The 109,503-nt window shown below is 42.4% G+C and overlaps 1 protein-coding gene and 1 pseudogene across 2 annotated transcripts; one reads left to right on the forward strand and one right to left on the reverse strand.

Moving 5' to 3' along the window:
- Positions 1-12,845: 12,845 nt before the first annotated feature.
- On the reverse strand, positions 12,846-82,756 carry ENTREP1 (endosomal transmembrane epsin interactor 1). Of its 2 annotated transcripts, none has more exons than XM_076008643.1 (11): positions 82,634-82,756; positions 72,908-72,964; positions 36,222-36,332; positions 29,866-29,994; positions 28,300-28,407; positions 28,034-28,167; positions 21,054-21,183; positions 20,824-20,902; positions 19,301-19,453; positions 16,704-16,996; positions 12,846-13,694 (listed from the first exon to the last, which is right to left on the reverse strand). In XM_076008643.1, the coding sequence occupies exons 1-11, from the start codon at positions 82,649-82,651 to the stop codon at positions 13,488-13,490; spliced, it is 1,419 nt and encodes a 472-aa protein (XP_075864758.1). In that variant the 5' UTR covers positions 82,652-82,756; the 3' UTR covers positions 12,846-13,487. The 2 variants fall into 2 exon arrangements, with proteins under 2 accessions (XP_075864758.1, XP_020144889.2); XM_020289300.2 differs by lacking the exon at positions 82,634-82,756 and adding an exon at positions 81,396-81,885.
- Positions 38,006-38,106, forward strand: LOC142874673 (uncharacterized; annotated as a pseudogene).
- Positions 82,757-109,503: the final 26,747 nt, after the last annotated feature.

A 109,503-nucleotide genomic window follows, 5' to 3' on the forward strand; every position in this document is an offset into this window, starting at 1 on the left:
GGAGGAAATCTACGTATCTCCTGGGCCAGGACAACAGAGAAACTTTCTCCTCTACGTCCCCAAACCCAGCCTTTCCCTGGGCATGGTCCTGGGTTCCTCACCTGTCAGAGAAAACACTGAACACACCACGGAGGATGAAGAACTGTTGTTTGCTCGTGGCCTCCAAGGTCCTTAATGACTCCTGAGGGCCACAGACCTTGAGGCCACTCGACTTGATTTTGCCTCGGAAGCTGCACAATGCTGTGGCCGCTGCAGCTGCCCCCGGACATCCTGGGCAGCTAGTGTGCACCTGTGAGAACCAACTGTTAATTGTTCGGGAATTGTCTTGTTGAACACAGTCATTATTAAGAAATCAAATTAAATAACATATTAAAAACAAAAGCAATAAATCATCAAAACTTGTCATTTCCTAATTATTTTACTATTAATCCCTGCTCTTTAGGTTACTTACCTTTATCATGTCTGTGCCGCACACAGACTGTCTCTCTCTGTGTCTCTTCCTAACTCCAACTTCAGCGAATCACACTGGTAGCTTGAGATTGGCCAGAATCACACTGGTAGCTTGAGATTGGCCATGGCAGTATTTACACCACAGACATTGGCAAAAGCTACACATCAGGGCTCAATATAGTATTTGGTTGGTTGTCTCAACTTAAGAAAGTGATGGAGAAAAATGATAATAATACAGATTAAACTTAAAAGTTTTGTGTCTGTAGCCATTACACTGCGAACAGCACAAAATTTGAGGAAGTAGTCTTTGAGCATCCAGAAATCATTATCCAATTCAGCAAAGAAGTCAGCCACTCACATTATTGATGAACAAGTAACATTCCAACATACATCTTGGTTTGACTTTTCTCTTACTTGTTAACATAAACAAAAACATCAACCAACATCTATGTCAGAGCTGCGCTCATTAGTCAGGGACGTGAGTGACAGCTTTGCTGATTCGGAGGGTAGTCAAGCATTTCTTTATAGTCTGGCTTTGTGACACACTTGCTGGTGACAGAATCATGAAAACTGATGGTGGAGTTTGGCAAGAAATATCAAGTCACACTGAAGTTATAGGCAGATGGCATTTGCAATGAAGATTATTGAATATATTATAATTATCAATTGTGTGCTACACATCCTTTGTATCAGTTACATTTATAATATATATGCACAGGTATATGTACACACACACACACTCACACCCCTCTCCGCCAGAGCTGGTTGTTAAATGCTTACCAGCACGCCCGCTCTAGCCAGCTGCTTCAGTTGTTTGCACTCTCTCTAAGCTTTCTTGTGGAGGGTTGGCCTACAAGTATTTATTAATAAAATCAACAGTAATCTTGGTAGGGCCCCTTTGGGAGCACACAGGTCAAAGTGTCAACACGCTAGATGTTTGTCGCAGCATTAGGGAGCAGGCTCTGAGGGGCCCAAGGATCTGCCAAGCCCCGGGGAGAAGAGTTAAAGGCATCTGGGTGACATAGGGGGGGTCCCTGCTCTGCAGTGGCCTCGCAGGACTCAGAATAGGGCTCTGCCCTGCTCCCAGCAGGTTGAAGTCCCCAGCGGCAGCACAGACACAATGAGATGCTAACAATGCAATCTTTTTATTCATCACCCTCACTTGTTCACTGGAAACCCTTCAATATTCCATTTCTATTGGTAACTTACCTTAAAAACAAAAACAAAAACACACACTCTCCACTGGCCAGGATTTGATAAGTTCCAGCCAGGCCCACTAATAGTTATAATGAGCACTAACATTCTCTGAGCACCTATAAGATGCCAGGCAAATGAGCGGCATATGTCATATCGTTTATTTGCACAGCAATATCACAGAGCAGGTGTATTAGCCCGTTTTGCATTGCTATAAGGGAAATACCTGAGGCTGGGTAATTTATAAGGAAAAGAGGCTTAGTTGGCTCACAGTTCTGCAGACTGTACAAGAAGCATGGAACTAGCATCTGCTGCTGGTGAGGGCTTCAGGGAGCTTCCAATCAAGGTAGAAGGAGAAGAGGGAGCAGGCATGTCATACGGTGGGAGAAGGAGCCAGAGAGAGGAGGAGGGAGGTGCCAGGCTCTTTTAAACAACCAGTTCTCCCAGGAACTCACCCATTATCTCAGGGAGGGCACAAAGCCACTCATAAGAGATCTGCTCCTATGACCCATCATCTCCCGCCAGGCCCCACATTCAACACTGGGGATCACATTTCAGCAGGTATTACCCCATTTTGTTGATAAAGAAACTGAACTCGGATGTGGTAGGAATTTTGCACAAAGCACCAGAGCGCTGATTCAATCTCAGTCCTGTCTTGCACTCTCGCGACTACTGCAGTGCCTTCCTCTCTTCCCTGAGGAGTCTGTGGTCAGGGGTGGGCCCTGCATGCACCTGGGTAGCAAGCGGAATGCCCATCTCAAGATGTCAAAGTGATGCTTGGAGCTGGACCAAGTAGGCGTCTCTGGGCACCTGGTTTCCCGGCCTGCGCCAGCCCATCCCTGGTTGCTGGGCCAGTATGTGATATTCTACAGCCACCTGGTGGGCCACAGGGGCAGACAGCAACTAACTCAGAAACCTCATGATTCTGGGCCCAGAGGGAAGTGAGTCTGGGGGCTGGCGGGGGTCTAGGTTTTACTACCCAGGGGTTGCTCAGGGCCTACATTGTCCTCATTCCTCTGTAATAATAGAAAGTCTTAGGGTGGGAACTCAGGAGGAGCTCACTGTATGGGTTGGAGAAAGAATTTTCACACAAATGGTAGAATAGTTTTAAAGAAGGAAAGTTTACTTTACTTCCCAAAGGCGGGAAGGCACTACACAAGAGAAAGAGGAGTTGGCACAGAGAGGGTGGAGGATTTGAGGATTTATTATGGGGGCAAAGAGGAAGAACAAAATAGTTATGGCTGTAAGCTGATAACAGAAGCAGCTGTGAAGCTGCTGGGTCTGCTTTTTGTTTACTTTTTTCTTCTCTGTGAGGCTGGCTTATCAGGGTCCTTTTTTTTTTTTTTTTTTGAGACAGAGTCTCACTTTGTTGCCCAGGCTAGAGTGAGTGCCGTGGCGTCAGCCTAGCTCACAGCAACCTCAAACTCCTGGGCTCAAGCGATCCTGCTGCCTCAGCCTCCCAAGTAGCTGGGACTACAGGCATGTGCCACCATGCCCGGCTAATTTTTTCTATATGTATGAGTTGGCCAATTAATTTCTTTCTGTTTATAGTAGAGACGGGGTCTCTCTCTTGCTCAGGCTGGTTTCAAACTCCTGACCTCCAGCAATACCGCCCGCCTCAGCCTCCTAGAGTGCTAGGGTTACAGGCGTGAGCCACCGTGCCAGGCCTTATCAGGGTCCTTGAAATGTGGTCTGGCGGGAGCTGAGGCAGAGAGTGCACAGCCCTACTGTCCGCTTAGGGCTCTTGCAGGCTGTGCAAATGAACTCTCAGAGACAGCCAGCAGGGCTTGCTGAGGGCCCTATTAGGAGAACACAAGCACAGTCCACCCGGGTGGCGCTGACTTCAGTCCGGAGCCGCCTTTCCAGTGGACGTTGGATATTGATGCCCACAAGCCCCCCCAAGGGAAAATGGTCTGGGCACCTTTCCACCCGTGTGCGCTTCCCCAGCCAGCAGCAGCCCCGCCACTGCTGCCACAGGGACGTCCTAAATGGGCTGCAGCAGCTGCATCTGGGTCCTGAGAGCAGTGCTACTCTGCACCCCGGCAGGCAGGGACAGCGCTGGGACCAGAGCGCGAGGACTGCGCCTTTGCCGCCTCTCCCTCCTTGACCGCGAGTTCCGATGGCACCAGCGCCCCCTCGGTGGTCAGCCCAGGTGTGACCCTCCTCCTTGCATCTGCCCGAGTCCCACCCCATTACCCGCAGCCACCCCCCAATCGCCAAACCACACGTAGAGTTACACTGTTCCTGCAAACAAAGAAACTGGCTGACAATTAAAATAAATAATATAGACATAGAATCTAACTTTACACGTACCAGGAGAGTTTACTACCGAAAGAAGTCTGGCCGCCAAATGCCTTGTACTAAGCGATGGTAAATCTGATGGGTTTTGGGTGGTAAATGGAATGTTTGGGCTCATCTCTTAGATTATGGTCATTCAGTCCATCAGCAAGCATCTATTTTGTGTGTTAATCCCACGACAGAAGCTGGGGAGACTGAAGTGAACAAAACAGACAAAACTCCCGATTTCTTGTAACTTATATTCTAGTGGAGGAGACAAAAAATAATCAAGTTTGTTTTGTTTTGTTTTGTTTCCTTCTCTTAAATGAGTCCTCGTGCACTAAAATTAATCAAGTTTAAAAAGTAAAAGTTATAGTAAGTCATGAGATGTGCTAAGGAGAAAAATAAGCAGGGACAAGGTAAGAGTCCCAGAGGGCTGCAATTTTGGAGAGGGTGGCCAGAAAAGGCCTCATGGAGAAGGGACATTTGAATCAAGACTTGAAGGAGGTGAGAGGGCCAGACAAACAGACATGGAAAAGCGTTCTAGGCAGGGGGCTGGCAGGTGCAAAGGCCCTGAGGCAGGAACTTGTATTCCTATTCCAGGAACAGTGAGAAAGCCAGAGCAGAGGCCAGAGCAGAGGGAGGGAAGGGAAGGGAGAGTGAGAGATTATGAGTTGAGAGAGAATCCTAGGGCAGGGTGAGACATTTTACATGAGGCTTTGAAGTGACTCTAAAGTCACTGGTTTTTAATCTGAGTGAGGTGGGAGCCACTGGAGGGTGCTGGTCAGCAGAGGACATGGATCTGACTTATGTTTTAACACGATTGGTCTGGCTGTTGCATGAGAAGGGACTGAAGAGGTGGTGCTTAATTTATCTTTGACTCTATCCTCTCTCTTGCTCCCATATCCAATCAGAGAACAAGTTCTGCCCATTCTGCTTCCAAAGTATCTAGTCCTCTGCTCTAAATAGGGTTCTTCAGGACACCCTTCTTAATCATGTTGGGTAAGTCCTTATTTTAAATTGATTTTTAACATTTATTTAGAACTGATTTTTCTGACTGCAAAACTAATGCATATTCATGTGAAAATTTTCAAAAATTTAGGAAAGTTGAAAAAAGGGAACAGCAATCACACGTAATCTCAATACCCAGAGTGAATCACTGTGGCCCTTTGGTATGTTCCTTTTAGACTATGTGGATTGTATGTGAGTCCTGGGTCCTGCTTCTTTCATTTGACGTTATACTGTAAACTTTTCATCCTGTCATTAAGGATTCTTTGAAAATATTTTTAATGGCAGTATGTTATGCTACCTTATATATAATTTTTCTTTGATTTTAGTGCAAAATAATTTATTCCTCTTGCTGGATATTAGACCTATTTCCTATTTTTTTTTCTTGCTATTTTAACTTGTGCTGCAATTGATATCTTTGTTCTTAAGCCCTAAACCTTTGCAAATGGTATTAGCAATAACATCAAAAAAGGTGTTCATATTTCTAGTTTTTTCCACTCCAACCCATGCCCTATGCTGCCACTGGGCTCTCTCGGGGTGTCCTCACGTGCCTCTGGGATACTGTCCAAGGGCTTTAGCATGGTACCCTAGGGGCTTTACAAGTCCGCTTCTAACTTTTGTCCTACCTCATCTTCTGCAGCTCCTCACTGCTTCTGGACACAGACTGTCCTCCAAATACATCCCCACGGCCTTATCTTGTGCCCGTACTGCCTGCCACCCATTCCTGCCTGGGCAAATCCCATTGAGTCTCCGTGCCTGCTCCCAGAATGAGTTGCTCGCTGCGCTGTGAAGCCTCTAGTACTTTTTCCAGCATTTAGCACATCAGACTATGACGTATCTTCTCTGCCTCCCTTCCCTGCTGTTCTGTGAGTGCCACGTGGGTGGGGACCATGGCTCACTTCTTTACCTAGTACATCAGCGTAGCGCCTGGCACATGATACATACATAACATGTGAGTTTGTTGAAAGAATGGTCACCAATTATAACAGCCAGAAGCACACAGGCGGCAGAAATGTCCTTGTGTTAAGTCGCGAGCACCACCCCCTGGACACAGCGACTGTGGCAGGCACCGTGTCTCATGGCCTTCATCGGGTCCTCCTTGGGAACAGCCACCACCACCTGTACCTGGATGACTGCAGCAGCCTCCTCACTGGCCTCCTGGTTCTTCTCTTCTCCTCGTCCTCCACCCCATGTATCAGCCAGAGTGAACCCAGGAACATGGTGAAATCAGATTGCATTTTCTGCCCAAAGCTCTCCAAAGGAGTCCCATCACACGCAGACTAAAATCCAAGGACCTTGCGATGCCCCTGTGTGATGTGGCTCCCGGCCCCCTCTCGGGTCTCCAGTGCAGCCACTTTACTCCTTGAACACCCAACAAGAACACCCTGCCTGGGGGCCTCTGCCCATCACTGTACCCTCTCTCAGAATCCACATGGCTTACTGTTATTTCATGCAAGTTTCTGCCGAAATGTCACATCAGCAGAGACTTCTCTGCGCACCTCCTCCACTGCCGTGCAGCAGGGCCTACCCTGGTCACTCTGTCTGCAGCTTCAGCGCCCATCGCCTCCTGTCCTTTACGGGGCTTTGTTTTTCTTCATGGCCCTCATTCCCTTTGCTATTATTTTAGCACATTGACTGCCACACTAGAAAAAAAATTTCTTGCATGGAGCCACAGTGTTTTATTATGAACATAGAATAAAAACTTCAAAAACAAAACAATCCTTTCTAATTTAATGAAAAATTTGTTACTTTTTATTGTTTTCTTTGTGTGAATTATATGCAACTGGAAAAACAGTTCATGTGGCTCCCAAGGTGAAGAGATATGTGAGTTACATATGCTTCACAAGGCCCTGGGCCCAAAACTAGCGTGAGTTAAATACAACTCACATGGCAGTTAATGTGTTAATTATCTTTCTCTTCATGGTCTGGCTCCTCCCACTCAAATGTAATCTCTGGGAAGGCAGGGACTTCATGTGCTTTGTCCACTGCTGTATCCCCAGTACCTGGGCGGTACCCAACATCTAGTTGCCACTTGATGAATATTTGCTGAGTGAGGCAATCCATGCATGCGTGGGGAAAGAGGGCAACCACTTCTCTACAGACTACAGGACAAAGCTGAGGCTTAGACTCTGGAGCAGGGGTGCTCAAACTTTTTAAACAGGGGACCAGTTCACTGTCCCTCAGACCATTGGAGGGCCGTTGAAGAGTGCGCACATTCCACACATGCGCACTGTGGGCCCAGGACGAGTCGGCTGCTAAGCAGGACAGGCAGCAGTGGCAAAAACACCCGGCAGGCCGGATAATTATCCTCGGCGGGCCACATGTGGCCCATGGGCCGTAGTTTGAGGACCCCTGCAATCTGGAGGATCCCCCCAGCCTAGGCAAAATCCTCTTGTCACAAATACCATGGCATGGATAGATTCTGAAGGGTCTCCATACTGTTTTGATACTGCTTTGATAGGTTTAAAAATACATTGTAAGAGAGAAAAAAAAATTTTCCACCCATCGTGAGGTTCATGGCTGAAGCCCTTATAACAAAAGATAGATTAATGAGAGCAAAGCATACAGACTTTATTTAATGTAAGTTTCCATGATATGGAAGCCTTTAGGGTTCAGTTGATTCCAGATCTTTGCAATTGTGAATTATGCTCCAATCAACAATGGAGTACAGGTGTCTTTTTGATAAAATGACTTCTTGCTCTTCCTCCTCCAGTCTCCTACAGCCTGGTCTCCTCTTCCTCATCTGGTCTTGTCTGGGCTCATCTCCTCTTCTGATCTGGTCTCCTCTTGTTCGTCCAGTCTGGCCTCCTCTTATTCATCCGGTCTGGTCTCCTCTTGCTCCTCCAGTCTGGTCTCCTCTTTCTCGTGTGGTCTGGTCTGGTCTCCTCTTCCTCTTCCTTGTCTAGTCTGATCTGGTCTCCTCCTTTTCCTCTCTCCCAACCCCCATGTCCCTTAGGGTCTTGCTCTGTTGCCGGGGCTAGAAGTGTAGTGGTGTCACCACAGCTCCATAGCTCACCACAACTTCATACTCCTGAGCTCAAGCAATCCTCCTGCTTCAACTTCCTGAGTAGCTGGGACTACAGGCCATGCCATGATGCTAGGCTGATTATTTTTAGTAGGGATGGGGTCTTGCTCTTGCTCAGGCCGACCTAGAACTCCTGACCTCAAGCAATCCTCCTGCCTCAGCTTCCCGAAGGGCTAGGATTACAGGCATGAGCCACCCTACCCAGCCAAATTTCCTTTTTAAATAAAAGAGTTTCACACACACAAAAAAAATGAATTCTTTTCATTTGGGTAGATACCCAGTAGTGGGACTGCTGGGTTGAATGGTAGGTCTACTTTTAGTTTTTTGAGGAATCGCCATACTGTTTTCCATAGGAGTTGCACCAACAGTGTGTAAGTGTCCCTTTCTCTCTGCATCCATGCCAAGGAAATGCTCCTTTTGGGTGAGAATTCACGTACAGTATCTAAAAGATGCTGGGAATGCTCTGTGGGCCGGGGACCTACAGCCACTCTGTGCAAGGCATGATAATTCATCCTAAAGTTTGGCTCTAGCTCCTTTGTTGGGGCAAAACACCTGAGATTCTGCCAGCTGTTGAAATGAAAAGAGCATTTCTCTGGAGACAGTGACCAGCCCGAGGCAAGGGACACAGTGTGGCGAGAGGTTCCTGCTCAGGAAAGGGCGTGCTCTTCAGATTCTGACAAAGACTCTCTCAAACTTGAGTCAGGCTCTTGTGACTCTCGTAGGCTCTGACCCTGGCCTGCTTAGTCCAGTTTTAGCAAGAATCCTGCTGAGCAGTTTAGCAAAAGTCTCCTACCCTTGATATCTGATCAAATTCCTCAATCCCTACCCTGATACTTATCACCCCAGCCTGCCTTCTGCAAGAATCCTACTGAGTTGGTCTATCGAGAACCGCCCTAGCCCTGATGTCTCCTCTTAGTATTTGTCCACCCACTGGCCCCAACCCTGATCTGTGGCTATGAATCTCCACTGGTCCTTGTTGTATTCGGGGTTGAGTCTGCCCTCTCACCCCTATAGCAAAACCCCACTTTGGTAGTCCCTTCTTGAATAAAGTCTTCCTTACCATCTTTAACAAGTGTCATGCATAATTTTTCTTGCAGAATTTCCAAGATGGTGCACCACCAGCCGTCATGAGCCCAGGTCTACAGATCCTCACCCTGGGGCGTCCACAGCCATGACCTGTTTGGTAATCAGGGATGAGGGATCCTTTTGTACCAGGCTTCTAATAAGTCAGGTCTAGGCCCAGTGGTCTCCAAGGTCACCTTTTCTTGGCTCCTCCTCCCTGTCGGGGCCTGGGCTCGGTTCAGCAGCAGCCCAGAGGAAGGTGACTTTGCACCTAGTACTTCTTATTGTTGTTGTGTGCGTCCCCTCTTCTTGCCAAGCGAAGCAGCTGGCCAGCTGCCTGGTACTCTGTAGCTCACCACATACCTGTTGAATGAATGAGAGGACGAAGCCTCCTGCAGGGGGAGAGAAGTGGAAGAAAAGTGGAGCCTTTGGACCCCAGACTTGGCTTCCCTTGCAGAGGCCTCAGGGAGGAACACCACAGAAACAAAGATGGCCTTCTCCGGCCCTTCCCCCCTGCCTCCTTGTTCCCGTCTGCATCCCGCAGTGGCCTGGGGGAGGAGGAAATGGGCGCCTTTGTTCTGCGTCCAGAGGCCTGGCAGCAGCGCCTGCTTTCCTCTGCCAGTTCTTCCCAATCCTGCCGGGCTCGCCCACGCCTTGCACCTTGGTGCCCCGGGCGTTTCTCTGAGGATGAGCCTCGGCTCACAGGTGGCCTGGGCCACCGAGACGGGCGCAGAGGGAAAGCTGTCTCCCCACCCGCTCGCTCCCAGTCCTCTTCGTCAACGTCCCCACCACACAGATCGGGCTCGACACCACAGGGGAACTCCGTCTGGAGTGGGAGCCCAGGCCGGCGCTGACCCAGCGTGGGCCGCAGACCCTGGCCCCCGACAGCAGTAAGTTCAGAAAATGAGGGTGAGCATGTCGAGATGTGGACTCGAGAGGGTGCTTTCAGGACTATCGAATCGAATAATCTAAAACGGGGTTTGAATAAATTACCAAGCCATAGAAAGACATGGAGGAAGCTTGAAGGCATAGTATTAAGTTAAAGAAGTGAGTCTGAAAAGGCTGCCAGGTATAACATGTGATTCCAACTATGTGACACTCTGGAAAAGCACAACTGCGGAGACAGTAAAAGGACCACTGGCTGCCAGGAGTTAACGGGGAGGGAGGGATGAACAAGCTGAGCATGGAGGATTTGTAGGATGGCGAATCTACTCTGTATAGTACTCCAACGGCGGACACGCGTCATTATACACTGTCCAAATGCACGGCATGTGCCACACCAAGAGTTCACCCCAGCTAGGAGTGCTGGTCTCGCCCCTGCTCTGCCCTTAGCACTGGGCCCAATTTCCTCATCTGCAAATCGAGGGGGTATCGTGACCTGATCTAGCCAATTTGTCCGGTGCTTTTGGTAAATATGAGGCAATGACAGGCCGTAGACTCCTTTGCCAAACCTCATCATCAGGACATTCCAACGAAAGCAAGGCGAGGGGCAATTCTGCCAGCCAGACACACTCATTGGCAGGGTGGCAGAAAACAGTCCGTGAGCTTGGGGAAGTCCTCCCTGTCCTCGGACTCTCGGACACACAGCTTGCTTAGAAGGTTAAGGCAGAGGTGACAACATTCTGAAGTAGCAGCCTGGATCCTGGTCCCACCTGTGACAATCTCATGCAGTGGGGACCAGATTCTTATGCCCCGTTGGTGCAGAGGCAACGATGACTGGATGATGCTTCTAGCCAGGCACGCCTCTTGACTGTCACTCACCTCAAACATCCCTCATGCTCACTACTCAGCCCTCTGGCGTAATTTTGATAACCACATTTGAAATGCTGATTCATCACTTCCGCACTGTGGATTCCTAAGGTACTCCAAGGACAAAATAGCTGCCCTCTCTATGTATATTCAGATAACCTATGAACATGGATATCACATTACTAATGCTTAAGTATATTAAACTGTATTATTAGTATATTATACTTAAAAGTGTATTACCATCCAAACTAGCAGAAAGATAAATCATGACCTCTGAGTTCCCTCCCATGATAAATATATATAAAATATTGTACTATACAATTATGTGCATGTGTGTGTGTGCATGTGTGTGTACATATATATATATATATATTGACTTTAATAGTCCTTAAAGTCAGGGAAGCAAGACAGAGGTCAGTTTTCTGGTTTCACCAAGAACTCCAGGTCCTGGAATTACATGAGACATTCCTGAGTTGCAGAGTCAATTCTGCGAAGCGGAGACAGGTCCCCCTTCCTCCCAGTAGCCACCTAAGGCTTTATGCCTCCTTTCCTCTTCTGGTTGCTGTTGACAACTGCCCTGTCCTCAGGATGGCCGAGGCCATCTCTGTGCCTGCTCTCCCAAGGCTAGAAGTCAGACACAGTCCACACTTGCAGTACCCACCTGTCTGGCCTGAGCCTTCCAGGCACACAGAGAGGCTGCGGCGGGAGTTGGAGGTGAGCAGTAGGGTTCAGAAGGGAAGGTGGGAAGGGATGTTCTCCCAGAGTGGGGAAAAAAGAAAAGCTGAGAAAGGCAAGAGGGGCCCGGCCAGGCCCGAGCGAGGTAAGGTAGTCAGCCCCTCCTCTTCCCAGCTGCTGGGCCACACGGGGAGGAACCAGGTTGGGGGCAAACAAGTAGCTATGAAGGGGGGAAGCAGCCAGACTGGGCTGCATGGCCAGTCCACAGAAGCTAGCGAGATGCGCAGGCTCAGCGAGCTGCAGTGAGGCGCTCAAAGATTTCCCCCAGGGCAGTGGCCAGCCCCAGGGGCCAGCGATGGTGCCAACAGCAAGGACTTCTGGAGAAGCGGGAAGACCACGCGCCTGGGTGGGGGAGTCATGCCTGGGGACAAGTCTATGAGAACCAGAGAGTGCCATTCTGGAAGCCCTGTAGGTCTCCCCAAACACAGCTCCCCCTAGTTAAAAAGGCCAGGCCTCCCAGCCCCTTTCATGGCCTTCTGTCTCTACCCATTTCCAGATGTTTCCCCAGCCCTTTCCTCCCCAGCCCAGCGCCTTCAAACAAGTCTTTCCCCTCTTCTTTTCTCCGTCCCCTGGCCCCACTCTGGCATGGCTTGTTGGCTTGGAGCCGGGGGACCCTGGGGTCTGGGGAGCCAAGCTAGAAGTCTCAACGGCCACTTTCTCACTGCAACATGAGAGGGCAGACTGCTCCTGTTTGGGAGGTTGAGGGGTGGAGTGGTTTCTGGAGCTGGACTGCTTGGGTGTGAATGTCAGCTACACTCCTTAGCTTCTGAGGGACCCTGGGCAAGGTACTGAACCTCACCTTCCACATCTGTAAAATGGGGGCAATAACAGCTCCCACCTCCTCGGCTGCTGCGGGCAGGAAATGAGAGTGTGAGCAACGTCTCCACACGGCAGCGGGTGCACAGGCCGTGCCCAGCAAGAACCAGCGCTCCACTTGGCGTGCAGCCTCCTGCCCCCACCTCTGCCCTGAGTTGTGGTCACAGTGGCCTCTGGTGCATTAAGCCTCTCCGAGTCACATCCCAGCTCAAATGTCACTTCCTCACAGAAGCCCCTCAACCAAAAGCCCCCTTTTCTCTCGGTAACAATCCCCAATCTGGAATTACTCGATTGATTATTGTTCACGGCCCACTAGAATGCAGCTCCCTGAAGCCATTCAGCCAAGCGCTCGCCTGAATGAAGGACACGGTGTTATCCATGGGGGTCAGGCGCTCTGGACATTAAACTCGTTTGGTGGCCTGCCCTGCCCAGCAAACCCGACCACCACGGCTCCAAGTTCCAGACCCTCCGCACGGTAAGGCCTGGCCGCCTAAGCATAAGCAAATATTGCACGCTGAGCCCAGACGTCCAAAGTAAACATTTTTATTCTCAGTTCTGCCTTAGGCGTCTCTAGTTTTGCAAGCATGAATAACTGGAATCAACAATTCTCTCCCTAAATGTCTTTCATTAAAATTTGTCACTTAAAAATTTCCTGATTTTCCTAAAGAGAGTTTGCTTCGAGGGTGATCTGGAAAGAGGCTTGAGGAGTGTGGACACATCGGGGTCAATCACCCCATTTCCTGCCAATCCGCTGAGCAGGGAAAAGGCTGTGGGCAGCTATAAATAGCAGCCCAGCAGTCTGTCCTTCCAGGAGGGAAAGAATCAGCATCAAACAGAGGCTAGGGGTGAGGTGGGCAAAGAACCATTCTCCGGGTTTCTGCCCACACCGGGCCGGTGACGGTCGGGAACGCTGCCAGGCCGCAGCCTCCACAACCTCAGACTCGGTGCATCAAAACCCAGTGGGCCCGGAAGACGCTACGCGTTCGCCCTCGAATGCTCTTGGTCAGCAAAGAGAGGAGTCAAGGAGTGGAAACAAATGCCCCCCAGAACTCCCCTCTTTCTGGGGAGTTCCCAGAGGAGCGCCCCAAGCTCCCAGCCAGGAAGCAGCACAGCGAGGAGGGGGGTCCTCCCTCAGGAGTGGCCTTCCGTCTGTCCGCCTTCCTTCCGGGCGTCACAGGACAGTCTCTCGGACGACCCCGATGAGGCTGTGTGGCCGCTCAGCCTCCGCTTGCCGCCGGGGCCTCCTCCGGGCCTGCGGCCTCCCGGCCGGGGCGAAGGTGCTGAGGTCGCCGCAGCTCCGCAGGTGCAGCAGGCCCGGCCGTCTCCGCGAGGGCGGCGCGAGGGCCCGGGAAGCGCCGGGCTGCAAGGGGGCCATGATCTTTGGGAGAACAGAGGGGTGGGGAGAAGTTAAGTCGGCTTCACCACAGGCGGCCCTTTGACCTGCCTCTTACGTCTGTCTGTCCCCATGCCTCCCTCCGTGTGAACTTGCTTTGGAAAAGTCAAAAGGGTCTTTTCCCAAAGCGGAACCCAGTTGGCATTCCGAAGGTGCTCTGGACATACATACTGCCTCCTCTCCAAAGTTCTACGTTCTACCGTTTCAATGGCAGACCGGTAGACTACACTTGCGTGACTCATCGGCTGAAATCTCTTGCTTTGTATTTAACAACATCCTTTTTCATCACTTCCCTCCAATTTCCCTGAGGGCTGTGCCAGTGATTCTCGTTGGAGTCTGAACATCACTAGATTCCCAGCTGCTACCACAGTAGTTGTGGCAGTTAGTCTGGAAAAGGGCTTGAGCATCTGTGTTTTTTAACAAAGACCCAAGCGAGACCAATGCATTTGAAAATTTGAGAACCACTGGTCTGGGACCGTGACCAGGTCATGTGTCTATAAAATGTCAACCAAAATCGATGACGTTGTCTAATGGATCTGATAACCTTTCAATGAACAACCTAACTAGGCCAATTTATTTGTCAAAACTCTTTAAGAATCATTCTATTGCCAGATCTATTTTGCAGTGTGTTGCATATGTAACTTTAAACATATAATATCACTTACTCTGTAAAAATAGCAAAAATATGGGAATTTTTTTTATCTACCTGGGATTGAAGAGGAGAGAACTGTCCAGTTAATACAATTTTAAAAAACTGCACAGCCATGTCTACATGACCTATGATACTGTTAGCACCTTGGGAAAAACTCAGGTGCTTTATTACCACCTAGTGTCACAGAACAATCATTTGGATGACTTTTTTAGTTTCTAAGGTTATTAAAAGGTTATCCCCTAAAAGATGGGATATTAAATTTGTCAACAGTTTTACTAAATATATTTGTCTGTGAGACCTGTCTTTGTCTCCTAAGAAGAAAATTCCAACATTCATAGATGTTGACTGTGTTACATGGTAAGTCAGGATGAGCTGTTTTGATATTGACGAAAATGAAAATGGATCTAAAAATTCATCCTAGTGATACTAACGAGAGGGAAAATTGTGCAAAGCTGAGTAGAGTCACCCTTCCGTTGTCCTTGCCTGCTTCTGTCTAGGGAGGGGTGTGGCATTATGAAACCTCACCTCCGGGGGCCTGTCCTAGAAGACCCCAGTAGATGGCCCACAATCTATCGCAGCAATCTAAGACTGTGAACTTTTAATCGGTCAGGGGTACAAGGATCTAGCAAACACTAGTAATGATAGCAGCTGTTCCACAGTAAGTACTTGTTCTTTTTCTCCAGAGCCATTTCCCAGGAATAAAGACTTTGCAGGAGGCCCAGACCAACTGCCAGGTGAATGCCCCAGCTCTTACACCTCATCAGAGCTCGGCAGCCCGTGAGAAGTGGCTCCTGTTTATTGGACTGCTAGGGCCGGACAGAGAGAAGGTGGCAGGGAATGAGCAGGTGAGGGACAGCAGGGTGTAGGATGGTTCCCCTACACAGGCCAGTAACAGGGGCCTGACCCAGAATCCCTGGTCGGCCACTCTTTCAGTGAGCAGATCACAAGAGGGTCTCTGGCCCAGGAACCCCTCTGTGCAAGTAATCGGATCACTCTCCTCCCTGGAAACCCCGAGAGACTGGGAGAGAATTTGGCCTCTGGCTTCTGTACGAGGAGGCCAGCAGGTGGAAAGGGGGAACAGAAAGGAAAGTGAGAAGGGTATTTTTTCAAGCTGACCTGAAAATTTACGTAGCATCCTAGAGCTGGGCGTTACCCTGAGAATCAGCCCGATTCAACTTAAGAAGCAGTTGCTGGGCACTAAATGCACAAAGACACAGAACCATGTGACACCCCTGTGCTGTTGTGCAGTGACGTCTACAACATCCAGCCCCCACAGCAAAGACGTAAACACCTAAAAGGCAATGGCTTTTAAAAGAGGTGGAGAGAAGATTCTTAGCGGAAGGAAATTCCGTTCATTAGAGATAACCCTCCACACCTCCAAGTCCAACCCTGCACCTTAAAGACGAGAAACCTGAGCCTCAACCGGATTATGCTCATGACCAAGTTTATCTTCATTCTGGGTGCCTTCAGTTTGGGGGACTGCCTTGTACCTTTTAGTCTATGAAAAAAAAAGCATTTATTCTTTTAAGTCCTACTGACTTATTTATCTTGCCAAACATTTTGTGGGCATGGGAGCAGCTCCCAGAATCTCGTCAATATTACAACTCACCTATGTCATCATTTCAGAGGGCTGAGACAACACACCCTATCATGAGAGACCTTCAGTTTAGAAAATCAAATGTCGGGGCAGATGCGGTGGCTCATGCCTGTCATCCTAGCACTCTGGGAGGCCCAGGCGGGCGGATAGCTTGAGCTCAGGAATTCGAGACCAGCCTGAGCAAGAGTGAGACCCCCATCTGTGCTAAATAAAATAGAAAGAAATTAGCTGGACAACTAAAAATATATAGAAAAAATTAGCTGGGCATGGTGGTGCGTGCCTGTAGTCCCAGCTACTTGGGAGGCTGAGGCAGAAGGATCCCTTGCCCCCAGGAGTTTGAGGTTTCTGTGAGCTAGGCTGACGCCACGGCACTCTAGCCTGAGCAATAGAGTGAGACTCTGCCTCAAAAAAGAAAAAAAGAAAATCAAATGTTGAATGTGCTCCACACTGCCCATACCCTTTGCTTTCATTCCCTGGCTGCTCTCTTTTCTTTTTTCCAGGCGTGCTTCCACATCCCGGAAAAACTGGGTTCTTTTCCCTAGAGCCAAAAACACTGTGGAAAAGTTCCACACCTGAAAGGAAAGCTCTCTGCTTCCTCTCTCCCCCTCCCCTGACCCTTAACCCCATTTCCCTTGAGACTGTGACCATGAACTTACTCTGCCTCGGACAGGAAATCAGAGAAGCCACTTAAGCTGCCATGGAAACGAGTTACTTGTTTCATGTCTGATATTGATAATGAAACTACCTGTTCCAGGAAACTGGCACTGGTGATGGCTTCCTCCATGTGCTCCTCATCAGACTTCAAAACAGATTTAATGTTTTCTACAAGTTCATGGATGTCTGGGGTCATGCTGCAGGAAGATTGCTCCAGGAACCTCGCCACCAGCAGCTTGGTGTCTATGTAAGATCTGTAATCTATTAGCGACCGTGGTCTGCATCGTGAAGCTCTGGATCTCAAGCCTCTCCTCAAAGTCACCGCAGCCAGATCCAGTCTCCTTTCGGTCTGGGTCGCGGCTTCACAGCTGAGCACCGGGGCGGCTGTGGGCAGAGACAAAAACATGTTCCCACTGGTCAAGCTCCTCTGACCACACGCCTGTACCTGAAACAGCACAGACCACAAAAGTCAGCATGGAAAATGTCTGACAAATGCCGGTAGCCATGCACATCTTGCTCCTCACCTTGCAGAAGGAAGGGGGGAGGAAAACTACGGCGCAAGCTAATTCCCTGAAGTGCAGTTCCAATAGGATATGGCCCCAAACATTTCATTGTGTCCCACAAAACACAACCCCCAAGGTCAAGACATATGACAGAGAACAGAATCCCAGAATGCAAACCAAATGGAGCAAGTTTCATGAGGCCTGGCAAATAATGCGTGGGCAGAGCAGAGCACACACGGCTGACCAATGAGAATGCTGGAATGTTCCAGGGGGGAGGATGACGGAGCCACACAGAGAGGAAGGGGCTGAAGAGAGACAAGACTTGAGGGACGCGCGTGGCACCCTGTTCACTCTGACCGTACCTTCGTCCTACACCTCCTCACGGGCACCGTACCGACTCACATTACCGGCGCTCGCACCGTGGCTAGGAAGGAGGTGGGTCTATGGCTGGCTATTACAGAAAGAGAAATGTAGGTGCAGAAAAGGCGGGCATCATTCTGGACGCCAACACGGCCTGGGAAATCCACCGCAGGCTCCAATTCCCACAGCTACCTATGTCAGCAAGGGTGTGACGACCAGCAGAAGGCCACCGCGCTGTGAAGTGGGGAAGTGAAACCCACGTCTGGTCTCTGCGTGTCCGTAAGCCAGCCAGCCAGCCAGCAGCCCCCAGTGCACACAGCACGGGTGCCGTCAGTCTGCGGAGGCCTGCTGAACAGGAATTTAGACATTCGAGGAAAACGGGAAGCAGGGGTGGGAGAAAAGGTGGAGGGAGGGGAGCACTCCTTTTCCTCTGCAGAAAGTCAGGCGTGGGAGCTTTAAACCATGGGGGCGAGAGGCTGTCCTCCCGGGCCGTCAGGTGCATGGCACAGAGAACAAGAGTCTTCCAGAAACACTCGCTGAAGACACTCGTGTGTGAGGACAGGGTCAGGGGTCGACACTCGTCCACGTGAAGGCAGCCTGGTACCTTCCTCAGTGGGGGGCGAAGGAGGGGGCTCCAACAGGTGAACGCGTGTCCTTGGCCCTGCAGGGCTGCAGAATGAGAAGGGCTTCCAGAAAGATCTCCCTAGGCTGTGTGGGACGGCTAAGTTCCCATCGAGGCTGGAGTCCTCCACTTGCCGGGTAGGGTGCAGCAGACCCTCAGGGGAGGCGGGTCTCGGGACTGGCTCAGAGGCCAGGCTGCCCGGCCGCCGCGGGGGTCGTGGCGGCGCGCTCAGGCCCAGGCAGGAGGACTTCCTCCCCGCTCGGCAGCCGGCAGCCGCTGCTGAGACTAGGTCAGTGTTCTCTCTGGCTCCCACACGGTCAGTCCAGAGCTGTGGCAGACAACACAGGCTGTGAGGGGGACAGAACAGAGACCGGAAAGGCTCAAGACGGGACCTGGGAGAGAGCAGGGCGGGAGGACTGTCAAAGCCGAATCTGCACAGAGTTTCAGAAGAGCAGAGGCCAATTCTTAGACTAGTTCACAAAAGGAAGCCCGTGCTGGTGGAATTACAGAAGGTTTTCATTTTCTTCCTCTATTTCCTTTACTTTTTACAATTTTCTACAACGAAGAGATATTTGGAGATGTTCAGGCAGTCTCAGACTCAGAAAAAGGTCTCCATGTTGTTATTTTAAAACGCGTAATAATTAAACATTTTTAATTGTTCAAGTAACATCTATACACAAACAAACTCAACAAAGAGAGGGAGAGAGGTGAAGGGTATGAACCTGTGTGTTTGACTCTATCTAAAGTTTTAAACAAGGTAAGATTTCAATAATCCATCTACTCATACACAGTAAAAAGACAACAAAACGTTAAATTACAGAAGATGGGGTAAAAAAAATTTACCCCCCTTTGACATTTTCCTTAAGGAGAATGTATATTCCCACCAGACTGTAGCATCTAGGAGTCAGAACTAGGTGTGCATAATTTTCCTCATGTAGCACCTAGCACGGTATGTCATGGGAACCAAGTGCTTTGGGTGACGACTTAAAAAAAAAAAAAACACTCTACCATCCTTAAAAGGTGTTGCAGATGTATATTCCCAGCGTGCGTGTGGAATATTTTACTTTCCCAAGACCTCTTAACCTCCATCAAGTTACCGCTTGAACTGCAGGGCCTTGGGCTTGCCGGAGCCACCTGCTTTCGCCTGACACCTTTAGGCAAATAAGCACAGTGCTCTGCAAAGAGCTCGGGGAATAACATCACCTCTGTCCTCGGAATGATGGAGCACAGGGTCGCTCTTTGATCTTGTCCTCAGGGCCGGGAGGGCTCTCCGGCTTCTCACCGGCTGCGCCAGGCTTGAGCTGGGCGTTGAAATGGATGTGCTTTCTTCTCCAGGTGTGTTAGGAATGTCCCCACCTGATAAAAAAAAAAAAAAAAAAGAGAGAGAGAGAGAGGAGAAACATAAATTATTTCACCAGCTGCAGTCTTCAAAATGTTGGGCAGGAAACACCTGTGAGCCCAAACCTGCCGGGGCAAGGGTACTAAAGTTGATAACATTTATTTAGGCTGCAGGCCCAGTACGTTTTCATTTCCCAGCACTGTGGGAAAATCTGCCTCTCCAAACCAGCCCTCCATACCTAGAAAAAACAAACAACAACAACAAAAAATTTAAATGCTAGAGCAAAATAAGCCATGCCAAAATGTCAGTTTTTCCTAAAGGTGCTTCCAATCTTATCCACTGAATCATCTTGGTGCAATACGGAAAAACTCCCAGGCATTTCAGAGTTTCTGATCATTCAGGATGAGCTTGCTTCTGCTGAAGGTAATACCTGCCCAGGTGGGGTGGCCACTATGTAGACTGCAGGCCAAATGCTGGCAGAGGACTTATCTGCACAACCCAGACTGCATGCCAGGCTGAGAACTCCCGGAAAGCTGAGTTAAAGAGCCACTAAATGGATCAGTAGAATCACTCTGGAACTGAATGACTTATGCTCAGGAAAATAAAATCATCATTTGTGAGCCCTAGTTGTGGTTTGGGAAACTGTTTTTAAAAGTGGAAAAGATATTTAGAAGAACAGAACGCTGTGTCATAATTCTACTGAAGATGGAACGTGAACAGAATGGAAAGCCATTCCAAATGGTACTGATGAAGAATCTCCTCCATCTAAAATTGCTGATGGATCCATTATTTATTACCATTTGCGATTATGCCCTGATGGACAATTCTCAGAGCCATTTAAAACCTTCCCAAAGAGAGAAAGCCATAACCATCCTCCCTTAAATTGCAAGGATAAATGTAAACTGACTCTAGCATTTCACGTGGGACTGACAATGAGAATCTACCAGATGCTCAGGCAGCATGAACCAGGCCCCAAGTTATAAATGACACAGCACAATCTTACAGCAAACCACCCTGCAGTAAATGAAACTCTTTTTTCCCTGAAAAAGAGTCCATCTAACTTTAACAGGAGAAAGAAAATCGTAGCTCGGAAAACACAGGAATGCCAAATTAAACTCTGTAATCTATTTCATGGGTTCCTGAGAACAGTCTGGTTATTCATAAAAGATGGTAAGGATATCTTTTTTTTTTTTCCTGTTCACATATTATCTCCCACTGATAAGCCCCAATATTTGACAGTATTTTTGCACCTGGAAAAAAGGCTGTAGCTTCAATGTTTTGCTCCAAGAATATCTTACCTCCAACACAACACCAGACAGATCATTACTCCATCATGTTTTTTAATCAACCGAACCATGACACTGGGCAGCAATAACGTATCTATTACCTTGAACCACTTGTGTGCAAACTGGTTCCAATGGGCTGGTAGCAGCTTCTGACCCTTCTGGCATTTGGAACGGAGATCCCTGCATCACAGGAAGAAAGAGGGTTGGTTTTGCGGATGTTCGGCTGAGCCCTCATCGGACCCCAGCGGACTCCCTAAAAAGACGGGCAGGACACAGTGTCCCCACTGCTCTCTGGGAGGCGTGCTGTGCTCCCTACTTGCAGTCTCCATACCTGCTCCTGGTGCATCTGGCTCACCACGGCTTCGTACGGAGGCGGGGGGTCCAGGGGACAGAACACTTCCACGCCTTTGATGCGCGCTCCGTAGATATGCGGCAGTGGGATGACATCAGGACCGACCATCCTAGGAAAAAGCACCTGGGCATCAGGGAGCATGTTCTACGGACTGGCCAGATGACCGTAGCGGCTCTGGCCTATGCTAGACTGTGGGGAAAACCACTCATCCCCTGTACCACGGCCTCCCGGGCCAGGGGAGGAGAATAGCATAAGCTGCTCTCCGACAAAGTTCCTTAGGCAAGTGACAGCAGTGTAAAACACAACCCCATCGATCCTTTGAAACCCACCTGTCAAAAGGCAAATAAGAATCCATAGAGACCGAGAGCAGATGAGTGGTTGCCAGGGGCTGTGGGGAGGAGGGGACAGGGAGTGGCTGTTGAATGGATAGGGGATCTCCTTGGAAGTTATGAAAATGCTTTGGAACTAGATAAAGGTGATGGTCGCCCAGCTTTGTGGATGGGCTAAATACCACTGAACACTTTAAAACGGTTAATTCCATGTTACATGAATTTTGCCTCAATTTTAAAAAACAACTAAGGACTCAGAAAAACTCAATTATTTCTTACATGAGTACACGACAAAAAGTTCTTACCTGGGTTTCCCTAATGTCCGATTCATGACAGAAACTCACTACAGGCTGAGCATCCCTAATCTGAAAAATCCTAAATCCAAAATCCAGAACTTTTTGAATGCCGATATGATGCCAAAAGTAGAACATTCCACACCTGACCTTACCTGACAGGTGTTTCATGCACAAATTATTTAAAATAATACAGAAAATCACCCTTAGGCTATGTGTATAAGATGTACACACAGTATCAATCAAATTGTTATTTGGACTTGTGTCCCATCCCCAGGACAGTGCATGATGTCTATGCAACTATTCCAAAATCTGAAAAAATCTGAAATCTAAAAACACTTCTGTGGTCCCAAGCATTTCGGATAACGGATACTCAATCTGTATTTGTTGAAAGAATATTTGAAAGGAGGAATTAATTTAAAACAGAGAGTGAGCAATATCCTAGCTCAGAGACACAGCAGCATGCGGTGGGAGTGACCTCTCCTAAAGCCGGCCATGCAACACACACTGATTGAAAGCTTGCTCCACGCCATGCACTATGTGAGGTGCTAGGGACTTGACAGATTTTTTCTAAACAGGGCTATATGAAGGGTAATGCCAGGAGGGAAAGAAAAGGAAGGCTCACTTTCTGTTTTCTCCTAACCTTGATTTGGTAAACTCAGCCAAGTTGGCAAAAGGATTTGCATTGATGTGTAATACAAACACCACCACCATCACCAACAAAGCTATTAACAAAGTCAAGATTTCAGAGGGAGGCAAGGGCAATATATGTAACCTTAACAACATCTGTACCCCCATAATATGACGAAATAAAAAAAAAAGATTTCAGAGTACACAAGACAGGTTTAAAGGGTCTCACATTTCGCTGAAACAAACAATGTGGATGTAGAGAAGCTGAACTTCAGGAGACAAATCTACTCCGTGTCCCGCTAACGTAATTAAAATGGTGGCTGCTGTTCTCGACTTGATTCTCCTCTGAATTTCTTTCCTTTCCCCAACCCTGCTGGCTTTCACTATGTCCACTCTGTTCTTTCTCATTCTCCTCTCGTCTTACTTTTCACCTCCCCCTCCTTTAAGAGGAGATAGTTTAGGACTGAAAAATTCTTTCGTGATTAAATATTTACATTGGCTATATTTACCAATGAAAGTGTTATAGCCCCATATGGTTACTAAATTACAGGCTTTCTTTCCCAACTGCCTTCCTTCACCCAAATAAAGTTAGATGTGTTTTCCTCTCAAGGGCTTCTTAGATAACTGGTTGGTTGGTTGGTTGGTTTGATTTTGTTTTGCCCTGTGGGTCAGGGACCCTCAGTAGCAGAATAAAAAAAGGAAAACAAAATCCCCCACAAGATTTCTGGCCAATGTTCATAGAAAGTTCTACAAAAGAGAATCCAGATAATGAAGAAACTAAATTTTAAAATAATTACAAAATACATAAAAAGCCAGAAAGCCTGTATTTGGGCTATAGAGTAGGAGAGAATGAAAAAAAATAAATAAATAACAGCAAAAGTTTACCTGCTCTTGAAATACAAAAGACAATAAAAGCCCTAAAAGGAATGGACGAAAAGACACGCTCTGGGGCCAGCTACATGCAGGGGAATGCTTTTGGGGGAGGGCTGTTGTGTGATCTTACAGTTGTTTCATTTTATTCCTTGTGCTCATTTATAAGATGGGATTGGTGGAAGAAAAAAGTAGAAAAAGACGTGATGTTCTTCCTTCCTATCAACAAAACTTCTAGAATTCTGGGATCTAGAAGAAGGAGATTTCTCTGCAGCTTAAAGAAAAGATGAGAAAGCTCTCCTGCTTTCCCCTTTATAGTTGTTCGTAAACTAGACTCATTCCCTGCTTGACCTGAAAGGGAAGCGAGAAAGAAGGTTGCGCACTGACACCGAAGTGGAGACGTTTTCAGGCTCAGCAGTGTGACATGCCAAGCGTCCAGTCTGAAGGGAGGCACCAGCATAAAAGGGTCCCTCTGTCAGGGGGCAGAGAGGAGGTCCTGGCAAAGTTATCATGCAAAAGGTATTCTCCCTTTAGAACAGGACAAGCCGAGGGGCTCCACTCCAGCCCTCCTATCTAAGCAAAGCACCGTAAGAATTGTAAATACTGGATGACTCTGAGAAGCCAGACCCTTCCTGGACCTAACTGAATGAAGACTCTTTCTGGCCGATGAACGGTACAATTTGTTTTAAGCAACGAGACCTATAGACTCCTTTTGTCCTCTCTGGAGGGCCAGTCTTCAATCTTTAATTAACATAAGCCCCATGAGTCATTTTTCTAGTGCTTACAAACCTTTGACTTTTCCTTCTCAACCACTGACACGTGCATGTCTTCACTGCAGTGTCCCCTGCCTGGACAGTTGATGTCCCCAGCTTTGTTTGCCTGTGTGTTTGTGAGCTCTGATGGTCTCTGCTTCACATTCCCAACGCAGTGGTGGGGCGCGTGTGCACAGAGGGGAGGGCTCGCTGAAGACCAAGATGTCAGGGGAACGGGCTCCACTTAAGATCCTAAAATACTGCAGAATTTCTCAAAGAAAAACAACTGGGGGGGGGGGGGAGAAAGAGCTTACTATATCTAACTTCACCACACAATAAACAGCTTCTATGGCGATTATTATAATGACCATAAAAGCCCCATTTTGATGGAAGATGCTGCTAGAGTTTGACAAAAAAAAGGAAAGTTTCTTTCCTATGAAGCAACTTCTTGTTTTTACCCCTTTTGGGTAAATAAGGGTCCATGAGGCAAACGGGTCTGCTATAGACTGGCAGGTTGGTTTTGGGTTTTATTTTTTCCCCCTGATCTCTTATGACTCACAGCCCTATCGACAGAGTAGAATTGCCTTGGGAAGTTCCAAAACTCTCACTGGCCCAGGCCTCACCTCTAGAAATTCTGCTCTAATTGCCTGTGGTGGGGCCCAGGAATCCGTCTGCTTTCAGTGTTCCTGGGGGATTCTCATGCACGGCCAGGGCTGAGCACCACTGCTACAGGAAATGGATCGTGGTGGCCAAAATGAAAACCCTGTTCTATTTGGGAAAGTTGGTCCAATTTTTATTAAGAAAGAGGGTCTTTAGAAAACTGCTGCCTGATAAGACAGAGGCAAGCCTGAGAACTAAGTGTTTCTTAAAGAGTAGGACACATACCAAGAACACTTTAAACCGTGCAACTCACGATGGGAGAGCACGGTCCAAGCTTTTATTTTTAGAAAGCTTCTCACGTCCCTCATCTCATAACAATGCTCCCAGCAGCCATGTTGCGACACAGGTGAATGAGGAAACCGAGGCTCAGAAACAGTAAGACACCCGGCCAGGGGCACCCTTCTTCTCTGCAGAGACTCCAGAGCCTGGGCTTTTTCAAGTCCATCCTCAAAGGCTCCAGAAAACCTTCCCTGGCGCATGCTGATGAGCACGGAAGCCGAGAGGAAATCCAAACAGATCATGCGAAACACGCTCTGCCTTCAGTGCTACCAACAGACCTTAAAAACGTATCCCAGGGTAATGCTGCAACAAATATGCCTTTGACCAGAGAACAGTCCTCCTCTGCCTGCTAGAGAGCTGCTCCTGTTACTGGGTTGCTGCCTGTGGAGTGGGGAGAGGGGCCCCTCCCTCCCCTCCACCCCAGGAACCCCCCCCCAATTTAGGTTTCGAGTTCTTTAGGACAGGGAAGTGTTCTCCGCTTTAAGAAATGCCCCCAACAGCCTCGCTCCCACTCCTTCAGTCTTCAGTTTTCTTTAACAGGCAACATCCCCAGAGTCAAAACCAGATCCACATTCATGAAGCAGGTGGGAGGCTGTCTCCCCTGGTTTCTGGCTCAAGCCACTTTCTAAGAATGCGCGACACCCCGGCGGAGTGGAGCCCCTTGGTATACGTACAAAGCAATTCACAAAGTAGCTAACCCATTTTTGGACAGGAGCCTTGACTGCAGTTGGGTTTCTGTTTATAACAGTAACTTGAGACGCTTTTTCTCAAGGAGATACCAATGCACCAAGTGGTTGTATTTATAGCAGTTAAATAAATAAACCTCTCCTGAGAGGTCGAAATACCTTACAGGAAATGGGGAGGCTCTATGGTGTGAAACCATATTAACATAACTGGTTGTGGAAATATTAAAAAAAAAAAATGGTAAATATTCTTGCCTGCCTGCTCACAAGAAAGAAAATGACCAATTGGTGTTAAGCAACTAGTGTATATAAAGTTGATTTTTGCCACGAATATATTAAAGTCATCCAGATTTTAAAATGTCTTTGATAGAATATGTATCTAAATGTGAATAACTTTAGCCCTTTTAAAAAGGAAAGTAGGCTGCACTCTGGTATTTGTAGACTTTCAGAAAACGAAGGTGTTTTTGCCCATTGGTGGTATGTTCTAGGGCTCCAGGCATATATTTTAGACTGGGCAGCATCTTCTTTCTCTCTTCTTTCATGGCTTTAACCCTCCCTCCTTCCACCTTCCTCCTGCAAAGTTCTGAAGTTACCAAGCCCTTGATGAGAAGCTTGTCTTCTTCCAACCTGGATTTGGCCGGAGGCTGTCTTGGAACTCAAGGGCACAAATCCAAGGAAGCACCCAGGTCCCCAGAGAGCACAAATACCCACGCTGATAAGCATTTTTATGGTGCAGCGAGGAAGGGAAAGGAAAGAAGGGAAAGGAAGGTCAGGGAGTCTACAGGACGTGCAGCTGGACAGCACGACTCCCAAACCCGCATGAGTCACTTTCCCTTTCTGCCACTGCAGGAAATTAAATCTGTCTGTCGCCTCCTCCTAGGTCAGCCAAGCGTCCATCCACAACCTCAGAGAGCCAAGGGATTCTTCTCATCAGAGAGGGCATTTCTCTTGCCAATCACGAAATAACACTTTCACCATCGTCCGACGTGCCTTCTACGGACATCCTGAGACGGGGCTAAGGTCTTAGCAAGTGTGCCCTGTGGTCCACAGAGAGCACCTGCTTTCTTGCTCTGTCTCTTCAGCCTCTGTAGTTCTTGGCTCATTCCCTGAAAGTCTAGGGAAGCCACCCTGGCCTATGAAGCTTCGAAATTCCAGCGGGGCACTCCCTGAACAACAGAGAGGCTCAGCTGTCCCACAGGCCTGCCCGAGACGTCTGTCCACCCAGCTGACACGCCCACTGGCATAGCGGCCATCTCCGCCTCTGCCTCCCCAGGTGAGGAGGGTCTGGGGTGGGGCTCAGGTATGTCTCTGGGGGACACGTCAGGAAGGTAACCCAATGAAAAGAACACCTGGGTGGTAGCTTGCACTGGTGACCTATGTCAAAGTCACACAGGGCTGCCATGAACATCGGAAAATGGTTTTCTAAAACCCCCAAGCCTAGCACCAAATTTACTTGACAAATCTCTACATGTAGTACAAGGATAAAAAAAAAAAAAAAATAGAAATTTCTGGCCCTCTGAATTATTAGGCTAAAGACACTAGTTTTTCTGTGGAATTCAAAGATTTTCTTTTGGAAAATTAAATATAGGCTTGCTTACCCTTTAAACTCAGCTTAAGGTCACTTCTTCTAGGAAACCATCCCTGGCTGGCTGACCCACCTCACTACTCTGGGTTAGGTGGACTTTGTGCATCCAAAGTCTCTCTTTTGAGTGCTATACTGTGATCCTTCCAACGCTCATTTTAATGACCTTCACTATGAGTTCCTTAATTGCAGAAGAGGAAGCAGATCTAAGTCATTCTGCATTTCGATAACCCAGCACAGCCACTAGCAAGCAGCAGAGGATTGATCATATGTTCGTTGAATGAATAAATGGAGTCATTCTTTTGAAAGGTTCAATTCTAGAAGCCGCTAACAATTAGATGAACGCATGCAGCATTTCAGTCTTTAATACAAATAACAATTTTTGAGATTAAGGAAAGTCAAAATTTTGAGCCAGAATTTGAAAAGGAGAATAAGCATGGTATCTATTTTTTCCAGACCAGGGAGATACAATTAATAATTCATCTTTTTTTAATGGGTGGGAAGAATGTCATGATTGTAAGGGACCTGCTGATGGTGTTATAATGAAACATCGATTTGGCATAACTGGGAGTGTTTCCAGGGCAACCGTGACTCTCAATCATGTCAAATTACAGCCGTTATCTCCCTGGGTGTCAGTTTTCCCTAGAAAGCTAATTGAAATTGAAAACGTATATCTTTAGGTCAAAGTCTGACTTTTCTTTGGATTCATCTGGTTTATCAGACAAAAAGGGAGACCAAGAGAACAGAAAACCCTGAAAAACAACATAATCTGTCTACATTTCAAAGAAAAGTCAGAGCCATGCAATGATTTCTGGAGACCGCCCAGTCTCTAAAACCCAGAGCACCCCACCGAGACTGCGGGGGGAACGCAGGAACGATACCTGCGGTTCATCCGGGGCGTGCACGAGTAAAACGTGGCAAAGTAGGACGGGGGAGGCACGGGAGGCACGAAGTCATCCGGGTCTGGGATACGGCCATGTTCTTCTACTTCTTCAACAGAAATCTGGGATTCATCCTGATTAAACAGCACGCAGTTAGGCAACAGCCCTCTTTACAAGGACCCGGGGAGAAAAGCAATGCATCACACAAAGGGGTCTGCAGGCTGGCTCAGCCAAGGCGGTCACGACGCCACCCTGCTCAGACTTACGACACAGGATCTTCTGGTTGCGAATATCTGCAGGTAGCGCAGGGCGGCAGCCACCAAGCAGACGGTGGTGGTCAGGGCGTTCAAGGCACAGAGAGCGAAGAGGACTTTCTAGAACAAGGAAACAATGACGCCACTACGTACCTCAACACAGACGACCAGAATGCAATGTAAAAAAAGTTAACAAATAATAATAATACTATCCGGATAAGACAATTCTCATGAGGAAATGCGTGTGAAGAATGTAGGTGGTGTTTGGCTCACGGAAAGTGCTGGAATAAATGCTGGCTGTTGTTATGACATTCATGCACTAACGTGTACTTCTTAATTCCAGACACTTATCTCAGAAGCTTCTTGTGTCCCAGAAAGACCTGCAATTACAGTATTCCTTTTTGCAAGCATCACAACACTATCTGGAAACGTTCCCTCCAGGAGAGCAACGCATTTCTCTTCTGAAGCTAGTGTCCGCAGGGACAGCAATTTCCAGCCTCCCACCAGGACACACGCTGCTTAATTTGTGGCCACTGATTCTATTTCAGGAGCAATTGGCCGTGCTGCCCTGAGCACCCAGCTAGGACGCTGCAGGGGCCAGGCCAGCGAGAGTGTAAATAGGACTTCTTTCCTCTAAACACACGTCTCAAAATAGCAGCAAAGACCATTCCAAAAGTTGCTGTTGCTACAGTCCTGGCTCCTTAGCGGGGCTTTCCCCAAGCTCAGGCCTGGCTCAGAAAGTTTGGGGGTGACTCAGCTACAAAAAATGCAGAAGCCAAAGACAGCAGGCCATTTCTGCATCCCACAGAACCCAGGGCTGGCAGCTTTGAATAGTCTGCCCTCTTTGCTTAGAGATTCCTGGCCCCCACCAAAAATAACCCCAAGACAGGGTCTAAAGAAAGCCAGCAGTGGCGGAATCTCCACCAGCTGATTTTGTCACTCACTGGACTAATGTTCCTTGAGTCAGGGCACGATTTACATCCAATTCCCTGATAAAGGCTGATTATGTATTTCTCTTCAACTGGAATCATTTGTTTTTAAAATCTTGTCTGCTTGTTATAACTTTTGCTTATTAAACAAAAGATAAAGTGCTTAAATTTCCCCTATATTTTCTGATCGCTCTCTCTCCTTAGTCTACGTGTCACAGACTGGTAGCACTCCCCAGCCCACAGGACTCACTGAAACCAACAAATCCGAGCATCAGAACAATGACAAATGAGCATGCAATTTAAAGGTTTTGCTAAAAGCTACATCCTATATGTGTGTGCATGTATATACATGTATGTGTGTGTGTGTGCACGCATATACATATACAGGCAGGCTTCTTTCCATTTTTTCCTATCTGACAGTTCCTGAACACAAAGAAAATCGCCCATACATAATTTAACACACACCATAATCTGTGGTTCTTTCTGCACTCAATTCTGACTCTGGGTCACAATGAGGGATCGCGCATACCTGTTTTCAGTAGCTTAATTGTTGGAGGGAGGTAACAGATAGGAATATTTCGAGTAACTTTGCCTGCTCTGGGGACTGAGGGGCGTGTTACTGGTGGGGGTGGGGATCCAGGCAAAGTACCTTAAGCAGCAGGTGCACAGCACTACACGGCTGAACTGGGAAGAGTTTCAAGGCATTTTCTTTGTCTGTACATTTGGCTGGCTGGAATTCTTCACAACAGAAACAGATCTTGCCTTCACCTAAATCCACCTTCAGGGGAAAAGGTAGAACAATAACTTAGTTATTAAAAATAAATAAATAAGCTTGCTCCCGTACAGAGCAACAGTCCTACAGAATGAGACACGGCAGGGTTCCACGGCACGTAATGCCTCTATCAGTCAGCATAGGCTAGCATGTGCTGTGGCAACAACCGAAACCAAAATTTCAGTGACTTACCCAGCAAAGGTTATTTCCTAAATACGCTACACATCCTCCGGTCAGCAGGGGACTCTGCTCATCAGACTCCCTTAGGGACCCAGATATATTTTTTTAGTAGAAGTATGCACCAAACATTGCACAAAGCATGTTTATGCTAGAAAATTAGTAGCTGTTTATCTGAAATCCAAATTTAACCGGGAGTCCTGTAATTTTACCTGTTAAATCAGGCAACTCTAGCTAGAAGCTTCCTCTTGCAAATGACACTCGTCACCTTAGCTCACAATCTCATTGCCAAAAGCAAATCGCATGGCCCCATCTAACTCCAAGAAGGCAGGCAAGTCCAATCTACCACATATCTGCAAGAAGCACATGGTACATTCTGTGAGCAGTAGCCCTAGACCATGTAGGCGTAAAGGGACCTCTTAGTTCACATTTCAGTAGAGTCACAGATTCTTGTTGTTTTACTTGAGGTGATAACATCGCTGATGAGTAACTTCGTATACTTTCAGTGAGATGCTTTGCAAACTTGTGGTCACTTTTCCAAATTTTCCTTGAGTTAGGTTGTGAATATAGATAACACCTGATTTTGGTTAATAAGATGCATAATTTTAGGGCACAGTTTCAGTCTTACTTGCTCTGCTGCTTGAGCTATTGAAGTTGGCCACTCTATTTTGCCTAAAGGGGAAAGGCTATACCTCTTCCATTAATTATTAAATTAATCAGGCAACTTTGACTTTATTAACTGCAAAATTCTTCAGGAATCTTTAGGAATGACTGAGCATCTGCAGTGTTTAAGTTACTAAATGAGAAAAAAAATACTTTTTTTCCTTATTTAAGATTTTTAACCTCAGTTTTAATAATAAATTTCAGGGTGTTTTTCTAGCTCAGAGAGAGAAAACTTGGTCCTTATAATACAAGTTGCCTAGACAGCTAAGAAAAAAAATTCCACTACTGGATTATATAACTTTTTTTTTTTTTTGCTTTGGTTATAGTTCCTCTTTCTGTTGAGGTGAAATTTACATACGCACAAAAAAATTCACAAACACACACAAAAAATTTACATACACAAATCCTAAGTGTACCATTCAAGAAATTTTGAGTAAAGCATACACCAGTGTAAAACAAACCCTCGTCAACACACGGAATATTTCCTTCATGCTCCTTCTCCATCAGTCCCTGCCCCCACCCTCCCAGAGGCAACCACTGTGCTGAAGTTCTTCCCTCACAGATTAGCTCTGCCCTTTCTAGAACTCCACAGATTCTATAAGACTTCCCATTCTTTGTCCTGAAACCACATTGAAATGGATGCCTTATGATATCGCACTTTGCTATAAATTCTTTCTCTGGTATAAGGAATGACATCTAGAGTCACCTCCGTGGGCTCCGTAATGTCTCTCAATTCATCCCCACTTGGTTTCTCTCTCCTGGTCTTGCTGTGGGGACTGTCGGCTCAGCTGTGTTCCCACCCCTAAACCCATAACCCCACATACAGACAAGGCTGTTTCTGTGAGAACCTTTCTTCCCTCACCTCACGTCTTTGAAGATGCATCAGATCCGCCCTGCTGCTAACATCCACGCTAGCTCTCGCCTTCTAGAGGAAAACTACCTCGGCCATTCAGACGGGCTTTCTCCAGGGAGGGCCTAGGCGGGTGGGAGCTTTCTCTCTGCCCCTTTTCCGTGATGAATAACAGCCCATACACCAGGCTAACGTCAGCAGGTGAATACCACTCCATTAATATGCCTCCTTTCTCCTTTCAAGTCTCAAGCTGAGAACTTCCTCTTGTAATACTAACAACAGACTGTGGGGGTGGGAGGGAGTACAGTAAAAAAATAAAAATACTCTGACTCGAGGGGGGAGGGGGGGCATGGGCAATATACGTAACCTTAACATTTGTACCCCCATAATGTGCTGAAATAAAAATAAATGAATAATAAATAAATACTAACAACACTATTTGCTAGTAAGAAATAAGCAGCTAGTGGAGATGACTCTGTTGGTGTACGTAAGCTTCACTCCTCCCAACAGGAACCAAAGTCTCTTTTTTCAACATCACACAGGGCAATTTTTATCTCTTGTACTTGGTGTAAGCCTCACAATCTTACCGGAGGACTCTACTTCCCCTCAGACAATGCTAGGTGTCACCTTACCAAGTACTCCCTTCCCACACAAGTGCATTATGGATACAAGGTGCTCGGGGAGAAACCAGCCTGCGTGGGCTGCGCACATCTGGCTATGCTATGTCACTCACGTAACACCAGGTGTCCGAGCACACAGAAACTTCGGCTATCTGGAACCTTTGGGCTGAGCCAGTCTGGATAGCAAAATTTTCCAGATGGGTGAAAGTTAATCCCTTTAAACAAGACTATTTGAAAGTTTAATCATTATACAAATGATCATGAATATCAATTACTTTGCCCACTGGATACAAGGAAGCCCTGAGGCTCTGGGCAAAATGATTCCAGGTAAATGTGCATTGTGTGTTCCTTGTTCTCTTTGTTCCTGCGCCTTGCCAAATCTAACTTTCGCCTCTGTTCTTAATCCCATCTCTGCCCAATATTTCTAAAGTCTTATTCTAACTTCTCTTCAATCTCTTTAACAAATCCACAAACAAACCTGCAAAAGTCTCCCCAATTCTAAATGATAAACATCCACCCTTCCACCCAGACACTGTTACTCGAAGCTGTCAGGCCCTTGTCTTCCTTCCTCCATCTTCCAACAATGTGGTTCTCAACCCTGGTTGCATGGTAGAATTTTCTGGACAACTTTTTAAAAATAACAACACCATCTTTAGCCATCTGGAAACTGCAAATTAATGAAGAGCTCTCACTTTAGCCCCATCAGACTGGCAAAATTTAAAGAGGAAGAAACACTTTTTGCTGGTGGAGAGGTAAATAGCCACTAGCAAAAATGTATGTTTAAGCCCAATAATAAAGGAATTGACCACTCATTTTTAATTTAAAAAAAAAAACTTATTTTCCCAACTATTTTGGAAAACTGTTTAACACCACATGACACAGAAATTCCATATTTAGGTAGAGTTTTTTACTAAATAGAAATGAAAACAGGCCCCTCCAAAAACCTATACAAAAATATTCACAGCAGCTTAGTTCATAAAACCCCCAAACTGGAAACAATCCAAATGTCCATCAACAGGAGAATGGATAAAAAAAATTGTGGTATTTTTATATAATGAAATACTGTTCTGCAAAAAAAATAAAAAAGCAAAACAATTGATACAATACATAAACAGGGATGAATCTCAAAAACATTACAACTGTGCACAATAAGTCAGCCACAAAAAGGTACATATCATATGACACCACCTATATAAAGTTCCAGAACAAGCCAAACTAATCTATGCTGAAAGAAAAGGCACAGTGGTTGCCTATGACAGACTAGAGACCACCTGAAAAGGGACACCAAAGAATTTTCTAGGGTGATGGAACTGTTTTAGATCTTGCTTGGAGTATAACCTATAAGTACACATTTGTCAAAATTAGTGTATACATTGGTTAAAAGTCAGTGAGCTGCCAAAAACCAAGCCACAAGAGACAACAACAAAATAGAAAACTAACTTATTCCAAGAAAATACGGGTCTATCTAGTATACCTTTAAATGATACAACTTTAAGTGAGAAAAACAAAATGCAGGTAAGTACATACAATACATCCCATTCATAAAAAAAAAAATCACAAATAACTTCTCCCCATACAAATTTATATAAGATTATATGATTAAAATACTATGAAATAAGATTTCATCAGCTTATTACTATGGATTTGGGGTGAGTGATGTGGGTGGAAAGGGAAAGAGGAGAGAAGTGCCTATCTTCTTCCCCCAAAGGACTTTGTCAATAGCTTCCCTAATGAAAAGGCATTATGGTATAATCCCGTTGATTACAATATGATCTCATTGTGTGTTATTATGCATAAACAGATACATAAAATATGGCTAAATGGTTAACTGTGCTATCCCAGAATAGTGAAAATTCAAATGACTTTTTTTTTTTTTCAGACAGGGTCTTGCTCTGCCACCCAGTCTAGAGTGCAGTGGTAACATCATAGCTCAAGGCAACCTCAAACTCCTGGGCTCAAGTGATCCTCCTGCCTCAGCCTCCTGAGTAGCTAGGACTACAGGTGCTACCATGCCAGGATAATTTAAAAAAAAAAATTTGTTGTAGATATGGGGTCTCGCTATGTTGCCCAGGGTGGCTTTGAACTCCTGGCCTCAAACAATGCTCCTACCTTGACCTCCCAAAGCACTGAGATTATAGGCATGAGCCACTGTGCTTGGCCAATTCATATGATTTTATACTTTTATGGCTTGTCCAAATTTTAAAAATTATATCATTAGAAATAATCACATATTTGGTTTGTTGGTGGGAAAATAATTTAATTAAAAATACACTTAATGAAAATCATGTACCTGATAAGGGATTAACATGCAGAATATATAAAGAACTCCTAAAATGCAACAAAAACAAAATAACCTGATTTAAAAATGGGCAAAGGACTTGCATAGACATTCCTCCCAAGAAGACATACAAATGACCAACAAGCATATGAAAAGATGTTCAACGTCACTAATCATTAGGTTAATAGAAATCAAAACCACAATGAGATATCATCTTATACTCATTAGGATGTACACCATCAAAAAAACAAGAAGATAACAATGTCAGTGAAGTGTGGAGAAATGGGAACCGTTGTGCACCGTTGGTAGGAAGATGAAATGGTGCAGCCACTATGGAAAGCAGTATCGAAGTGCCTCAAAAAAACCAAAAACAGAATTAACATATGATTAAACAATCCCACTTCTGGGTATATACACAAAAGAATTAAAACCAGTATCTCAAAAAGATAGGTGGTTCATTGCAGCATTATTCGTAACAGCCAAGAGGCGAAACCAACCTAAATATCCATCACTGGATAAGTGGATAAACAAAATGTGCCATTTACATACAATGGAGTATTATTCAGTCTTATAAAAAGGGAATTCTAACACGTTACAATATGGATGAAACTTGAGGATGTTATGTAATCCTAGCACTCTGGGAGGCCAAGGAGGGCAGAACACTCAAGGTCAGCAGTTCAAAACCAGCCTGAGCAAGAGCGAGACCCCATCTCTACTAAAATAGAAACAAATTAGCTGGTCAACTAAAAATATATAGAAAAAATTACCTGGGCATGGTGGCACATCCCTGTAGTCCCAGCTACACGGGATGCTAAAACAGTAGGATCGCTTGAACCCAGGAGTTTGAGGTTGCCGTGAGCTAGGCTGATGCCATGGCACTCTAGCTCGGGCAACAGAGTGAGACTCTGACTCCAAAATAAATAAATAAAAATGTTTTTAGGATGGGCACAGTGGCTCACGCCTGTAATCCTAGCACTCTGGGAGACCGAGGAAGGAGGATCACTTGAGCTCAGGAGTTCAAGACCAGCCTGAGCAAGAGCAGGACCCCACCTCTACTTTAAAAAAAAACAAACACAAAAATTGCTTTTAAAATTGAGATGGTACAGGTCCCCAACCTCTTTCTCACAATTCTAAAATCCAAAAAGCTGTGAACACCGGAAGTTTTGATTCCAACCTGCTGGAGTCCCAGACTCCACTAGTGTACTACATAATAAATAATATATGCACCATATTCATCTTCTAAAATTGGAAAAACTCTAAATTCTGACCCACACCTGGCCTCCAAGGATTTCAGATAAAGGATTGTTGACCTGTATTCAGATAATATCCATTTTTCCTTTTTAGATGAGAGCAGACAGAGATTGATTGTGGACACCTGACCCATTCGTTCACTAATGATGCATTATATTACTATGGTTCTGGGGTTACGCTGGCTGGTCCCTGATTTGGAAAAAATCACTGACAACCTGAGTGGAGTTATTAGCAGGCAGCTCTTTGTTTGTTTGGTTTTTTTTTCACTTCCTTTTACCAATTTCAGATTTTACTGCAGGATGGCTGCCTGGTGCCGACTATTGCAAGTCACGCCAGGAACACCAGAGAGGCCAGGATCTGCCCGGATGCACAGTGACGTTTTAGGACCACTTACCAGATCACACCTGGGCACGCTGGACACGAACTGGGCCCCTTGGCAGCCTAGGATAAATCCAGCTAGATTTAGGAGGACACAAACCACAGAGAGCAGCACAAAGAGGTTTACCTGAAATGGCAAGAGAATAGGTAGTCAGAAAAAGATGACAGCTAAATCCATAGTTCTGCCTGAATTAAAAAAAAACTCTCATTCTCTTCCAAGAGGCAACTGTTTTTAAAAAAAGGTCACAAGTGTGTTTTTAACATACTAACTTTTCTCACATTTTAGAATTGTTAAAATTGTGCTCAGGAATGCTATTGACTCTCAAATCATCTCAATAAATGCAAGTCCCTATTTTTTTCTCTCTTTGCAAATAGTTCTTACTCCCTTGTCTTTTATCTCTACATTACACTAAGCCCTGGCTATTTCCTCCTTGAGCCATTCTAATTTTTTTTTTTTTTTTTTTTTTAGTTTTGTGGGATCAACACTAAGCAGACAAATGGAGAACTCTGGAATGTACGCGGAACCTAGGAAAATCAAAGAGCTCAGAGCCATTACAATCCAGAAATCACACTATACAAATGAACGTCAAGATGGGTCCTTTTTCAATTCAGAACAGTTTAGGTAGTAAAGAGTCAGTGTACAAAGATCATCCATGTATGTTTATCAAAAAGTAAATATTACTCCAAATAATTAAAAATTGACAGTAGCCAACCAAGAAGCCAGTATTTAGTAAAATTAGAGACTATACAAGCTTCTCAATTTGAGAGCTATGATTATTATAAATATAAAACCTTATCACAAATACAAAAGCAAATATAAAAGACTAGAGCCAGTGATTATCAGGGTTAGCACCAAGCATCAATTCAGGTAGCTGGTATGTCAGAGTTGGCTGATAAATGAGCTCACATATGAACTCTAATGGAGAGACCTTGTTCTTTAACTACTGTTGTTATTTCAAGTCAAGCTTAAAAGCATCTCCCTAGACCCATTTCATGAGTCCAGATTTAATATCACATGATGCCACTTTTCCTAAGGAGAGTTCCTTTTTTTCTCCAAGAGAAGTCTGGCTTCTTTTATTATTAATTTGTACATGCCCTGTCATCGAATCTTTGGGAAAATGCTAGCAGCGTGTGCTGCTCTGACTGTTTTCCCGGCTGGATTCCTCAGTGTCTACAGGACTTGACTTGAACAGCATGTAGCATATGTCCCCTCTTGTACTATATCATTCTTGACTATGCCAAAGCTTCTTGGAGAAGGAGAATGCATAATTGGCAAAGGACAGAAGATGATCCTCGCATACGGGCTTCTTTTACACACTGGCAGTTTGGCAGGTGCTATTCAAAGAGATCTAATATAGCTGGATCTTTACACCCCACAACACAATCACTGTTACTATGCAGAAGTCTTGAACTTACCTTTGGAAAAAAATTTTTAATGCAATATGAGATTCCTTGAAAAGAAAGTGTGATTACAACCTTTATGTCCACCAGCACACCACTAAAAATTAATATCATCAAATATAAAACGGGTGAGTGTCCATTACTCCTAACACTGGACCCCAAATCACTTCATGAAAATCGTAAATCCAGCTCACCAAAGGACAGAGTTAAGAAATAAACAGGCAAACCACAGACTGGTAGAAAATATTTTCATGCATATATTGAACAAACAACCTGTACCCAGAATACACAAATAACTCCTCAACTCAATAATAAAAAGACAAGCAACCCAATTAAAAAACTGGGCAAAAGACTTGAAGAGATATCACACACACACAAGATATAAGAATGGCCAATAGTATGCTTTGGCAGCGCATATACTAAAACTGGAACAATACAGAGATTGGCATGGCCCCTGTGCAAAGGATGACCTGCAAGTTCAAAAAATTAAAAAAAAAAAAAGAAAAGAAATGGCCAATAGGCACATGAAAAGGTGCTCATTTTACCACTTCCCACCAACTAAAATGGCTAAAATTTAAAAGACTAATAAAACCAAGTGTCAGGGAAAAGGAGCACTTTGCTTGTGCAAGTGTTCAAACACTTTCGCAAACTGTCAGTTTCTTAAAAATCAAATATAAATCGTCCATGCAGAAGAACTCCAAATAATTCCCTACTCCTTAAGTGTGGGCTGCACAGGGTGATTTTCATCCAAAGAATACAGCAAAAAAGGGGAGAGGGAGTAACTCTCCAGTGGAGAAACGTGACAAACACTACATCAGCCAAGGTTAATATCAGTGATCAGAAGCCATGTCTATTGCATGTGCCCTGGATACAATGTGAAGAAAATAGCACTTTACCTCTGTGGTCTTCCTCCCCCAAACTCATAATGACCTCAGTCTAATTATGAGAAAAACATCAGACAATCCCAATTGAGGTAAACCTTATAAAATACCCAATGAGTACTCCTCAAGACTGTCGAGGTTGTGAAAAACAAGGAAAGTTTAAAAAACAGCCACAACCAAGAGGAGCCTAAGGAGACCAGACAACTAGATGTAATGTGGTATCCTGGATGGGATCCTGGGCAGAGAGAGGACATTAGGTGAAAATGAAGGATATTTGAAGAGTAATGGACTTTAATTGATAATAATGTTATCAATATTGATTCACTAATTGAGACAAATGTACCGTGCTAATGTAAGATGTCAATAACAGAGGAAACCCAGTGTGGAGATATGGGACTTCTATGTTCTATCTTTGCAATTTTTGTATAAATCTGAAACTATTCTAAAATAAAAATTTTATTTTAAAAACTGCAAAACAATTGAGTGTATACCTACCCTATGTCCTGCAATTCCATGTCTAGGAATGGACCCAGAGAAGTGCAATTGTCCGCAAAAAGACTCACAGAAGAACATTTATAGAGCTTTATTCATATTAGACCAAAAGGAAAAAGAACTCATTGTCCAACAGAAGAATGAATAAACCAGTTGCAGAGTATTCAAACAATGACATGCTTTCAGCAATAAAAAGGAAGAAAACTACTAATGCAAAACAATAATAGGAAGTTCAGAAAGATTACACTGAGTGACTAAAGGAACTTGGCATTCTCCTCCTCCACAAAGAACCAAAATGGTAAGAAGATGATCACACTTAGAACATCCAAGAGAAAACACTGAATTTAGCAGAGAAGTGACAGAGAGCTCCTGAGGCAGAGAAGCAGAGGGAGGCAAGGCAGCTGGCCCAGCCACAATTGGCTAGGAGTCCCCAGAGAGGCTCCCCACTGCAGGGAAAGGGTAAGTGAGAGATTGCTATCCGTCTACATTCCCACCGCAGACTGCTGCAGACCTACTGTGGAAGAACCTCTTAACCCTCACAGGCTCTGAGACCAGTACAGAGAGCTGTCTGGAGTCCATGTGACAGCATTGCTCCAGGAAGGGAGCTCATGCTGGGTCCCACGCACCCCCTGCAACCCAAGCAGCTGCAGCACAGTGCCATTTTGATAGCCCAAGTCCTACCAGACTGCACCCTGCCCTGGGGCCCAACAGCCCTTGCATCTCCACATCCCTAGAACCCCACTGACATCCTCCCATGTCTGCCCAGAGGGCTGCAGTGGCATGACACTGATTGGACCCAGCAGTGCAGCAGGGTCCCCAGCACTCTAGCGCACATAATGTCATACACTCTGGGGGACAGGTGATGTAGTGCACTGGGGAGGCTGCCCCCACAACAAAGTATGTGCTCCCCAGAGCCTGAGAGCTGCCTGTCTGGGACTGCTGTCACCAAAAGCAACCCCATCCCCAAAGCAGGAGGGCTACCACTCACGTGCACATATCCTGAGGACAAACTCTCCCTGCCCACCACCACCACTGCTGTTGCCACCTGGGGACATGATCACCCTTCTCTGATGGTCACTCTGGGTGCATGTGCACATCATCAAGGGCCTAACCATTGGCTCAGATCACTTGTTGCTGACACCAAAGCGTACCATCCAGAGGCCTGCAGATTGCCCCTCCCCAACTGCCACCACTGGTATATGTGCACTCCTCTTGGGAGCACGAGGATGGGCTTAGCCCAGGCTGCTGCCACCAACAACACCAACATCTACTGGCATGTGCCACTTAAGGGGCCTGGGAACTGGCCTGCCCAGCCCATCACAGCCACCACTAACACAACCGTATGCTGCCTGGGACCTCAAGGGTTATCCTACCACCACTACCATTGCCTATGCCATGCACACTGCCCAGGGGTCTGAGGACTCACCCACCCACCCAGCCCACTGCTGTCACTTCTGGCATCCAAGCAAGCTGCCTAGATGCCTAATAATTGGTCCACCTGGACCCACCAACACTAGTGCCCATGTATATTGCCTGAGAGCCCAAGGACAGGCATGCTCAGACTGCTGCTGCCACCACTGGGGCTGGAGAACTGGCCCACCTGGCATCCCTGTCCCCAGCAAAGCCTTACCACACCTTCCATTAACTGAAGCCTATGCCACTGAGGAAGTCACAGATACCACTGATGCTGTTTATAGCCAAAGAAATCATGTGGACACTATACTACTGCATGCACCAAGAATCAAAGCTAAAGTACCCCAACCAACTAACACCATAGATATATCTACAGAAAAAAGCCTTCTCCTACAAACAACTGGAAGAAGCAACTGTTACACCAAATGCACAGATATAAACAGATAGAAAGATAAGGACACAAGAAACATGACACCTACAAAGGAGTACAATAATTCTCTAGCGACAGATTCCAATGAAAAAGAAATTAATGAAATACCTGAAAAGAATTAAAAATAATAATAGTAAATAAGCTAAGTGAGATACAAGAGGATACAGATAAACAATACAAAGAAATCAGAAAAATAATTCAAGATATGAATGAGAAATTCACCAAAGAGATAGATATCATAAAAAAAAGAACCAAACAGAAATCCTGGAACTGAATTTCATTCAATGAATGAAATAGAAAATACAATCAAGAGCTTCAACAATGACTAGATCAAGTAGAAGAAAGAATTTAAGAACATGAAGGCAAGTCATTCGAATTAAGCCTGGCAGACAAAAATAAAGAAAAAAGAATTAAAAAGAATGAAGAAAGGTTATGTGACATGTGGGACCTCATAAAGTAATCAAATATAGGAATTTGGGGTGTTCCAGAAGGTAAAGAGAAGGGCAAAGGCATGGAAAACCTATTTAACAAAATAATAACCAAAAATTTCCCAAATCTAGCAAGAGATTTAGACGTCTAGATACAGAAAGTTTAGAGATCTCCAAATAGGTATAATTCTAAAAGGTCTTCTCCCTGGTACATTATAGTCAAATTGTCAAAATTCAAAGACAGAGAGAATTCTAAAAATAGCAAGAGAAAAGCATCTGGTCAAATATAAGTGGATCCCTAATAGACTAACAGTGGATTTCTCAGCATAAAACTTACATGCCAGGAGAGAATGGACTGATAAATGCACAGTACCAAAAGAAGAAAAAAACTGCCAGCCAAGGATCTATATGTAGCAAAGTTATACTTCGTAGACCAGGCGCGGTGGATCATGCCTGGTAATCCTAGCACTCTGGGAGGCCTAGGTGGGTGGATTGCTCGAGGTCAGGAGTTCGAAACCAGCCTGAGCAAGAGCGAGACCCCATCTCTACTATAAATAGAAAGAAATTAATTGACCAACTAATATATATAGAAAAAATTAGCCGGGCATGGTGGCACATGCCTGTAGTCCCAGCTACTCAGGAGGCTGAGGCAGGAGGATTGCTTGAGCCCAGGAGTTTGAGGTTGCTATGAGCTAGGCTGACACCACGGCACTCACTCTAGCCTGGGCAACAAAGTGAGACTCTGTCTCAAAAAGAAAAAAAAAAAGTTAGCCTTCATAAATGAAGAATAAATAAAGTCTTTCCTAGACAGGCAAAACTGACAGTATTCACCACCACTAGATCAACCCTACAAAAAAAATGCATAAGGGGTCCTACACTTGGAAGCAAAATAATGATATCTAACATTTTAAAATACACAAAAGTATAAAACCCACTGTTAGAGCAAATGCACAAGTAAGGAAGAGAAAGGACTCAAATGTTACTACTTCAGAAAAACCACCAAACCACAAGTATAAACAATAAGAAAGAAAGAAATGAATAAAGGACATACAAAACAACCAGAAATCAATTAATAAAATGACAGGAATAAACCTTCACATATAAATAGCAACACTGAATCTAAATGGATTAAACTTTTCATTTAAAAGATATAAACTGGATGAATGGATTAAAAAACAAGACCCAAATATATGCTGCCTACAAGAAATTCATATAGCCTGAAAGTAAAAGAACAGAAAAGGATACTCTATCCAAATAGAAACCAAAAGCAAGCAAGAATAGCTATACTTACATCAGATAAAACATAATTCAAGTCAAAAACAATAAAAACAAAGATCATTAGATAATAATAAAGGTATCAATTCAGCAAGAGGATATAACAATTATGAACATTTATATACCCAATACAGGAGCATCCAGATATATAAACCAAATATCATTAGATCTAAAGGGAGAGACAGACTCCAGTACAATAATAGTTGGGGACTTCAACATCCCAAACTCAGCACTAGACAGATTACCTAGACAGAAAATTAACAAAGAAACACTGCATTTAAACTGCACTTTGGCCCAAATAGACTTAACAGACATTTAAAGATCATTTCATCCAACAGCTACAGAATGCACATTCTTTTCATCAGCACATGAAACATTCTCCAGGATAGATCATAGGTTAGAACATAAAACAAATCTTTCAACAATTTTTTTTAAATCAAAATCATATCAAATGTCTTCTCAGACCACAATAGAATAAAACTATGGAAACTGTACAAATATGTGGAAATTAAACAACATGCTCCTGAATGACCAATGGGTCAATGAGAAAATTAAGATGGAAATCAACATATTTCTTGAAACAAATGAAAATGGAAACACAACATAGCAAAACCTATGGGATACAGAAAAAGCAGTGCTAAGAGGGAAGTTAATATAATAGCAGTAAATACTTACATCAAAAAATTGGAAGGATTTCAAATAAACAACCTAATGATGCATCACAAGGAACCACAAAAGAAGAAATCAAATCCAAAATTAGTAGAAGGAAAGAAATAATAAAGATCAGAGCAGAACTAAACAAAATAGAGACTTTAAAAAACAAAAGATTAATGGAACAAAAAGTTGGTTTTTTGACAACATAAACAAAATTGATAAGCCACAAGTAGACTAATAAATAAAAAAAGAGAAGACACAAATAAAATCAGAAGTGGAAAAGGAGGCATCATAACTGATACCACAGATTTTTGGAGAATATTATAAACAACTATATGATAACAAACTGGAAAACCCAGACGAAACAGATTCCAAGACACATACAATCTACCAATATTGAATCAGGATGAAATAGAAAACCTGAATAAACCAATAACAAGTCATGAGATCGAATCACTAATAAAAAGGCTCCCAACAAAGAAACACCCAGGACCAGATGGCTTTACTGCTGAATTCTACCAAACTTACAAAGAACTAACATCAATTCTTCCGCAATTATTCAAAACACTGAAGTAAAGGGAATTCATCCTAACTCATTCTACAAGGCCAGCATTCCCCTTATGCCAAAACCAGAGAAGGACACAACAACAAAAATGAAAACTATGGGCCAATATCCCTGATGAACATAGATGCAAAAATCCTTGACAAAATACCAGCAAACCAAATCCAACAGCATATCAAAAGATAATATACCATGATAAAGAGTGATTTATCCCAAGAAGGCAAGGATGGTTCAATATATGCAAATCAGTAAGTGTGATACATCACATCAACAGTATGAAGGACAAAAAAAAATCATCTCAATAAACGCAGAAAAAGTATTTGGTAAAATTCAACTTCCCTTCGAAATGAAAACTCTCAATCAACTTGGCATAGAAGGAAGATACCTCAACATTATAAAGAGAATATATGACAACCCCACAGCTAATATCATACTAAATGTGGAAAAGCTGAAAGCCTTTTCTCTAAAAACTAGAACAAGACAAGGACACCTACATTCACCACTCCTATTCACCATGGTACTGAAAGTCCTAGCCAGAGCAATGAGGCAAGAGAAATAAATAAAAGGCATCCAAATTGGAAAAGAGGACGTAAAACTGTCCCTCTTTGCAGATCACATCTTAAATTTAGAGAAACCTACTCCACCAAAACACTCTTAGGTCTGACAAACAAATTCAGTAAAGTTGCAGGATACAAAAATCAACATACAAAAGTAAGTAGTATCACTATACATCAATAACAAACTAGCTGAAAAAGAAATGAAGACAGGAGAGGGAGGTGGGCAAAAAGACAAAAAAAAAGAAAAAAGAAAAGAAATGAAGATGGCAATCTCATTTACAATAGCTACAAAAAATAAGATACTCAGGAATAAATTTAACTAAGGAGGTAAAAGACTTCTACAAGGAAAATTACAAAACACTGATGAAAGAAACTGAAGAGGACACAAACAAGTGGAAAGACATCCCATGTTCACAGATTAGAGAATTAATATTGTCAAAATGACCATATTCCCCAAACCAATCTATAAATTCAATGAAATATCTATGAAAATATCAATGACATTTTTCACAGAAATAGAAAAGCAAGCTGGGCTTTTCTGTTTCTAGTGGCTCATGCCTACAGCCTCACCTATTCAGGAGGTTGAGATTCGATGAAATCTCTATGAAAAAAAAAATCAATGACATTTTTCACAGAAATAGAAAAGCAAGCTGGGCTTCTCTTTTCTAGTGGTTCATGCCTGCAGTCTCACCTACTCAGGAGATTAAAGCAATAAGCCAGGAGTTCGAGATCAGCCTGAGTGGTATAATGAAACCTCATTTCCAAAAAAAAAAGAATGAAAAAGAAAAACAATTCTAAAATTTGTATGGAACCAAAAAAGAGCCCACATAGCCAAAGCAATCCTGAGCAAAAGAACAATGCTGGAAGTATCACACTACCTGACTTCAAAATTTATAGTAACCAAAACAGCATGGTATTGATATAAAAACAGACATTTAAACCAATGGAACAGAATAGAGAACTAAGAAATAAATCCACATATTTACAGCCAACTGATTTTCAACAAAGGCACCAAGAACATACTTATAGCCTCTTCAATAAATGGAGCTGGTGAAACTGTATATCGATGCAGAGCAATGAAACCTGATCCCTATTTCTTACCATATTCAAAAATCAACTCAAAATGCATTAAAGCCTTAAACATAAGACATGAAACTATAAAATTACTTGGAAAAAAACATAGGGAAACACTCTAGGACATTGGTCTAGACCAGGGATCCTCAAACTTTTTAAACAGGGGGCCAGTTCACTGTCCCTCAGACCATTGGAGGGCCAAACTATAGTTTAAAAAAAACTATGAACAAATTCCTATGCACACTGCACATATCTTATTTTGAAGTAAAAAAAACAAACGGGCAAAAACACCCAAATGTGGCCCGCAGGCTGTAGTTTGAGGACACCTGGTCTAGACAAAGATTTTATGGCTAAGATCTCAAAAGCACAGGTAACCAAAACAAAACAGACAAATGGGACAATATTAAAAAGCTTCTGCACAACAAAAGAAATAAGCAACAGAGTGAAGAGACAACCTATTGAACTGGAAGAAAGGTTTATAAATCATTCATCCAACAAAAGACTAATATACAGAATATATAAGGAACTCAAACAACTCAATAGCACAAAAACAAATAATCCCATTAAAAAGTGGGCAAAAGATCTAAATAGACATTTCTCAAAAGAAGACATACAAATGGCCAACAGGTACATGAAAAAATGCTCAACATCACTAATTATCAGAGAAATTCAAATCAAAACTACAATGAGATATCATTTTACCACATTTAGAGTGGCTATTACCAAAATAATAAAAAATAACATGCTGGAGAGAATGCAGGGGAAAGGAAACTCTCATACACTGTTGGTGGGAATGCAAATTATAATAATATAACCATTATGGAAAACAGTATGGAGATTTTTCAAAATACTAAAAATAGAACTACCATACAACCCAGCAATCCCACAACTGGGTATTTATCCAAAGGAAAGGAAGTCAGTATATCAAAGAGATGCCTTCACCCCTACATTTATTGCAGCACTATTCACAATAGACAGGATATGGAATCAAGTGTCCATTAATGGATAAATGGATAAAGAAAATGTGGTATCTATACACAGTGAAATTTTTATGTGGCCATAAAAACAAATGAAATCCTGTCATTTGCAGCAACATGAATGAAAGTGGAGGTCATTATATTTAGCGAAATAAGCCTGGCACAGAAAGACAAATATTGCATGTTTTCACTCAGATGCAGGAACTAAAAATGTCAATCTCATGGAGGTAAAGAGCAGAACGATAACCACCAGAGAGGTTGGAAAGGGGGTGAGGGTGGGGAACAGTGGGTTCAAATATACAGTTAGATAGAAGGTGTAAGTTCTAATGTTTCATAGCAGAGTAGGGTCACTATAGTTAACCACATTGTATTGTATGTTTCAAAACAGATAGAAGAGATGACTTGAAATGTTCCCAACACATAGAAATGATAAATCCTTAAGGTGATAGATACCCCAAATACCCTGACTTGATCATTACACATTCGATGCATGTAACAAAATATTACATGTATACCATAAATATGTATAATACAAATATTATGTATCAATAAAGAAATATTACATTGAGCCAAATAATCCAGATACTGTATGACTTCATTTATGTAAAGTTTAGAACAGACAAAAATCTATGGTGATAGAAATTAGAAGCGTGACTGCCTATTTGGGGTAGGGAGGGAGGAGACTGACCAGAAAGAGACATGAGGAGATTTTTTTTGAGTTATAAAAATGTCCTATGTCTTGTTTTGGGTGGTGGTTATATACATGATTCCAATCGTCAAAATGCGGGTAACTGAACACTTACAATCTTGGATTCCCTGTATATAAATTATACTTCCTATATTTTTTAAAAAAGAAAATCCTAAATGCAGCTGCCAAAGCAGGATTGTGAGGTCATACGATGAATGGGAATACTTCTAAAATGTCTGACTGACAAAACAACAAGATGAGAAAATGCCCCAGGGATTCACTACCTGGTAGGCTTTGTTTCCCTCCTACATTGAGGAGCTGCTAATGACAAATCAAAGTCAAATCACCAGAATGCCACACCTGCAAACCCCAGAATGAGGACCTGGGCCCTGGCACACAGACTGTGTACAAAATCACCATGCACCATTCCTTAACTCTATTCCTGAATATAGAATTATTATTGTTGTTGTTGTTGTTGTTAAACTCTGATCAAAATTAGCCAAATGGTCACCTGAATTACTCTAGCATAGACTACTGTGGCATATATCATACATGGTGCCTATTAAGACACCTCTTTCAGAGGTTGGATCATGGTCCAGGGTATAAAACACTGGTGTTATGAGGGACTCAGGATTTACAGAGAACTTCTGAATGGACCATCTAGCCTTAGCCTGGTTATAACGGTTTGACTTCCAAGACCCAAATTCCCATGCTAACCTTTACCATATGGCATCCCCCCAACCTGGAGACAGTAAAACATCAGCTGCCGATGAAGAACAACATAGTCACAAAGGCCACCCAACAATATCTGGGATGGGGTGGTGGTTATATACATGATTCCAATCGTCAAAATGCGGGTAACTGAACACAATCTGGGATTCCCTGTATATAAATTATACGTACTATATTTTTTAAAAAAGAAAATCCTAAGAATTTCTTATATTTATTATAACGTCATCATTTTGCCTTTTAAAAAAATCACTGCAGGTGATTGGAGTTTCTCTTTGTGGAAAGTACCTGATTTTGAAATCCAGCAACCTGATGTAAATTCAGGCTTTCCCACTTGTTTGCTGTGATGCCTTAGGCAACCTCTGGGACAATCACTTTTCTCATCCATTAAATGGGTCTGCCTTCCTACCTACCTCACAAGATTATTGAGAGAATCACACAAAAGTACGTGCATGAATGTCCTTTGTCAACTGCAAAATACTATGCAGTTTTATTTTTACTAATAATGGGCACGAACAGCTTGTTATTGCAAAGTGAATTTCAAAAAAAAAACAATGAGTTTCACTAGGTCTGGTACCAGCATTTCATTCTTTCTCTTATGACACGCCTGAATTTATGGCAGCTGGAGAGGATACTCAAATTGTAAGGATAATCTGCAGGTGCACTGTTTCTAAAACTTCTCCAAAAAGGACGATTTCTGCCACCTACTTTAGGAAACTTGCTCCACATTGGACATTTGTCAGCGGTATATCTCCTGTTTGTGTCACCAGAGCGTCTCTCCAGCCTTCACCATTGGGGTCACTGACCCATGCAGACTGTGTTGGTGGGGCTCCTTCGCCCTCTGGTCTCCAGTGGAGCTCAGCCAACGGGGAGCCCTGGCAGGAGACCACAGGGAGGGAGGAGAGTGAGGCTGGGGGTGTCATTGTGGTTCCTTCTCTGCAACCTCAGGCTGGCTGTGCCCCTCCATGGAAAGCCACAGATCCACTCAGGGGCTCTCTGAACATGATTCTGACTTCCAGATTCCGGCAACCACCCTTCTCCTTCTCTCAGGCTTAGGGAAGGTCAATAGCTTCGCCATTCCCTACACCCTGCACACACCTTTCTGAATCGTCCCTTTATTAACCTCTCATCAAATTATAATTGTATTGTGCCATCTGTTTCCCACTGGGAGCCTGACTGATACAACTTCTCTACAACATTTTTCCTTGCATTTAATCTAAATTTTTTTTCTGCTCTCTAAGCCCCATTCCTATTGCTCTCACCTCAAATTCATCATCATCTGCCCAGTGAAGTGGACACTATGGGCTCCTGTTACTGAATTCTACTGAAATTAATTCATCATTGGGATTTACTCTCAAGAAAATTGGGGGAGCCCAAGAGTTGGAGGCTGCAATGAGCCATGATGATGTCACTGCACTCTAGCCCAGGCAACACAGTGAGACCCTGTGTCAAAAAGATTTAAAAAAAATAAAATGAAAGAAAGAAAATAAAAGCCCAGAGTTGACAGAGAAATGTCTTTCTAGAACTTGCATTTTAAATCAAGACAGCTAGGAAGAGCCAAAAAGTAGAAGGCTTGCCCCACATTGCCCTGTGGTCTTTAAGAGTAAGTGCAAAATCTAAGATCCGAAGAGCTAGTCTTCTCAAAAGGACTGGCAACCTGAGTTAAGCCTTCACTGATTTTCATTTCATTTTTTGTTACTAATTTGAATCATGAGTAGTTTATGATACTTATGCTAGGTGCCTTTACGCAAAAGGTATTACATTTTTCAATTTAGTATTTTGGTATTCACCTCAGCTCTGAACTCTTGCAATTGTGCCCCCAGTTCATTCCAGGTATCAATTAAGTAAATTAATAAAAGAATGTTTTATGATCCTGAGGCTATCAAGAAGCAACATTGCCCTCAGTTTGCCTACTGCTACCTGCTAAAAGTTCCTCCTAATCCCTATCACATAATATCATTAAATAATTATGTCAATGCACAGCTTTGTATCGCTGAGTATCTTTTTTGATACAAGATTTCATTCTCTAAATAGGCTGACCTTTCCCTACTGCCTGAGGACTTTAATTTTGCTCCTTCCTTCCCCACTGCTCCAAGCTCAAGTTGTGACTTAAACTCCCTAGGCATGTTTAAATAAATAAGTAGCTCCAGTAATCGTGGGAAGGCAGAATACTTTAAAATTGAGTAGGTTTAAAATGGAGAATTGAGCATAGTAAGCATTTATCTCTACTAGTTCCTGAAAACCCAGGAAAATGGCAGGAAAGGAAAAATTTTAAATGCAGGAATCCTTAAGGACAGAGAGAATATGAGAAACAAAATTTTGGAAGTTAGAAAGCTGGTGGACAAGTGTGAATTGACTCAGTAGTCCTGAGAAGACTAAATCCCACGACAGCAATGAGGACAGCCAAAACTCAGTGGGATCTACTCTTCGGGATCCCCAGATGTTGAGAAATGGGGGGCACCAGACACCTCTAGAAATAAAAGTGAACCTAAAAATAGGACTGACTGAGAGTCTACTGAAGGAACTATTAAAAAACAGTACAACCACTATGGAAAATGATCAGCAGTTTCTAATAAAATGAAACAGACACCACCCTATGACCCAGCAATCCCACTTCTAGGTAAACACCTAAGACAAACGAGTGCATATATCCACAAAAAGACATGGACAAGAATGTTCACAGTAACATTGTTCATAGTGGCCAAAAATTGGAACAACCCAAATGCATGGATGAACAATTTATAGTATACTCATAAGTGAAATAAAACCCAGCAATAAAACAAACCACTGATGCATACAACAACATAGATGAACCTCAGAAACATTATATTGAGCAAAAGAAGCCAGACACAAAAGTGCACGTACTGTATGATTCTGTATAAAGTTCAAGAGCACTTAAAACTAATCTATGGTGGAAAAAAATCAGAACATGGGTTACCCCTGAAGGAAGGGAGGGAAATTGACCAGGAAGGGGAATACGGAAATTTTATAAGATGCTGGAAAAGTTTTGCATCTTGACCTGAATGATGATTATGCAGGTGTAGAAATGTGTAAAAATTCAGCAAGCTATACATTTAAGACTTGTGCATCTTATTATATATAAATTGTCCCTTTAAAAATGTCAGTTAGAACTCCTGATTCCTTTCTCTGACCACAGATGTAGACGCAGAAGAAAATATTTCCTCAACCACAGCTAAAGGCTGAAAGATTTTTCTTTGGAGAGCCCAAATTCTACAGAGCGATGCCTTCAAATTTTTAAGAGAGAATTCCAATTTAGAATTCTATATTCAACTAAAATTATTAAGTTTGAGTGGAATAAAAAATGTTTTTATGGTTTTGCAATTTATATACAATTTTTTAAAAATGTGTTTCTCATGCACCCTTTTCTGAGAAAGCTACTAGAGGATGCTCCACCAACATGAGGGGGAACTGAGAAAAAAAAGAAGCTATGAGAATCTAGGAAACAGGGATCCCACCCAAGAGAGAGGTAAAAGGAATTCCCCAACATGATAGTTAGATGAGGATAAAGATGACGGTACTCTGTGGGCCTTTTGGGCAGCTGGCCCAGACAGAGCAAGGCAGGAAGATCCAGGAGGAAATCTTCTGAGAAGATGGAAGTGACAAAATATCCAGTGGATGTGCTTGACTATCTGGAAAAGAGACTTAAACCATGAGAGGAAAGTTGACATTTGAATCAATGATAGATATACAGAAAAGCTAAGCAAATGGGGAAGGAAAGACCATTGTTAACTTGAAAAAAAAATAAAATACTGTACAGGAGTTAATTATAATATCTTCACTGTGGCGATGATTCCTTGGATGGAGACATATGTCAAAATATATCAAATTGCACACTTAAGTATATGCAGTTTATTCTGTGTAAATTATACATTAATAAAGTTGTTTTTTTAAAGAAAAAATGCTTTACAGTAGAGGAAGAGTAATAGTTAAAATAAAATAAACATTGAATATTGCTCGGACCACAATCAAGATATTGAGAGAAAGGAATATAAAAAGTATGAAGGGGACAAGTGGGAGTATATAAAGTGTTGTAAAAGAGAAAGATATCCTAATTGTCTACCATGTCTAACACTGGAAAATCAAGAAGTAGCAATATCTCATTTTATTTAGAAATATAGAGATAAATGTCAAAAGAATGGTTGAGGTGACTGACTTTAGAGAAAGGGATGAGGGACTGAAGATTTTAAGACTGACAGCACCCTATGACCTTTTAAACTATGTGCATGCAGGATCTTGAAAACAATGAAAACCACATTTAAAACACAAAATGAAATAAAAGAGATGAACTTGGAGTTGGATAAACGTGTTCGATTTCTAGCCAATTAACTTACTAGCTGACTACACCTTGGGCAAATTACTTAATCTCTCTGGGTCTCACTTATTTACTTGTAAACTAGAGCACTACCTACCTCAAATGGCTGTTGAAAAGAACAACAAAGAGAGAATGTCCATAAAACTACCCACAGCAGTGCCATAGACCACATTTAATATATCTTTCCTCAATGCATGTACTTGTCAACTCACAAACTTTTAATAAATCAGGAACCATGGCCACCTCTCTCTCTTCCCATCCTATCACTCCAGTTTAGCCCTTTTTTTCATGTTCACTTCACGCACTCTCCATACCCCTCTAGCCCCCACTGTCCCACTCCCTGATTCGTTCCCACACCTGTCCCTAACCCTTACCGTCCCCCCCCAAGTTCTTAGTATGCTCACTGGTGGATGCATAGCCTTCCCACCTTGGTTTGCCTCCATTAAAACTGCTTGGCATAATTTGCAGTACTCTAATGAAGAAATGCTTTATTAATGCTAAAAAAAAAAAAAAAAAAAAAAAGCTTTCCTTAACAATTAAGCGTGTTCATAAAATGCAATGTTCCTTCTACACGATCAGAAATAACACATATTTTTCCTAAATGTTAACAGTGAATGAGTGTATCGCTTTTATTTAAATTATCAACAGCTCGCCAAATTATTTCCTCATGAAAAGAAACTTCTAAAAAAGCAGAAAGTTTTAATTTAAAAGATACCAATACCACCTCAGAATCCTTCTCTTTCACACTCACTTTCACCTTTTAATTTCCAAAGAAAGTATCACTGGTACTCACTGAATCACTTCCCCCCACACACACACAGCCTTTTGATACTGCTCAAAAATAAATAAAAAATAAAATACATTTTTCTCCAGTGGAGTACAAAATCTGAACCAAGGACTCAAAATTTAGGTAGTAATAAATAATACTGAATGAATGAATGAGTTAATCAGTTGATGAACAAATAGAAAATCAATTCATTCTGACAAACACTACATATAGGTATCATGCGTTCTTACTGATATTCTTGAACACATCGAGAATGGCCTTAAAAGATGAAAACATGACACACTGTCACTGCTAGCATGAAAATGTCTACCACCACCCCTCCTAGTAGGAGTTCACCATTTCCTAGAAGAAGAAGATGGGAAGGGTTGGGACTTCTGTTCCATTATTTCAAAGGAAGAAGGGAGGGCGGCAGTCCTTAGAACCCAGCTTATATTTTCCCATTGAAACAAGATTATGGTGTGGTCTTGCTGGGACTCTACCCACCATTTTAACTTTTTTGTCCTTGGAGACATTGAGTCCGAGCTCCAAACCACTGATTAGTCTCTGGTTAATAAGAAAAATGACATAGAACCCTTGACAGTTAATATGACCACTTATTTAACTCTTAACATTTTAAATTTTAATTCAGTTTGGGGAAGCATTTCAATACAAAGATCTAGAATCATGAGCAAGGTTAACTGAACACAACACAATGTCACTGGGGAAAAAAAAAAAAAAAAAAACTAAAGACAAGACACCAAACTGAAACCTTTCTGAACTGGTTTAGCAAAGTGAATGCTTGGAAAGACTGCCCAGCACCAAGGCAACCAATAAAACATCACAAATCACAAGCACAGACAAAGCCCACACTCTTACTACTTTAACCTATTTTAGGAGCTCACACACACACTGCCTTGCTTTGTCTGTGTGCCTTTAATCCTCGGTCCCCGAGAGAATCTACTCCTAACTTCAGTCCTCTGACATACTTTAAACTTCTTCCAGAAATTTGGCAGATATATCACCATCATCCAGACCGGCTCTCCTTGCCAATAAGCCAAACACAGGCCGGTTGCTAAGAACAGAACCAGCTGTCTCTCTTTCCTCTCAAAGAAGCTGAAGTGCCAGATTTCCTCATACTAGAGATGTCCCCTGATTTTCTTTTTATAAAGCATCTGAAATATAATAATAACATTTCTTTCCCATTCCTCTTTCAACAGGGGTGAAAGGTCCCTTGCCTTCCCCTCCAGAGTGAGACACAAATGTTGATCATTCGGGGACACAGCTTTGAGGAGAGCTAAAAGCACTTATCACCTGGAGTGGCTTATTCCTGGTGAAAACATAAATCTCAGGGGCACTTTCAAGCCTCTTCATTCGAGAAAAGCAAATTCAGCCCTACCAGGGAGGGGTTTTCCTTTCCCAGGTTCTCTTGCAGACTTCCCTTAGACCCCTTTTTTTCAGCACACTGTCCCTCATTTCTCAGGAAAGTGACTTTTCTAACTAGCCAACCAATCAGGCTTAGCAGAGAAGGGGACACCCTCAGCATGGGGCTGGCTCCCTAATTCCTCAATCCCACTTGGACAGCTCTGTCACCCCTAAATTAACATGTTCTCCTTAGGAGTGTGGCTAAGGACCAGAAGAAAAGTTCCTAAATGCCAAGTCTCAAGAGCAACAGTCAGCGGATCACGTGACACATGAGATTTGTTGTTATAACGAGGCAAACCAGCCAGGAACCCGATGGGCTATGACCCTCAGAAGTAAGATGGCAAAAGTAAGTTTGGATTTGAAGAAAGAGAGGCAGCAGAAAGTACGTTTTAAACAAAATGTCAGGTCTATAGTTTTTGAGACTCTACTTTCCTTACTTCATTATTGTTTTATCCTTTTCTCTGTGTCTGTCTAATTTTCTTTCTTTCCCTACTTCTGGCCCCTTCTCTGCTGCTCTTAGCTTCTCAAAGTTCAAGAAGTTCAAGAGTCAGATCGTATGACTCCCCAGCCATGAAGACCTGTGAAGATGAAGATCACATGTCTTGAGGAGAATCTGCTAGCCAGAGTCAGCCATCTGCAGAGAAGGCCACCAAGTCCTCTCTTCCTATACTCACAGACTGGTCCTCACATCAAGAGCTAAAGTCCAACGCATGCCATGGAATACCATTCCACCACCAAAAGGAATGAAGTTCCAACACATGCTACAACATGGAGGAACTTGAAAACATTTTGTGAAAGAAGCCAGATACCAAAGGACAAATATTCTATGATTTCATTGATATAAAAGGTACCTGGGATAGCCAAATTCATAGAGACAGAATATAGAATCGTGGTTGCCAGGGACTTGAGGGGAGAGGAAAATGAGGAGTTTTTGTTTAACGAGAATAGAGATCTGTTTGGGATGATGAGAAAGTTCTGGAAATGGAGAATGTGATGATCGCACATGGGAATATGCCTAATGCCACTAAATGTACACTTAAAAGTGCCACTGAATTGTATTCTTAAAAATAGTTAAAGTGGTAAAATTTATGTTATGCATATTTTACCACAATAAGAAAATTACAAAAAAGAACGGGCATACAATGCCTCTCTCCTTAATTCTAAGCTGGCCTTAGGAACTTGTTTGACTAATAGACCGTGGTAGAAGTGACATTCTGGGACATGCAAAGCTAGATCATAAGAAGCCTTGCAACTTCCTCCTAGGCCTCCTGGAACACTCACTTAAGACACTCCCTCTCAGACCCCGGCCACCATGTGGGGTGGCTGTTATGTAGGGAGCTCATATGTTAATGCTCTGGTCGCCAATCCCAGCTGAGCACTCAGCCACCAGCCAGTAGCAGCCCTGGTCAGGTGAAAGAGCCGTCCTGGATGTCCTGCCCAGTCAAGCCTTCAGATGGTTCCAAACCCGGCTGCCATGTGACTGCAATCACATGAGAGATGCTGAGCAGGAATCCTGTCAATCCACAAAACCATAACAAACAATGATAAATTGTGGCTCTAACCATTGGGTTTGGGGGTGGTTTGTTATGTAGCTGGCAATGGATAATCAGAGCCTAATCCTTTCTCTCTCCTCCTTCAACTTCCAGCTGAGCACTGGAATGAAAGCCTGACTCTCCGACTCTCCTAGTAGGCAGGGATATTGCTTATTTCGAGATACTGTATGCCCCGGTGATCAGATCGTTACAACACACTAATCAGGCATTTCTCCCCATGCGACAACTGAAACATTCTAACATCAGAAAAGTAAAGAACCAATAAAGTTTAAGGAGTCCATTTCTACATACGTGCCTGACACAATGCCTACCATGAAGCCGCTGCTTAATATTTACTGAGTGACTGAATAAATGATTTAAGGCCACATTTCCCAAATAACTTTCTATTGATTTATAGTTTCCAGGGAGGGCTTAGTAGGTGGTATGTGGAGAAAGGTGTAAAGTGAAGTGAATTTGGGAAAGCTTGAGTTAAACAATTAGCACTTCCAAGAATGATTAAAATTTTAAACTATGAATTAATAAGAGGAAGCCACAGCATGCGGCAATCCCCAAATTTATATGACCGGACCCTTTTCCAAAGACAGTTATCTAATATCTCAAAGAACACAACAGTTTCATAGATAATAGTGTGGGGAATCAATGTAACTGTTATTTATAGACATTTTTAAACACAAAAGATTCACGTTAACCAAGCAATCTAAAGTACATAATTATAAATGACTGCCAACATCACAAAAAGAGAGACAACCAAACAATGTGTGCTTCCTGATGGAAATCCACAGCACCACTGGTGAAGTATTCTGGCCCCTAAAATCAAGCCTGAATCAAATCAACCTTCTAGATTTAACTACCAGTTATAGAAAATAAAGGAAACAAAGAAACAAGCTAAACAGCACCTTGAGGATGCCACATAACTCAATTGGACAAAGGATCTACTTGCTTTAACAAAATATTGTAATGGGGAAAACAAGAGGAAGAGGGTTATTGATTAAAGGAAACAACTGGCTAAATGCATTGTGAGAATCTTGCTTGTTTGGCTCCAGTAAAAACAAACCCATTATTTAAAACATGTGAAACGATGACTAGATACTTGACAAGCTTAATGAATTATGTATCTTTTATAAATATATACTGAAATATTTAAGGATGAAATATGGTGAAGGCTGGGGTTTATTTTCAGACAATCCAAAGGCAAGAGAGAAGGGTGGTTAGGGTTTGGGGTCCAGAGGAGACAAGCTTGGACATGTGATGATTGTTGTAGCTGGGCAATGAGTACATGGGGTTTGTTGTATTTCTCTCAACTCTGGGGTATATTTGAAATTTTTTATGTTAAAAAAGATCAACAACAAAACATAAGCCAATTGGAATAATCTCTTCATAATGTCAATTCCTAGAAAAAGAAAAAAAGATCAGCATTCTAAAGTACAAAAGACCAGAATAATTAGATGCAATAAATGAACCTTAACAGCATCTTAAATTTATTCAAAAAAGCATCATAAATTTATTCAAAAAAGTTAGGGTACATGGGAGTATCCACGTTTTGGTAACTCATCAAGCTGTAACCTTTTACATACAAAATGTAAACAAACCATACTTCGACTACAAAGATTTTTACTAAGAAGAGTTATTTTAAAATGTTTTGGAACAACTGGGGAAATCTGAATATGCGCTGAATATTAGATGACATTAGGAAATTACTGATAATTTTCTTAAATATGGTAATGTTATTATGCTGATGTAGCAGAATGTGTTGTTTTTTTGGTTTTTTTTTTTCCAAGAGATACTTCCTAAAGTATACAGGAATGAAGTATCATGAAGACAGCAATTTTGAAATGTAAAATTTCTATTTAGGTAGCAAATATGACAAAGTGTTAACAGCTACTGAAAGTGGAGAGCATATGAGAATTCATTGAGTTATTTGCTCAACTTTTCTGTAAGTTTGAGAATTTTCATAATAAAGCATTGGAATAATATCGGAGAGACTTTTGCAGATGCAAAAGTAATAGGGAGTATAAGCCTCTGCGCACCAGTTAATACTAGTGAACTTCTTTCTGAAAGAGCTGCGTCATTTGCCTGGGAGCACGGTGGTCGCCCCCACCCCAGGTCTTGGTGGGTGTTCTCTTCTTTCTGGCATATTGGGGGTCATCTGCTTGCTTCTCCCAAACACACCCTAAAACGAAGCCTCTCAATCCCTTTGGTCCACTCAGCTGCACAGAACTCTCAGACAGTTCTCTCTCCCAGACAAGCCTGCTGAGGAACCAGACCCACACAACTAAGGTCGTGGTTGAGAACTTGGACTCCACAGACAGAAGAGCTAGGACGGAAGAGCTTTGTCCAAGCTCTAGCTATATGAGCTTGGACAAATTACTTGAACCTCTTTGTGCCTTGGATTCTTCAGAATAAGGAAACTAATAACACCTTATAGGATTAGTGGACAAATACATGCACCTCAGTTATGTGTTATTATTATTATTACAAACATTAAAAATATTACCAACCTAGTTCTTCAGTCATAACCAGAATGAACCAGCAAGGACCAGCAAACATTCAAAAATCTAACAACATAAGAAAGAAGGAACTAGATGTCAACCAGCACCACTGACCCCCCAAAAGAAAACAGATTACTCAGAGAACATAAAAATGTTATGTGTATCTCATATGTTTCTTCAAAGAGAGAGGAAAAAATACAGCACACATAAAACAAGAACAGCTGCCAGGTGCTGTAGGCTTTATTTAAATTAAAAAAAAAAAAAAAGCAAAAACAAGAACAGCTGCTATGAGAAAGGACAAATCAAAGATCAAAAAAGTGTTCCTGAATATGTAAAAATATAATTTAATTATCAAAAGGAATACTTCAATAGAATGGCAGGAGCAAAAATTAAGAAAACACCCAGCACATAAATAAAAAAAAAAAAATTAGAAAATGTGAGACTTTGGAAAGTTAAGAAACAAAGACATTCAATCCAAGTGGTCCAACATCTGATTATTAGATGTTCTAGAAAGAAAGAGCAGAGCAAATGGAGGGAAGGAAACAATAAAGAAAATTCCTCAGTGTTAAAAAAAGAAAGAAAAAAAAAAAAAGAGCTCACTAAATACTCAAAAGGATGAAGGGAAAAAAGATCCATTCCTAGACATATATGTTCATGTAACTTCAGAAGATTGTCAGGAAAATTAACTGAAACTTGGAAATAGGCAGAAGAAATTATTGAGTAATCCACTTATTTATTTGTAATTGGCTATTTTACAACTCTGTAGGGCCAGAGTTAATCTGTAGATTTTATTTCAGTAGAGATGAAAATAAGTTCTGTCCAACAGAATAGAAAAGCTCAGAAGTTACAGTTTATGGCCTTGCAGTATATTAACCAGTTTTGTATCTACCTCAGCAATCTTCTCCTAAAATCACCTATAAATGTAATACTTAGCTTCACAAATACTCTTTGAACTAGTGTTCTTTCATTAATGACATGTGTTCATTTTATATTTGCCTGAGACTGGTGATTTTAACATTTTGAAAATCAAACTTTACAAACACAAAGGTAAAGACAAGACCCTAAAGCTTCCAGATGGGCTGAGGGTGGGGAGGGGGTGAGAAAAAGTTGTCTACCAAGGAGCAAGAGTCAGATCAGCATCAAGTTTCTAATCCATGACAAAAGGCATGACTTCAAATCTTGGAAGGAAAATTATTTTGAACCAAGGATTCTATGTCCAGCCAAATCATTATTCAAATAAGAGGGTAACAATGAAAATACATCAAGATAGTCAAACCTTGAGACGGTTCCCTTCCCTCAATTCTTTTTGAAAATTATTATTTGATAATGTTCTCTGTCAATGAAAAAGGAATTCAGGGGAAAAGACTGCATGAGATCTATGAAACAATGGATCTAATTTAAGAAGACAAAGAAAAGAAATATGCAGATGACATCTGTGCAGCAGGCCTAGAAAACAATTAAGTACAAACTAGAACAGGAAGTTAGTGGTCTCGGCAAGAAATGTCCAAGAGGGAGAGTGGAACAACTAGCAAAAATGGTATGATCAGGTAGCCAGATATATTAACCTCACACTTAGAGTCACTTGATTTTCAACAAAGGTGCCAGGATAACTCAATGAGAAAATAAGTCTTTTCAACAAATGGTGCTGGTACAAATGGACATTCACATGCAAAAGAATAATCTTAGACCCCTGCCTTAACAATACATGCAAAAGTTAAAACGGTAAGCAGAAAATAGCTAAAACAATGCAAATCCTGGAAAAAATATACAGGAGTAAAACTTAATGACCTTGGGTTAGACAAAGCATTCCTAAATACCACAGTAAAAGCCACAAAATTAAAAATGGACAAATTGAACTTCAAAATTAAAAACTTTTGTGCTTCAAGGGTCACCATCAAGAAAGTAAAAAGACAACCCACAGAATCAAAGAAATTATTAGCAAATCATGTACATGCACCCCCAATTTATGATGGTTCAACCTATGATTTTTTTGACTTTACAATAGTGTACAACAGTTCTAAATAGACATTTCTCTAAAGAAGATACACAAATGGCCAATAAGCGCATGAAAAGATGCTGGGCATCAAATCAAAACCACAATGAGGTGCCACTTCACATTCATAAGAATGGCTATAATCAAAAAGCCAGACAACAAGCGTTGGCAAAAACATGGAGAAATTAGAACCTTCACACACTGCTGCTGATAGAAAGGTACAATGACACAGACACTTTGAAAATAGTTTAGCAGTATCTCAAAATGTAAAACATGGAGTTATCATATGACTCAGCAACTCCACTCCCAGGCATATAACCAAGAGAGATTAAAACATATCCGCAAAAGAAAATGTGTACACTAGTGTTCACAGCAGTGTTATTCCTAATAGCCAAAGTGAAAGTATCTATCAACTGATGAATAGATAAGTAAACTGTGGTGTAGCCATGTAATGGAATATTATTCAGTAATAAAAAAAGGAAAAAGTATTGATATATGCTATAAGGATGAACCTTTAAAATATTATTCTAATTAAGAAATGCTAAGTGAAGAAGCCACTCACAAAGGATCACATATTATATGATTTCATTTATTTGAAATATACAGAAGCAGCAAATCTATAAAGAAAGAAAGTACATTAATGGTTTCCTAGGGTTGAGAGTACTGTGGGGAAATGGGCAGTGGCTTCCAGTGGGTACAAGGTTTCTTTCTGGGGTGATGAAAAATTTCAGCAATTGACAGTAGTGATGTTTGCACATGCCTGTGAATATACACTTTATTATATACCTTAAATGAGCGAATTTTTGTCGTCTGTCAATTATATCTCAATGATACTATTAAAAAAAGAAGAAGATAGATATCTCCAAGATTAGGTGCCTTTTTTGCCAACAAGAAAAAAATCGTTTAGAATCTCCAGGAAAAAATATAAAGCTATCCATCAAAGGCATGGTCCAAAGATGAAAGCAAACTAAGACATGACATGATACAGAGCAAATACTAGAGTACAGGAAAGAATAATGCATTTGACTTGGCAAAGGAAACAGTCTTCCTTTGAATGACATGGGATTATATTTTCTTCTCTTTAGAATCAATCGCTCTTCCTGGTGTTGCAGTAAATAATGCACCTGGTCTCTTGAACAAGCTGGATTCACAATGCCAACAGAAAACTACTTTGTTCTTTTCTCCCCAGTGTTGCTCATGGCCACTTTGGAGGGCTAGTTATTCCTGACCCTTTAAGAAAAAAATTTGAGTCCAGGCCCATGACTTCTCTGATCAATAACAGAGACAGAAAGTCCTCCGGTCACTTCAAGTCACAAAACGACTCATTTTAGTAATTAAAATGTGTACACACCTGTGTCCCAGTCAAAACTTGGAACTGCATTTGAACTTAAGCTCCTCTCCCTGGCGTCGGGCTTATTACTTCAGGCAGCAAGCAAGCCTGGGGTGGGAAGCGCAAGGGCATGACTGCAGTCTTCTCTATTTCCTCTGTGTGTGTGTGTGTGTGTGTGTGTGTGTGTGTGTGTGTGTGTGTGTACTTCTCCTCCTGCAACCTGCTAACCACAGTTCTGTCATTTTGGATAGGAGGGAGTAAGGGGGAGGCCAGGGCCATGCTAGTAGACAAGGCAAGAGGCAAGGAGAATTCACCTGGCTGTTAATGTCTGGTGGTGGCAAGGGTTTCCAGGGGACTCTCTCCTGAATGGGCCCCCATTGGCTCCTCCGAGACCCCTACTGCTGTGCCTACAAGTTGCCTTGACAAGCACCCAGCCGTGCAGGCCCAGCTTCCTTCTGCTGTGGGCTGCTCAGTGCCTGTGGTCCCTTTGGGCAGAATGTAAGCTCGCCCCAGGCCTGTTCTCTCCTGTGAAGCCCAGCTGGCCAGCTGGAAGGATATGGCCCGTGGGCCTGGTCTGTGAACGTACAGTTATTTCTCCAACTGCAGTTTTCAACTCGGAGGCCACAGCGTGTGCCAGCCAGCTCTTTGATCCCTCAGGCGTGTGCCTGACACCGGTCCAGGCAAACACCCAGGACATCAGGTTCTCCAGGTGCTTATCTTTAAGCACCCTCCTTTCCCCATGAAAAGGTGGAATGCAAAATGCCACAGCAATTCGGTAACTTTCTTTAAAAACATGTGTCTCTTTAAGCCCTAATCTTTTTATAGGCTGGGAGACAGAGATCAGTTATGGGTTACGAAACTGGTTTTCACCCCGCAGCTCTGCAAGTCCTGCTTCTAACATTCTAACACACACGCTGGAATGTGGGAGCAGGTGGCATCCCTTGGATCTCTGGAAATAAAGGATCCAAATTCTACCGTCCTATTACAGTAGCATTCACATGAAAATCCTATAAATGCCATTTTGGTCTTCATTATTTGAGAAGCAACTCAAAGACATAGTTTAAGTGTAAAATGTAAATGTTAAAACACTGACAATATAAAGGTAGTAACGTCACTATCAAAAACTGGGAAGTTGAAGGGGGAAAGAAGCAGAGAGATGTGCTCATTTCTTCGCCTTATAAAAGAGTCAAAAAATACTATCCAAAGTAAAGGATTTAAGTAATAGAAGTGTATTATTTAAAATTACAAAGTCATGAATAGGAGATACAAAAATAATTTTTAAAAAATAGGAGAAGAGGGAAGGTGGGTTAGCATCAGTGTGACAAACCCTCACTTTAACAAGGTGGGACAACTGTCAAGAATACTAAAATCAGAAAGGATTTGAAAAGATTGATTCTGGGGAGTATAATAAGTTTGGGGTGTTGGAAGAAATGCACAGAACTCTAATTTTTTGTTTGTTTGTTTGAGACAGAGTCTCACTCTGTTACCCAGGCTACAGTGCTGTGGCGTCAGCCTAGCTCACAGCAACTTCAAACTCCTGGGCTCAAACGATCTGCCTTCCTCAGCCTCCTGAGTACCTGGGACTACAGGAGTGCACCACGACACGTGGCTAATTTTTCTATTTTTTTGTAGAGACAGGGTCTCGCTATATTGCTCAGGCTAGTCTTGAACTCGCGGGCTCAAGCAATTCTCCTGCCTCGGCCTCCCAAGCACTAGGATTACTGGAGTGAGCCACTGCGCCCGGCCAAATTATTATTTTTGATATGAGTAAGAAGACTACTGAGCTCCTTTTTAAATAAAAAAAGATTTTTCCCTCTTAAAAAACCATTTAGTAAATTATAAAATGTCATAGTGATGTGTTAGAGACATAGATAATAGATTTATAAATATATATATGGACACATGGAGATAAAATAAATAAGAAATAGTCTCAGAGATGTGAAGTATTATGCCCAAAATTACACAAATAACCAGAGGACCCAGGTCTCACCCAAACCTATCCTCTTTCCCCTCCATCAACATACAAAATACTTGCTAACACACCATGTCCATTTGGAGATAATTGTTTCCTTTTAACTAAAGATCTCTACCTGGCAACTCTGTGGTATCCTCACTGAGAAATTACACCCAGTAAGACCCAAATCCACCCCCACCTCGGGGTCCCTGACCCAACACTTCGCACCAATGTCAGGCACTCACCATAAATCAATCTAGTTTGAGTACCCACCAGATTTCTTCAACTGAGCTACCATAAGTGCCCAAATGTTTAAGAATGAATGTATTTGTTTTTTAACTTATTTTTAAAATTATTATTCAAGTAATAATCATGAAAGAAAAATCATGGTCCTAAGCAGTCAGAGTTCTTGATTATGTTACGAATACCGTGTTTCCCCAAAAATAAGACAGGGTCTGATATTTATTTTTCCTCAAGAAGACACCCTAGGGCTTATTTTCAGGGGATGTGTTATTTTCCCCTCAAAGCCTCAGCTTGCAGCACGCACAGGATGGCCGGGACCTGACAGGGGGAGCCGACCTTGTTGGTGGGGCTGCCCGCATCTTTCCGGTCACCTCTGGGATAGTAGCTGTCACGATGGGACAGATGGGAAGGGCTGCTCGTCTTCTTTACCGCTCCGCAGCGAAATGCATGGGTTGTGCAGATACGCTGCGTAGCCACGCCCAGCACTAGGTCTTATTTTCGGGGTAGGGCTTCCGTTGCGCAAATGCTTGGAAATCCTGCTAGGGCTTAGTTTATGGGTAGGTCTTATTTTCGAGGAAACATGGTAAGGGAAACCAACTTAGACGATTTAAGAAAAAAGAAAAGGGACTTCTCTCAAGGCTGTTGGGTAGCTCACAGAACCGGCAGGAACCAAGCTCAGGAACCCGGGAAGCAGGCAAGGAAGCTGGGTGCTGGAATGTCTACCGAGGCCATGCCACGCGAAAACTGGGCTCCTTGTTGCTAGCCTTGGACACCAGCTGCCTCCTTAGCCTAATGGATTCTAAGCTGCTTTGGGCTTCTCCCCATCAACAGCTCCAGCTCCAGAGTCTTGGGCTAGAGCTCCCGCTGGGGGCGGGTGGGGGTCATGGGCTCGCAGGCTGGCTGTTGGCATTCAGAAGTGCAAGCTGTGGCCTCAGAAGCTCCCGCCACTGGAGGCAGGCCCTGCCTCTCACCAAGACTCCCAGCTCCAAAAAGGGGGTTCAGATACTGCAGACACAGAGGGGCCAAAGATCAAACAAAACATAACTCAACGAAAAGTCTCTTCCTCGTCACACAATACAAGATTGTCCTCTCCAAACTGGAAAGTAAAAAAGCCTTCCCCCTCCATTCCCATTTCACTCAGCAAAGGTGCCCACCATAAACAATGTCTTGTACATCTTTCCGGAAAATACAAACACATATGTGTGATCACACAGGGTTTTTTTTTTAAATACACATATATACACAAATGGGACCATACATATTATTCTGCTACTTTTCATAGGACAACACAACTATTTTAAGATATTCCCCCAATTCAAAGTGATGTCCCCTCTTGCACCAAATCATTCACAGTTGGTGAATTTCCTCACAGTCATATTCAGAAATTGACCACTATACTTGTTGGGCCCAGACAGTCTGGAGGCAGGACTGTCAGAGGGCAGGCTCCCTTTAGCAACCCAGGTACACACACACTACTAGAGCTTGTCCGCAATGCCCTTTAAAATACTGCAGGACTAACAATGTGATAGCATGTACATATTGCTTAGTCCCAGCTGTACCCTAAGAACAATCAGAAATTCATATTCCCCAATGGCCAGCTAGCATGTATGAAAAGGCCAAACTCCAAAAGCCTGCTCCCTTTATCTTTATCTCCCAACAATACCCAAGCGACTCTGCTATAGTGAATATGGAAATGAGACGCCATTGAAGAAATTATTAGCTTGCATAATAGGCATAATGGACGTTAAAAATGGGTTCTCTGTGAAATTAACTAAAACCAACATAATTTCTTTTCCCTGTGTTAATCAATCCTGGGACCAGCCAGACTTTTCTGACCCTATGTTAAACAATACTGTGAAGAAACAAAAATAATTCAGCTACTTGCTCTGGGAAATACTTGCTCCTCAAAAGTAAGACTGTAGACTAACTAAAATAGTTTATTTATCAAGACTAACAGTTTACTACTCATCAAGCCTTTCTTCCAGATCCGGACCCTTCTCTCACTGTGCCCCCAACCCACAGTAGTCCCCGCCTTATTCGTGCGGGATATGTTCCAAGACCCCCCGTGTATGCCTGAAACCAGAGATAGCACTAAATCCTATATATACTACACACAAATTTCTTTTCCCTTCTTCACCCTTTCACAGATAGCAGATACATTCTTACTGTATCTTAGCAACCTCAGCATACAAGTTGTTGTTTTTTTTTTTTTTAATTTCCTTATTAAGTGGAGAACTTTCACCTTTTCGCTTAAGGAAAGCATTTTATGGCTTCTCTTTGGCATATCCAAATTGCCAGCATCACTACCCTTGCGCTTTGGGGCCACTATTAAGCAAAATAAGGGTGACTTGAACACAAGCACTGCCTTACTGTGACAATCTGATAACTGAGATGGCTATTAAGTGACTAACTGGAGGAGAGCGTAGACAGAATGGATACACTGGACAAAGGGATAATCCATGTCCCCGGTGGGACAGCAAAAGATCTCCTCATGCATCTCAGAACGGCAAGCAATTTAAAATTGATGAATTATTTATTTCTGGAATTTTCCAGGTAATATTTTCAGACCATGGTTGACCACAGATAACTGAAACCATGGAAAGCAAAACTGCAAATAATGAGGGATTACTCTATGTCTTAAACTCTGCCCAATTCCAACCAGTTCTCTCCCTTGCAAGACTCACTTTAAAAAATCACTGCCCGACAGAAGCCCTAAAACTCTATAAATATCCTCTTTTTGACTCACCCTTTCTGAGAACTGGCAAGGAAGTGTTCTCCCTTACTGAAGTAGGTCTAATAATCTTAGCTTTGCTTGATCAACAGGTTTTCAGGGAATCAACAGTGGTATTCAAGACAAGTGGATACAAAAGTGAGAGACAAAAACATTGTACACACACTCTGTTCTGTAAGCATGATACAAATCTCATCTCTCTATCCTTTAAGCTTCAGAACAGAGGGTGTGAACAATTTCTTTTTGTCTGGGGGCTAACGAGTATATGCATGGCAGAATTGGATCTGAGAATCAATTTCATTTTAACAATGGACTTTGCAGGAAAGTTATTAATACTTCTAAGCTTTGGCAATTATCTGTTGCTAGCAAACTAAACCTGCTATTTAGAGCATACCCAAATTAGCTTAGGTCAGTTTGCAAAACAAGGTATTGCCTTGGTCTCGATGATGCCCAGAGATGGACTGCCCAAGAGTGCTTTCAATTTCTGAGGATCTCGGGGTGTTTTACTTTGTTTTGGATAGATCATAGGTTCTTGCCCAATGCATAGTTCCTGGGAGAAGATGATCAGCGGGAGAAAGCAAACTTCTGTTGCCAAAAGACTAAACCCACTGTAGTCATAGAGAAGCCTGAGCCCAGCCCAGGATGCCTTCGCCATACCTAAGTGCACATTTCACTGCCATGGGTTACTTAACAACACACCGAACCGAGAGACCAGATCTGCTCTTGGAGATTTTTCTCAATGGGTGACAAAACATAATTCATAATGTGCTTGTCTAGCCTGAGATCCCATTTTACAGTTTTAATGAGCATTTGTGTCTTGTTCCTCATTACAGTCCTGAGGGATGAGTGTATACCCATTGCACAAATAAGGGAACCGATCAGATTTGTTTCTGTGGCCACTCACTGACTGAAATGGACAGGACTGAGACTCAACATCAGATCTTGTGGCCGGGTGCAGTGGCTCATGCCTGTAATCCTAGCGCTCTGGGAAGCCGAGGTGGGAGGATCGCTTGAGCTCAGGAGTTAGAGACCAGCCTGAGCAAGAGTGAGACCCCATCTCTACTAAAAAAAAAAAAAAAAAACATTAGACCTTGCATACCCTTGGTCATTTCTGCTTCTGGCTTTTTTGAGTGAAGGATAAAATTCCCCCAAATTTTGTCACTTCAGATCTTGAAAAAGAACTGGACAGTCACAAATAAGAAAATAACTTATTTAACTTATATTTTACCCTGAAAAAAAAGAAGCAGCAGCAGCCATTGTTGGCTACAGCGAAGTACCTACCAATTTGCTAATGGAAGAGGTGGGGAAATGTTACAATGGAAGACGCACTAAACTAGGAGCTGAAACTCCTGGATTCTTTCTCATAATAGATCATCTGATTGTGAACTGGACAAGCCAGTTAACTCCTGAGCTACTGAGCCCTTATCTATAAAAATGTGTGCAAAAGAACCTGCCAGAACTTTGTGGAGCAGAACTATTACCAGCCTAGCCTACTTGGATTGTGAGATGAAGAAAAATGAATTATGTATATCTTAGGCCACTTTTTAGTCTCTTTGGGTAATGAGGCTTTATTCCAAATACTATAATCTTGACGTTAGAAAAGAAACCAAAGGACCACTTTAAAACCAGCCAGTGTATTTACCCTCCTCTACGCTTGGTCTGGGTGCAAATCAACAGGATCCGCGCTTGAGAATAAACCACCTGCGACACAAGCACATCACTGGGGAAGAACCTTCATTCTTGATGCCGAACAACAGAGCAACTGTCCTTTTATCACTTCTAGGTTGTATCATCCCATCTGTCCGTAACTGACAGGAAAAAAAATAGCAGTAGCTCAAATTACCACTTCATAAGCAACCAAAATCATAATCATAGGCAGTGGGCCAGCTTGGACTTTCACAGTGGTGATTCTTACTAAATGTACCGGCAAAGAAAAAATATGATACCTGCCACAAAAAAATACCTATGCCACCAAAGAAAAATAAGAAAAATATCTTATTAACACAATTCTGTTTTCTAACTAAGGAGGGTCCCTAGACCAGACCATCTTGAGACTATTTCTAACACTGCATGTGATTTATGAACACAAATATTTTATTAGAATGAAAAAGGAATGATGTCCAGAAGAAATAAAAACATACTTTAAAAATGGGAAATGTTAGTTTTTCCCCTCCCCCTCCAACTCCTGGGCTCAAGCGATCCTCCTGCCTCAGCCTCCTGAGTAACTGAGACTACAGGCACGCGCCACCACGCCTGGCTGATTTTCTGTTTTTTTGTAGAGACGAGGTCTCGCTATGTTGCTCAGCCTGGTCTTAAACTCCCAGTTTCAAGTGATCCTCCTGTCTCGGCTTCCCAGAGTGCTAGGATTACAGGCATGAGCCACCATGCCTGGCAGAAAACATTAGCTTTCTATGGAAAATACACAACCTAGAATACTACACACACGCACGCACATACTCCTTCACTTAATCCTAGTCATAGCCATAAATAGATATAAATATTTACAAACTACTGTCCAATATTATAATTTTTGTTCTGAACACTTGAGTATGCTTATCAGTAAAAGAGAAAGTGGAGGAAAGCTTTCAACTCTGAGTTTCCATGCAAACTTGAGTTTGAAGGAACTAGGTCAAACTGATCCATCTTTGTTCAAACCAGTAAAAAAAAGAACCTGCTGTAATCACAGCAACAATCACAAAAGAGGCAGCACAACTGTAAATGGTTCTCAGAAGGGAATATCCACGTGTTCTAGACTGGTGTGCGCCCAGCAGCTCAAAATGAGGACAGCGTGCCTCTCTAATGGCCCGCACAAAGACCATCTTTCCCCCTCCCCAGCTCCACCACCAAAACACTCCCTAACAACCCTGAAGTTCAAAGGGCACGAATCCAAGTTTTGGGAAACAAGAGCAAGTGAGAGAAACTTAAGACACAAGTAAAAGAGAAACTTGGAGAACTCACCCGGGACCTAAATTTCTTTTTGCTGCCAAATGAACTCCACAGTCAGCAACAAATGTATATCGAGCACACTGGCCCTAAAGGTAGGGGGTAAAGAGACAAGGTACTTGTCCCCATGGAACTCCCTCTATCCTGGGGGAGACACTCAGCAAATAGTAAAGATCAAGTACATAGGCTAACCACATCCTGTGGACCCAACAGCTTCATTGCTGAGCTATGGGAAGGGCAGGTACTACGGACCACTGTAATCAGGATGGTCGGGAACAGCCTCTCTTAGGAAGTGACTGCTGAGCTGAAGGGGAGAAGAGAAGGAGCCAGCCAAGCAACCAGCTAGGAGAAGAAAGCCCCAAGTCAGAGCCACTGTGCCTACAGCATGGGTTGCGAAGGGGAGTGGGACAGAGCTCTGCTCAGCCAAGCCAGGTCTACAAGAACACAGCCCACAGGGCTCGTCTGGCCTCTCTAGTGGAACACAGCTTCTCACCAAGAAATCATCCAATGGTACATTCCCTAAACCCAGGAAGCTGCAGGAAAGGGGATTGGGAAGAAGAAGAAAGAAAGAAGAAAGAAAGAAGGAAGAAAGAAGGAAGGAGGGAAGAAGGAGGTGGAAAAAGAGGAGGAGAGGAAAGAAGAAAGGAAGGAAAGAAGAAAAATATCCACTAAGGGGGGATGTGGTATAGCTACATCTTAAACAGTGCCACTAAATTATCACTAAATTGTCTCGTGTGCAGAAAAGAAAACTAGACTCAGAAAAGTTAAGTGGTTTTCACACAGTTACATAGCTCTTAAGAGAATGGACTAGAAGAATCTGATGGGCATGCCCAGTTTCTTTCATTTTATCATGTAATGTTTTCCTTTTTTTTTTTTTTTTTTTTTTTTTTTTTTTTTTTTTGAGACAGAGTCTCGCTTTTGTTGCCCAGGCTAGAGTGAGTGCCGTGGCGTCAGCCTAGCTCACAGCAACCTCAAACTCCTGGGCTCGAGTGATCCTTCTGCCTCAGCCTCCCGGGTAGCTGGGACTACAGGCATGCGCCACCATGCCCGGCTAATTTTTTATATATATATCAGTTGGCCAATTAATTTCTTTCTATTTATAGTAGAGACGGGGTCTCGCTCTTGCTCAGGCTGGTTTTGAACTCCTGACCTTGAGCAATCCGCCCGCCTCGGCCTCCCAAGAGCTAGGATTACAGGCGTGAGCCACAGCGCCCGGCCTGTTTTCCTTTTTTGACAAAATATTTGGCACAGGTTATAATGGTATATACTACTAAGATTCATGTGAACTGATGATTTTTCATTTATGACACTAAGGCTCAAATGATTTTTGATAGACTCAGAAAAGTTTTCCTTGTAGAGTTCCTAAAAAATTAATTTATCTTATTTATAAATTGATGCAGATTAACATTTCAAAACAATCTCTATATGACCTTTGTAATACACAATTCATAGCAGCCAAAATATAGAAGTTCAAATGTCCAACAATAGGATAAAAACTGAAGATGACACAGAAAATATGGCAGAAGGCTGCTTAGCAATATTAAGTGTAGACTCCTTATACATGGAAACATAATATTAACTATATTAACTTAATTAATTTCATGTTAAACAGAAAAAGCAGAGCACAACATGGTATGTATATACTGGTTACAACTTTGTGACAAAGCACATATACTTACCAATGAAGATGAGAAATAAATTGAAAGGAATGCAATAAAGATAGGGTCATTTTCATTTTCACGTAAAGTTGCTTAAGCTCACACAATAAATATATAAGGCACATTTCCAAAACAAAACAACGTTAAAGAAATAAATGACTTAAAAGGTGGACGTTCTTAAACTTTACCCTAAGACCACACATGCTCATATTCTCTTCACCATTTGGAATTTTCAAAGTACAAGTATCATTAGAGATTTTCTTATTTTAATTCAATTTAAACACCTGAGGTTTGTATTTCCGAGTATTTTAATATTGTCCAATAGGAAAAGATAGTGCAAAGGTAATTCCTATAATCAGGTCTTAGTATAAACATTGAACACCATCCAAAATTTTTCTGCAGAGACTGTAAACCTACAGAGTTGTTGCAAAACAAACCTCAACCACTTATAACACAGGCCACAAAACTCACCCAAAGCCTCATTTTCTCCTATTCTGTTAAGTAATATATTAAAATGCTACATTGATAAATTTACTCTTTCCAAAAATTACTAAAGGATTTTCGTTCAATGTTATCATTGATGGAGTTGTAAAATATTGCCTGTGTCATCTTGTGGGCCTGAAAACACTTCAGTTTAGTTTTTCAAGACCATCAGCACAGTATCGGGATCCATTATTCTGACATTCAAAGATTCTATGATACAATGTACTGCTTCTCCTTGTAATTAAGAATGTAAGTAGTTTTGTATTGATTACCCATTGCCTAACAAACAACCGTTTGTTTAAGATGAACTATTAAGCATATATACAAAATGACTTAAGAAAATTATTTAACCCCATTTCAAGATGAATGAGAGAAAAATAAAAAGAAGAGATGTTATACAGTAAAACAATTTTAAGTATACTTCAATTCAAATGGAATTTCCTAGACCCTCTATTGTATCCTCGAAAGTTGAAAACTCCATCAGCGATTGTTTATTTTTTATTGTATTCCCTGAATCAAAATGACAGAGCAAATAAAAACAAAGGATGAACACTGGGAATGTACCAAAAATGCCACTGAATTGTACACTTTAAAATGGCTCACTTTATGTGAATTCTGCCTTAATAACAACAACAATAAAATAGTCACCAGGAATATGTCTATATTACCAAGAAAATATAATATGTACATGATGGACAATATAGCAAATCTAAGCAACAAAATTCTGAGGTTGTCCAACCAAAACATTATAATAATAAAAAGTCATATTCATGATTAATATCTGAGATTTGCTTCAAAATAATAAGAAAAAAAAGCATACGGGGGTGGGGGTGGAAATAGGTAGATAGAGCTGAACATACTGGCTGTAAGTTAATAACTATTGAAGCTGGATGATGGGTACAGGGAGTTCATTATATTATTCCCCCCATTCTTGCATATGTTTAAAACTGTCCACAGTAGAGAGTTTTATAAAAAATTATATTTTTAGATTGGGTCTAATCCTTGAGCTAGAAACACATGTATAGCACTGGGTACCTAGGAAGCTTAAAGTGCATCAGAAAACCAGCAAAATGAGCACCTTAATTTAGTGTTATAAGGTCATATGACTTCTAATATTGTCCATTGTTAACTTATTTTTTTAATGAACAATGGAAGCTTAAGCATTTCTTCAACGGCTTATTTAAACAGACTTCATACATAGCACATTTTATACAGGGTAACAATTTATAGGATCAGTACATACCAGGAGGATCATAGGCCTTTTCCAAGTTGTTAATCCTATGATTCCAGAAAGTATCACCTGTAAGGATAAACGGTATCATAAATCTCTATCACAGGCAGGTTAGCAGCCTCTGGAAACCATCTGTGGGTTACTTCTAGCTCAAAAGGTTTACCTTACTACGATGACAGCGGCCCCTCTGAAACCTGCGATCCAGGGTACAGGCACATGTGGTTGTGTGTACGTGTGTGTGTGCACATGTATGTATATGTATGTATGCGTCCACATGTGCGTGTGCTTTCCACCTGCCAGCTCTGCAGCCTGCTGGACTTTGCTGAGGAAATGCAGGCTGTTTTTATGAGAACATAACTGAAAATTTGACTGCTTTTGGGGGAAACACAAAATGCCCACTTTAGTAAAAAATAAATATGATGTGAATTATCAGTCAGTGTTTGATATTTATGCCATCGGTCTCCCTTAATGCAGAACCTGTGGTGCAGCTTTTTGAAATATATTTTTTCCACTAAAACAATATTAAGGGGAGGTGTCCAGTACAGGGCATAAAAACTCATAAAATAGTGACATGCCTCAACTATCCTCCCCACCTCTTTTACCAAAACATATCACCCCACCCTCCTCTATGTCAACAAGCTAACAGGTTTACATATCTTGTAAATGTATATTTTTCTCTAAATTTTTATCACTATACATATAGGTACATGTGTATATATATACATGCACAGGTGTGTGATTTTTTAAAAAAAGCATCATAAAAGACATAATTTTCCTGCCTCTTCTTTTTCTCTCTAAATAGATACTTCATGGAAATCGCTTCATGTCCATTGGAATAGCTCTAATTCATGCAATTTAATGGCTACATAACATTCCATTGTATGGCTGTATCTAGTGTATTCAGTCATTCCCATATGTACGGGCATTCACTCTATTTCCAATTTTTTACCTTCACAAACAATGCTGCAGTAAACATCCATGCACATATATCTATAAAAACAAGTGCATTTATTTATGTTGCATAAAGCTCCAGGAGTGGGGTTTCTAAGTTGAAAGGTATTTATATTTTTTATTTTAACAGATCATGACAGATACAACTGTCATTTCAAATGAAGGGTGTCTGAAACAAAAGAATAAGCCACCTCTTTGGGAGGTGGTATTTTGTTTGCATATAGTAGCAACAAACTATAGAAACTGTAATTTTTTTAAAAATGTATAAAATATATATAACACATAAGAAATAACAATAATCTCAAAGTATACATGACAAAGATACTTAAGACTTCAGGGAGGAGAAATATAAAAGCTCGCTGAACAACATTAAATGAAGACTCAAATAAGTCAAGACATATACCAAGTTCATGGATTGGAAGACAGACAATTAAAGGATGTCATTTCCATTTGATCTGTTTTATATACTCAGCACAAACCCAAGTTAAATCCCAGCAGGATTTTTATAAAGCCACCCTTCTTCCTAAGGGTGCTTTAAAATACTACATTCCAGGCCAGGAGCGGTGGCTCACGCCTGTAATCGTAGCACTCTGGGAGGCTGAGGTGGGCGGATTATTTGAGCTCAGAAGTTCAAGACTAGCCTGAGAACAAGAGTGAGACCCTATCTCTACTAAAAATAGAAAGAAATTAGCTGGACAACTAAAAATATATCAAAAAAAATTAGCCAGGCATGGTGGTGCATGCCTGTAGTCCCAGCTACCTGGGAGGCTGAGGCAGGAGGATTGCTTGAGCCCAGGAGTTTGAGGCTGCTGTGAGCCAGGCTGATGCCACGGCACTCTAGCCCGGGCAACAGAGCAAGACTCTGTCTCAAAAAGCAAACAAAAAAATACTACATTCCAGTTCTAGGTGGGAGCTGTAGCTGCATCCTCCTCACTCCCAAACCCTGCAACAAAGGCACACAACTGCCTTTACTCAATTTCTCCCTGTCTTCAAGCCCAGTGAAGCCCTAAGGCACTTGGGGAACCTGGTGAGAGGAGAGGAGGACATAGGCAAACAGGAAGTAGGACTGGCAGGGAAACAGAGTGCTTCGGCTGGGGATGAATCTTTTAAGAGCTCAAGACTTAGGGAACGAGGCTCACGTTTCATCTGAAGGAAGTCACAGATGGGGAGAGGGGCTGGGGGAAGGAGAAAAGAAGGAGGCAAGAGTATAGCATGCCTCCACCCCCCTCAGTGGCAGTGAGGACTGGAACTCCACCGGCAGCGAGTCAAGCAGGTCCCTTAACAATGACCTTTCATGGCTCCCATTACACCATAATGCTACTAGTACATATTTAATTGTCTATCCCAGGGCTTGGGCCTGTGAGTACTCACTCAAGTACCACTAAAGGCTCTGAGAAGGCATTCGGTCAGTTACGGCAAGAGTGAATGAGTGAATGGAGACCAGAAATAGAAGACGCACTTGCTCAGAGTTAGCACTGTAAACCTAAGCACATTCCCTGTGCTTCCAAAAAGAATATATCCGTAGCGAAAAGCAACTCTATCAACATTCTTTCCACCCAGCGCAAGATGCAACTTGCTCTAAATGAACAGGCGAGAACCTATTTTCTAACGCCAAACTCTCTCTGTATTATTATAATGAGATTTATTACAATTTTTGTTTAACTCACTCGTAACCCATTCCTGGTAGTTTATAGGAAAAAGCAGAGGCCTTTTTATCTGATGTTGTGGAAAAGGGTTCTGAGATACTCCAGGTGACAGTGGTTGTTACCCACTATATATTGTTAATGTGCCTTAATTTTCCAGCTTAAAAATCAAATCATTAAGATCAAAAGCTTATAATTCTACTGCCCTATTTTCCTTTGCTAATCCATTAGCATGCCTCAGGGCAAAAATGTTCTGGATCATTTGTCAAAAGCTGCTGTATCTAAACACAGAGATTAAAAGAGCCATGTTGTAAATGTTCCATGTTTACCCCATAAATAAGCGCAAAAATAATTTATCAAATCTCAACAACCTATCTTGCCCTATAGCTTTCACACTGGCAACTGAAAAAAAAAAAATGTGTGTGTATGTGTGTGCTTCTTCACTATCTATCTAGCATGACTCATTTAAAAAACCGAGAAAGCGGCCAATTGAAGATTTCTAACACATATGTGATGGTTACCACAATGTCTTACAAAAAAGTGGCCTGTTCACTTTACTTTGATTAAATATTGTCTTGATGTTTAAAAAACATTGATAGAGATTGATGATGAGTCCCCCATAAAAACATTCCTTGGAACAACCTCTATGGAAAACAATATGCAGATTCCTCAAAGAACTAAAAGTAGACCTACCATTCAATCCAGCAGTCCCACTACTGGGTATTTACCCAAAGGAAAAGAAGTCATTTTATCAAAAAGACACCTGCACTCAATTATTTACTGTAGCACAATTCACAATTGCAAAGATGTCGAATAAATCCAAATGCCCATCAATTCATGAGTGGATTAACAAAATGTGGTATATGTATATCGTAGAATAGTACTCAGTTATGAAAAAGGATGACTTAATACCTTTTGCAACAATTTGGATGGAACTGGAGACCATTATCCTAAGTGAAGTATCTAAAGAATGGAAAAACAAACACTATGCGTACTAACTATTAAACTGGAACTAATTGATGAGCACACATGTGCACAGACAGAAGCAAAACTCAACGGAAACCAATCAGGGGAGAGGGGGTCAGTGAAAACCTATCTAATTGGTACAACGAACACTAACCAGGTGAGAAACACATTTATAACCTTGACTCAAGCGATCCTTGTAACCAAAAACATGTACCCCCATAATACTTTAAAATTTAAAAATACAGACACATTGACAGAGGTTCCAGCATGTGTCTGGCCTGGTGCTAGGTCCACATCATCATCAAAGCACTCTCCTATATGTTCTCTAATTACGCCCTCATGAAATCAGTCCTGAAGCCAGAATCATCCCATCCATTTTACAAATGAGTAACTGATGCCCAGAGGCTCAATGACTTGTTCAAGGCACAGAACTCATAAATGTGATTCTGCTGTTATGCAAATAAAATATCAAAGAAAATCAATAAAATTCATCCCCCAAATTATATTTAAAATATCTCTTAAATATTAAAGTAATATTTAAGTATGATAGAAAATATAGAGTATGATAGAAAATATATATTACTGCTGTTTAACTGGTAGAAACTTCAGAATTTTTACATTAGTCTCTCCCTTGGCCCATTCATTCTTTTTTATGTCTAGTCATTGCAATTTTTTTAAGTTTTAAAACTGTTTTAAAACCCTGAAGTTCACCAATGTCTGTCCCTTTATATGAAAGTAGAATCTTGCTGAAGAATCATGTACTCAACGGAGGGGTGACCATGAATTTAGATCAGTGACTTAAAGCAGATAGACATAAATGTATGTAGATAAAAAGGACATTGGGGTACCCAGAGAACAAAAAACAAATAACCAGTTCTCTATCACTTGCCTGAAATATCTCCCAAGAATCATATATGTCATAAAAGTCAGGAATTTTATTTTGGAAGGAGGAGAGACAGACCATCGCAACTCTGTCTACTCTTTAATTAAATCTAGCACAGTGTGGTAGGCTGAGTCTCCCATAATCCCAGTGGACTCTAATTAATATTAACTAAACATACACCCAAATCAAGCACCCCCCCAATGCTGAGTGCTAGGACAGCATTGTCTGAACATGGATACTGAGATCTTTATTCAGCCACCCACCTACAGTCAAACTTCAGGTTGTTTTTAAAGGTGGCCGATCTCTTAGTTTCATGAACTTTGGGAATAATAATACACTGAGTCATTAACTAGTGGTACCAGGAGGAAAACAAATGATTACAGAGTGCTCAAAAACACAGAGTACATTAAAAATGCTCCCTACAAGTTGCTGAAAGTATGAATGTAAACTATGTAAGAAGATACTTTACAGGACTTGTTAAAGCTTAAATTTTCTTAAGGAGATAAAATACACCTTCAAGGTTAAGACAAAAGTAATAAGCCTCAAAAACCTCAGGTTCAGGGAGGGAACTCTTACAGAAAGGCACACACAAAAAAATATCCTTAAACTATGCCATGTTTAACAAAACAGTCCCTTTTAAATGAACAGATTTGTCTCTTAAACCTAATTTCAGAACAAATGTAAAAGCAAAATTTTTACTGAAGCCAAAAGAAGATTTTCCACTTTAGTTGATATAACAGGCTGAAGTGCCTAAGAGTCATTCCAAGTTTAAATATGAGGATATTCTTCTAGTGTTTTCCTAAGTGGGTTTGATGTAACCTTAGACTTCAGTTGGCACTTCCACGCAACCACCTAGTTTCATATGCTAATAAAACTTCTGAGCGGATAAATAAACATGCATACCCATACAACGGAGTATCATTTGATAATAAACAAGAATGTAATATTCATACATGCCACAACATGCATGAACCTTGAAAACATGCTAAGTGAATGAAGCCAGTCATAGAAGATCACATATTATATGATCCCATTTATATGAAATGTCCAAAATCAACAAATCTATAGAGCCAGAAAGTAGGTTAATCAGTGGGTGCCTAGGGTAGGGAGGATGGAAAGAATAGAGAGTAATGGCCAATAACTTTTTGAGGTGGTGAAAATTTTCTAAAATTGATTGTAGTAACAGTTACACAACTCTGAATTTACTAACAACCACTGAATGGTACACTTTAAATAGATGAAATGTATGGCATGTGAACTATATTTCAAAGCTTTTTTTTTTTAATTCTGTAGTCCTCAAGTCAGAATCTTTCAGCTTTTTTCATAAAACCCTTAGTTTAGCTATCTTCCAATTAATTGCAATGTGCTATTAAGCCCCTTTATTTTAGAGATATATACTAAAATATTTAATGGCTAAAGTTATGATACCTGGAATTTGCCTTAAAATAATCCAATGGATGTTAAAAAGGGGAGTGATATTGGGTATAGAGTGACCATGCATTAGCAACTGAAGCTGGGGATGAGTAAATGGGGGTTTTGCACTCTTCTACATTGGTTGAAATTTTAAAGTTATTCATAATAAAAGTTTAGAAGTGGAGGGGGAAGTTCTTAAGTCTTCCTTACTTCTATGCTATCTCTCTATGCCGGTTATATGTACAGATAGATAGATTTAAATATATCCGCATTGAAATATTTACAGATGAAATATGTGACGTCTGAGGTTTCTTTCAAAATAATAAGAGAATTTAGTCTGACAAATGAACTAGGGAGCATGAAGGATTTAATTCCTATGCTGCTTGAAATACCCACCCTTTTAGAGTTTATCAGAACACACAGGGCCCGCAGCAGAGCCCAGGAAGGGGGTACAGATGAAAACATACTGAAGGGTATGTGTGGGTTCCTTGTACAGCGTTTTTCATATAAATTTAAAATTTTCCACAATGCAAGGTTTTTAAAAAAACAACCTAACCTCTGCTACATACATAAATTCAAAACATGATCAGACTTTCTTTTTCCTAAAAACACCAAAAGAATCATGGCATCTAATGCCATTCTCTTACAATTGTTATTTAATTGTTCTATAGGTACAGTATCACTAGTCCTGTTGTCACTTTGTAAATTGTGAGGTCAACGAGTCACCAAAAGAATAGGAATATAACCCACAGTTACAGGGTTGCATACAGACTTAGGGAACACAGTTGGGGGAACGGCATGCAGAAGAGAACTTGTCAGTTCCAAATCACTGATTCTCTCCCTGCCCAAGGATATGCCCAGACAATAGGCCAGGGTATTAGCCTTTATCCTCTGGTTGATGGCCTTTTTTTTTTTTTTTTTTTTTTTTGTATTTCATCAAATCTGACTGTGGTTTGACTGACAGATCTAAGTGCATTTACTTCTGAAATAATTCACAATAGTAAATTGATTTCAGGTTTTAATTTTAGAAAACAAAAAATAGTTTTTAATAATTCTAAAGTAGCTATCTTTGAGAAGACAATAGATTATGATTTTACAAAGAGCAAATCCCTAAAAAATGTATGCAAGATTCATTAATGGCCCATGGCATTTAGAGAAATGAAACGTACCAACCATTTGGCTGAATTTAGTCTGAAAAATGTAGTAGAGAGCATAAGGGAACTAATTCCTACCCTCTTTGGAATACCCAACCCTCTGGAGTCTTCTAGAACACTCACAGAGGCCAACAGCAGAGCCCAGGGGCAGGGCCACAAGGTGGTATTTTGTCCACATGATGCACAAATTGTGAACTTCCCTCGCCATAGCACAGGGTGTACCCCAATAAGATCCTCCAACATCAAAGCATTTCAAAACAAGAGCAAATTGGTTCCGGCTGAAGTATAAAATTTCAGGCTAGGCTCCAAGGAACCTAACGTTCTTAATGTTCTTATTCAAACAATTACTTTGGGTCTAATTAGTTCTCCCTACATTCTTAAATTTTGGTCTTGAATCTGGGTATGTATAGTTTTTATGCGTCCAAGACATACGCTGGTTACAGATCTTAGTAAAATTCACGGGCACTGCCAGACTTTCAGGTTTACATCGTTTATAGAAAGGCCGTCTACCTTACTGTACCCATCTTCCACAACCATTCCAAAAAAGATGTGTTTTCAAGCCGATCAACACTCAGCAAACCTCAAAGGGGTGGAATGCCCTGGAAGTTGTGAAACTGTTAGAAGGCAGGGGTGAGCAGCCACCAAGCTCGCCTCAGCAGCCTTCCTCCGAAGTCCCAGCACCCTTTTGCCCTGGGACTGGCCTTCCAGGATGGAGGCGGCAGGCCTAAGTCCTGGAGCAGGGCAGGCATCTCCGGCCAGCTGAAGCTTTGGCCAGCTCATCCATAATGACAGGTCCGGGTTCTCAAGAACTAAATTCCGCGCAGTAGCCTGCGTGGCTCCAGGGACCCAGGGGAGTCGGGGCCCGCCTGTAATGACCAGGTACAAGCGCCGTTGACACACACCCTCTCATTACCTCCTGAACCCGTCTGGGGGGCGAGCCACCCTACACATTTCACATTTACGTGTGTCTCGGGTGCAGAATAAAACAAGTGGCATGCCCCAATCAACCTGTCACTTCAGCTATCCTGCAAACGCACCTACTGTGTGCCAGGCCCTGTTGATACATCAGTGGACAAAACAGATCAAAATCCCCGCCCCCCCCCAGGGGACAGACGTTGTCGGTTCGCTAAATACTCAATGGTCAAAAGAAGTTTAATCATTTTCCTCCCACTTCCCTGCCACCCACCCCATCTTTCCAATCTCCCAAAGAGCCAGATATCTTTGTTTTATTCTACGAGCTTGACAGAGACAATAAAACCCTTTAGGTGGGAGGCATAGACACTGCCCAGGTGCAACCCAATTCGCCCCTGAACTCCACTGTCTTGGAACATACTTCTCCAGCCTCAACGCCTCCAGAAACTTCAAGCGGCCTGAGGGGCTGTGCTCCCCAACCGCAGCCCTGGAGGCCAACCGCGGGGCAAGGGAGGGGACTGGCCAGATGCCCCTGGCCCCCGGGCGGGCCCTGAGCGCGAGGCGCGCGCGGTACTCACCGAGGAGCCGGCCCAGAACGGACAAGAGTTCTTCACCTGCGGGGAGCTGCTCAGCGACAGCGCCCCGAAGCTGAGCGCCACCATGCAGCAGCCCAGGATCAGCTGCAGCAGCCCGAGCGACAGCAGCGGGCGGGCAGGCAGCAGCGCGGAGCCCGGGGCCGCGGCGGCGGCGGCGGCGGCTGCTCGGCGGGAGGAGAGCGCGGGCGGCGCGGCCAGCACCCCGACGGCGGGGGCCGCGCAGCGAGGCCGCGCCGGGGGCTGCAGCGCGCCCCGGGGCCAGCGCGGCCGCAGCGGGGGCAGCGGCGGTTCCTGGGCGGCGGTGGCCGCGGCGCCCGGGCCCCCGGCCTGGGGCCCGCCAGAAAGCCCCGCCACGGGGCAGCAGGAGCCCGGGAGCACCACGGGCAGGGACATGGACGGGCGGGGAAGGGAGCGGCCGGCGGCGGCGGGGAGGGGACGCGGAGCGGAGCCGAGGGCGCCGCACACTGGGCACCGCGCGCGGGCGCCGAGGCCGAGGGGGAGGGAAGGAAATGCGCACCGCCCAACCACTTGCTGCCGCCGCCGCCGCCGCCGCCCCGGCTCCCACCGGCCGCACCCAACCGCCGCCCGGCGGGTCCGCCTCCAGCTGGCCCCGGGCGCACCTTCGCTCTCGCCCACGCGCGCCCTGTGCTCGCGCTGCGGGCGGCAAGTGCGCCCGGCCTTCGGGGTCACCGCCGAACCCGCGCCCGCTCCCTGGGGTCCAGGAAGGGCGCCCTACTCCACATGTTTAAATAAGTCCCTCGGGCTGGGAGGGAGCCCGCGGCCAGGGCGCGGCGGGGCTGGCCAGCGGCGTCTAAGAGTCCGTCCCCACCCGCCGGGCTGGGGCTGGCGGGGAGCGCGAGGAAAGCCCTGTGGCCCCTCGGCGCCCCGCGGTCCGGCCGAGAGAGGGACCCGGCGAGCTTCACGGAGAAGCGAGCCCGGCTTTAAACTTTTGCCCCCACCCCGCCCGCCTCCGGAGAAGGGGACGCCAGGAGGAGGGGCTACGGGGCGACTGGAAGGGAAGAGGTGTAAGCCAAGGACTTCGGGAAGGACGGGGCCCGGCGAAGTCGCCGCTCGAGCGGCGCGGGACCTGCCGGCACCGCATCCGCGTGGGCTGCGGGGCGCCGACTGCGCCGCGGCCGGGCCGGCGGGGGTGGAGCGGGGGGCGGGCCGCGCGCCTTCCCGGCTCCGCTGTCGGAGGGAGAATGAGAGGACGAGGGTACCTTGGAAGTATCCAGCATCCATGCAAAAAGAAAGGACCCGGGGCAGCCCCGAGCGCAAGTCGAGGGTCATACATTCTCAGTCCTCCTCGCCTTGACTCATGCGCTATATTAGGCATCACCAGGTGGAACACAGAATCCCAAGCTTCCAAGGAACTATCCTAATAAAATCCTAATCTACTTTGGTAATTCGAGACATCTTTGGAGCTTTTTCAAAAAAAAAAAAAAAAAAAAAGATCCGCCTTTGCAAAATGATGTCCCCTAATAGTATTACCTTTTCACCTCATGAGAATTCTAACGCGAACAAAGTGTCATACATAAAATGATTTATAATGGATTTTTTTCCAGATAAGAACCAGAGCAGCGCCAGTTCCAGTATTAGAAAGCTTGTCTTATCGGTAAGGCGGGGGTATTTAACATCCTCCTGTCCCATAAACCGTGTATCAGTTTTTATGCTCTGTTTGTGAAGGCTATATTTATTTTGGTAAATTACTTCAGCCCACAACGTGATGATGTATTGCCAATGTGCGTGTGTTTATATATACACTTTTTAAATTATTAAAGCTCCTGTGATTAATGCTCCCTAGCACTTCCTCTACAGACTGTAAAGGAATAAAGTTTTACAGTCAGGAATAAAACTTCAAATTCTGGAGGGGAAAGAAGATGTCTTTTAAAATAAATGTTTAAAGTCTACTGTTTCATGCTCTTTAAAAAACAAATTATAGTATATGCTCTTAAGTTGCAGAGGATGTTGAATTAAAAGCTTCTTGGGTTCAGAGGTCATACCCTTTATTTTATATACAAGCTTAAAGGTATTTAATTTTTAAGAATGTATTACACCATGCAAGGTAGTAAGTCTGACTGAGTCTTAAGAAATTCTCCCAGCTAAACAAATCTATTCCATTAGCTAGTCCTTGACACCTGAAACGTACTATTAAAAATGTATTTGTGTCTAAGAATGTTGGTATTAGAAGTCAGGATATCCTACATCCCTTGGGGATGGTTATGTCTGCAAAAGGAGCTTTGAGGGTTGCTGGTGATGATGTTTAATAATGTGGGTGCTAATTACATGGGTGAGGTTCATGTTGTGAAAATTCATGGAATTACGCTTACGATTTGTGCACGTCTCTGTATTTCGTACTTAAATACTTTAAAGTATTTCTAAGTTCTTTATTGTTAATTTTTTTCAAGTCTTTTTCCCTATGCAGAAACAGATGATAGCAGATGTTTGGGCTGAAATCCATAGATGGTTTTATCTAATAGCTTTACTCATTTTATAAGATCATTAAACCTTTTCCAAAGCTACTAATTAAGGGTTGTTGTGCTGTCATTTTTTTTTTAATGGCCACATTTATATCTGTGAGTTTCTTTTTCTAGTTACCATAAACAGGAATTCGTGTAACATTGCCCAACCTTTAAGGTTATGTCAAATGACACCCTCAAGTATTTGGGCTTGGGATTTTTGTAAATCAAGCTTGAATCTTTGCATTCCCCAAACAGTGCTTACAATAAGTCTTTAGTTATACCTGGTCAAGCTCTATGTAACTAAGCTATAATAGGATGATTCAGAGCCTTTGTTCAGGTCAACTTGAAAAAATAAAATGAGGACTTGGAAAACAGTCTGGCAATTCCTCAAAAAGTTAAACATAGATTTATCATTGGACCCTGTAATTCTACTCCTAGGTATATACCCAAAAGAAATGAAGACATATATCCACACCAAAACTTGTACACAAATAACAGTATTATTCACCATAGCCAAAAAAAGCGAAGCAACCCAAGTGTCAACCAAGTGTATGAACGGATAAACAAAATGTAGAATATCTATCCAATGGAATATTGTTGTCAGTAAAAAAGGAATGAAGTGCACATACATGCTACAACATGGAAGAACCTCAAAAACATTATGCTAAGTGAAAGAAGCCAGTCACAAAAGATCTCATATTATGTAACTCCATTTATATTAAATGTCTAGAATAGACAGCTTCAAAAAGCTTAGTGGTTGCTTGGGGCTGGAGAAATGGGGAGATTGGGGTAATAACTAAAGCACATGGGGTTTCTTTTTAAGGTGATAAAAAATATTCCAAAATTGATCATGCTAATGATTCCACAACTCTCTGAATGTACTAAAAGCCATTAAATTGTACACTTTAAATGGGTGAATTGTATGTGTGGCATCTGAGTTCTATCTCAATAAAGAGCAGTTACCAAAAAAAAAAAAAATTAAAAATAAAGTGAGGAAGAACCTATGCAAAACTTGACCCAGATGCTTCATTAATGTAGGTGAAAGTTCAAGGAAACAATATCTGTATTGTTTGGTGAAACCCAGCTGCCAGTTTTCCTCAAGATCAAAGCTAAATTCCAAGGACATTCTATATATTTCCCACAAACACTTCTCCTCCCTGTACCTTATTTTCCACTCAGAGCTTTCTTCTCTCAGGAGTTCAAGCTGTCTACTCAGATTTCTTTGGACACCTTTAAATAAATGCCTTGGTTCTTTCCACATTTCTCAAAAGACCCAACCTGTTAGCTAATTAAAGGAGGTTGTTCCCTGTCAGAGTGGGAGCTGCTGAAGAAACTCTTTCCTCACAACATGTTCCCTGGCAATCTGCCTCGAGTTGTTACTTTTGACAAGAGGAGAGGTGCTTCTCCGAGTTAAGGCATAGTGGACTCCAGAAGCCCACAGCTAACATGGCGGCTCTGGAGCAGCTTCTCAAACTGTGCTCCACAGACCGCAGGACCATGCTGGAGGGTGGAGGGGGGCATGTCATAATGCAAGTTCACACACTTCCCCCCATACCTATGAATCAGACACTCTGGATTGGAGGCCTAGAAACATTGCATTTTAACAACTATAAATTAATATTAGTATATGGTACTATTCATATTCCAGAATTTTCATATGGGAAGTTTTATATGAGAGGGGACTAGGAGCAGCAATTTTATTGGAAGGGGAAGGTAGGAGACTTGGCTTGAAAGCAAGCTTACATGGAAATATGTGATGGCAAAGGGACTTTGCTGGTCCCCCCCTCCCCCAAGCCAGGCACTGTTGCCCACATGATTTTTATGCACAGGAAGGATGTAGACCACTGGATTCTAATGGAAAGGGCACCATCCAAGGAGCCAGAAGTTCTGAGTTCTAGCCCCTCCTCCACACTGCACTCTTGAACATGTCAGGAGCTTCTTGGCTTCAATTGCTTCATCTGTAAAATGAAGATGCATGAAACTTCATCTGCCTGAGGCTGGGCCATGCAATCATTTGGATTTCCCAAGGCATGTGATTTTGAAATTCAGCCATTCTCATCACCAAGGTTTCTCAGATGCCCAGCAAGAGAACAAGGACTAAGAACAGCAGGTAAATTTGGGTGTGGAATAGTTAAACTTACAGACCCAAGATACCCAAGACAAAACCCCAAACTCACTCTTCTAAACTTTAAGACCTCAGGTTTTTTGCTGTGTTATATGAGAAATCACATGGGGATAATGGATGAATGGTAACGGCAATTATAACATTTTACTTGGTAGAGAAAGGGATGTGTAACTTTTATTTTTAAATTAAGAGAGAGAAAATGAAAAAAGAAAAAGAAAGAAAGAAAGAAAGAAACCTCTGAGCAGAGCTGGGCAAATCAGGCACTATGTTTTCCTGAAATAATCGTACAGACTGGTGGTTCAGGATTTCTAACACCTTTGGTCCCAGGACAAACTTATTTGTGAAGCAGAAGGGCTGCAGCCATACTTTTCTTGTTGTTGAAATTAAATACTGAAAATTTCTTGTAATGCAAATCCCAAAAAAGACAGTTCAAGCCAACTGCCCTAAAAATTATTTATGGCTCATAAATGTATAGGGGAGATAAGCTATACATATATGTGTAATAAAGCGTGTCCTATGAATATGTGAGTGTGTGTGTGTGTGTGTGTGTGTGTAACCTTGTAATATCAGAACGTCCTGTAGTTTCAAGTTTCTATAGAAGTCAAAGCTGAAAGTCACCTTTAAGTGGAGACCGATTCTTTGTTCTAGGGAAATCTCTTGAACAGCACTTTCAGTTAAATCAAATGTGAAAGCATAATCTTTGAAACAGATGTTTAGGAAAAAGCTATATGATAACAAGAGAGGTTTTCTTCGAACAGCATGAGCAGGTTGCCTGTCCCCCTACTAAGGAGCTTGTGATCTGAGGTGCTTGGCAGACTTACCAGGAAAGCTTTAAAAACTATTTACAATTTCTAATCTCCCAGTTGCTGACATATTAATGCTAATGTATAAGGTCTGCAGAGGGGTGAAGTCCACGCAGATATATTTAGTAAAACAGGGGTCCCCAACCTGCGGTGAGTTGTATAATTATTTCATTTTATATTACAATGTAATAATAATAGCAATAAAGTACACAATAAATATAACACACTTGGATCATTCCCTCCCACCCCAGTCCGTGGAAAAATCGTCTTCCATGAAAATGGTCCCTGATGCCAAAAAGGATGGGGACAGCTTTAACTCCCCTGAGGTTTGAGATGCACGAATTGTCCTCTAAAGCTGTATCTCAGAGACAATATTCCCTTCCCAGGTAGGGATTTCAAGTGTGTTTGTGTATGTGTGTGTGTGGGGGGGTTCTTTCCAGCCATTATTCATGGAAGAGAGGATATTTGGGTCCCCAAAGATAGTCAGAGGATGGCATTCCTGCCAGTCAAGCTGGAGGAGAGACGATAGAGGGACCTGGCTTGGGCTCAGCAGAGCTCACACAGACTGAGCTACAGATATCCCTGTAGGCTGGGTTTTTCAAGACTGACAAACTCTAACTGTGGCAAATGTACAAATTCACTGAATTTAAAATGTCTTAGCCATTGGCCTGCTGAAGGCCACAAAGCCATCTAAGGAGAAAGAGGTGGGGTCTCCCCTGAGAGGAGGGGCATACCTGCTGTCAACCATCCTGACAGAAGTTGTTCCTGGAACAGAAAGTGAGAACTGAGGACAGTGAAGTTTAGGATGTACAGACGACCAGGGCCTCCTGGTAATCCAAGCTACTGGTTTCGGCTGCCTGCAATGGCCAGGCTTTGTGTACGTTATTTCTCATACAATAGTCCTATCGGGTAGGTCTTTGTTTTAATTAGGCCAGAAAAGAAGAGATAAGATCAGAAGGAAAAGTATTCATCTTTGTGCTTCTTGCACCCATAGTCCCTGTCTGCCTCTCAGCCTTCCACAGGGCAGCAGGAAAATGAGGACGCTCTCTAAGCAATTCTATGGCACGAAATCACCCGTCCAGCTATTCTGATCCAAGAAACGGCTGCCCTTGGTATGTGAGTTCTGCGCATTAGAAAGCCTTTTACAGACACGCCCAGCCTCCACCTTGCTCTAATTTAATAAATAGGCGTCCTGATGCCTATCAGTCTTTTGTCCCAGGTTCATTTTCACTTTGGGGCATTTAAACATGCTGTTCCTTCTATCAAGAATACTCAGTGCCCAACATCCACACCCACATTTCTCTGGATCACTCTTACTCATCCCTAGGCCTTAGATTGAGCTCCTGTTTGCTCAGGGCGTCCTCCCTGACCCCCACCACCTGGCCCCAGAGGCCAGTGAGGTGTTCCTGCTTTGTGTTTCACGTCACTCTCTGCTTCCCTCGTAGCTCTCACTGCACCAAGTTGTGATATCCTGGTTTCTTGTTTAGATCCCTGTTTAGATGCCAAGTGTGGGAGACAATCAGTAAATAAATGGTACTTGGTATTTTTGTGGTGTGTTCCAGACATAATCTCTTTTGAAACGCTGGAAGGCCCCACACCCTGGAGGCAGTGTGGTGGGGGGAAGGAGCTCTGCGTGGTGAATCCAGACATCTTGGTTATTCTGGTCACGTGCTGCACCAGGGCCTTTGCACTTGCTCTTCCCTCTGTCTGAAATGCTCTTCCCCTGATATGTCTTGCCCTCTTACCGTGTTTACTTCATAGAGAAACATTTTCTGACATTTTTATCAAAGGGGGCACTTCCCCTCCTTCTCCACTCCCTATCCCTTTATTCCGGATTTCTTCCTGCTACTTATTACCATCTGACATGGCGCTGTTTATTGTAGTCTCCATGACAATATGACAAAGGTAAGCTCCACGAGGGCTCCATGAGGGCAAGGACTCTGTGTCGAATAATCCTATATTCTCATCTCCTAGAGTGGTGTCTGGTAAGTAGGAATCAATAAACTTTTATCAAAGGAATAAATGAATAAATGGTCTTTGCTTTTTATCTTACTTAGAGATCTTAGACAAGTCACATCACCTCTATGGGCCTCAGTTTTTTCCATTAATGGAGGTGGGGTAAGGAGAGGGTGGGGAGGGGTTTAGCCTAGATTAAGTCCAAGGTCTTTTCAGCTCTAACATGTACTTCTAAATGCCAGTAATATATAGATCTTTGCTCTCTCATCATGAAACAGTTCTTTGGTCACCTTTGAATAGGAATATCCTGACTATAAATCATCACCTAGGAAAATACAAAGAAAGATGCAGCGTGTGTATGCGTGTGTGTGTGTGTGTGTGTGTGTGTGTGTGTGTGTGTGTGTGTGTGTGTTTGTGTATAAATGAAGCTGAAAGAGAACCCAGGGCCCCGAAGCCCTGGTGTCAAGCTACCTGCCGCTGGAATATCAGGTGTCCCATTCACAGAGGCCGTGTTATCTATCAGCCTCGGAACTCTAACCCCAGAGAGCAGGAACCATGTCCTGTCCTCAACTCAGAGGTTTTGCAGCTTAGGATATAACTAAGGATGAGCTTAGCTATGACAGACGTCTGAGACGACTGATGTAACCACCAATTGAACCGTCTTTGCTGGAATCAGGAGGCTGATAGAACTGAGAGTGCAATCCGGAGCAGCTCCAGAAGGCAGTAACCTATGGAGCAACCATGCAGGACATCAAGAATAAGACAGGGGCCGGGCGAGGTGACTCACGCCTGTAATCCTAGCACTCTGGGAGGCTGAGGTGGGAGGATTGCTCAAGGTCAGGAGTTGGAAACCAACCTGACCAAGAGTGAGACACTGTCTCTACTAAAAAAATAGAAAGAAATTAATTGGCCAACTAAAAATATATAGAAAAATAATTAGCCGGGCATGATGGCGCATGCCTATATTCCCAGCTACTCGAGAGGCTGAGGCAGAAGGATTGCTTGAGCCCAGGAGTTTGAAGTTGCTGTGAGCTAGGCTGACACCATGACACTCTAGCCCAGGCAACAGAGTGAGACTCTGTCTCAATATAAAATAAAATAAAAAGAATGAGACAGGGTCGGTAGTTACCAGACACTTACGTCTCCTAATGCTTGTATAAGATTAGGTACGTTATCCCATATAATACCACCAACAACCATGCTGAGCAATTAATTTTCACCCATTTAAACATAAAGAACTTGACGTTCAGAGATACAGAGTGACTTCCTTAAAGTCAAACTGCAATGCCAAAGCAAAAACCTAGGCCTTCTGACTTCTAATTCCATTTCTTTCCCAATACACTACAGCAACGTTTTTTTTTTTTTTTTTTTTAGGCCAAGTTTTTTTTTTTTTTTTTTTTTGGCATATTATGGGGGTACAGATTTTAAGGTTTCAATAAATGCCCATTTCCCCCCTCCCCCCAAAAGTCTGAGTCTCCATCATGACCATCCCCCAGATGGTGCACCTCTCACTCATTATGTATGTATATACCCACCCCCCTCCCCCCTCCCCCCTCCCACCTGCCCAATACCCTATTACTGTAGTACCTATGTGTCCACTTAGGTGCTAGTCAGTTAATACCAGTTTTCTGGAGAATATATCTGGTGCTTGTTTTTCCATTCTTGGGATACTTCACTTAGTAGTATGGGTTCCAGCTCTAACCAGGAAAATATAAGATGTGCTATATCACCATTGTTTCTTAGAGCTGAATAGTACTCCATGGTATACATATACCACATTTTATTAATCCATTCTTGGATTGATGGGCACTTGGGCTGTTTCCACAGCCTTGCAATTATGAATTGTGCTGCTATAAACATTCGAGTGCAGGTGTCTTTTTTGTAGAGTGTCACTGGATCATTTGGGTAGATGCCCAGCAATGGGATTGCTGGATCAAATGGTAGATTCACTTGTATCACTTTAAGGTATCTCCATATTGCTTTCCACAGAGGTTGAACTAATTTTCAGTCCCACCAGCAGTGTAGGAGTGTTCCTCTTTCTCCGCAACCACGCCAGCATTTATTGTTTGGAGATTTTTTGATAAAGGCCATTCTCACTGGGGTTAAGTGATATCTCATTGTGGTTTTGATTTGCATTTCCCTGATGATTAGAGATGTTGAGCATTTCTTCATATGTTTGTTGGCCATTCTTCTGTCTTCTTTAGAAAAATTTCTGTTCAAGTCTTTTGCCCACTTTTTAATGGGGTTTTTTGATTTTTTCTTCCTAATTTTCGTGAGTTCTAAGTATATTCTAGTTGTCAGTCCCTTATCGGATGCATAGGATGCAAAAATTTTCTCCCATTCTGTAGGTTGTCTGTTTACTTTCATGACTATTTCTTTGGCTGTGCAGAAGCTTTGTAGCTTGATCATGTCCCATTTATTTATTTTTGTTGCTACAGCAACGTTTTGCACGCAACTTCATTCATGATTCTGGAATGCATGGAGGAGGGTCTTTGAATGCCTTAATTAAAGAAAACACCCTCGATTCTGTCTGCCTGTCCCCTTCCCGTGGACTACTCCTTGCCCCACCCCAACCGTGTCCTGGTCAGGGCTGCCATCTCCCTGCCTGACTCTGCCTCTCTGTAGAGATCAGGTCTGGGCAGGCACCTGACCTAAGGAGGCCCTTTAGCACTTCTCTTGTGGGTTGGTTCCTGACAGTAGAATGACCTCATTCTTCTAACTGAAAGTCAGACAAATCTGAGGAGATGTCCAAACCAAAAAGTAGGATATTCCTCCTAATATTTTCTTTTTTTTTTTTTTTTTTTTTTTTTTTTTGAGACAGAGTCTCACTTTGTTGCCCAGGCTAAAGTGAGTGCCATGGCGTCAGCCTAGCTCACAGCAACCTCAAACTCCTGGGCTCAAGCAATCCTGCTGCCTCAGCCTCCCAAGTAGCTAGGACTACAGGCATGCGCCACCATGCCTGGCTAATTTTTTCTATATATATTAGTTGGCCAATTAATTTCTATTTATAGTAGAGATGGGGTCTCGCTCTTATTCAGGCTAGTTTCGACCTCCTGACCTTGAGCGATCCGCCTGCTTCGACCTCCCAGAGAGCTAGGATTACAGGCGTGAGCCACCGCGCCCGGCCCCTCCTAATATTTTCTAAAAAGATATTTAATCAAATTCAACATCCATTCCTCTAAATAAAAAAAAAATCACAAAAAGACCACATATTTATTGTATGATGTCATTTATACAAAATGTCCAGAAAAGGCAAATTTATAAAGATAAGAAGTAGACTAGTGGTTGCTTAGGGTTGGTGGGGAATGGGGCATAACTAAAGGGAATGGAGTTTCTTTCTGAAGTGATAAAAATGTTCTAAAATTGACTGTGGTGATGGTTACACATACCTGTGCATATACTATTAATAGAAACTATTGACTGGTAGACTTTAAATGGGTCACTTGTATAGTATTTAAGGTTTGGGGGAGTTTGTTTGTTTTGGGGGTTTTTTTTTTTGAGACAAGGTCTTGCTCTGTCACCCAGGCTGAAGTGCAGTGGTGTGATCATAGCTCACTACAGCTTGGAACTCTTGGGCTCAAGCAATCCTTCCACCTCAGCCTCCAGAGTTGCTGGAATTACAGGTGTGAGCCACTGCACCTAGCCTATTGCATAGTATTTAAACTATATCTTAATAAAGTTTTTTAAAATCCACTCCTGTTTTTAAATCTCTTAATAAAATAAATGACATAATCTCTCTTTTTTTTTTTTTTTTTTTTTTTGAGACAGAGTCTATCTTTGTTGCCCAGGCTAGAGTGAGTGCTGTGGTATCAACCTAGCTCACAGCAACCTCAAACTCCTGGGCTCAAGCAAGCCTTCTGCCTCAGCCTCCCAAGTAGCTGGGAATACAGGCATGAACCACCATGCCCAGCTAATTTTTTCTATATATTTTTAGTTGGCCAATTAATTTCTTTCTATTTTTAGTAGAGACGAGGTCTCGCACTTGCTCCGGCTGGTTTCAAACTCCTGATCTTGAGCGATCCACCCGCCTCGGCTTCCCAGAGTGCTAGGATTACAGGCGTGAGCCACCACGCCCAGGCAACATAATCTCTTAACATTGTATTTATCTTAAATTATCAAGAGCATACAAAACAGTTTTTATTAAGTTTAGAAATAAGCTTAGAATGTCTGTTTAAACACCTTAAATATTGTTCTAGGCTTTTAAGCTAAGAAATGGCAAGTGTTTGAAAGGAGAATAATTATCACAGTTTCAAATAAAATATGACGCCTGGGGGAAAAGGTAGGATAACACTAAACATCCAGAACATGAAAGAATAGAAGAATCCATCAAATTCAAATATCTTGTAAGTTATATAAAAAACACATTTAATAGGTTCCCATCAGTTTCGAAGTTGCATAGGAAAAAAAAAAACATTTATGTACACTGAAAGTTATACAAGGCAAAACCAATCAAATGACCAGCTGAGGTGACCTTGTAAACTTTGTGAGTAGGCAGAGACTCGAGTATTTGGATAAACTGAATCTAGCTGATCATCTATACCACTCACATTTCTTTTTAAGTTTTGAAGCCATGTCACAGGAACTATTATTTTTAAAAAGGCAACATCAATAGGACAATGGTGTCAATACCTGGATATCTGTAGCTCCAGGTCTCGCAACCAGCCTTAATATCCAGATTTAAGTAATCCCAGTTAAGTAAGACGGGATGTGGCACCATATCTTATCTAATTTAAGACACCATTATTATTATTATATGTATCGCTGAGAAAGACTAACTGCTGCAAATTAACTGTGAGGTCCCATTGAGTGTGACACACATCCCAATTTCAGAGATATGAAAATAGGAAAGGGAAAAAAAGTATATCTTAGGATAGATAAAACTTCGTTAGTGGGTGACCATCTTTTCACCCTGGGAAAATTTAGAATTAAGTCTTCTACATTCTCTAGAATTTTACTAGTATTCCTTAGTGGGTACAGTTTTCATTTGGGGAAGATTTAAAATTAAGCATAAAAAATGTTCAAGGGGATCAAAACCATGGTATTAATATTTTGATGCTTAGAAAGACTGTCTATATTTGGTATTCTGTGTGTTTGTAATATGGAAGAGAATTTGACTTCGTAGAGTGACAGTCTTGAACTCTGGTTTAAAATATACAATTGAATAACTGTTAGACTTACAATGTTATGTCAAAATCCTATGACATTCATTCACAGTACTAGAACATCTTTAAGAGAACTTCAGGTTCCTCTTATTTATAAGGTTAATATATTATTTTACATTAGTTATTTAAGTGCTCAGGAAGATTTGTCACAATTAAAATATTTAAGAATAAAATAAAATATATTAAATTGATTATGTTTGAAAGTTGAAACAGCTTAATTAACTGAGTTTTTAAACAGACCAAACAATATTTAAATACCCTTTAAAAAGTGATTGTTAACAATTGCTAGATTTATAAATAGAATGAAAGCTCTGTAAGAAGTAGAGCAATAATAAATTGAAAACAAGTTGTTTAAACCAAAAGTAAACCTCTGAAGAGTCCTTTCTGCAAATAAAACCCACCCTCATTGTTACCATAAGGCTCACTAAAACAGTTTAGAGGGTCACATGGCCCCACCTGGCCAATCAGAGTCCTTGCCTGGAATTTTCCAGACCAGTGCTAGGAAAAAGAGTTGGTTTTCTCTGGTGGTGAGAGATTGGAGTCTAGTGTCTTGTGAGCTGTCTCTGGCCTTGTCTTGGGCTATGTGAAGGAATGCAGCTTGCATGGGGAGTGAAGGTGACAGGCAGAGAGAAACAGAGGTAAGACCCAGAGAAAGAGAGAGACAGAGGGAGTGTGTGTGTGTGTGTGTGTGTGTGTGTGTGTGTGTGTGTGTGTGTCCTGGTGGCATTCAAGTCCTGGTTCCAGCTGTTCCTGAGGTCCAGTTGCATGTCACACTTCCTGAAGTCCAGCTATTCAACTCTTCCTTCAATGACATGGGATATCTCAATATTTTTCCAACAAAATCTCCCTTTCTGTCGACTTTGATTTGAATTTCTGCCTCTGGCCACACAAACATTTCAATATTCCCAGATACCCTGATAAATTCAGGTATAAGCTATATAGCAGGAAGACCCCAACTCACAGAGGAAAAGATGTGTCATAGTCAATGTCACTAAGCTGTTAATAATGACTAGCCTTGGGAAATTCTGCAGTAAGTAAAACTGTTAACAGTCACAGGTAAGAATGGCAAATATTATAGTATCTATTCAGGGTCTAGAAAAGGCCTAGTCAGAAACAGTTGCAGAAAGAGGTGTAGGAACTTATGAATGTATTTAGAGAAGGATAAACCCCTACCTTAACCTGTAAACTCTACCTTTATGTGGGCCTATAGAGCAAAGACAATGTGAATTTTGGAAAGCAATTACAATTATGTAAGCCCCAAATTACTCATCTTTAAAGTTGAAATGATAATTATTACCCCACAGGGTTGTAAGAATTAAATGAAATTCAGGGTTACCTTCACTAACTCAGAGCATGGCTGAAACAAAGGACTCAATTATTAATATCTATGGCCAAGGAAGCAGGGATTCAAAACTTACTACCAAGCTACAATAATGAATACAGTGTGGTATTGGCATAAGGATAGACATATAGATCAATGGCATAGAATTGAGACCAGAAGTAAACATTTACATTTATGGTTAATTAATAGTCAACAAGTGTGCAAAGATCATTCCATGGGAGAAAGAATAGTATTTTCAACAAATGAGGAAGAATAGTCTTTCAACAATGATGCAGCAATAGAATGCAGATGGACCCCTACCTCACATGATACACAGAAATTAACTCAAGGTTATTTGAGTTACACATGATATATAAAATTGACTCATAAACCTAAATGTAAGAGCTAAAAGTACTAAATCCCTAGAAAAAAATACAGGAATAATCTTCAAGACCTTGAGTTAGGCAATGGTTTTTTGGATGTGACATCAAAAGTACAAGCTATAAAAGAAAAAATGGATGAATCGAATGACATCAAAATTTTAAAACTTTTGTGCATCATAGGACACCATGAAGAAAGTAAAAAAACAGTCCACAGCATGGGAGAAATATTTGCAAATCACATATCTGATAAAGGGCTCATATGCTAAAGAACTCTTACAACTCAATCATAAAAATGTGAGTAACCCAATTAAAAAATGGGCAAAGAATCTGAATAGACACTTCTAGTACGTCCAGGGTTTCTTTTGGGGGTGATAAAAATGTTCTGAAATTACATTGTGGTAATGGTTCCTCCACAACTTTATGAATACACTAAAAACCACTGAACTGTACACTTTAAACGGGTGAATTACATGGTATGTGAACTATATCCCAATAAGGCTGTTCTGAAACAAAGAACACAGTGATTTTCCCTCGGTTTTATATGTCTAATGCCCAGGAGCATTGCAGGTTTATAAAGGGAACTCTCTCTAACACCAGGATCTTTTAGGGAAACAAATGATATTCCTTCTCTCTAAAAAGTTGAAAGTGCTTAGAATGAACAATGGAATGAGAAACAGCTGAAAAAGTCTATTGAGAAAGTCTCCCAATTGTTATATTACAGTGTCTTCCTCAGCAATAGACTTTCTTCTTCAGTACAAAAGTAAAACTTGAACTTGAATTCACTTCTCCCTGACATCTTGTCAGTGTCAGTACAGACTGGAGCTATCGGTTGAGGCCTGAAAGCCGCCCAGAGAAACTTCAAATCTTTCTATGGCCACAACTCAGCCTCCAAGCCCAAGCATCACTCAGCTGTGGAGGTAGAGCTGTAAACCCCAATCATTCTCAAAGAGGGAGACCAAGGTCCAGCAAGGTCAATACTGCAGGGAGGAAGGCTGGTGAAGGACCCTTCATGACCCCGGCTTGCAGGCACATTCAGACCTACGATCAACAACTCTTATGAATAGTATCCTCTGTTCACACATTTTAGCCAGCCCCTAACATTCTGCTCTTATTTAATTTTGAACAGATAATATATTCTCACAGTTCAAAACTCGAAGGTTACAGTTCCTCAAACAATTGAAAATAGAATTGCCTTATGTTCAAGCAATCCCACCTGTGGATATATTCCCAGAGGAATTGAAAGCGCGGTGGGGGGGGTGGGGTCTTGAGCAGATATTTGTACACCCACATGCATGACAACATTATTCACAACAGCTAAAAGGCAGAAGCAGCCCAAGTGCCCATCAATGGATAAATGAATAAATATAATGTGGTATACACATACAATAACATATTATTTGGCATTAAAAAGACAGCAAATTCTGACACATGCTACAAACATGGATGAAACTTGAAGTCCTTATACTAAATGGAATAAGCCAGCCACCAAAGGAGAAATCTTGTATGATGCCACTTATACATGACACCTCGAGTACTCGAATGCACAGAAACAGAAAGTAGAATAGTGGTTGCCAGGTGCTGGGGAAATGGAAAATGGGGAGTTATTAAAGTGGTTTAGAATATGAGTTTTGAGGCCGGGCGAGGTGGCTCACGCCTGTAATCCTAGCACTCTGGGAGGCCAAGGCGGGCAGTTTGCTTGAGGTCAGGAGTTTGAAACCAGCCTGAGCAAGAGCAAGACCCTGTCTCTACTATAAATAGAAAGAAATTAATTAGCCAACTAATATATATAGAAAAAATTAGCCGGGCATGGTGGCGCATGCCTGTAGTCCCAGCTACTCGGGAGGCTGAGGCAGCAAGATTGCTTGAGCCCAGGAGTTTGAGGTTGCTGTGAGCTAGGCTGACGCCACAGCACTCACTCTAGCCTGGGCAACAAAGCAAGACTCTGTCTCAAAAAAAAAAAAAAAAAAAAAAATAGAATATGAGTTTTGCAAGTTGAAGAGTTCTGGAGATTGGTTGCACAACAATACAAATGTACTTAATACCACTGAATTGTACCCATAAAATGGGTAACAAGGTAAATTTTACATTTTACCACAATAAAACTTTTTGAATAAAAATTCAAAGGGTACAAAATAGAAGCCAATAAAAAGTATCCATATCGCCCCTCTCTCCCTTTGTCCCAGTTCCTCTCCCCAAAGGCAAGCAATATTCAGTCTTTTCTAAAACTTCTTTTAAAGGTCAGTTTTCTCTCCACCAAACATACTCCTTCTGGGGACACTGGGACTGCACATCCCCAGCCTCTTGAAGTTGGGCATTGTTTTTACTTGACCTGGCCAGTAAAATATCACTTTGGGCCAGGCGTGGTGGCTCATGCCTGTGATCCTAGCACTCAGGGAGGCCAAGGCTGGAGGATCACTTGAGGTCAGGAGTTTGAGACCAGCCTTAGCAAGAGTGAGACCCCATCTGTACCAAAAATAGAAATATTAGCCAGGTATGGTGGCACACACCTGTAGTCCCAACTACTTGGGAGACTGAGGCAGGAGGATCACTTGAGCCCAGGAGTTTGAGGCTGCAGTGAGCTATGATGATGTCACTGCACTCTAGTCTAGGTGACTGAGCGAGACTGTCTCAAAAAAAAAAAAAAATGTTCTCATGAAAGTGGGCAAAGAAAAAGACAGAAAAAAAAATCACTCTGGAACTGATGTGAATGGGTCACCACAGCCTTTCACCCTGCCTTGGCAATCATGGAAGCACAAAGATGAAGCCTCCCTCAACCTGGGTCCCTGAGTGAGAATGAGATTAAAGCAAAGTCCTTCCCAGACAAGCACGATAAACAGGTGGCGCAAGTGAGAGATAACCCTTTGTTGTGTTTGGTTGTTACCACGGCCTACCTGATTAGTACATTTGATATGGCTGCTTTTCCACGCATGCCTTCCTTTGGTACAATATGTTTATTGTACTAGTTAATGCAGGCTACCTGTGGAAATGTAAACTCCTCCATTATAATGGCTCAAATTCAGTAGAGATTTATTTCTTGTTCACATAATAGTGCTGGGCTGATGACTAGGTTAGCAAGGTGGCCTTCTTTCATGTAGTCATCCAAATCGGTGACTGCCAACTGGTGGGGCCACTGCCATATTCAATAGGAGGTTTCCAAGGTTACCCTGGGGTCGCCTCCTTTCCAGCCAACCAGGAGAAGGAACTTGGAGGAGAAGCACATAAGAGATTTTGCCGGGCCAGACCTGGGAGTGGGGCACGTCACATCTGCTCACATCCCATGCACTAGAGTGCCATCATCTGACCGTGCCTCTCTCCGAGGGGGGCTGGGAAAGTACTCCAGCTGCGTGCTGTGGAATAAGAGGAGAATGGGGAATGGGAGAGGAGGCAGCAGCCTCTATCATGCAGACCCTGCCCCTTGGCTCTCCACCACAAGATTGGACATGTGACCCAAATGAGGCCAATCAGGGTCCTTCCTGGTCTTTCCTGTGGCTCTGACAGGAAGCTACCTCTTGGCTTTGGGATCATGGTGCAGGAAAGATGTGAATTTGGAGCCATCAGCAGCCTTCATCCTGGCACGTGAAAAAGGCATATCCACTATGGAGAGAATGAGGGAAATCACGAAAAGACTCAGAGCAGAGAAAGGAGAACTGAGGGCTGGCAGGAAAGTCCTGCTGGGATTGCTTAGGACCTAGTTTCCATCCAAATCCACTCTCATCCTTTCCAGTTTCGTGAGCCAATGACTCCTCCGTTGTTTGACCCATAGAGATGGATGTCTGTCACTTAAAACTGAAAGAATGTGGTGAAATGGAGGCAGTTAGCTCCTGCAGAAATGATCTGGTATAGAAAAGGGAACAAACTTCTGCTGAGTGGCTCAGCACACGGAGAAGCAGACTGGTGGAGTGGCAATCAGGAGAGCTGATGTCTTCGCTTGTCCCTGCCACTAACCACCTGTGTGGCCTTAAGTAGAGTAATTTTCCTGCCAGGATCTCAGATCATCAGTAAAATGTGGGGCCTGGGTCAGGTCTCAAAGGATCCTTTCAGACATAAAAATCCAAAACTCTGTCTATACTATTAGTGTCTTGATACACATATTCCTTCCCTAAGAAGGTGCAGGGACCTGTTTCTAATGCTGGCTCCATCATGAACATTATCCTCATCTCTTTTAAATTTTCTTAACAACTGCACAGAAGTTAACATGTGTATCAGTTTTGTCTGGCTGCTATGACAAATTACTACAAACTCAGTGACCTCCAAGAACAGAAATGTATTTGCTCACAGTTCTGGAGGACAGAAGTATGAGGTCAAGGTGTCAGCAGGGCCATGCTCCCTCTGAAGGCTCTAGGAAAGAAACCTTCTTGCCCCATCCAGCTTCTGGTAGCTCTAGGTGTTCCTTGGCTTGTGGCTGCATTGCTCCAATCTCCACCGTCATCTTCACGTGACCTTCTCCTCCATGCGTCTGTCTTCTCTTCTGTCTCTTGTAAGGACACATGTTGTTGGATTTATGGTCCACTCAGATAGTCCAGGATGAGCTCAGCTCAAGATCCTTAACTTTATTACATCTGCAAAGACCCTTTTCCAAATAAGGTCACATTCACAAGTTCTGGGGATTAGGATAAGGATATATATTTTGGGGACCACCATTCAACTCATGACAGTATGTGTGAGGAATACTAAAAAAAAAAAAAAAAGCTGTAAAAGAAGCACGTAGCTTGAATGTATGTTACATGTGCCACCACTATGGCATATTAAGAAGACAGAAATAAACCATCACCAGCTAGGTAGTTCCTTCCTCCACTTGCTTTGTTGACAGCTCACCTGGGAAGAATCCCAGAGCCAATGAGCTAGCCAGGTGGCTCTTATTTTTCTCCCTCCTCATTAGTGCCAATGTGCTTGATTATATCTTGTTCCAAATTCTTCTACAACCACTAACAAGACACACACGTGGAATTAACTGTGTCTAAGGAGCTCTTTTCTTATGGCCTCATTCTTCTTGAACATTAATGGCTGTTGAAGAGAAGCATCCAGAGCATCTATTTTTTAAAAAACAAACTAGAGATCAATCACCTTGTCTTTCCAAAGGAGCCATACTATGTTTGGTTTTTGCATTCCAAAAATAACACAGAAATTTTTGGAGACAGTCTTGTGGCAGGGAACTAAGCGTTGGAATGCAAAACCTTCCTGTTTCTTGTGGAAGGCCTCTTGAGTACTTAAGCAGTTACATTCCAGCATCACAAGGAAGCTGGAGAGGGGCAAACTGGAGGAGAGTATCAGAGGAAGGTCTGGCCTTCCTTTTCTAGAACATGCCAAGTTGGGTCCTACCCTAGAGAAGTTACGGTGCCCTACAAGAGGCGTTGCCACCTCTGTCATCCGTGAGGCTGCCTGGGGGAAATTTCTGTCTTCCTCAATGTCTAATCATCAGCTGCCTAAAAACCTCTCCAGCCCCCCACCCGAGTGCTGTTTTGATCCTCACCCTACACCCTCCTAGAATTTCATTGCTACTTCACCTAGTGGCAAGTGCTATTTCTTCCATTCTCTTTCCTACCTTAGCCTTTCTCCCCCCTGAAAATGGATAATGCACAAATCAAATGCTTCCTTATTCTCCTCAGTTATTAACAACACATGACTCTGTTAATTCCTCCTGGGGCAATCCTTCCCTCTTACCTAAGAACAGTTTAATCCCAGTGTTCCAAGGGTTCCTGCTGCTTGGATGCAATTGTGTCATTAAAATCTGTCTCATTCTTTTTCTCTCTTTCTTCATATCCCTCTCTCTCAAAATCAATCTCTCTTGCTCTCTTCCATTTCCATTTGTGAATGGAAAATAAATAAATAAAAGTAAGGACCTTTTCAATTTGAGGCTGGAGTAATTGGATATCCATGGGCAAAACCAAAACAAAACAAAAATATTAATCCAAAATTCACATCTTATATAAAAATTAATCCAAAATGGATCCCAGACTTTAATAAATGTTAAAATTATACATCTTTTAGAAAAAAATAGAAGAAAAATCTTTGGTATCTAGGGCTAGGCAAAGAGTTATTTATTGGTTTGACAACAATAGCACAATCTATAAAAGGAAAAATCAAAGATTTGGTCTCTTTAAAATGAAAAACTTTGGCTCTGCAAAAGACCCTGTTAAGAAGATGAAAAGACAAGCTGCAGACTGTAAAAAAAATTTGCAAACCATCTATCTGACAGAGGGCTACTATCTAGAATATGTAAAGAGCTCTCAAAAGTCAACAACAAAAAGACAATTTAATTAGAAAAATGGGCAAAGAGATATTTCACTGAAGAAGACTTATAGATGGCCAATAAATACATGAAAAGATGGTCAACATTATTAGCCACTGGGGAAATGCAGATTAAAACCACAATGAAGTATCACTACACAAGTATCAGAATGACTGACATGAAAAATAGGGTCAGGTCCACACCAAATGCTGGCAAGGATGCAGTAAGTAGATGACTCATATATTGCCAATGCAAAGATAAAATGGTACAGCCATTCTGGAAAATAGTTCGGTGGTTTCTGGAAAAACTAAACATGCAACTACCATACAACCCAGTAATTACACTCTTGGGCATTTATCCCACAGTAATGAAAACTTATCTTTACACAAAAATCTATATATGAATGTTTGTAGCAGCTTAATTTGTACCCCAAACAGGAAATAATTCAGATTTCCTTCAGGGGATAAATGGTTAAATAAACTGTGGTTCATCAATACCACAGCATACTACTCAAAAATAAAAAAGGAACTATTGGTACACACAGCAATGTGGATGAATCTCCAGGGAATTATACCGAGTGAAAAAAGTCAAGCCCCACAGACGACATGCTGTCTGGTTCCATTTATGCAGCGTCTTAAAATGACAAAATTATAAAAATGGGGAAAAGGTTAATGTTTGCAAGAGGATAGGGATGCAGAGAGGATGTAGATAAAGTTACAAAAGAACAACAAGAGGGATCCTTGTCGTCATGAAACTGTTTTATATCTTGACTCCGGTGGCAGTCACTTGAATCTACGCATGTGGTAAAACTGTGTAGAATAAAACACACACACACACACACACACACACACACACACACGAGTGCATGTAAAACTGGCAAGGTCTGAATAAGGTGGATCAATTGCATCAATGTCCATTTTCTTGTTGTGATATTGTGCTGTAATTATACAAGATGTTACCACTGTGCAGGGTGGGGACCTTGTGGCCTTCTGATTTGAAGATTGTTCTTTTCTAAGCACCAAAGGAGGAAGGAAAATCTTCATCTTTCTCTCCTGTACCCCTTTTTAAAAAAAAGATTTGTTCTGTAAAATTTGGGGAATAGATATCTTCAACAACTTTCAAGATAAATGTCATGAAGTTGGACTGAATTTGGTAAATTTAGAGAGTGTATGTACAGACAGTGCACCTTCCATGACAGGATAACGTGAAGGGTTTATTGCACAGACAAACTATTAACAGATCCAGATGTTCTCATTTCTTTCAATGTATCTTGCATCAGCAAAATCTCTGTGTTAAAGCTACTATTTTAAGTGACACTTTGCAACAAGTTAGAAGTATTGTTAACTATATTTGCACAAATGCAACATGGTATCGTCAGTTTCATAACATGCTAAAGTTAAACGATGAAATATTTGGTGTGGATTTGCCTTATCATTCTAAAATGCATTGGCTATCACAGGGACAGGTGTTAGCCAAAATTTTATCTCTGTGAGAACAGATAGTTAAATTTTATGAAGAATAGAGTCAGCAATGTGAATGTTTGAAAGAAGATTTCTATAGGAATGCAGCATTTCTGTGTGGTATGTCAAATCAAAATGACTTGAGCATTTATTTGCAAGGTAAAACTAAGTCTCCATATGATGTGTGACAAAAACCCCAAGCATTTCAAAAAAAGCTGTGTTTTTTCAAAACAGTTCTTCTTCCAAAGGAAATTTTGGATGAACATTTTCCCCAGTTAGCAAAGGTCATCAATGAGCAGGATGATATATGTGGATAATTTGAAGAACACACAGCTGTTATAGACCTATTAATTGGAGAATACAATGAAATGTTCGCTGGCTTTGAGAATCATGACATCACACTCACTTAGCATTGCAGCCTCACCTAGTTGGTATCATCAAGGCACCTAATGAACTACAGATGGAATTGATTGAGCTTGCAGTAGAGGACATTTTGAAGTCATTGTTTCATGCTAAGAAAGATCCAATTGAGATATGGAAAAATGCGGCAGAATACCCATGCCTTTGGCGACATGCCCCAAAAATGTTTTCTTGCTTTTCACCCACTTATTGCTGCAAATCTACATTCTCCTACCTAACCTAAATCAAGATGCCCCGAAGGTCACAAATGACTGATACCCATCTAGAGGATCAACTGAAACTGCAGACTTCCACACTGCAAGCAAATATTCAAATGCCTTCCAACAAAAGCAGACACAACAAAGTCATCAAAAGGTTAGTTAACTTTAAAATTAACAAATAGTTTTCATTTTTTGGAATTATTACGTACACGGTAGTTACATTTTTACAAAATCATGTACATTTTTTACGTATATCTAATTGAAGTTTCTTGAATGTGGCCTTATTTGATCACAGCTAAATTAATTCAGCCTTCCAACACGAAAAGGTTCCCCACCCCTGTCCTAGACTTGCCATTAAAATTACTGAGTCAAGACTAAGTCTATTAGGTGGTAACTCTATTTCCTACCATAAAAGAGAGAAAAGAAAAGACTTATCTGCAATGGTAGGAGCCATTGCTTCCCGCAAAGCCTGGGAGCTGAGGATGCCTTCTCCTTCTTCTTCGGATGGATAATTGCGTTCCGTCTTATGTAGGTTTTCCAGGCTCCCTCTCCTCATGCAGCCGTTCCAGCTGTGGGGAGCCATACAGCCCATCCACATGCATGACCCTATGCTGGAAAGTGGGCCCGTCCACATGCTAAAAGGCTGGCTCCATACAGTCCTCTCTCCACCTGCTTCCCTCCCTAGAGGAATCCAGGCATCTACTGCCAACTTGAGAAGGTAAAGATGGTTCATCCCTCAGCCAGACAAGCACACACATACACAGAGCCTCAAAGAATGTTCTATCAGCTATTTAATTCAGGCTCAGACAATGGAATCCCGCCCACAGGGGCTGCAAAGTGGCGAGCCTTCTCTCCATCTCTTAGCCTCAAGCAGTGCCAGGCTCAGGAATGAGATGGAGAGTGGGGGGAGAAGAATGGTAGAAAACGACCATAGTATAATTACCAGAGGTGTTTTGTAATAGGGGAGTGTGTGGGTTAAAGAGCAAGTGTCCAGATTTCTTAGGAAATTAAAGCCACATATCAAAAGTAAACATTTTTAATTGATATATAATAATTGTACATATTTATGGGGTACATAGTGCAGTTTCAATGCAGATCAGGCTAATAGTGTACCCATCATCTCAAACATATATCACTTCTTTGTGTTGGGAATATTCAATATTCTCTTTCTAGCTATTTGAAACTATATATTACTGTTAACTATGGTCACCTGCTGTGGTATAGAACACTAAGAAAAAAGGAAATTTCTTTCTCAAGCAAGTTAATCAGAGTTGTAACAGTTCAAGTTTGGGCATACCTTGTTTGATTGTGCTTTGCTTTATTGTACTTTGCAGATAAGGTATTTTTAATAAATTGAAGATTTGTGGCAACAAGTGTATCGGCACTGTTTTTCCAACAGCATGCACTCACTTTGTGTCTCTGTGTCTCATTTTGCTAATTCTCACAATATTTCTTTTGTAATTGTTTTGGGGGCACCACAAACCACACCCATATAAGACAGCAAACTTAATTGATAATTGCTGTTTATTTTATGACTGCTTTACTAACTTGCCATTTCTTTCTTTCCGTCTTCCCAAGCCTCCCTATTCTCTGAGACACAACAATATTGGATTAGGTCAATTAATGACCCTACAATGCCCTCTAAGTGTTCAAGTGAAAGTCAGTGTCAGAAGAGTCCCATGTCTCTCACTTTAAATCAAACGCTAGAAATGATTAAGTGAGGAAGGCATGTTGAAAGCCAACGTAGGCTAAAAGCTAGGCCTCTAGCCTAGCCAAGCTGTGAATGCAAAGGAAAAGTTCTGAAGAAAATTAAAAGCGCTACTCCAGTGGACACACAAATAAAAAAGCAAAACAGCCATATTGCTGAAATGGAGAAAGTTTTAGTGGTCTGGAGAGAAGATCAAATCAGCCAAACTATTGCCTTAAGCCAGAGCCTAATCCAGAACAAGGCCTTAACTTTCTTTAATACTATAAAGGCTGGGAAAGGTGAGGAAGCTGCAGAAGAAAAGTTAGAAGCTAGCACGTGTTGGTTCATGAGGTTTAAAGTAAGAGGCCATCTCCAGAACATAAAAGTGCGAAGTGAAGCAACAAGTGCTCATGGAGAAGCTATAGCAAGTTATCCAGAAGATCTAACTAAAATATTTGATAAAGCTGGCTTTTCTAAACAACAGATCAGCAGATTTTCAATGTAGATGAAATAGCTTCCTATTGGAAGAAGATGCCATCCAGGACTTTCATAGCTAGAGAGAGAAGTCAATGCCTGGCTGCAAAGATTCAAAGGACAGGCTGACTCTCTTGTTAGGGGCTAATGCAGATGGTGACCTTAAGATAAAGCCTATGTTCATTTACCATTCCCCAAATCCTAAAGCATTTAAGAATTATGCTAAATCTACACTGCCCATGCTCTAGAAATGGAACAACAAAGTCTAGATGACAGCACAACTGTGTCCATCATGGTTTACTGAATATTTTAAGCTTACTAATAAGAAATACTGCTCAGAAAAAAAGATTCCTTTCAAAATATTACTATTCATTGACAATGCACCTGGTCACCCCCAAGCTCTGATGGAGATGTACAAGGAGGTGAATGTTGTTTTCATCCTGCTAACATTACATCCATTCTGCAGCCCATGGATCAAGGAGTGAATTCTACTTTCAAGTCTTATTATTAAAGAAATACCTTTTATAAGGTTACAAATGTAATTCCTCTGATAGATATGGATAAAGTAAATTGAAAACCTTCTGGAAAGTATTCACCATTCTAGATGCCGATAAGAACATTAGTGAGAGGAGGTCAAAATATCAACATGAAAAGGAGTTTGGAAGAAGTGGATTCCAACCCTCCTGGATGACTTTGAGGGATTCGAGACTTCAGTGAAGGAAGTAACTACAGATGTAGTAGACACGACAAGAGAACTAGAATTGGAAATGGAGCCTGAAGATGTGACTGAATTGCTGGAATCTCATGATCAAACTCCAATAGATGAGAAGTTGCTTCTTATGGATGAGCAAAGAAAACGGTTTCCTGAGATGGAATCTACTCCTGGGGAAGATGTTGTGAACATCGGTTAAATGACAAGAACGGATTTAGAATATTATAGAAACTAAGTTGTAAAAGCAATGGCAGAGTTTGAGAGGATTGACTACAATTTTGAAAGAAGTTCTACTGTGGGTAAAATGTTGCCAACAGCACCACATGCTACAGAGAAATGTTTTGTGAAAGGAAGAGTCAATAGATGCAGCAAACTTCATTGTCTTATTTTAAGAAATTGTCACAGCCACCCCAATCTTCAGTGACCACCACCCCGATCTGTCAACAGCCACCAACATCGAGGCAAGACCCTCCTCCAGCAAAAAGATTACGACTCGTTGAAGGCTCAGATGATTGTTAGCATTCTTTTTAGCAATAAAGTATTTTTCATTGATTTTTTTATTTTTATTTCATTTTATTTTTTTTATTTTTTATTATTTTTTGAGACAGAGTCTCACTTTGTTGGCCAGGCTAGAGTGAGTGCCATGGCGTCAGCCTAGTTCACAGCAACCTCAAACTCCTGGGCTCAAGCAATCCTCCTGCCTCAGCCTCCCAAGTAGCTGGGACTACAGGCATGTGCCACCATGCCCGGCTAATATTTTCTATTTATATATTAGTTGGCCAATTAATTTCTTTCTATTTTTATAGTAGAGATGGGGGTCTTGCTCTTGATCAGGCTGGTTTCGAACTCCTGACCTCAAGCAATCCGCCCACCTCAGCCTCCCAGAGTGCTAGGATTACAGGCGTGAGCCACTGCGCCCAGCCTTTAATTGATTTTTAATTTAACATTTTTAGACATAATGCTGTTGTACACTTAATAAATTACGGTATGGTATAATCATAATTTTTAAATGCACTGGAAACCAAAAAAAAAAAATTCATGTGACTTGCTTTATTGTGGTAGTCTAGAACTGAACCCACAATGTTTTTGAGGTATGCCTGTATATTGAAGAGTGTGACTATAAATAGGTTGTTTTAGCATACCAGAATTTTCATTTGTTCAAATTATAAATGTTTTTTCTTTAAAATTGGTGAATAATTTTGTGAAGTCTCCATAATAGAAATGTCCACGTGGTGGGTCCACACAGAGAGTAGAGGAAAGTCATGTACAATCCACTCCTGAGCACTCAAAGGACAAGGATGAGTCCTCACTTGAAAGTGTTGCAGTAGAGGGGCCAGGAGGGGACCAACAATGTTGTTCCTTGGGAGGGACTGGCTGGGGGCCCATCCCATCTGTTGGTAGCTGGTTGTGTGCTTTTTGAGTAGATCCAGTATCTTTTAGGAGAGGAAAAGTTGCTCTTTGAGACCCTCCCTTCAACTCTTGGAAGGCCCAAAGACAAGTTAATGCCTGTTGATAAGTCTTCTCTGGGCTGTGCTACTTAAGAGCAAGGTCCTGGCACCCAGGGATCCTTTTGTTTCAGGATCTTCCTGGTGAGGGATGGTGTCTGCTCTTTCTCCGCCTGCCACTCAGAGCCCACATGGGAGACCCAGGACCAGGCCCATCAAGATGGCAAGTGTGCAGGGCAAAGTGCCCGAGTCTGACCTCCTGTGATGCTATTGTTAATGACTACTGATCTAAAAAAACACTGACTAAACCAAATTAGAAATCAAAAAATCGTTTCTGTCCTGATTTTTGCATGAAAACATTTTTGTTTATATCAATGAAGGTAGCAAGAGAAAAAAAATGCTGCAGTTTTTTACTCCCATGAACATATCTGCTCTGTTTCCAAATCAGAATGCTTTTCTCTTATCGCTTCCACTGCTGAGAAGATAACAGAGCAATTTAGAGCCTAGTAAAGAAAGTAGATTTGACCTTGGCACAAATCTTTTCTGTCAAGAGATACAAGAGCCTGGGCATTCTCTGGACAGCGTCTTTGAATATCTTAGTTGACAGTAAGATCAGAGCATTGCAAGACTGCCAGCTCCCAGACAACTATGGGGTTCCGAAGGGTTCACCCCACAGGGTGCAGGTGAACGGGGCCAACATGATGTGCAAGAACGTGAACCGGGTCACGAAAGCTGAATTTAAGGCTTGCAAGACCCAGGGACAGGATCTAGGCAAGAAACAAGTACAGGGTTTCATAGACAAGTCCTTGAGCCAAAGACAGGGACTTTTTGTCAAAGGTATTGCCATGGGGAATAATAGTGAGTATTACACTATTTGCAGTCCATTTGATGATCTAAAATATGGTCCCCAACCCCTGGGGCCGCAGTCCAGTTTGTGGCCTGTTAGGGGATTTACGTTGTACCCTCCTTTTGCGAATCGAATGCCTGATGAGCTGAGGGGGAGCTGAGGCGGTGATGCTAGCGCTAGGGAGCAGCTGCAAACGCAGATTATCATTAGCAGAGAGGTTTGACTGCACAGAGACCACAATAAATCAATCCCTTGCAGATTCATATCAGATCCCTATTAGTGAGTGGCAAGTGACAATGTAATAATAATAGAAATAAAAGTGCACAATAAATGTAATGCGTTTGAACAATACCAAAACCATCCTGGCCGCTCCCCCACCCCGCCTTGTCCGAGGAAAAATTGTC

This window comes from Microcebus murinus, chromosome 12 (assembly GCF_040939455.1).
Source record: "Microcebus murinus isolate Inina chromosome 12, M.murinus_Inina_mat1.0, whole genome shotgun sequence".
NCBI lineage: Eukaryota > Metazoa > Chordata > Mammalia > Primates > Cheirogaleidae > Microcebus > Microcebus murinus.

Bases quoted from the DNA above. Each gene is read 5' to 3' on its own strand.
- ENTREP1 (XM_020289300.2), bottom strand. From the start codon at position 81,806: ATGTCCCTGCCCGTGGTGCTCCCGGGCTCCTGCTGCCCCGTGGCGGGG. The intron at 21,184-28,033 runs GTATCGTTCCTG...GCTTTTTCCTAG, and splicing joins ACGCCCCGGATGAACCGCAG to GATGGTCGGTCCTGATGTCA. The intron at 20,903-21,053 runs GTATGGAGACTG...CCTGTGATGCAG, and splicing joins GCCAGATGCACCAGGAGCAG to GGATCTCCGTTCCAAATGCC.